Source organism: Vulpes lagopus, chromosome 21, assembly GCF_018345385.1.
Source record: "Vulpes lagopus strain Blue_001 chromosome 21, ASM1834538v1, whole genome shotgun sequence".
Lineage (NCBI taxonomy): Eukaryota > Metazoa > Chordata > Mammalia > Carnivora > Canidae > Vulpes > Vulpes lagopus.
Window position 1 is genome coordinate 43,831,086 of NC_054844.1, and position 126,990 is coordinate 43,958,075.

Genomic DNA, 126,990 nt, shown 5'->3' on the forward strand with positions numbered 1-126,990 from the left:
GTAAGTACCAACCACTTGATTGGGCACAACTCTGCCGTGAACCTGGTGACCTGCTGTGAACCTGGTGCGCTGGGTGGTCGCCTGGCTGCACCTCCCCGGGCACGGTTGGGGTTCACCGGGGTTCACAGGTCCTCGGGGGCCGACCCCACCATGACCCCAGGAGAGAGAGTCACCTTGGGCTTTGGTTTGTTCATTTACTTATTATTATTTATTTATTTATTCATGAGAGACACACAGACAGAGGCAGAGACACAGGCAGAGGGAGAAGCAGGCCCGATGCAGGGAGCCTGACACTGGACACAATCCCGGACCTCCAGGATCAGGCCCTGGGCTGAAGGCAGGCCCTAAACCGCTGAGCCACCTGGGCTGCCCTGGTTTGTTCATTTAAACAAGGGTAAATGAGCAATTCCAAGGACCATGCTCTGGGGACACAGAAATGTATAAGGCATAGTCCCCACTCCCAAGAGTTGCCAGTCTAGTTGGAGAACCTAGGGTGCATCCTGAGTTTAGCATTCTTGGGCTGGGTGTGCTCCTCCTTCGTGCATGAAAAGTTGCTCCCTGGAGAATTATTCCGGGGTCAGAAAACAAGAAAGCTCCGGAAAGCTTCTCTGAAAATGCCCTTAACAGGGAGCAAGCCACGGGCTCCTGCAGTCTGGTACTTCCCAAATGTCCCTGAACACAGGCCCACCGGAGGATCTTGCTAAAGTGCGGGTTCTGGGGTGGAGCTCTTCAGCTGTGTTTCCACGAGCCCCCCCCCCTACAGGATAACTGCACGGACCAAATTTCGAGGAGCCCCGGTTTAATTTTCTAGGTTAGTTCACTGTCCCCTGGAAAGTCACAGAAAGCTTAAGGAGCATCGAGTATAAACAGGGTAGTTGGGAGTAACTTGCTGAGAAGTTGGGGGGAAGGGGGAGCGCTAATGCGGGCTTTGGAGGAAGGGAGGGAGTCCCCGACTCCGACAGGGAGTGGGGGCCCCTGAGAACCCTCCACTCGGTTTGTGCTCAGTGGTGCCACCATCCAACCCCAGATACCTCCCCCCAAAAAATCACTGCGGACAGGGCCGCAGCTTGCACCTCCCTTCGGTGAGGCCTGACTTTTACCGGCAGGTTGTGTGGTGGTTGCCGGGCCCGGCGGGGCGGAGGCCGGGGCCGCGCCTCCAGGGCGCCGTCGGGGGTCGCAGGTCCTGGGGGCGACCCGCGCCTGGCGCCCTGCGCGCGGCCTCCAGGGGGCGCGGCGGCCCCGGACAGCGGCACCCACGCCCGGGACTCGCGGCCGGCGGCGGGGCGGGGCGGGCCGCGGGGGCAGGCGGAGGCGCCGCCGGAGCCCGGGTGCCCGGAGCTCGCCCGGCGCGGAGCGGCCAAGCGGGCGCACGGCCCGGCGGCCCTGTTTGTGCTGGCGGCGCGCCGCCGCTATTTGGGGCGGTTTTTATCTCCCAGAACCCAGCAAACCCCAAGCGGAGTCCGGGGAAGATGAAAGCGGCCGAGGGGAGGGCAGGGAGGGGGGAGGGAGGCAGGGAGGGGGCCGCGGGGCCGCGGCGGGCGGGGGCTGGCACCGGTCAGGCGGGGCCCGGGGTCCCGGGGAGCCGGCCCGGCGGCGGGGGGGGGGGGGGGAGGGGGGCAGCCCGGGACCCCGCCCCCGCCCTCTGCACCTTGGAAGCGGGGCCCGAGGGCAGGGGATCCGCACCCGACGGGGGGGGCAGCCCGGGACCCCGACCCCGACCCCGACCCCGGCCCCGACCCGCCCTCCTGGAAGCGCCTTCGAGGCGGGGCCCGAGCGCAGGGGGTCCGGGGGGGGGGGAGCATCCCGAGACCCCGACCCCGACCCGCCCTCCTGGAAGCGCCTTCGAGGCGGGGCCCGAGGGCAGGGGGTCCGCACCCGGCGGGGGGGGCAGCCCGAGACCCCGACCCCGGCCCCGACCCCGACCCCGGCCCCGGCCCCGACCGGCCCCCCTGGAAGCGCCTTCGAGGCGGGGCCCGAGTGCAGGGGGTCCGGGGGTGGGGGCATCCCGAGCCCGCCCGCAGCGCCCCCGACCGGCCGGGGACGGAGCCCCGCGGGGGAGCCCGGGGCCGGGCCGCACAAAGCCCTATTGTGGCCCGGGGCCGCCGCCACAGAGTGGCTTTTGTTCGCCCTCCGGTCGGCGGCGGGCACGGCTGATTGCAGCCCGGGGCGGGGCGGCTGCGTGCCAGGCGGGGGCCGCCCTGGGGACCCCTGGGGCCGCGCCGCCGTCGACCCGCCCGGGCCTGGCCGGGACGAGCGGGGGGGGGGGGGGGGGGGGAGACCTCGGTCCCCCCGGCTGTCCCCCGGCCCCCCTCCCCCCACCCCGCCCGCCGTGAGCACCGTGGGGTGCCCGTGGGAGTCTCCAGGTGCCGAGGAGGGCTCCCGTGGCTCACTCTTCTTCCCTCCTCCTCCTCCATTCTCACCAGGACAAAATTTAAAATCAAACTTTTTATTAAATAATAATAATAATAATAAAAAAAAAGACTCCATGAGGGCACGATCCTTTCCCTTCCACAATATTACCCTCTCCCCAAGCCCCAGCGGCTTTTACCCTTTAACTTGGGGCCTTGAGGGAGCAGGAGATAGAAAAGGAGGATCCAAAGTCACAGGAAAGGCATTCAAAGGCACGAAGCGGCTTTAAAAGTCACCAGAGGTGGAGTCGGGAGCGTTGGAAATCCCAGGTTGGGGGGGGCCCCTGGATGCAACCCCAAATCAGCTTGGGGACCTCTGTCCTCCTCGCTGTATAAATTCTTCTTTCTCATGGCTTCTAGGCACCAGCCTAGCGGTGCCTCGCACAGAATGGGCACTCAATAAATACTTGATTTATTTGAATCTGATCCCAGAGAAAGCCTTCCCCGCCTATTCTTGAGGAGACGCACCTCCAAACCAGTGTGCTCCTCCTGTGAGGTGGGCTTCCCCGACGAGCGCGTCTAGGATGGCAGCTGCAAGCTCTCCATAACCATGGCAACGGGGGATTAGCCTGATGGGGTCATGGTGTCAGGGGAGGGGCAGTGGAAAGAACCTGCTCTGGGGTCAAGGGAGCTGGGGTACATTCCAGTCCTCCCCTCCATAGGACTCGAGGTTTCACAGCTTCTGGCTGGGGCTGGGAACATTAGGGATCCCTAATTGAGAGACACCCCATCAACTCTTTAACAGAGATCTAGCTAACCAACCCTATTAGCAGAGATTCTATTAAAAGAGAAACCCCATTAACTGAGACCCTGATGATAGGAATTCTATTGACAAGACCTCCACTAACGCTTTTTCTATACAGAGATACACTTAGCTACAGTTTCCATAGCAGAAACGGGACCTCCTTCCCTCCCCAGCTCACTCTACCTGACCTGTCATCATAACTTAGATAAATAGAATTATTATTATTAGTATTCATTTCTCTTGGAACATAGGGGTTAAATATACAGGCCCGGGGGCAGCCTCCCTGACCCTGGGGTCACCCCATCTTTGGGATCAGATCCCCACTGGTCTGCCCCCCTCTTGGCACCCTGCTCCCTGCCAGGTCGCTAACCCCAATCCCCCTAACTCTGGCCCCTAATGAAGAGGCCACCAGGGGGCAATAAATTATCATCATCATCATCATCATTATGTTTGTAAAAACAAAAACAAACAAACAAAACGCTCTGGAGCATGGAAAGCAAGTGGGATAAGAAGCTGGGACGACTGGAAGCTAAGCAATCGCGGTAAACAAGCTTGGGAAGCAGAAAGGGGCTTGCCAGGGAGTTGGTGGGATGGAGAGAGCAAGTGTGGGGAGCCCAGATGGAAGGGAAATGAGGCGGTGCGATAGGAGCAGAGGGAGTGTTGGGGGGGGGGGGGCTGGGAAGCCGGAGGACAGAAGTCGGCACAAGGTGAGGGCCTGGGAGCAGGGTCTGCAGCACGGGCTCTGGCGCGCTGGGGGTCACCAGGCCGGCGGGCGGGGGCAGCTGGCAAGAGCCCCAAGGGCGGCGTGCTGGGGCCCAGGGGGTGAGGGCAAGCGGCGTCCACGGAGCCGGCGGGGGCGGGAGGCCGGGAGGGGCCGCTCAGATCTCCAGCAGGCTGCTCTGCTCGGGGCTGCCTTCGGGGGCTTTCTCTGGGGGCGCCGGGGAGGCGGGGGGCCGGGGCGTCTGACTGGCCTCCTCCTCCGCGGCGCCGCGCGCCTCCCCCAGGTCCTTGGGGCCGCCGGCCGGGGGCCCGGGGCCCGGCTCGCCGTGGGTGCGCTGGTGCTTGCTCAGGTGGTCGCTGCGGGTGAAGCGCTTGGAGCACAGCAGGCAGGTGAACTTCTTCTCCCGCGTGTGCGTGCGCACGTGGCGCTCCAGCTCGTCCGAGCGCGTGAAGCGCTTGCCGCAGAAGAGCCAGTTGCACACGAAGGGCCGCTCGCCCGTGTGCCAGCGCAGGTGCGCCTTCAGGTGCGAGGCCTTGCCGTACACCTTGCCGCAGCCCGGGATGTGGCAGCTGTGGATGGGCTTCTTGCGCAGCCCCGCCGCCGCCGCGCCCAGGCGCTCGAGCTCCTGGCAGTTGGGGCAGTCGCAGGAGGAGCGGCCCGCCCCGCCGCCGCCGAAGCCGCCGCCCCCCGCGCCGGCCCCCCGGGGGGCTTTGGCCGCACCGCCCCCCTCCAGCGGCCCGCTATTGCTCACCGCCTTGGGCTTATAGACGTCTTGGGGCAAGACGTGCTGGGGCCCCGGCTGCAGGAGGTGGGGAGCTGGGTAGGGGGCCGGGTTAAGGGGGGCAAAGTCGGACGGGTAGGTGGGCAGCTGGGGGTTCAGCGGAGGCTGAGCGGGGCCCGCGGGCAGTGTCCCTTGCAGCCCATCACCCTGGCCCTGCCCACCACCTAGCCAGTTGCCCCCGGGGTGCATGTCCCACCAGGGAGCAGGAGCGTTGCCAGGGCCCGGCGAGATGCCGGCGTGGATGCCTGCCTTGTACCAGGAGCCGTAGGGATGTGCCATGTCCAGGGAGGTGTAGACACTGGGCAGGCAGTCAGGAGAGCTGTGGCCCTTGGGCACTAGTAGCCCGGGGTCCTGGGTGCCCGTGGGTCCAGGGAATGAGTGAGAAAAAGGAGGGTACTCATTGGCATAGCCCGAGGTGGGGGCAGGAGGACTGCCTGCAGGTGAGAGGAGCCCATTGGTGCTTGAAAAGGGGGCTGGGTAGGCGTCCCCCATGGTTTTGGGGGCTGAAAGGTCACTGCCCACGGAGTATGGCTTCTTTGCGCCTGCTTTGCCCAGTGTCGTTGAGTCCCGCAGGGGGCTGGTGCCGCCAAATTTGCTGCACGCTGCCGTCAGCATGGCCAGGGGGCTGGAGCCATAGTGAGCTTCCTCCTGTGGGCAGAGGGAAGCGCTGCTTAGGGGGGGGCGGAGAGGCGGGAAGGGAGGCAGACTCTGCAGAGGGAGAGCAGAGCCAAGGGCCCAAGAAGAGTGGAAGAGGATGGGAGGGAGGGGTGGAGGGGCCGGTGAGCAGTGGGCCCCAGGGCAGAGCTCCAAAGAGTCATGGGAGGGGAGCAAGGTCTGGAGGCAGCCTAGCAACTGGAGGAAGAGGCAGGAGGCTGGAGGCTGGAGGGTGGAGGCGGAGGCAAGGAGGCTGGAGGTAGAGGCTGGAAGCAGAGGCAGAGGCTGGAGGCAGGAAGCAGAGGCAGGAGGCCACTGTGGAGTTGCTGGGAGGTGCTGGGCCTCAGAGGAACAGGAGCCGCTTCTTGGCTATTCAGCCGCAGGGACGGACACAGCACCGAGGTGAGGTGAGAATTAGGGGTCCTACCCCTGGAACTGGGTTCAGAGCCGGGGCTGTGGTCAGAGACTTGGGGAGAAAAGCTGAGACTCAAAGAGGAACATGGGAAGAAAGCGAAGTGTTAGGGGGCAGCTGCCCCCCCAGAGTTTCTCAGCTTTACCCCCGAGCCCACTTCCTGTCCGGCTCCAGCTCCTGACCGAGGCAGCGAGTGGCCGGGTCTCCCTGAGGCCGCAGCCTATGTCCCTGGTAAGGAATCTCTTGGCAGGGACTGGAGGGCTGGGGAGCAAGAGGAAGCGACGCGGAGACACTGGGACATTGAGAGGGAACAGGGCCGCGGCCAAACCAGGACTGTGGCTGAGGCAAGAATGTCTTTCAAGCGGGCAGTGGGCACCTCCTGCTCTGTGGAGCCGACTGGTCCCCCTTTGGGAAGGCTGGAGGGGCCCGACGTCCTCACAGCCCCTGGGCCGGGAACTGGGGTGGCCCAGATCCTGGCTCAGGGCCGCCCACAGCCCCCCAGGTCCAGCGGCCCCTAACGCGCGGCCCGTGTGGCTGGTCCCTCTCCAGGCGCGTAGATGTGGGGCGCGGGGCTCTTTCAGAAACACGAAATGCCCCTCCTGCCCATCATGCTGCTCCTGCCAGACCAGGCCACCCTGAGATTCCCCTCCCCCAGGAGCTCAGGGCACCCCCGCCGTCAGCCCCAGGACAGGCCAGAGGAGGTACCCTCCGGAGTCCCGGGTACAGGCAGCCATTATCGAGGATCCCACCCAAAAGGATGCCCCCCCCCAGCAGCTGAGCCCGCACAGTTCCCTGACGGGATCCTCAAAAGCTGATGTACCTGGTGCCTTCCCGGCAAAGCTGGGACAGAACCCGAGCACCAGGCCTACAGGTCAGTCTGGGGCTTCTGGGCCAGGCCGTGGCGAGGGCGTGTGCGCTCAGCACTCCCGCACTGCTCCCCAGGGCAAACCTGCCGCTGCCCTGTGCAACCACGTCTTTCTGCAGTCCTGTCCCCTCGACCCACGGACCCCCAAATTCGAGCCTCCAAAGCCTTCCTGAAATCTGGCTATGGGAAAAGCCCTGTGTCCTCCCCAGTTTCCCAGGAGCCTCTGATCTCACAAGCAGAGGGTAAGCTGAGGCAGGGTAGCTGATGGGGCAGGAGTCAAACTCTAGCAGAAAAGTAAAAACAGGGGCGCCTGGGGGGCTCAGCGGTTGAGCATCTGCCTTTGGCTCAGGTTGTGACCCCGGGGTCCCGGGATCGAGTCCCACGTCAGGCTCCCCACCTGGAGCCTGCTTCTCCCTCCGCCTGTGTCTCTGCCTCTCTCTGTGTCTGTCATGAATAAATAAATAAAATCTTTAAAAGAAAAGAAAAGAAAGGTTAGAAACAGAGTGCAAAGGGGAGAGGCAGAGACCCAGAGCCCGGAGGAGCAAAGGACCCTGCAAAGGCACAGACGGAAAAAAGCCACGGGGGGTGGGAAGTGGGGGGGGACGGGACAGAGAGGAAAACTGGCATGAGGGGCAGACATGGGCAGGGGCCCAAAAGAGCAGAAAGGTGAAAAGACAAAGGGCAGAGAGAGAGAGGAGAGCAGACAAAGAGGTGATGGAGAGAGCCTGGGCCAGGAAGGCGGAGGAAAACAGAGGGAAAGAGGAGGAAGAAAACAGAAAGGGGGGGGAGGAGGAGGAGGACGGCTCTCCTACCTAAGAGAAAACCACCATGATGCTGGGCCCCAGAAAACCCCCAGACCAGGCCACTCCTCCCTCCCTCTCCCCCTGACCGCTTCTCCCCCCGGCCCAGCCCGGCTCCGTTGGTTTCCCTGCGGTCGGTTTATTTTTAAAAACGCCGACGCCGTCCCCCCCGCCCGGCCCTCACACTGTGGCCACAGGGGCCTCAGCCAAGCCCAGGGACCCCACCCAGCTGGGAGAGGGAAGGAGGGTGAAAGAAGGCAAGCGGCCCCAGGCCGACAGGAGACCCCAGCCCTGGAGCCGAGGCCCCGGGGCCCCTGAGGGCAGGGAAGCGGGGCAAGGCGCCAGGCCCGCTCAGACGGTTCTGGAGGCCAAGAACCGGGCACCTGGCTAGGTCCACCACAGCCTCAGGTCCCTTCTCGGCTGCTCGGGCGACCCGCGAGCGACCCACATCTGCGCCCCCAGGCCTGGCCACATGCTCTGGAGCTGACTGCCCAGGAGCCCAGGAGCCCAGGAGGCCGCCTTCCAGCTGTTTCCCTCCTACCTCCACCCCACCTTCTGCTAACACAATAAAAGGGCTTAAGGCACTGACAAGGACTCTCCAGAGAAAGAGCAAGGGGCCGTCCCAGCTCTCCCCACACGTGCCGGGAAGGGGGCCCCTCTTCCCAGGGCCTCGGGGTGCCCAGCGGACCTCCTGCTGAGCTCACAGCCACCTGAGGGCCCGCTGGCCTTCCCCGTGGGCACCTGAGTTCCAGGGTCCAGCGCCAGCTCTCAGCGGCCAGCCTCCGCCCGCGGCCCGTCCTCCCACCTCCAGCTGCCATCCCCACCCGGCCCTCACCACTGCTCCCTCCTGCCTCCCGCCCTGCAGCTCAGGCGCCCAGGTGAGCCTCGCCCAGGTGAGCCTCTCGTCAGGCAGCAGCTGCGTCCCTCTTGGGACGCCAGAGGGCCCTCCCCCCCGTTCGGGCAGAGGGCTCCCTGGGTGGGCAAGGGGGACGGATGAGGGCCCAAGTGCCCCCACAGCAGGAGCACCAGGCGGAGGGGCTGGATGCCCTCGTGCGGGGGCATCTCCAGCTCCCGGGCAGTGAGGGACACCAACACCCAGACTCCAGGGCGCGCTCCCCTTGCCAAGTGCCACCCCAGTCCTGCGCCCCTCCTGCAGGCCCCTGGGCCGGCCCCTCCCCCGGGCCCCAGTGCCACGCTGGCAGCCCTGGCCCGGCGCCCACGCCCACTGACACTGCCCCTGTCCCGGAGGCCCCAGGACGTCCAGGCACCTCGTCCCGAGGCTTCCTCCAGACCAACCGCAGCGTGTCAGTGCGAGCTCGGCGTGGGGCCTGGCGAGGGGACGAGGGGATGTCAGGCGAGCAGCCCGCCCTCGGTGCGCAGGTACAGCACACCTGGGGGCCCGACTGACGGAGCCGTGACCAGGGCCGCCGCGTCCATGCCCCCGGCTTGCCTGCCTCTCCCTGACGCTCCACGCAGCCTGACCCGCTGCCGCTCGCCGCTGGACCACTGATGCTCAGGGGCCGCTGCACATACGCACCTGCGCTCCCACAAAGGCTGCCCCACGTGCAGGCCGTGTGTTCCTGCTAATGCTTGGGCCCAGGCCAGTGAACGCGGGGTCAGCGGTCCCGCGCCACCTCGCACCCCCCCCCACAGGCCCAAGGAGTGGGCTTCCCGTCTGGCCCATCACCCCTGGGGCTGAGCTCGGGCACCGGGAGCAGAGATGGGGGCTTCGGAGGGGCCAGGGAATCTGGAACGTTCAAGGCTACTGAAGGTGCTTGACCTGAAGGGAGGGCTTTCTGTCTCCAAATTCCTGTGGAAGGACCCAGACGGGGCAGGACAGAGATGACAGAGAAACAGAGTCAGCGACCCAGAAGCAGGGAGAGAGAACTCAGGCCGTGCTGAGTGGCCGCGAGGGCCTGCGAGTCCTTCCTTTCCAACTGTGCACCTGGAGTCCCCCGGAACCCCTGACCCCGAACCTGACCTCCGTGGCACCCTGGTTCCCTCCAACCCCAGTGCCAAAGGCTGGGGTCCCAGCCTGTAGGGGAAGTGGCCCAGTCCGCCCTGGAGCCTCCCACTCCCAAAATAGAGCTGAGTTTGTCTTTGGCTGAAAGCTAAATATTTGTGAGCCGGGCAGGCGGCCTCAGACCCTGGCCCTCCTCCTGGGTTCCCCGTCAGGCCCGGGCCGGTTCCTCTGGCCAGCCCCCCCACATGCACAGCACTGCCCGCTCCCTTCTCTCGGGGCTCACCTGATCCCTCACACGCTGGGCCAGAGGCCCAGCCCCTGACCACCTACAGGGTAGACCGGCTGCCGCTCACTCAGGCTTGGCCAGGAGCTCCCCAGAGACAGACCCGGGGCCCCCAAGGCACTGTCCCCATTTGCTGCCTGGTGCCCGCCCCCCAGCCTCTCCTTCGCTGTCCCCACTCTTGGCTGAGCTGCCCCCACCCCTCCTCTTCCTCCTTTCTCCATCCCCGTCCACTCCTCAGGGTTGGCCTGCAGGCGGGGACCTCGGAGGTGGAGGTGCGTGCCTTCTCCTGACCTGACCCCTCTCATCTTCCTCTGACTGCTCTCTGACCCCGGCCCCCTCTGTCCCGCCCTCCCTCCTGCCCCCTGCTCCCTGCAGAGCCCTGTCCTCTCCTCATCAGAGGGACCCTGGAAGTGACAGGCACCACAGCCACTGTCTGTGTGAGTTGGGAGGTGGGGGCGGGCAGGGGTTAGGGCCAGTAGGACTGTCGCTGGTGTCCTGGGGGGAGGAGGGGACAGTTACCTCAAGCAGGGAGGACGCCATCCTGAGGCTGGGGACCGGGTCCCAAGGAGCCAGGCAGATGGAGAGAGCCAGCCGAGCCGGGGAGAGGGAGAGGGAGAGGGAGGGAGAATGGGAGAATGGGAGAGAAGAGATCTAAAGTTAGAAGGGACTGGGGGGTGGGGGTGGGGGGGCTGTGCTCTGTCTGTAGGGATCCACCCTCTAATTACAGCTTTCCCAGCGGAGAAGGCTCCGGATCCAATGAGCAGGGCGAGAGAGGGAGGCAGAGGGTCCAAATTTCCTGCTCCATTTGCTGAGCTCCCCAAAGAAGGGATCTGGGCGGGAGAGGAGAAGCCGGGCTGGGGAAGGGGTGGAAGCAGGAGGAGGTAGGGCGGGGGGCACGTTGTCAGGGGTCCCGGCGGGCTGCTGGCGGGGAGGGCCGGCGGCCCAGGTGTCCCACACCCCGCCCCCAGCGGCCCCGGCTCCCGGGTCAGGTACCTGGGGGCGCCGGGGCCGGGCGTCCTGGGGCTGTCCTCCCCGCAGCTCTGGCGGGGGGCGTGCGGGCGAGGGGTGGCCTGCGGGCCCGCGCCGGGGGGCCGGGCTCCCCTCCCGGGCCAGCCCCGCTCCGGTGCCACTCGGGCCGCGATCCGGGGTCCTCCTCTGCTCCAGAGTCCCCGCTGCCGCTGCTGCTGCCTCTGCTGCCGCGCGCCTACTGCTGCTGAGGCCGCGCCGCCCAGGGAAGGAGCAGGAGGGAAAAGGAACAAACCCCAAACCACTAATTAGACATCCAGGGGGGGGATGGGGGATCGGGGACGACACTCGCACAGAGAGCCTGGAACACACTGACACACACACTCACGGACAGCCCCGGGATGATCCGTGCACACGTCCGCGCACACAGTGCTGCCCACACGGCCACGGCTGCGGTCCTGACCGAGCACAGCCACACTCGCACACAAGTGAGCACAGTGACACGCCAGAGTTGGACACACCACACACACACACACACACACACACACACACACACACACACCCGGGCTGACCACAGAGATGCTTGCGTCCCCAGTCACCCTAGATCGGGAGGACGGGGCGTGTGTGTGTGTGTGTGTGTGTGTGTGTGTGTGTGTACATGTGAGGCCGGAGGGAGGCCTTGCTCTGGGTGGAGGCTTCAGTTCCCTAAACTTTTAGGGTCACTGAGGTAGGTTAGTTAGTGAGCCAGGCCTGGAGGAGGGGTGCAGAGTGGAAGAGGCCTTGGCCTTGGCACAGGCTCAAGGGTTCCTCAATCTTCCCCCTGCCTCAGTTTCACTCCTAGAAAGGAGCACCCAGGCCTCCCTCACTCTATGGGGCAGACACTGGATCTTCAGATTCTGAGAAAATTGGAGGTGGGCAGGAGTGAGGGTGGAGGTGGAAGGTCACCGGGTCAACTCATCCATGCCCGTGCCAACCGCCTAGCCCCTTTGGATTAACTCCCAAGAAGATAAGCCCTGGTCTCCATTATTCCTCGCCAGTTACCATCCCCAGGCTCCCCTTGGCCACACGTCAAATCTCCATCCTTTGCTGGATGGTTCTTCCTCTGAGTGGTCATGCTTTCCTGGGAGGGAGCTCCCGGTTCCTTCTCTCACCGCCACGCAGCAGTGCTCTCTTGCAGCAGGCAGAATTGAAGCTAGAGCTGCAGCAGGACTTCCCAACGGTGACTTCTCATCAAAGTGGGGAAGATAAGAAGGAAGGTGGCATCTCTCCCACAGAGGGGCCCTGCCAGCTGCTGTTGCTTTGCGGCTTATTCCCCAGCATAGCCCTCAACCCCTCGGAGACCTGTCCTCCACTCGCCTCACTTCCCAGCACAGTTCCCTTACTTTCTCTCCTCGAGTGCCCACTTCCCTGCCTCTCTTGCTCTCCCTGATGAAGACCTGGAGGTCCAGGGAGTGCTAAGCACAGTTTAACCAGCAGGCAGGATCAAAGTTCAGGACTAGGCATTTGGATTCCAGCCCCATGATGTGAATCCCCCCAAGGAACCATGTGGGCCCAGTATTTGGGGAAAGGCTTAGAGAACCAGGGTAAATGACAAATGGAAAGGAAAGGAAAGACGGACAGAAGGAAGGAAGGAAGGAAGGGAAAAGAAAGAAAGAAAAAAAAAACAGAAAGACCCAGAGACACAGAGAACAAATAGAACAACCCCAGAGAATCAGAAGAGACGCTGTGGGACATAAAAGAGAAAGAGACAAGAGGGCGACACTAGACCAGGTGCTTGGCTTTAAAAAAAAAAAAAAAAAAAACCACGGGGGTGGGGTGGGGAGGAAAAGGAAAAGAAACAGGCCGGGAGGAGCAAAGATAGAGACAATGGCTTGGAAGGCCGAGGAAGTAGCCGGAGGCCTGGCCAGGTCTGGAGGAGGCAGAGGGTGAAGCGGCGGCGCAGGTGGGGGGCGGGGATGGAGTATAAATAGCGCATAATTGTGTCCGATGATTACACGGGCCACCCCACCCGTCTGCCCAAGAGGAAGTGCCCGTGGTGGGGTGTCCCCGTGACCTCCCAGTCTCCCCCTGGTGGGGGCATCTGAGGCTGAGGTGCCAAATGGATTTCCGGAGGGCCCCCCACTTGGAAGCTAGGAAGAAGGGGAAGCTTTGGGGAAATTACTGCCCAGCCAGCGGAAGAGCCTGAGACCCCTTAGACCGGGCAGGCAACTGAGGCAGAGAAAAGTCTAGACTCCAGCATCCGGAAGAGGTGGCAGGTGAGAGAGAAGGGGTTGGAGCTCAGCCTAGAATGGGGGAGAAAGGAAGAGACCGAATGGAAAACAAGGCAGGATGAATGGAGGTGCAGGGCTGGGGAGAGGAGGTGGGCGGCAGAGAAGGTCAACCTTGGGGGCCCATCCCCGACCTGGGAAGGGGCAGGGTGCTGGGAAGGGAAAGGAAGGAGCAGGGTTCCCGAAATATGCCAGCCAGGGCCCCTGGTGTGTTACGCGGCCGGTGCTGCACACAGCCCTCCCCGCCGCAAAGGTGGGTGCCACAGCCAGGCAGGGGGGTGCCTGAAGCCCCCAGCTGCCTCCCTGGGGACCCTGGGACCTGACTGCTTCCACACCCCTGTTAAAGACAGTCCTGCTGCCCAGCTGAAGCCCTGGCATTCCTGGGTCCAGACCCCCACGCCCGCTCCCAGCGCCTCCAGGGGCTAGGGGCAGCAACTGGGAGCCCTGACCAGGGACCTGCCTCCACCCTTGCAGGCCTCCCTCAGCCCAGCCTCCCAGGGGGTGGGGCAGCCCAGACCCAGGCGCCATGTGGCAGGGGCGGGTAGAGGCTGCGGCTCTGGTCCTTCCAGTATAAACCCCCTAGGCATCTGGTTTCTATCCACCACCCCCCACCACCCTGGGGGCCCCTCAGCCTCCGCCCATGGCCACCCAGATGCTGAGCTCCGAGATGGACGCCCCTGAAGGAAGGGGTGGGATGGTGCCTTTCTGATCTCTCAACCCCAGGACTGGGCTGAACCACAGGGACCTCTCCCTTCCCTCCCTCCCCTAGAAGTATCAGGGTGGGATTTCTAGGTTAGAGGGGTTGAGTCTGGAACCTGCCTCAGTTCTCTCTAATGCTTAGGGGTCTTTGGGAAAGATTGGGGGGTGGGATGGGGTGAGGGGGAGAGACAGTGAAAACTGGCCAGAGTGGAAGACGTCTATCCCCCTACTCCTCAGGAAGCTGCCTCCCTTCCACACCGCTGCCCTCTGCCCACCCTCCTGGGCCGGGCTCCTGCTGACAGCCCTACACCGAAGGGACTCCTAACCCTTTCCTGTTGTCGTTATAGCAGGTTTGGCTACCCTAGAATCACCAGGGAACAGCCAGTAGAAGCCCCAAAATAGAGTTGGACGCAGACTCTAACACACACCTAAATGAGTGACACCCTTTTAGACACATGCTTGCACACATGCTGAATTATGAATACATGTTATGAATGCAAGGGTTGGGGGCACCAACCCCCTCACAAAGATCAGTATATAACTTTTGATTCCCCCAACACTTAACTACTAATAGCCTACTACTGACCGGCCTTACCAATAACATAAATTGTTAACACATATTTTGTATGTCCTATTATATGCTGTATTTTTACAGTAAAGTGAGCTAGAGGGACACCTGGGTGGCTCAGTAGTTGGGCGCCTGCCTTCAGCCCAGGGCGTGACTCCAGGGTCCCAGGATTGAGTCCCACATCGGGCTCCCTCCGGGGAGCCTGCTTCTCCCTCTGCCTGTGTCTCTGCCTCTCTGTATCTCTCATGAATAAATAAATAAAATATTAAAAAAAATAAAGTGAGCTACAGAAATTAAAAATGTTATTAAGAAAATCATAAGGATAGGGCACCCGGGTGGCTCAGGGGTTGAGCATCTGCCTTCCACTCATGTCGTGATCCCAGGGTCCCAGGATTGACGCCCTGCATCATGCTCCCCGCAGGGAGCCTGCTTCTCCCTCTGCCTGTGTCTCTGCCTCTCTCTGTGTGGCCTCGTGAATAAAATAAAATCTTAAAAAAAATCATATCATAAGGAAGAGAAAATATATTTTTGTACTGTAAAAAAAAAATGAGTGTGTAAGTGGGCCCATGCAGTTCAAACCCACGTGGCTCAAGGGTCAACTGCATACTCTGCAGGCATCCACACTGATACACGCTGATTATATCCATATATCTCCTATATAAATGATGTTTATACCAAGATACTTAGCCTAACCCCCAATCACAAAAACGCACACAGCAGCGTACGTACACGAAGATAGCCTCCCAGTCGCCTGCGACACCCTACCAACCAGGGACTCAGACTCCCATAGTACACACATTTACATATATGGACATCGCACACGTACACATGGGCCTATCATCACAGCTGCACAGCTCTAACGGTCCCCTAGGGAGGATTTAGGACCCCCTTTTCCCGCAGGAATCTGGGGAGAAGGGTAACGTGGAGGGCACTGCCAGCCTGCAAACTGCCTTCTGCAACTCCTGCTACTGTAGCAGCCTCTAGTGTACCTTTGTGGGACTCAAAGATCTTTTACCCCCCACCCCCATGCCCTTCCAGAGTGGAGAGACCCAGGTGCCCCAGCGAACTCCCTGGCCCTGGGGAACCCTGGCATCCCCACCCCCACCCAGACCCCCCCTGCTCTGCGGCCCGCTGACTCATCCCTCCCTCTGTGGAGCTCCCCAACCACAGGGGCCTGGAAGAGAAGCTTGGAAAGTTGCGCTCATGTCCCGGGCCCCTGGTCTGGCCACTGCCCGCCCCGCCCCCCCATGCACCCAGGCCCAGCCCTTGTCTCCAGGAGAGACACCAGTGACAGAGAACACAGAGGGGACAGGAAAGAAGAAGGCACTCAGAGACAGGGAAGCAGGAAAACGAAAGGACTAACACAGGGAGAAAACAGAGATAGATGGTGGGGAGAGAGATAAGAGGCCATGGGGGGTAGCTGCTGACCCTGTGGGGCGTGGGGCCCTCCCTCCAAAAGCAATGGAGCTGGTGACCGGGGAGACCTGCTCCTTGGGTTGGGGCAAGAGCCACTCAGATGTTTCGGGGTGCAGGTACTGCCCCATCCTTTGATGGAGCATTCGGAGCCTAGGCTCAGGGCGCCTGGGGAAAGGGATCCAATTCTGGAAGACAAAGCTGAGAACACAGGGCAAAGGGGGAGCGTTCAAGAGCAAGAGGCCAGCAAGGTCTGTATAGGACAGGTTGGAAAAGGGAGTCCCCTCCCCAACACACACACATACACATCAACGTGTCACACGCGTACCCCAATTCCCTCACTCTCTGCTGGGGCTCCCCGTCCCTTCTCCCAGCACCAGGGCTGCCAGTCCTGGCTCCTTCCTCTCTGCTCTGAGCCCTGGCTTCCTTAGTTGACATTTGAGTCCTGAGGTAATACAGCAATTCCAGGAGAGGCCCGATCGATCAGAATCAGAAAAGAGAATGCTGGGGCGCCCGGATGGCTCAGTCAGAAGAGCATGTGACTCTTGATGTCAGGGGTCATGAGTACGAGGCCTATGTTGGGTGTAGAGATTACCTGAATACATAATTTTTTTTTTAATTGAGAGAGAAAAAAAAATTGAGAGAGAGAGAGAGAGAGAAGTGCTATGAGAAGGGAAGGAGAAAGGATGGCAGGGGGTGTCACCTAGCCGTTTTCTCAGTCCCAGGGGCCGGTGGCTGGTTTTGAACTTGTGTTGACTATTGATACTTATTTACTGTACAAATATAATTTATCATTTGTATCAATGACAAAAGATGACAGGACAAGGAAAATGCCTGGAAGGGGAACACTTGAGGCCTGATCCCTGAACAAGGAAGCTGCCCTGGGTTGGGTGTCTCACATGGGTCAGCACTGAATTAAGACTCTGGTCGTCTCGAGGAAGTGCCCCTTTGTAAAAATATATACCTGGAGTAACAAAGAGAACTTGGGGGATCCCTGGGTGGTGCAGCGGTTTGGCGCCTGCCTTTGGCCCAGGGTGCGATCCTGGAGACCCGGGATCAAATCCCACGTTGGGCTCCCGGTGCATGGAGCCTGCTTCTCCCTCTGCCTATGTCTCTGCCTCTCTCTCTCTCTCTCTCTCTCTCTCTCTCTCTGTGTGACTATCATAAATAAATAAAAATTTTTTAAAAATGAAAAAACAAAACAAAACAAAAAACAAAGAGAACTTGGGCTAATAAAGCCCTGATCATATCTCCCATCCTTGGGAGTGAACAACCCAAGGGAATGGTTCTTCAAGACTCTGGACACACATTTCCCTCATTTTCTCTGACCTGCTTCTATTCTTGGAAGCACAGTTTTCTGAGATGTCCCCTGGACCTGGGGAACATTCCTTCATTCAACAAATGCTCAGCAAACACCCAGCACAGGGAGGTAGGCTCAGGCACGCAACCATGAGCAACAGACCTAGCCCTTTGCCTCACAAACCCGCGACTAAGATAAAGAACGTGAAGTATCTGGAGAGAGTAATTTCTAGATGTTATTGGAGACCGAAGAGTAAATCTAATCCAGTATTTGGGGAAATCAAGGAAGGCTTCCTGGAAGAAGCAGTGACTAAAGAAACTAAAGGATAAACAGGAGCCAGCCAGGTGAAGAGAGGCAGAGTGTTCATAGGCAGGGAGAAGAGTGTTTGCAGAGGCCCAGAGGTAACAGAGATTAAGGACACTTTTGAAAGGCTCAAAATTGAGTGAGATTGAGCACAAGGTAGAGACTGTCCTGCAAAGACTCTGAACCTGATCCTAAGGGCCACATATGGGAATATGCGCCTATATTAGAAAGAGAGCCCCCGGCAGGGCCCAGAGAGCAGCCGGCAGTAGGGGCGTAGGGCCAGACGGTTCTGGGTAAATCAGTCGTTTACTAGGGTGTAAGCTTGGCCAGGCCATATAACCTTTGATGCCTTAGACTCTTCTTCAGAACAGGGAAACATAATACGGCGGCCTCCCGGGGTTGTTGCAAGGATTAGGAATAATGCGTGTGGAAGCCTCACCGCAGCGCCTGGCGCTTCGTAGCTGTTGCACACGTGGGCCCGAGCCCTGTGAGCGGGGAGAGGGCGAGGTTAGAGCGCGGGGAGCCGTGCGCGGCGGGGCCAGGGGAGATGTGGCCGTAGTGGAGGGGACGCCTGGAAGCCTGGAAGGGTGATGTTGCCGGGGGTGGAGGCTACTGCATGAGAGAAGTTGGGGGGGGGGGGTTCCCGGGACAAGTGGGTTTGCGTGTGCATCCGTCCTGGGGCGCGCGGGCACTTTGGAGGTGCCTGTTCGGCCCCCGACGGCCGCTGGACAGGGTCCAGAGCGGAGGCCCCAGCCTGGGTCCGAGGACGCCCGGGCTAACCCCTCCTGAACTATTTCCTTCCCCTCCCCTACGAAGGAGCCTGTAAATGTAGGGTCTGCTTAGGCCACCCTCCCCTTCCCCATCCCTCCTTTCCACTGTCCGGGTTAATGAGGGTCCCTGGGACTCCGCCACCACCACGACCGCCTCCCCCGCACCCTCGGTCGGGCGCCCCCGGGGACCTCAGGCCCTGCTCGACCGTCCCGGCGCGGAGGTGGGAGGCCAGGTGAGCGGCCAAGCGAAGGCGGGACTGGGGGGGGTCCCCGCCCCGGCTCCAGCTGCGGCGGGGATGGGGACCCCCGACGGGCGGACCGGGAGGTCTGGGGACGCGGGGCCCGGGCGCTCGGGCCTGCGCCGGGCTCGGGGCCGCCCCCGCGTGCCTCAGTGTCCCCGCGCGGCCGGGAGGCGGAGGGGCGGGCCGGCGGGGGAGGCGGGGCGCGGGCGGGGTCGGCCGGGCCGGGCGCCCGGGCGGGAGGCAGCTGCATATCTGCGGTCCCGACCACAATTGCTGGGAGTCGCGTCCCGGAGACTGGCGGCGCTGACTCTGCCCGCTGCGGCCGCCGCGCCGATTAGAGCCCGAGAGGGAGCGCCAGCCCGGGGGAGGGGGCAGGCGGCGGCGGCGCCCCGTGCGCCCCTGGACGCCCCAGCCCCCCCAGCCCGGTGCGCCCCCGGCCCCCCAGCGCCCCCAGCCCGGTGCGCCCCGCCCCCCACCGCCCCGTGCGCCCCTGGCCACCCCCCCCCGCCCGGTGCGCCCCTGGCCCCCCAGCGCCCCCAGCCCGGTGCGTCCCTGGCCTCCCAGCCCCCCCAGCCCGGTGCGCCCGTGCCCCCCCACCCCCCGCCCCGTGCGCCCCTGGCCAGCCCCCCCCGCCCGGTGCGCCCCTGGCCCCCCAGCCCCCCGCCCGGTGCGCCCCTGGCCGCCAAGCCCCCCCAGCCCGGTGCGCCCCTGCCCCCCCACCCCCCGCCCCGTGCGCCCCTGCCCTCCCGACCCCCAGCGCCCCGTGCACACCTGACCACCCCCCCACCCCCAGCCCCGTGCGCCCCTGGCGCCCCTGCCCCTCCCCGACCCCCCCCTCCCCGTGCGCCCCTGGCCCCCACCCCCGGCCCCCGCCCCTGCCCCCTCCCTCCCCGTGCGCCCCTACCACCCCCCGCCCGTTTCGTGCGTCCCTGCTCCCCCGCGCCCCGCGCGCCCCTGGCCCCTGCCCCCGCGCGCCCCGGTCGCCCCCGTTAGGTGCGCCCCTGCCCCGCCCCGTGCGCCCCACCTTCCTCCGCCGCCCGACCCCGATGGGGGTCCTGCCTCCCTGCACCGGCTTTGCCGCGGCCCGGACCCCGGGCGTCCCCCACTGCACCCCGAAGGGCCCGCCCGCCCGGGGTCGCGACGGCCCCTACGTGCGGTCGGCCCTAGGCGGCCAGCCTCTTCCTCACCCCCACGTCCACGCAGGAGGAGCCGGAATCCCGGGGCCCTCCGTCCCCTTATCCCCCGCTCCCCGTGAGCACTCCAGGCAAAAGGTGCTCCCCTCGAAGAGGGGGTCAGACTCGAGGGGACGGGCATCCAGGGGCCAGAGCACCCCCTGCCGGCTGGCCCGGAGCCCCCGCCCCTCCCCCTCCAGCTGTGACCTCCAGCTGTGGTGGCTGGGAAGAGCTGGCCTCTTTGATCTGGGAGCGTGGCCACCCCCTCCAGGCGCCCCATTAACCTCCATTATCCCAATTAGGCAGCCCTCCCAGTCCTGGATCCAAGCTTCAAAGCCCCCTCACAGGGGAGAAGAGGGGCTGAGTCCTAGGCCTCCCCTCCCTGCCGCCCCCAGCCACAGCGCTCTCAGACGAGACCCAGGTGTCCTGGTCCCCAGCTTGCTTACATGCTAGCCGGCCAGAAAAGGAACCCAAGGGCCACCCAGATCCCAATCCTTAAACTTCACCAGAAAGAGAACCAGATAGAAAAGGAACCTTCTTTGCAGGCTCCCAATTTTCCCGCATTAAATGATTTAGGTAGCAATATCCAGGTTCCGGCTGACCTGAGCTTCCCATCAGCTTATCCTACTTTATCCTATGGAGAGGGGAGCCAAGAGCCACCCCCCTTAATCCTATCTCGACACTCCCTTCCCCCCCTCCTGGAACAATTTCCGCTGGGGGAGCCGGAGCAGGGCCCGCACAGTGGCCGCTTCCTGGAACATTTTCCTGCATCCGAAACCGCGAGTCTCTCCCCAGGGACCGGCTGATCAAGGCCAGATGGGAGCAGGGATGGGGGAGGAGGAGAGGGAGCCAGGCTCTCACCATCACCCCCTCCCAACCCATGCACACCACAGGGAGCCCCTGCCCTGACACACAAAGGCGCACACCACATGCCACAGTAACACACCCAATGGATATTCATGGCGGCACTTCATGAACCACAGGGGCCGGGTCGTGGAGGGAGACATGCAAAGTCACATAAATACATTCAACAAACACCTAGGTGATCCCTCTCGCTCTACATGGTCCCTTACCCTTGGGCACTGGGTTTTCCCTGCCAGCTAAGGAGACCATAGGGATCCAAGAACATGGGGATAGGACAGCAGGGAGACTATTAGCTCCCAGGGTAAGGGGACAGACAGACACAGCTAAGGCTGCCTGTGCCCTGCCGGACAACACTTACCACTCTGCTCCACTTCTGGATGATTCTCAAGCCTGACCTCTTTTTCCTGGAACCTGGGGACCAGGGTAGAGGAAATCTGGGATGCTTCCCTTGGTGCTGACCTCAGGGCATTTTCTAGTTGTTTCCAAATTATTCCTAGAGAAAAAGCATATGGTGTCCAGTGCATTCATTCATGGCAGCCCAAGGACAAAGGGCAAGAATATGCAGCTCCAGGGAGCTCTGGGGACCTGGGGACCTGTGGTCTCGCTGGTGACAGCCCACCATCCACTGCTCCCCCAGACCCCTCCTTAGAAGGGTGGTTGAAAAGAAGAGTGTGGGTATTGTGTCTCCTGGTCAGCCCTGTCTTTGGCCTTATCCTCTTCTGCCCTCTGCTTTTCCAGTACAGGGGCCTAATTCTTTTCTTCTTCTTTTTCTTTTTCTTTTTTCTTTTTTCAGAGATCTATTCTTACATCTGGAATGTTTGTCTTTTGGTGAGAAGGGTGCAGATTTGGGGCATGGATACAATATGGGACAGAGCATTGGAAAAGCTGAAGGTGGAGTAGTCTGCTCTTTTCTGGAACATCTCACTAGTTTAGGAGAAATATTTGGTTATTTTAATTTTATTATTTATTTATGTATATACTTATGTATTTATTTATTTTTAAGTAGGCTCCATATGCAACATGGGGGTCAAATTCATGACCCTGAGATTAAGCGTCTCATACTCTAGTGACTGAGCCAGATGCCCTGAGAAGAAATATTTGAAATTGTAAAGTTCTGGAGAATCTAGGATACAAGGTCACCATAGGGTGATAAGGAAATATGATAATAATCATAAGAAGACCAAAGCTAATCAGCCTGAGGAAAAGTCACTGTGTTCTTTCCTTGGTCTCGTGGCCTAATCAGAGGCATAGCCTCCTCTTTCTCAAGCTCACCTGGTAAGGGGATGACTCACTTGCTTGATGATTTCCTTCTCTAACTACCTGAAAGTCCTTTATTCAGTGTAACCATCATCTCCCATCTTTCTATTTAGTCTGCGACTTCTTGCTGTAGTTCCAGTAGAAAAACCTGTTTTTTTCTAAGATTTTATTTTATTTTTATTTTTTTAAGATTTTACTTATTAGAGAGAGAGAGCACAAGCAAGGGGAAGGACAGTGAGAGATGGGGAGAGAGAGAGAGAGAGAAAGAGAGGCAGACTCCCCGCTGAGCAAGGAGCCCGATGCGGGCCTTGATTCCAGGACGCCCGGATCATGACCTGAGCAGAAGGCAGACGCCCAGCCAACTGAACCACCCAGGTGCCCCCAAGATTATATTGTATTTTTAAAAAATATTTTGTATTTATTCATTTGAGAGAGAGAGAGAGCATAAGCAGGGGGGTACAGGCAGAGGGAGAAGGAGAAGCAGGCTCCCTGCTGAGCTGGGAGCCAGCTGTGGGGCTCAATCCCAGGACCCTGGGATCATGACCTGAGCTGAAGGCAGATGCTCAACTGACTGGGTCACCCAGGTGCCCCTAAAGATTTTATTTTTAAGTAATCTTTACTCCCAACGTGGAGTTCGAAGTCATAGCCCCTAAGATCAAGAGTCACCCGCTCCACCTACTGAGCCAGCCAGGTGCCCTGAAAGGCTAAATTTAATAAAATAAAACAGCTCTTGCCCTCAACGAGGAGCTCTTGGGCTTAAGTTAGGAAGATTCTCTCTTCCAAAATAGGGTGCATGGTGCTGCCCAACAGTACCTTAGTGCTTAGTGCAGGGGGCAGCAAAGCAGGGGTGCTAAAACCAACACATTTTGAGACAAATAATTTGTATTTCCTGTTTCAAAAAATACAAGCACTAAAGTAGTCATTGTAAGAGAAATCAGAATTTTGTGGTTCACCTTTGCTTGTAGTTACTTTTAGTATTGCTTCTGTCTTGAAGCCCTTATGGTAGAAGCATCTTAGAGGGTTTTAACTTCATTCAGCTCCGTTCCGTGTGTAGGGACAGCAGGAATGCTGATGTGTGCCGCGATGGGAAGGGTTTCCAGAGAAGGCAAAACCCCCGGAGGGAAGGGCAGTGTGCAAAAGCTTCTCGGCTTTCAGGCAAGGCCTTTCTCAGGCTCCTTGGCACCGCCAGGTGGCAGGAGTGAGCTGCTCAGCGGCCCCCTGCCCCTTCCTGGGCGGGTTGGAGGCAGAGGGTGGCACATTGTAGCTGGGGCCAGGGCAGCAAGGGCAGCGCTGGGGGGAGGGGGGGGTCAGAGGCTTATGGCACTGAGTCTGCCCCTTCCTGGGTCTTGGCTCAGAGGGGATGAGGTGCTTGGCAAATTGGCAAAGGTCCCCGTTGTCCTGGCTCCTAGGCCAGAGTTGAGCAAGGTCTAGTTCCTGCCCCCCTGCCTGCCCGCCTTCCTTTCACAGATATTTCCTGAAGGCCTGTTGCGCACCAGGTGTGTGCTAGAAGCGTCCCATGCAGCACTGAACAAGTGCGCGATCTTCTGGAAGAGAACCAGGGAAACAGCTCCTGTGACCCTGGGAGGCAGTTTGAGCAGTGCCTTAAGCCCGTTCTCTTGAAAGTCAGAGGGACGAGGGTGTGAAGCCAAGCTCCTCCGTTTGCTAGTTGTGCAAAGCCGGGTGAGCCTCGGTCTCCTTGTCTCTAAAATGGGAGTAAGCGGTCCTCTCGGAAGACCAGCAAGATAGTATATAAAATTCATGCTTAAAAATGTGTTTTTAGGGATCCCTGGGTGGCGCAGTGGTTTAGCGCCTGCCTTCGGCCCAGGGCTCGATCCTGGAGACCCGGGATTGAATCCCACGTCGGGCTCCCAGTGCATGGAGCCTGCTTCTCCCTCTGCCTCTCTCTCTTTCTCTGTGTGACTATCATAAATAAATAAAAATTTAAAAAAAGATAATCTATTAATAAAACCAACTTTTCTGGGGATCCATGGGTGGCTCAGCAGTTTAGCACCTGCCTTTGGCCCAGGTTGTGATCCTAGAGTCCCGGAGTCAAGTCCCACATTGGTCTCCCTGCAGGGAGCCTGCTTCTCCCTCTGCCTGTGTCTCTGCCTCTCTTTCTCTCTCTCTCTCTGTGTGTGTGACTATCATAAAAAAAAACATGTGTTTTTAGGGGCGCCTGGGTGGCTCAGCTGGTTAAGCGACTGCCTTCTGCTCGGGTCATGATCCCAGGGTCCCGGGATGGAGCCTATTCCACGGGGTGTTTGTTTGTCCCTCTCCCTCTGCCTCTTCCTGCCCTTCCCCTGCTCGTGCTGTCACTTGCGTGTGTGTGCATGCTCTCTCTCAAATAAATATTAAACAAATTTTTTTTTAAGATTTTATTTTTTAATGAGAGACACGGAGAGAGAGAGGGGCAAAGACGCAGGCAGAGGGAGAAGCAGGCCCCATGCAGGGAGCCCAAAGTGGGTCTCCAGGATCACGCCCCGAGCTGAAGGCAGGGCTAAACCGCTGAGCCACCCAGGCTACCCCCCAAAAAAATTTTTAAGTAAAATAAATAATATTCATTGCCTGTTGTGTAGGTGGTGTAAATGCCGAATGCTAGGGGAGCAGCACCCAGTTCATAATTGAGGAGACTTCCCAGAGAAAGTGAACCACTGTTGTAGAAATTTGAAGGATGAGTAGAAGGTACTTAGGAGAGAGAGCTGGTGGTGGGGGTGGAGGGAGGTGGATGGGGAAGGTTAGACGACTCCAGGGAGCATGGATTCATACCCCCGGTTCAGGAGCAGCAAGGACAAGGACAAGGCTAGCTTCCCACATTTGAATCTAGCATAGTCCAGATTCTCCTCCAATCAACATTCGCTTAGTGAACACCTACTATGAGCCTCTTTCAAAAGTTGTAACGAAAAATTAGAAGCCCGATTTTTGGGACACCTGGCTCAGTTGGTAAAGCATGTGACTTTTGATCTCAGTGTTGTGAGTTCAAGCCCTACAGTCGGTATAGAGATTACTTAAAAATAAAACCTTAAAAAAAAAAAAAAAAAGCCTGATCTTTATTCTCAGATGCCTACAGAAATTGGGGAGAAGAAAGAACAAGGGCCCAAATCTCCTCCTCGCAGCCTTGCTGGCCTGATCCTCTTGCCTCTGTCTTCTCACTATTCCTCTTCCCTCACTGTGCTGACACCAGTCTGGGTGCTGCCAGAAAAGTCCAGTGAGTGGGCTGTGCATTCCCTACCATTCACATTTTTACCACTCAAGAATGGCTAAAATAAACATGAAGCCTACCTCTGAGGGGAAGAAACATATTAAGAGATAATCTATTGGGATCCCTGGGTGGTGCAGCGGTTTAGCGCCTGCCTTTGGCCCAGGGCACGATCCTGGAGACCCGGGATCGAATCCCAGGTCGGGCTCCCGGTGCATGGTGCCTGCTTCTCCCTCTGCCTGTGTCTCTGCCTCTCTCTCTTTCTCTGTGTGACTATCATAAATAAATAAAAATTTAAAAAAAGATAATCTATTAATAAAACCAACTTTTCTGGGGATCCATGGGTGGCTCAGCAGTTTAGCACCTGCCTTTGGCCCAGGTTGTGATCCTAGAGTCCCAGAGTTGGTCTCCCTGCAGGGAGCCTGCTTTGCCCTCTGCCTGTGTCTCTGCCTCTCTCTCTCTATGTCTCTCATGAAAAATAAATAAATAAACATTTAAAAAAAAGAATCATGATTTTCTACTAGTTTGAGGAGTTCACAGGCTGGACTGGGGTCCCCTTGTATGTTCACTCTATCACTGTGCAACTTCTACTTTCAAATGATCTAAACAGTAGCCCCATAGTCAGTGGGATTGAGAGTTTTGTATCTCACTTTTCTGCTTCCAGTCTTTTAGCGGCTCCTCTTACCCCAAAATAAAGTCCAGAGTTGTGTGTGTGTGTGTGTGTGTGTGTGTGTGTGTGTTTTAAGATTTATTTATTTCTTTGAGAGAGAGACTGGGGAGGAGCAGGGGGAGAGAATCTTCAAGCCGACTCCCTGCCCGGCTCCATCCCACAGCGACCCTGAGATCAGGACCCTGAGATCACCACCTGAGCCGAACCCAAGTTGAATGCTTAACTGACGACGGGGCCACGCAGTCGCCACGCAGGCGCCCCTGAAGTCCAGAGTCCTTAATGAACCCTACAGTTCCTCCTGGTCCTGGCTAACCTTTAATTCATTCATCCACTCAACCTTTATCAAGTGTCTATCATGAGCCAGGCACGCTGCAGTCGGTGCAAACAGGCAAACAGGGGCAGCAGTTTTCCCCCCTGAGGAACTTCCAATCTCTTGGGGAAACAAAAGTTGAAGGAGTAGTTACAGGGTGATACGGGACCTGGGGCTCTTTCAGAAATTGGGAAGGAAGGAGTCTCTGAAGAGATGAGAGCTAAACTGAGTCCAGAAAGATGAGTGGAAGTTAGCTGGGGGTGGAGGGAGACAGGAGGGTCCCAGGCAGGGGGACCCTGGCCTGAGGAAGATAGAGGCCGTTGGAAGAACATGAATAGACAGGGGGGAGGAGACTGTGGCCAAACTTGAAGAGTAGATGACTCAGAGCCTTGCAGGCCAAGTTAAGGTTGGAGCACTTTATCCCCAGGGTTCTGGAAAGCCTTGGAAAGATTTAAGCAGGGCAGTGTAATACAAACAGGGAAGATTTTTTTTTTAAGATTTTATTTATTTATTTGACAGAAGGAGAGACCACAAGCGGGGGGAGGAGCAGAGAGAGAGGGAGACTCAGACTCCCTGCTGAGCCCAGGACCCTGGATCATGTCCTGAGCCAAAGCAGACACTTAACCAACTGAGCCACCCAGGTGCCCAGGGATCCAGAGATGAGAGTTTTTTTATTTTATTTTATTTATTTTAATTTTTTTAAAATTTATTTATTTATGATAGTTACAGAGAGAGAGAGAGAGAGAGAGAGGCAGAGACACATGCAGAGGGAGAAGCAGGCTCCATGCACCGGGCGCCCGATGTGGGATTCGATCCTAGGTCTCCAGGATTGCGCCCTGGGCCGAAGGCAGGCGCCAAACCGCTGCGCCACCCAGGGATCCCGAGAGTTTTTTAATACTCTTTTTTTTTTTTTAAGTGATCTCTACACCAAAGATGGGGCTCAAACTCATGACCCCAATATCAAGAGTTGCATGCTCTTCCAACTAAGTAAGCCAGGTGCCCCAAACAGATGAGTTTTTTTTTAAAACAATTTATTTATTTATTTTTTAAAAGATTATTTATTTATTTATTCATAGAGACACAGAGAGAGAATGAGAGTCAGAGACACAGGCAGAGGTAGAAGCAGGCTCCATGCAGAGAGCCTGACGTGGGACTCGATCCAGGGTCTCCAGGATCATGCCCTGGGCTGCAGGCAGCACTAAACCGCTGTGCCACCAGGGCTGCCCCACAGATGAGTTTTTAAGAGGGATATACTGTGGAGCATAGATTGGATCTGGGTGTTTTCAAACCTCATCAGCCTCTCGTTTGCAGATAATACTTTGGGGTCTTTTCCTGATGGTACAATTTATCACCTGTGACGTGTTTGTGTTAGTTAAATGGTCTGAATGTGACCTTATTTACAAATTTCTAGGGAAAGCAGAACCCTCACTGGTGTTGGGTCATTCCATAAGCACTTATTGGGGGGCTGTTTTGTGCCCAGTACAGGTCCACGTGCTGGGGATATGAAGATAAATCAGACCTAACTCAATGTACAAAAAAGAGAAACAGCTTTGATCCATAAAAAAAGTTTTCTTGCATAGATCAACAACAATAAAGTCAAAAGGCGACTGACAAGGGAGAAAGTATTTCCAATTTTTTTTTTAAAGGACGAGTATAGGGACGCCTGGGTGGCTCAGCCGTTGAGCATCTGCCTTGCACTCAGGGCATGACCCCTGGAGTGTGGGGATCCAGTCCCACATCGGGCTCCCTGCATGCATGGGGCCTGCTTCTCCCTCTGTCTGTGTCTCTGCCAATCTCTCTGTGTCTCTCATGAATAAATAAATAAAACCTTAAAAAAATAAATAATGAATATATTGTATTTATGTATATTTAAAAGTGTAAAATAGTACAGCAGCTGTGGAAAACAGTTTGGCAGTTTCCCATAAAGTTAAACATACATTTACCATGAGACCCAGCCACTCCAATCCTAGGTATTTACCCATGAGAGTTAAAAACATGTCTACAGAGATACATGGGATTCATAGCAGATTTATTTATTCATAAAATCAAAATATTGGAAATATCCCAAACATTCATCAAAAGGTAGACAGATGAGGGGCCTGCCTGGCTCAGGCCCTGGAGCCTATGATTCTTGATGTCCAGGGTTGTAAGTTCAAGCTTTGCATTGGATATAGAGATTATTTTATTTTATTATTATTTTTTAAGATCTCAGGACTCCAGGATCATGCCCTGGGCTGAAGGCAGCGCTAAACCACTGAGCCACCCTGGGCTGCCCAAGAGATTATTTTAAAATAAAATCTTAAAAAAAGAGGCCCCTCCTGGGTGGCTCATTCGGTTGAGTGTCCAACTCTTGATTTTGGCTCACAATCTCAGTTCCTGTGACCAAATCAGTAGGGAGAGATGCCTGGGTGGCTCAGGGGTTAAGCATCTGCCTTTGGTTTGGGGCATGGACCCGGGGTCCCGGAATCGAGTCCCACATCGGGCTCCCTGCATGGAGCCTGCTTCTTCCTCTGCCTGTATCTCTGCCTCTATGTGTCTCTCATGAGTAAAACAATAAAATCGTAAAATAAAAAAAAAAGAAAAAGATTTTATTTATTTGAGAGAAAGAGAGTGCATGCATGCACACAAGCTGGAGGAGGAGTAGAGGGAGAGGGAGAAGCAGACTCCCCACTGAGCAGGGAGCCTGGGATTGAGACATGAGCCAAAGGAAGATGTTTAATAGACTAAGCCACACATGCACCCCTAAATAAAATCTTTAAAAATAATAATAAAAAAATTTTAAAAGGTTAATGGATGACAAACAGTGATATATTCATATAATGCAATACTATGAAGTGATACTGGGGAATAAGCCATTCATATACACAACAGTATGTAAGAATCTCAAAACCATTAGGTTGAGAGAAAGAAGCCAGAGCAAAAAAAAATAAGGTACATATTGTACAATTCTGTTTCCGTGAAACTCTAGAAGAGATAAAAGACAAATCTAATTCTTATTTATTTAAAGATTTTATTTATTTATTCATGAGAGACACAGAGAGAGGCAGAGACACAGGCAGAGGGAGAAGCAGGCTCCATGCAGGGAGCCCGACATGGGACTCGATCCCGGGACTCCAGAATCACACCCTGGGCTGAAGGAGGCGCTAAACCGTTAGGCCAGCAGGGCTGCCCCAATCCTTTTTTAGAATCAAACCTAGAATGACATCTAATCAGAAGGCACATTACTGGCTGTGTGTGGATTGAGGTGGGGGAGGGTTAGCAGGGATTGGGACAATGGGGCAGAGGGAACATTTTAGTGCAATGTTCTATATCCTGATTATTGTGATGATTACATGGGTATTATCATTTGTCTAAATTCATCAAAATATACATTTTAAATGGGTGCATTTTATTGTGTAAAAATTATACCTCACTGAGGTTGATTTTTATCTCAAAACCCAAACGGGGCGCCTGGGTGGCTCAGGCAGTTAAGTGTGTGACTTCGGCTCAGGTCATGATCTCAGGGTCCTGGGATGGAGTCCCACATTCAGGCTCCCTGCTCAGTGGGGAGTCTGTTTCTCTCTCTCCCTCTGCCTCCCCCACAATACGCTCTTTCTCTCTCAAATAAATAAATAAAATCTTTAAAAACAAACCAAGCAGAACAAAAGACAATTGACAGGGAAAATATATTTGACATATTTTAACAAAGAATATTTTTTGTCTTTTTAAGTTTTAATTCCAGTTAGTTAACACACAGTGTTATATTAGTTTCAGGTGTACAATACAGTGATCCACTGATTCCACACATCACCCGGTGCTCATCACTGGCAAGTGCCCCCCTTCATCCCCAGCCCCTATTTCACCCATCCCCCACCCACCTCCCCTCTGGTAACCAGCAGTGTGTTCTCTATAATTAAGATTCTGTTTCTTGATTTCTCTCTCTCTCTTTTTTTCTCCCTTTTGCTCCTTTGTTTTGCTTCTTAAATTCCACATATGAATGAAATCTTGGCATTTGTCTCTTTCTGACTGACTCATTCCACTTAGCATTATACTCTCTAGCTCCAGTCACGTCCTTGCAAATGGACTTTTTTCTATTTTTGTAAATGGATTTTTTAATGTTTATTTTTATTTAAGATTTTATTTATTTATTTGAGAGAGTGCAGAATGAGAGAGAAAGAGAGAGAGAGACAGACAGACAGCCCGAGCCGAGAGGGGCAAAGGGAGAGGGAGAAGCAGGCTCCCTCCTGAGCAGGAAGCCCAACATGGGGGCTTGATTCTGGGTCCCTGGGATCATGACCTGAGCAGAAGGCAGATGCCTAACCAACTGAGCCACCTAAGCGTCTCGGACTTTATTTTAAAGATTTTATTTTGGGGGGCACCAGTGTGGCTCGGTCAGTTGGGCATCTGCTTTGGCTCGGGTCATGATCCCAGGGTCCTGGGATCCAGACCTGCATCGGGCTCCCTGCTCAGTGGGGAGTCTGCCTCTCCCTCTCCCTCTGCTGCTCCCCGCCCCCCTTGTTCTTTCTCTCTCCCTGTCAAATAAGCAAATAAAATTAAAAAAAAAAAATTTAGGGCAGCCTAGGTGGCTCAGTGGTTTAGCACTGCCTTCAGCCCAGGGCATGATCGTGGGGTCCTGGGATCGAGTCCCACATCGGGCTCCCTGCAGGGAGCCTGCTTCTCCCTCTGCCTGTGTCTCTGCCTCTCTCATGAATAAATAAATAAAATATTTAGAAAAAAAGAAAAAGTTATATAAAAATAAAAAAATGTTTTATTTTTTTCAATAAACTCTACACCCAGTGTGGGACTTGAGCTAACAACCCAAGACCAAGAGTCACATGCTCTATTGATTGAGCCAAACAGTCATCCCTTATTGCAAATGGATTTTAACAAAGAATTAATATCTAATATACATAAACAGCTTCCTAAAGTCAAACATTTCAGTAAGAAAAATAGAGGAAATGAAAGGAGAGAACAAAATACAAATGGACAATAACAGAAAAGACATTTGTCCTTATAAATTTTGGTAAATCAGGGGATCCCTGGGTGGCGCAGCGGTTTAGCGCCTGCCTTTGGCCCAGGGCGCGATCCTGGAGACCTGGGATCAAATCCCACGTCGGGCTCCCGGTGCATGGAGCCTGCTTCTCCCTCTGCCTATGTCTCTGCCTCTCTCTCTCTCACTGTGTGCCTACCATAAATAAATAAAAAAAAAAAATTAAAAAGTAAATTTTGGTAAATCAGGAAAAAATAAATCTTTTTTTTGGAAAAAATAAATCTTAATTATGGAATTATCAGGTTGACAAATTTTTAAATTGGTGAGAATTTGGATAACAATCTTTCACAGAGCCACTATGAGTGTAACTGGGAATATTTTGGTGTATCAAAATTTTCAATTTACTGATAATATGTATCAAGTGCTTATTGTGTGCTGGGATTCTGACTGCACTTCAACTATTCTATGAAGTGAAAACTCTTTTTAAAAAAAGATTTATTTATTTGAGAGAGTAAGAGCACATGCACATGAGCTGGGTAGAGGAAGAGGGAGAGAAGCATACTCCGCACTGAGCATGGAGCCCACCTGGGGTCTATCTCACAAGATCACAACCTGAGCCCAAATTAAGAGTATGACACCCAACCACCCGAGCCACCCAGAGCACCTGGAGTAAATACTCTTATTTCTGCATTTTATGTATTTATGTATTTATGTATGTATGTATTTATAGATTTTATTTATTTATTCATGAGAGACACAGAGAGAGAGGCAGAGGGAGAAGCAGGCTCCATGCAGGGAGCCTGAAGTAGATCTGGGTCGCGATCTGGGTCTCCAGGGTCACGCCCTGGGCAGAAAGCGGCACTAAACCCCTGAGCCACCTGGGCTGCCCTATTTCTGCATTTTATAAATGAAAGTTCAGTGACTTGCCCAAGGGTCATACAGCTAGTAAGTGACAGAGTGAGGATTCACAGGTATGGTCTGTCTCCAGAATCTGTGCTCTTAACCACTGTGCTGTGCATTTCCCCACTCTCTCCTAAATGCTATATGTAGGCACAAATACATACATATGAAGATATTTGCTGTGGGAGAGTTTGAAATATTAAGAAAGAATGAAATAAAGTAACGTGAAAAGATCTTTAACAGATTTTGTTAAGTAAAAAAAAAAGCAAGCTATAGAATAATACTTACACTATATATTTACATAAAAAATACCAACAATGAAGACATAAGTGTGAACATAGCAAGTATGCTCAAAAGAGAGCACAGGACTTTTTCTATTTTGTTCACCGTCATGTCTTCATTGTTATACCATAATGGTGCCAGTACAGAGTAGGCATTGAGTAAATATCTGTTGGATGTATATAAATATGTGTAAATCATAGAATAGAGATTGAAAAGCTACAAACCAAGCTATGACCTGGTGCAAGTGTTTCCCTACTTTGGGAAAAAAGAGAAAGGTACAGGATGGGTTAGTGAAGAGAGGTGTGCACGTACTCCCCTAAACTTCTGGCTGTTTGAATCCTTTTTTTTTTTTTTTAAGATTTATTTATTTATTAAAGACAGAGAGAGAAAAAATAAATAAATAAAGACAGAGAGAGACAGAGAGGCAGAGACAGAAGCAGGCTCCTTACAGGGAGCCCAACGTGGGACTTGATCCCGGACCTTGAGATCATGCCCTGAGCTGAAGGTAGCCGCTTAATCGCTGAGCCACCCAGGTGTCCCTGGCTGCTTGAATCTTATACAAAGAGATGACGTTCATGTGTTACTCAAGTAAAGTAAAAACAAAAACCAAACCGGTTAAGGTGGGTGGACGGATGGGTTAAGTAGGTGATGGGGGGGCATATGGCTGGCTCAGTTGGATGGAGCCTGTGACTCTTGATCTCATGGTCATGAGTTCAAGCCCTACATTGGGCATACAGCCTACTTGTTTTTTTTTGGGGGGGGCATACAACCTACTTAAAAAAAATTATATAGGTGATGGTGAGTAAGGAATACACTTGTGATGAGCACCAGGTGTTAAATTGCTATCTTGTACAACAGAAGCTAATATTACACTGTATGTTAACTATTTATTTTTATTTTTTTAAGACTTTTTAAGGGGATCCCTGGGTGGTGCAGTGGTTTGGCACTTGCCTTTGGCCCAGGGCGCGATCCTGGAGACCCGGGATCGAATCCCGCATCAGGCTCCCGCTGCATGGAGCCTGTTTCTCCCTCTGCCTGTGTCTCTGCCTCTCTCTCTGTCTCTCTGTGACTATCATAAATAAATAAAAATTAAAAAAAAATTAAAAAAAAAAGACTTTTTAAAAAGAGGGTAGCCTGGGTGGCTCAGAGGTTTGGCGCCTGCCTTCAGCCCAGGGCCTGATCCTGGAGACCCAGGATTGAGTCCCACATCAGGCTCCCTGCATGGAGCCTGCTTCTCCCTCTGCCTGTGTCTCTGCCTCTCTCTGTGTCTCTCGTGAATAAATAAATAAAATCTCAGACACAGACAGAATGAATGGATTTGTGCCCCTCCTTCTTAGGAACCTGTGGTGGCCCCACCTTCTCTATCTCTTGTTTAGATCATTAATGAGCAAAATATAAATAGTTTTTTTCTCTATTATAATTTGGTTTAAAAAAATAATAATAATTTGGTTTGGGACAGGAAGTCCTGGAAGCAGAAATGAGATCGCAACCTTCAACCCCAGTTTACCAACTACCTATCTTCTTCTTCTTCTACTTATTTAAAACTTTCAAGATGTAATTTCAGGAAAAAGTTTATTCCTCAGCCCAAACTTCTGTTTTCCCTCAACCCTAACCACCCCCAAAAATAAAATTGCGGATGTAAAAAAAAAATTATTTATTTATTCACGAGAGACACACAGAGATGTAGAGACACAGGCAGAGAGAGAAGCAGGCTCCATGCAGGGAGCCCGATGCAGGAGGGACTCCTTCCTAGGATGGGGATCCCACCCTGAGCCAAAGGCAGATGCTCAACTGCTGAGCCACCCAAGCATCCCATTTAAGACTTTTTTTAAAGTAATCTCTGTACCCAATGTGGTGCTTAAACTTACAACCCCAAGGTCAAGAATTACATATTCAAAAAAAAAAAAAAAAAAGAATTACATATTCTACCAACTGAGCCAGCCAAGTGGCCCAACTAAGTGGAATTTAAGTAAAAAAAAAGAAAGAAAAGAAAAAAAAAGATTTTTCTCACACACAAATCCAAACAGATTAAAACAACAATAACAACAACTTACAATGAAAGCAAAAATGACTTGCCACATTTTCATTTCTCTTCCACCCTTCCAGCTAAGTAATAATATCCTCACTTTATAGATGAAGCAGCTAAGACTCAGACAGGTTAAGTAACTTGCCTCATGTTGCACAGCTATTAAGCCTGGATGAGAACTCTGACCTATAGCTCCAGGACCCAGGCTCACTTTACTCCACTATGTTTATAAATGTACAACCGTGTAAGCGCAATAAGACGTGGAAGGCTGCCAGGGGGAAGACAGCAGAGGTTGCAATGGGGGCACATTGGAGAAGCATGCCCAATTCTAGGGAGAGAAAGGATATTTCTGGAAAGAGTTCCAGAGATGAAGCTTGAACTCAGACTTGAAAAATGAGGTTTTTTGTTTTTCAAGATTTTATTTATTTATTTGAGAGAATGAGAGCGAAAGTGAGAGCATGTGCGCGCATGCAACAGAGCACTGAGGGAAAGGGAGAAGCAGTCTCCCCGCTGAGTAGGGAGGCCACAGTGGGGCTCGATCCCAGGACCCCGAGATCATAACCTGACCCCAAGGCAGATGCTCAGTCAGCTGAGTCACCCAGGTGGCCCGAAAGGTGAGTTCTTGAACTACTATGGGGGAAGGGCACTCTAGGCACATACCTGTGTGTGCATCAGCAGGATGTGACAGGAGAAACCACTTGGCCCATTTTATGAAGGGTAAATAGTTGAGTGTACCTGCTGGAGCTTTACTTACATCTTCAGATGAGAGGTCGGGCCTAGAGGGGCACCTGTGTGGCTCAGTTGGTTAAACGTCTGCCTTTGGCCCGGGTCATGATCCTAAGGTCCCTGGATGGAGCCCTAGAGTCTAGGGCTCTGTGTTCAGCAGGGATTCTGCTTCCCCTTCTACCCCTCCTCCCAGCTCGTTCTCTTTCTCTGTCTCTCAAATGAATTAATAATAATAATAATAATAATAATAATAATAATAATAATAGAAAGAAAGTTAGGGCCTGGAAAGATTTGATTCCACTTGGACTAGATGATGAGATCTCTCTTGGATAAGACAAGACTCCCTGGGGCCCATGGAGCCTATTTTGAAGAGTAAAGGAACCCATTCTCTATAGTAACCACACCAAGCAGGCAGTGGAGAGGACGCGTAACAAGGCGGTGATAATAAGGCAGTGACTAGGGATGTGGAGAGGGGAGGGGATGAATCTGACAGGCATCTGTGCAATAGGACTGGCGTGGTTGATGGCGGATCACTGCTGTGAGGGGGATGGGCAGGAGTCTGAAGACAGAGGCGTGTTGGGGAGAGAACTGGGCACCCGGCCCCCTAAAAAAGGGGCTGGCTTGTGTATGTATCTCCTTCGTTGCACTAACACAGGATATTGTAATTAGCTGTGTATGAGTCAGCCTTCTCATAAGCCACAAGTTCCTTGAGGGAGGACCAGGTCTTGTTCCTCTGTCTCCCACAGAGTCTAGCCCCATTTCTTGCATGGAGACTGTTCCGATTCTGAATGAAGGAGCACAGGGGAGAGATTGCCTTTAGTCTGGGGTGGGTCGGAGGAGATGGGAATGGTGGGAGATTAAAAAAAAAAAATCACACAGGTTGGGAGGCAGGAAGTTCCCCAGCCTACTGTCTCCCTTCTCAGAAGCCTGTCTCCTTGGTCAGAAGCCTGCCCCAGGGGAGATTGCCCAATTTTCCCCAAGTCCTTTCCTGGCTGGCTGAGAAATGGGTGGCTTCAGTGGTGGGGGAGAGTGTCTCCCCCCCAAGTCGGCTACCACTACCCAGAAACTGATTCTAAAAAGGCAGCATAAAAGAAGCCTCAGACTTCTACTTCTGTCCTCTAAACCACCAAATCTTGAGCTGTGTGGCAAGAGGTGGCATGTCTTTGGCACTGTGCCATCAGCTGATGTGGCAAGGGGAGAAGAGGAGAGAATAGGCGAGACGTGAACTCCAGCAGAAAGAAAAGGAGGCCATGGGCCTGATACTGGGGAGGTAAAAGGAGAAGAACTCAGTGGGTATTTTATTTTATTTTTATCATTTTTTTAAATTTATGATAGTCACAGAGAGAGAGAGAGGCAGAGACATAGGCAGAGGGAGAAGCAGGCTTCATGCAGGGAGACCGATGTGGGACTCGATCTCGGGTCTCCAGGATCGCACCCTGGGCCAAAGGCAGGCGCCAAACCGCTGCGCCACTCAGGGACCCACTAAAATACCCTCAGTGGGTATTTTAACTAGCATGACTATTTAATAAAAAATGTTAACCATTTTTGTTATAAAAAAAAATGATTTAGGGACGCCTGGGGGGCTCAGCAGTTGAGCATCTGCCTTCAGCTCAGGGCATGACCCCAGGGTCCTGGGATCAAGTCCCACATTGGGCTCCCCGCAGGCAGGGAGCCTGGTTCTCCCTTTGTCTGGGTCTCTGCCTCTCTCTTTGGGTCTCTCGTGAATAAATAAATAAGATCTTAAAAAAAGAAAAAAGTGACTTCAATCAGAATAGAGGAGGAAATGGATCTGAGACAACGATCTTCTGGACTTAACAAGCATCAATATTTGCCATATTTCAGTTATTCCTTTCTTCTTATTATTTGCTTCCCTACCCTGAAGCTGCTTCCTGCCCCTCCCCAACCAGTTATTCCTTTTTAAAAGTATTCTAAAATAATTTATAGACATGAGGGTCATTGAGTTTGAGCCCTACATTGGGAGTAGAGTTTACTTAAACAAAAATAATAATAATTTACAGACAAGGCATTAAACCCTTAAATATTTCTTTATAATTTTGTTTAAACCCTGTAATGAAATATTAGGCATTGTTACTAAAAATAGGTCCTTATATAATCCCAATACTATTATCATGCCCCGTAAATTAACAATCATTCCTTAATATTGTGTAATATCCAGTCCTTATTCAAATTTCCCCCATGTCCCCAGAGTGTCTTTTACAAGTGATTTGTTCAAAATAGGATCATATTGCATGTGACTGTTTTGCCTCCTACATCTCTTTTAAGCAAGAACGGCCCTTCCTCCTCTTTTTCCATGCCATTGACTTGTTGAATAAACAGTCAATTGCCCTGTAGAATGTCCTACATTTGGGATTTTTCTTTTTTGTTTCTTTGTGTTTCTACTTACCTTGTTCCACCAGGCCCCATATTCTCTGAAAACCAGCAATTAGGTCTGAAGACTCCTTTAGATTCAGGCTCAATATTTTTGGGAAGAATACTTGTTGGGTGATGCAGTGTTCTTCCTATGACATTACATCAGGGATGCATAACGCACATGTCTGGTGGTCTGACTCATAGTTTTGAAGCTGGGAGGAGGTTAAGCCTGAGGGGACCTAGGCCGTCAACCCCCTATAGACGCGGAAAATGAGGTCTGGCTGAGCCCCAACTTCCATGGTTGCTGGAGTGCAAGGCAGAGTGGGGTGAGCTCTTGGGGGAGGCACTGAGGGAAGCATAAGCTTGAGGTTGGCAGCGTGGACAGGCTCAGTCCTTGAGCAGGATGGAGCAGAGTTCTGTGACAGGTAAGACACAGGCAGCAGTGTCTCCCTTTAGTCCTGAGTGCACCTTACAGGAGTGGAGAGACTAGCCAGGCAAAATTCCCCAGGATTGGGAGTGGAACCTTTCTAGTGCCTATTCACTGTCCTGTAGTAGAAACCTTCCTCTTCAACTCTGGGCCCTTCGGTGGTGGGCCTGGTGAAGCCGCGGCTTAAGAAAGTTCCTGACTCTACTAGCTCAGTTTTTCTTGTTCTCTGGTTTCCGGTTCCTGCCTTATAATACTCTTTAATTGCTTTTATCTTAAGAAAGATTTTATTTTTTGAGAGAGAATGAGTTGGCAAAGGGGGTAAGCAGATTCCCCACTGAGCAGGGAGCCTGATGTAGGGAGGCTTGATTTAGGGACTCTTGATTAGGGACTCTTTAGGGTCAGCTAGGGATCATGACCCAAGCTGAAGGCAGATGCTTAACCAACTGAGCCACCCAGGTGCCTCTTTTTAACTGCTTTTCAACTTTAGAATGTGGTGTTGGAAGGAAGCTCCTGTACCACCTAACCTAGCCCCTCACCGAAGAATTTCTTCTTCCTCAGGAATAGCTGCATGTTAAAAAACAAAAACAAAAACAAAACAAAACAAAACAAAACAAAAAGAAAAAAAGAAATAGCTGCATGTTGTATGGGGAAACCAGGATGTACAGTGTGTATTTCCCCAGCCTTCAATCATTCACACTCCACTTGCATAATTTTTAACATTACCAGGTTCCCCTGGTTCCATAGTATACCATTAATTTTTTTTTTTAATGTTTTATTTATTCATGAGAGACAGAGAGAGAGAGAGGCAGAGACCCAGGCAGAGGGAGCAGCAGGCTCCATGCAGGGAGCCCGACGTGGGACTCGATCCGACGTGGGACTCGATCCGGGTCTCCAGGATCAGGCCCTGGGCCTCCCAGGCTGCCCCTATTAAGTTTTTCTTTACCATAACAACACTTCTGAGAACGGTGGGGTTGGTATGCAGTTCAGTTTCTTTCCACAGTTCACCCTCCACCTAGGAAGTGAGTGCATCACACTTGGGGAGATGCGGGGGCAGGGGGACCCCGCTGGGCAACGGCTGGAGCGCCGACCGGTTTCCCGACCTACAGGAAGGCCCGCGGCTGCCCAGGAGCCAGGCCCAGCCCCGCTGCGCACCCCGGCGGCCAGCTCTTCCCGGGAGCCTCGGCGCCCTGGGCCCCGCACCCGAGCAGGCCCTAGCCTCCAGGAGGGTCCCCGGCCCCGTCCCACGGCCCGTCCCACGGCCCGTCCCACGCCCCGTCCCACGCCCCGTCCCACGCCCCGTCTCCACCCCCGGGAACCGGCGCAGGCTCCCGGGAGAAGCGACGAGAAGTCAGGAGCCCCGCCCCATGGGCTTCTCGGGGAGGGAGGGCAGAGCGGGAAGGAGGGGCTGGCGGGGCGGGGAGCCCGAGGGCCCGGCCCCCCCGACCCCGGGGGTGGGGAGCCGCGGGCCGGGCCCCAAGGCCGGCCGGCCCCACCCCATTCCTCCGGGCACCTCGTGGCCCGGGCGGGTTTGTTTATGCAGCCGGCTCCCTCCTCCCCCAGCCCGGCCCTGCGCCCGCCCCCGGGGTGGCCCCGGCTCCGTGGGAGGGGGAACCGGGCCGGCCCCCTCCCCCCTTCCTCCCTCCCGCTCCGCCGAGGAGGCCCGGGGAGCCCGGCTGCCCTTTGCAGCCCTGCTGCGTCCGTCTGTCTGTCGGGGCCGTGCCCGTTCGGGGGCGGGGGTCTGGGGGCGGCGTAGGGCTCTCACCCCGGGACTCGGGAGGACGCTCGGGGCTGTTTGTCTGTCCCCGGGGAGGAAACCGTCTCATTTTTGGTTAAAAGAGGAACTTTCCTCTTCTTATAATGCTGCACTGCCGGGCAGGACTGCAGTCACCCGTGGGGGCAGACGTCCGGGTGGGGGTGACTGGTGCGGAAGTTGGCATTAAGCACTGGCCTCCCTCTCGCTCTGGTGAACGGAGGCTCCCAGAGGAGTCAGAGGGTTTGGATATTTTGGGAAGGCAAATGTTTTGATTGTTTCAAGACGAGTCTTTGGGGGCAGATTTAAATATTCAGAAAAGCTCTCTGCTCGCTGGGTTTGGGGTCTAGGCTCCTCTCTGAGCCTTCATGGAGCCGGGCCTGCCTTCTAGCTCTCTAGACTGCCGATGGGTTGTGGAATTTAGTCTCAGACCTTCCTCTTCCTCTTCGCCACCAACCCTGCTTTTATTTATTTGCCAAAGTGTCTTGGAGCTCCAGAGACCGTCAGCTGGGTGTAAAGTCAGGCCTGTCATCTTGCAGCCTTCCTCAGAAAAGAGAATACTCCAGAAGTTTGGGCCAGAATTCAGCTCCAACAATAATCAAGTTGTGTGGTTGACCATGCCTCCCAACTCTCCAACAAAGACTCTCATTTTAACCCCCAAGCCCTTCTTCCCCCTCCAGAGCCTTCAAGACCGCCAGAGCCACGGACAGGTTGCCAGACTGAAGAGGCCTTCCTAGAACAAAGTACAGAATAGGCTGGGGTGAACCACAATGCTTCGCAGATAAGGAAATAAAGACGTAGCAAAGGTACAGAATGAATCCTTTTAAATAGTGATAATAGTAGAGAATATCTGTAGTCAGTCCTGGATTTCTCATCAACAGGTTGGGCTTCCCAAAGAAACCAGACTTGTTATAATTCTGTTCTTAGTTTTTTGCCTTTCTAGGGCCCAGAAAAGACTGAGGAATGTGCACGATGATCCATCCAGCTTCTCCAGTCACCATTTCACTTCAGATGACTTTAGATAGCATGATGCGAAAACTCTAGGCTTGTTTTCTTGTTCAGAGAGAAGGTTTCTTGCTTAGAAGACTGTTGATACTTTATCATCTTATCAGGGATTCTGTCTTACTTTTTCTTTCCTGAGCTCCTTTATCCTAGAGTAAGCAGAACAGGTTTAAAAAAAAAAAAAAAGGGCAGCCCGGGTGGCTCAGTGGTTTAGCGCCTTCAGTCCAGGACGTGATCCTGGGGTCCTGGGATCAAGTCCCACATCGGGCTCCCTGCGCAGAGCCTGCTTCTCCCTCTGCCTGTGTCTCTGCCTCTCTGTGTCTCTCATGAGTAAATAAAATGTTAAAAAAAAAAATTAGGAGCACCTGGGTAGCTCAATTGGTTAATCATCCAACTCTTGGTTTTGGCTTAGGTCAGTATCTCAGAATTGTGGGATGGAGAAGCTATGTGGAGCTCTGTGCTGGGTGTGAAGCCTGCTTGAGATCCCCCCCCTTCATGCATGTATGCACACGCTCTCTCAAGAAAAAAAAAAGTCTGTTTTGTATTTAACAGCAGTAGTTGAAAGCTAACTGGGAAGGAAACTTACAATGGTGGTCTAAAAGGAAGGTTTTAAAATACCTGCATATTTTATTTTGTAAAATCTTCCCGGTTAAGTGATCAATTTTTTTTCAAGTTTATTTTTTTTTAATAATTTCTACACCCAACATGGGGCTCAAACTCACTACACCAAGATTAGGAGTCGCATGCCTTTCCAACTGAGCCAGCCAAGTATCACAAGTGGGAAATTGAAAACAAGAATGGCTTCAAAATCAAGAAGAATGATTTAATTTGTAAAAGGCAAACAACTGAAGGCTGAGAATCAATCCTTGGCATTTTATCATCTGGAGACGTATTCAGGATTTTGAGAACTAGGTTTCTTTCACTTCAGTGTTTGTTTACTGGGTGTTGATTATATCCTAGGCCCTGAGGATAAGAAGTGAACCGCTAGCTAGCATCCAGGCCCTCAGAATGCTTTATCCGGTTGGAAGAGATTGGATATTCAGAGATCTCTGATAGAAGTATGTAAAAAGAGTATAGTGGACAGAATATTCAACGTGGGGGATGTAGGAAAGACATCATAGAAGTCATTCCAATCAAAGTTAGGAGGAAGAGTCGGGTAGGCCAGAAGAGGGTAAGCTGAGTAGACTGTGGTTCTGGACTATGGAGCCCCAAGAAAGAATGCTTTGGGGGAAGAGTCCAGCAGAGAACAAAATGAAAGGTAAGATTGCAATGGACAGTTATGGAAGATGAGCCTGAATCAGTGCCGGGTGGACCACTCTGGAATGATACCACTTTGTGCATGGACCATTAGGACTGATTTTGAAGTAAAACATCTTTCAAATGACCCACGTTGCCTTTTAAACACGTCATTAGGAGTTAAATGATTTCATAAATGGTTATATAGACAGACACTGGCATGTGTGGGATTTGAGAAACCCTGAAATAAGTTATTCATTTTTAAAACTTCATTTTAGCTTTGTTTAAAGGAATTTTGTTCAGGTTTTCACAGATGAATTGGACAAGATGGGTCATGCCCGTTTGTTCTGAGTAAATAAGCGTATGTTGAGGATATCCCTCACGACCCTGGGGAAGCAACAAGAAAAGGAAGATGGTTCTTGAATTTCAGAGGCTAAATCTAGACCTTTTGGGGCACCTGGGTGGCTCAGTCAGTTAAGCATCTGCCTTCAGCTCAGGTCATGATCCCAGGGTCATGGGATCCAGTCTCACATCCGGCTTCCTGCTCAGGGAGGAGTCTGCTCCTCCCTCCCGCATTGCCCCTCCCTTGGCTTGTGCTCTCTGTCACTCGAACTCTCAGAAATCTTAAAAAACAACAACAACAACAACAAAAAACTAGGCCTTTTTCTCAGTACCTAGGATAAAATCAAACTCTAGTTCTCATTTCACTGATGGACTCGCTTAGAACAATGGGAATAAAACCCAAGCTTTGGAACTAAACAGAACCATCATGAATGATCTAACTTACATATTTGAGCCTCAGTTTTCTCATCTGTAAAAGCGGATGGCAACTTAAATTAATTGAAGGAATTAAGTTACACAATATATGTATGTTCAGAGGCTAACTATGTTAGTTCCTCCCCCACCCCCCAGCAAGTTTAGGTGTGGTCTTTTACTGACTAAACAGCTGTTAGAATCTCCAGAGCTTGGTTTACAAAGATGACTAATGCAGTTTCTAACATCCAGGAAGTTTCTTCTCTTCTGGAAGTTTCTTCTCTCCAGTTTCATCCCTTACTGTTTCTTACACTCTTGGTTTAGGGGCTAGTCAACTTGAAAGAACTAGTTAAAAATGCGTATTCTGAAGCCCCACTCCAGAGATCTGATTTACTAGGTTTGAGATGGGAGATTACGAATCTGCTTTTTTAAACGAGGATCCCCAGAGGATTTGGATGGAGACTGTCTGACATAGTATTTTGAGAAGCTTTGATCTAGGGAGGGATGCTATTAATTGTAATGTGAAGTTTTACATAAAGGCATACAGACGATGGTGCCTTTTGAACTGTCGTAGAAGTTAGATTTTTTTTCCCCAGTAGCTAGAATACAAAAGCATTAAAAATGTGTATATATACACGTTAAAAAAAAAAATCAAGCCTATTTTTATACATGGTTATACCAGGCTTGCTTTATTTGTTGAAAAATATATGGACTTTGAGTGGGCCTGTTCTGGGTTGGAATCTGGCACCACAGCTCACTAGATTCGTGACTTTGGGCCAGTTATTTCCCGGCCCAAGTTTCTTATAAAATAGGTAACATCCCTGGTAGCAGTATCTTCCTCAGGAGGAGGACACAGGAACGCAGAAGGCTTAACTGACCGAGGCACCTCGCACCCAACAATCCCTTCACCTCCCCTCAGGGCCTGCACGAGGCGGCAGAGGCCTGCTTTAGGGGGATCCGGACTTTATTTATATTTTATTTATTTTAAAAAGTATTTTATTTATTTATCCATGAGAGACACGGAGCGAGGCAGAGACCCAGGCAGAGGGAGAAGCGGGCTCCCTGAGGGGAGACCAAGGCGGGGACTCGACCCCGGGACCTCGGGGTCACGCCCTGAGCGGAAGGCGGACGCCAAACCGCTGAGCCCCCCGGGGATCCCCGGGATCCGGACTTTAAAGCGTGACCCCATGTCACCAAGTGCCGCCCTGTAAATAATTTAGCGACAACACGAAGACACCGGGAGGGGCCGCAGGGAATGACCTCCGTGTCATTGACGACTCACCCAGGCCGCCTCCACCAACACCGGGGGAGGGGGGGGAAGCGAGGTAGAACGGGAGGTGCCAGAAACGCAGGTGTCTGAGGGGAAAGTGTCCTGTGACTTTGGTTACAAAGGCCCGCGCTCTCCTCCTGCCGTCCTGCTTCACGCCGGACGGGGCGTGTGGGGAAGGAGAGGCAGGAAGTGGCTGACAGGACGCGGACTCTGGGAGGTCCTCCAGGCCCAGCTCTCGAGAAAGTCAGCGCCGCGGAAGGCCGCCGCCGGCCCCCGTCTGCGGGACGAGTCGGGAAGATGGCGTCCGCCGGAGTCGCACAAAAGCCCGTGCGAACGGCCGGCGCGGGGTTGGCCGGGCGCGCGCGCACCCACAGGGCCGACACCCACACTCCGAGGCGCCCGCCCGCCCGTCCGCCCACCGCGGGGAGGGGGACCCTGGGGGGGCCCCCGAGAGAGCGGCCGCGGGAGGCAGAGCCGCGCTCCGCCCGTCTCGACCCTGACACTTGTTGCGCAGCACGGCCCCACCGCAGCGCGCCACCTAACCACTGCAAAGACGTCCCCTGAGGAGGGCCAAGATGGCGGCGGCCTCCTCTTGGCACAGCCCTGCTCCCTCCCCCGCGACGGGCGGCTCTGGCGGCGCCCATTGGCCCCCCTGGGGGCGGGGCCTGGCCCCCTTCGCCGCCTCATTGGGCGGACCGACTGAGGGAGACGCCGCTTCTCCTCGGCCCACCCCAAAGTCCCGCCCCCGGAGTGCATTCGGCGTTCAATTGGCTTCTCGTTCACGTCAATTTGCGTCCCAGCTTGTCTTGTCTCAGCGTTGGCCCAATCCTGACTTTCCTGGCTGCCCGCCTGATTTCTGATTGGCTTTGATCGGCTTCATCCTATCCCATTTCGGCCTGCTTCTTACCCCCTCCCACCGGGGACTGTGCCCAGGCATGTCCGGGCTTCTGGTTGGCCGATGTTCTGTCATTCCAACCTAAGCTCTCCCTATCCCCACCGTTCAGGGAGCCCGCCTGGCGGTTGACTGGCTCCCTCCCAAGCCTGTCATCACTAGCTCCCGCCCACCCCCACTTCCTGCGCCTTTCATTGGGCCTTAAAACTGAGAGGGCGGCCTCCTTGGGCGGACACCAGGCACGCAACTTTGTCCTACACGCCTTAGAGAGCCAGTGAGCCCTGCCATTGGATAACCCACGCGTCTTTCTTCCGCAAGTCCCTCCTTTCTCCCTCCCTCATTGGGCGGGGCAGCAGCGAAGGGGCGGGGCCTAGGCCGGGCTTGTGGCGCGCTGCTCCCTCCTCCTTACCCCCCCCCTCCCTGTCCGGTCCGGGTTCGCTTGCCTCGTCAGCGTCCGCGTTTTTCCCGGCCCCCCCCAACCCCCCCGGACAGGACCCCCTTGAGCTCGTCCCTCAGCTGCCACCATGAGCGGTAAGGATGAGTCCACTCCACGCTTAGGGGTGGGAGGGGAATGAGGGGGCGCGCGCGAGGGCCGACCGGGCGGTCCCCGCCGTGAGGGGGGGCGGGCGGGAGGCGGCGGCGGCGGCCTTGGTCCCGCCCGGGGCGGAGGGAAGGGAGGGAGAAGGGGCAGTGGCGGGGCCTGCGAGAAAGCGGGGGATGGGCCGCCCGCCCCGGGGGAGGGGGCAGCGTGGCCTCGCCCGCCCCCTGCCCGCCCCGGCCACGGGGGACGGGCCTTACCCCCCACTATTCGGCCGCCCGCCTGAGGCTCCTCCCGCCGGGGGCTGGAGCCGCGGGGGCGGCCCGAGCAGTGCAGGCCCCGCCCGGGCCAACCGCCTCCCCGGTCCGCCCTCTGGTCGCCGCCTGCCCCAAGGCCCTCCCCTCCCCCCGTAGGTTTCCCCTCCCCCCCACCGTCCCGCCCTTTCCACGCCCCTCACCCCGAAACCGCCCTTTCCTTCCAGGGCCCGCCCTCTGTCCGCCCCGAAACCTCCAGATTCGTAACCCCTGGACCCCGTAGCCCCTTAGCCGTGCTCACAAATGTTTCCCCACTCACACTTTTTTGTTTTTTCTTTCCCCTTTGCCCCTCTTCTCCTCTTGCTGCTTTTTACCCTTGAATTTTTCTCTTTCTCTATATTTTTTGCCCCTAATTTTAGCAAGCTTTCCATCCACCCACATGTTGTTCTTTGCCTTACCTATTCCTCTCCTTTTTATCCCCAGGATACTTTTTTTTATTTTGAAACTCTTTGAACATGTCCATCGCCCCTCACATTTCCTATACGAAAAGTACATTTTTAATGTTTCCTGGGTGTAGTTTTGTGCCAGGGAAGAATTGAGGCCCAGTTTCAGCACTGCTAAGCCAAGTCTGTGTTCTATGTGTCCTACAATTGCCCTTTCCTCAATCCACTTTTTTTTTTTTTTTTTTTTTTTACGCTGCTGCCTTTCACCTTACTGTTAATTATTTGTTTCATCATAGCGTCCTTTATCCTTCCTAACCTTACCCTTTTCCTTCCTCCAACTCTAAGTTGTTTATCTTTTAATTCTTTTTAGACCAAGATCACTCCATGGATGAAATGACAGCCGTGGTGAAGATTGAAAAAGGAGTTGGTGGCAATAATGGGGGCAACGGTAATGGTGGTGGTGCCTTTTCTCAGGCTCGAAGCAGCAGCACAGGCAGTAGCAGCAGTGGAGGAGGAGGAGGGCAGGTAAGTGATAACCAGGGCAGAGTAGGGGAGATGTCTAGAGAATGTAAATATTCTTAGATTATTGCCTTTTCACAGAAACGTTTTTTAGGAAGGCGCTAAACCATTTTGTAGCTAGGGAAGTTAGCACAGAGAGACAAATGATTGGGAGATCTCCAGAGATGAGGATTTCAGCAGTATAGATAGGTCAGCTTTTTGTTTCAGGGTTTTTTTTTTTTTTTTTTTTTTCCTCTCTTTGGCTGCAGTTTTGCTGTTTATTTGTTTTAAAACTGCCCCCAGGGCTGGCAGCTGGGTGTCTCTGACTCCTATCCTCTCCCTTATTTTCCGGCCAGGAATCCCAGCCATCCCCTCTGGCTCTGCTGGCAGCAACTTGCAGCAGAATTGAGTCACCCAATGAAAACAGCAACAACTCCCAAGGCCCAAGCCAGTCAGGGGGTACAGGTGAGCTTGACCTCACAGCCACACAGCTCTCACAGGGTGCCAATGGCTGGCAGATCATCTCTTCCTCCTCTGGGGCTACCCCTACCTCAAAGGAACAGAGTGGCAGCAGTACCAATGGCAGCAATGGCAGTGAGTCTTCCAAGAATCGTGCGGTCTCTGGTGGGCAGTATGTTGTGGCCGCCACCTCCAATTTACAGAACCAGCAAGTCCTGACAGGATTACCTGGAGTGATGCCTAATATTCAGTATCAAGTAATCCCACAGTTCCAGACCGTTGATGGGCAACAGCTGCAGTTTGCTGCCACTGGGGCCCAAGTGCAGCAGGATGGTTCTGGTCAAATACAGATCATACCAGGTGCAAACCAACAAATCATCACAAATCGAGGAAGTGGAGGCAACATCATTGCTGCTATGCCAAACCTACTCCAGCAGGCTGTCCCCCTCCAAGGCCTGACTAATAACGTACTCTCAGGACAGACTCAGTATGTGACCAATGTACCAGTGGCCCTGAACGGGAATATCACCTTGCTACCTGTCAACAGCGTTTCTGCAGCTACCTTGACTCCTAGTTCTCAGGCAGTCACTATCAGCAGCTCTGGGTCCCAGGAGAGTGGCTCACAGCCCTCCACCTCAGGGACTGCCATCAGTTCTGCCAGTTTGGTATCATCACAAGCCAGTTCCAGCTCCTTTTTCACCAATGCCAATAGCTACTCAACAACTACTACCACCAGCAACATGGGAATTATGAACTTCACCACCAGCGGATCAGCAGGGACCAACTCTCAAGGGCAGACACCCCAGAGGGTCAGTGGGCTACAGGGGTCTGATGCTCTAAACATTCAGCAGAACCAGACATCTGGAGGCTCTCTGCAAGCAAGTCAGCAAAAAGAGGGAGAGCAAAACCAGCAGACACAGCAACAGCAACAAATTCTTATCCAGCCTCAGCTAGTTCAAGGGGGACAGGCTCTCCAGGCCCTCCAAGCAGCACCATTGTCAGGGCAGACCTTTACAACCCAAGCTATCTCCCAGGAAACCCTCCAGAATCTCCAGCTTCAGGCTGTTCCAAACTCCGGCCCCATCATCATCCGGACACCAACAGTGGGGCCCAATGGACAGGTCAGTTGGCAGACTCTTCAGCTGCAGAATCTCCAAGTTCAGAACCCGCAGGCCCAGACAATCACCTTGGCCCCAATGCAGGGTGTCTCCTTGGGGCAGACCAGCAGCAGCAATACCACCCTTACACCCATTGCCTCAGCTGCCTCCATCCCTACCGGCACAGTCACTGTGAATGCTGCTCAGCTCTCCTCCATGCCTGGCCTCCAGACCATTAACCTCAGTGCATTGGGTGCTTCAGGAATCCAGGTGCACCAGCTTCCAAGCCTGCCACTGGCTATAGCAAATGCCCCAGGTAAGGCTTCTAATCTTTTACACTAATTTCCAGAGTTAACTAGTGTCTTAGTTGAGACTGTTGAGTCTAAGGAAGGAAATAGAGATTTTTGTGGGTAACAGTTTCTAGAGGGCAGGTCGATTAGAGAAATAGCAATGATTCTATTTAAGTCATTTGGAACTCACTTAACGGAAACTTTTTTCAGTTACTCTTATGAGAAAGGGGCACTTCTGGGCAATGTCTCTGGGGTCATTGTACTTCAGTGCTTTTGGTGTTACAGAACAAGGGTCACCAAACTTTTTCTGTGAAGGGCCAGATGGGAGATATTATGGGCTAGTGGGCTAGTATCACATGATCTTCTTTGTTTTTATGCAACCCTTTAAAAATGTAAAACCATTCTTACCTCAAGGGCTTTATTTTTATTTGGCCTGTGGGCCCACTTCTTTGGTAGGATGAGGATTGATTATAAACTTGACCTGTTTGTGGGAAAGTTATTAAATAATCAGGTAATTTTTACAAACTGTAATTCTTAAGTGAGGAAAAAGTGATATAGTGGGTTCCAGAAGTATTTAAAAAAAAATCCATAATCTTTAGTTAACTAGAATATCTTACTCTCTGAACAAGCTTGTTAATTAAGGGTTTAATTTTTTTCAACTTCTAGTTGCTTTAAAAGCATCTTTCTGGTCTCACCTTACATTTTCAAAGAGCTTCCTAGGTAATTCTGGTACTTCCTAGCTAGGAGAGCCACTTCCTAGATGCTTTGAAAGTAGCTTATGGTTGAGTAGGGGGGTGGGGAGAGAATGGGAGTAAAGCCTGAAATGGAGTGGGGAGGTGTGAGAGGAGTTAGGAATAAGGAGAGCATTGAAGGGAGAGAGTCCTCAGGGAAGAGGTATGTATTGGAATGTATGTTGAATCATTTGACCACAATATTCAATTGTTAATTTTAAACAGTGTTTCACTGTTGGTTAATTTGAAATTGGAAATATGTCCACTTAAAAAATTGAAAATCTATTTAGAATTTATTTTAAATTCTGTGGTGATGGAGCTAATCTTTAATAAAGCACAAGCAGAGGAAGGATACTATTTTTTTTTTTGTTTTTTTTTAAGATTTATTTCTTTTGAGGGGGGAGGAGCAGAGGGAGATGGGAAAGAGAGACCCAAGCAGACTCCTCGCTGAGCGTGGACTTGGACACTGGGTCAGTCTCATGACCCTGAGATCAGACCTGAGCCGAAATCAAGAATCGGACGCTTTAACCGACCACCACCCAGTGGGATACTATAGATTTTTATATTCTGACATGATACATAAAAATTATGATGGGAAATGGTTTAATATCACTGAGCTTAGCTTTATCGAAATATATGTGGGTTTATTAATTGTATACTTTCATTGTAGAGTTCTCATTTCACTTAAACTGGTTGTTCTATAAAAGAGGTTAACAAATAGCCGTATTTCCTGCCGCCTGCAGTTTTGGAAAATGGTGGGGGGAGGTCGGCTGAAGTTCCCTAATTTTCTTACGTACTTGGAGGTGTGTTTAAAATGACTACATTTTGTGCCTTAACAATTTTCTTAATGAATCAGATCTTGGAATAAAAGTCAGAGCTGAAAGGGACCCAAGAAGTCATGTAGTACAGCTGCCTTCTTCTCAAAGGGCACGGAGTTACAGAGAAACAGTTAAGTGGTGAGATGACATATAGCTAGAGCTAGGGCTTGTGGTTAACTCTAGTGTAGGGCATTTCTTATTAGTTTTAATTTAGGATATAAGAAATCCTTTAGATTGTTAATGTTTTAGAAAAGATATCTTTGCTTATTTGATAATTAATGCTCTAGAGCTGGCAAGTGTTTCACAGGCTAAAAATTATGGCAATAGAAGTGGGAAAAGTTAATGAAAGCAACAGCCTGGAAAATTAGACACTTGCTACACTAGTATGTTTTCTCTTTGCTCTTGGGTTGTTGTATCCAGCAGTTTTGCTCTTCCTCAAAGGAAAGCAAAGCTGTGGGATTGTTCCTTGGTAATAATTTGGATCCTTGCAGTTTCTAATAAGGTTTAGAACTTAGGCTCTAGAGAACAGTTATGAGGCACTCTCATTGCTAAATCATGCTCTGGGGAAGTCTGCCATTTAATATGTCATAGGATAGGGCTACCTAGCTATTATTGATGGTCTCAGAGCTTAAGAAAATGCATGCCTTTTTGTGAAGTAGCAGCAGCTTGACATTCACTAATGAGAGAATGAGTCTCTGAAAGGCCATTTTGTGAGAGTTAAGATTGGTTGCCTCATTACTAGTGGTTTCTGAAGATAAAAAGTTTCCTCCTTTCTGATTAGTTGTGCTTGTGCAACATTTTTTTCTTCTTCAATTGGTCAGTCGACTTTGTCCTTAATGAAAGATAATAAAATCATTTCCTAGAAGTTTTAGTGCTGTTCAGCTGTTGCCTGGCTGCTAAAAAATATCTCCTTTTACCCCCTTTTCTGGTATATAGTAATTTTACTGGAAAAACTCAATCTCTTGGCAGTATAACGTTGTAGAAAGAGTCTTGGATATGAAGTCATCTATAGATAAGTGGATAGATACGTAGCACTCTACGAAGTGAGACATTATTATGTGGCTGTGGAAGACTGCAACTTCCAGAGCATTCACTTAGGCTGTTTAGATTTATTGTTTTAAAAAATCATGTTTTAGAAATTGTTTAAGCTTTTCTGTTGACTTTCAGTGTTTATTTGTTTGCTGAATACACAGGCAAAGGAGCAGACTTAGAACCAAAGTAAGCCAGGCATCTCAGTATCCTGTGTTTTTTATGGCTCAGCCCCTGGTGGGTGGTAGTGAGGAGGGGACCACCCAGTAAATGGAGTATAGTTTCCAGACAGTGAAATGATCTATGGGCTCTGAGGTTGCTTTTATTTATTTATTTTTTAAGTTAGCAGCTTTTTTTGTTTTTAAATCAACACTCTTTCCCAGTTATCAGCACCCTTTCCTCTCATTTTGTAGTTACACTCTCACAGATCTTGTTTTTTTCCAGTTTAAAACTTCAGGTTTTTTCTCAGACACTGTTATGTCCTGAAAACTCTTCCACCAGGTTGAGGGGGGGCCAGCTTTGAAAGACAGTATGTATGACTTCGTGGGAGTTCTGCCTAATAAAGAGTTCAGGGCTAGTCTTTGGCAGGAGAATAGAACATATTTCCTTGATGGCTATAATTCACTCAAGGAACAAATTTCAGGCACTAAAAATAAAAATTTCACATCTGCTTGGTTTTATCGGGGTCAGGAAAATGTCTTCTCTTAGAAGTTAAGTTGAACGTGATACCAGAGTTACTTTGCCAACGGTGTCGCTAAACTTGGGGTCAGATTGCTGAGACCTAATTTCTTAAAAAGTTGTATTTTAGACTAGTGTATATGAACATTAGTGACTAGTAGGTTTAGTTGGTTTAAATGTGTTTAGAGTTACTCTTTTGCAAAACATCATGCCAGATAATTTATTAAAATAATATACTTTATCAAATACAATGTCAAATGTTTCTGCATCATTTGCCTTTTTAATCTAATATTATATTTGTTTCTGAAGATAACGTTAGTGCTTTTAACTGATTTCAATTTAGAAGGTCCCCTTTAAAACCAAAGTGCCTTCATTGAGAAGACAGTCCTCAGACCTTTTCAGTTGCTCCTATTTATTCATTCCAGTGGCTTTCTGTAAATGACGTCATTGTTAAATCACGTCTCATTGTGTAATGTGGCCATTTTAGTTCTGAATTAAATAACAAGAGCACAAGGGTACCTAGTGTTTCAGGAAAGTTTAGTATCTGTTTTATTCTTATATCTTCCTTTTAACTGTTCTACTTTGTAAAGTAGCATATAAATGTTACCACTAATAACCTAGTTCTGCTCATTTCCTTCTAATTGTTTTGTTTTCCCTCCTTGAACATGTTTTGAGATGTAAGATGAACATCTGTAGAAAAGCTTTATTACATAAAGCTTTGTAAGTTACTTGATGTCTGTAAATGTTAATAGATAGTATTAATTGAAATTTTCTACTTTGCTATGTATTTTTCATATTTCTTACAGGTGTGTCAACAATAGAGCTCTCCCTTTCTTTGCATTATTATTCAGGCTCTGGAGTGCTGAAGTGTTATTTTAAATGTAAATGCCCAGATTGTGACTATATTGTTAATACTATGCTAAATTTTAAGAATTGTTTCTCTTGGAAAATCCTGAAAAAGTTTCTGTAGAAAGATTTTTTTTCAGAGTTGGTTGCAAATCTGGGCTATAATTTGAATTTGCACTTTTGCTCCAACATTTTTTAAACTTTGAATGTCTTATGGAAACTGGGCAGTATTACTTGTTTGACAAGTTTGGATGTGCCTATCTAATTTACTATGACTCTTTCTAACTCTGTATCTGAGTACAAAATAAATAATAATTTTGAAGGAGTTAAAATATATTTGCATCAAGACAAAGACTTTACTGTTAAGAGATGAGAAAACTAAGTTTAAAAAAATCTATACATCTCTGGAAACTTGTAAAATATTATTTTTATTTATTTTTATTTTTTATTTTTTTATTTTTTTAAATTTTTATTTATTTATGATAGTCACAGAGAGAGAGAGAGAGGCAGAGACATAGGCAGAGGGAGAAGCAGGCTCCATGCACCCGGAGCCCAACGTGGGATTTGATCCTGGGTCTCCAGGATCGCGCCCTGGGCCAAAGGCAGGCGCTAAACCGCTGTGCCACCCAGGGTTCCCTATTTATTTATTTTTAAAAGAGTTTATGTATTTATTCCTGAGAGACACAGAGAGAGGCAGAGACACAGGAAGAGGGAGAAGCAGGCTCCATGCAAGGAGCCTGATGCGGGACTCGATCCCGGGATTCCAGGATCATGACCTGAGCCAAGGGCAGCGCTCAACTGCTGAGCCACCCAGGTGTCCCTTAAAAAATTATTTTTCTAGGAAGGGAAATTTTTTTGCTGCAAATAATCTAAAAAAGGTTAAATGCTATCGAGATGGATCTTTTCAAATTATTCAATATGTTCTTCATTGAATTGACCCTTTTTGATGACTTTTTTTTTTTTAAGATTTTATTTATTTATGAGAGACACAGAGAGAGAGAAGCAGAGACACAGGCAGAGAGAGAAGCAGGCTCCATGCACGGAGCCTGATGTGGGACTCTGATCCCGGGACTCCAGGATCACGCCCTGAGCTGAAGGCAGAGGCTCAACCATTGAGCCACCCAGGTGTCCCACTTTTTTTTTTTTTTTTTTTTCTTTTACAGGACTTCTCTCAAATAGAAAAATGGATTTGTTTTTCTGAAGTGTTACTAACATTGGTAGTCTAAGATAACAGGAAAAAAATAGCATGGTTAATGAACAACTTCTTTGTAAACTTTTTATGAATCATAATTCGTTGTGATCAGATTAATTTGAATTTATTTAATCTGTAATTTAATGAAATATAATTAGTGATGTGATCAAAACATTAAGAAGAGAGGAACAAGATGGCAAAAGAGAAATCAAAGACCTATAGTCAGTTTGAAAACCTGAAGGTCAGCTGTGTCATTGAGGTGTGTGTGTAGAAGAATTTTTACAATTAAGATGTGATGTGTTTTCCCTTACTGTACCTTTCTTATTTTTTTCCTGATATGCTTGAGACATTTTCATAGCAAACTTTTATTCTTCCTCATCTGTTGTTTTCCGTGTTACCAGGAAATTCCCTTTCAGTGCCTGCCTTCTCTACCCACCACATTTCTGATTTGAAAAAAATATATTATCCTGACATACTTGTGGGGCATACAGTTTGAGAGACTATATAGGGTCCAATTTTGTCCAGGCCGACATAGACAATGTATAATATTTTTCTCTCTTTTTTTTTTTTTGAGTTTTAAGAATTTTTTTTTTTAACATACTATTAGTTACGGTCACTGGTGGTATGTGAAAATACTAAGCATAGAATTCTTTGGCAGTTTTTTGCACTTGTGAAAAACTATATTTTAATTTTATACAGGCTATTTGTCTTAAGGTAAAAAGCTTTTAATTCTGAAAACTGCATTTGGAAATTTTCCATATTATCAAGAACTTCTTTGTTTGGTTTGGTGTTCTCTTAACAGAATATCTTGTTGGCATTATCATGTTTTGAATAGCCTCCTTGTTTAGCCTTAATGCTATTAAGAAATTCAATAATATTCATGGTTCAGTTAACTTACCAAGGCATTTACTGAACACCAGTATACTTAGTAATCTAATTGCTCCCAGCAGGCTTCAGAGTTAGAGACAAAAGTGTAATGGGGGAAAAGTGTGATAGTGAAAATGGGTACCATTTTTTGATGCTTTAGCAAAATTTATTGAGCATTTATTATGTGTCAAATGTGCTAGGCTCTCAGAATTCACTGAAACGGATAATGGTTCTTGCCTTCGTGGAGCTCCAGTTGCTGTTGTGCTGTAGTTATTTACACTTAGGGCACTTCAGAGGGGACAAATTTTCACATGGCTAATATTGAGAGTTGCAGAAAATATAAGGAATAAAAGGGCCACACTATTTTGGATTTTAGTTTTCTCTATGTTATATATTATCAGCACTGAGCCACCCAGATGCCCCTAAGTCTTAAAAATTTTATTTCAATAACTGAAGTGGCAGTATTACAAAATACTATTATATTATCTAGATGTGCCTTATAAAAATTTAAGAAAGAAGCATTTCATTTTAAATAGATACATGTTATGGGGCTTGCATGAAATAGGCATCTTCATTTCCTACACTTCTTTCTTGGTATTGAATACTCCATGGACTATTTGATTTTTAATCATCGCTTTGCTTGCAGAGGAATTTGATGCTGTTTAAAAGTGGTACCAGCCTGGAGTGTCTGGATGGCTCAGCCAAATGGTGCATTCGGGTCAGGTCGTGGTCCTGGGATCGACCCCACATTAGGCTCCCTGCTCAGCGGGGAATCTGCTTCTTCTCCCTCTGATCTTCCCCGCTGCTTGTGCACGGGTGCTTGCTCTCTCTCTCTCTCTCTCTTTCTCTCAAATGAATAAATAAAAAATGTTAAAAAAAAAAAAAGTAGTACCAACCAAGAAATTTGTTCCATTCCAAAAAGCTGAGCATCAGACTTAACAGTGAAGTTTTCATTTAGTTGCCTTAAAGCCTCACTGCCATATGTACATTGTTCAGAGTGATTCTCTTAGTGAGAATGTTACTAAAGGACTAGTGTTGCATCTTCTGAAGACCCCTGATAAAAGTAAGATACCCAGGGACGCCTGTGTGCCTCAGTGATTGAGCGTCTGCCTTCTGCTCAGGGGGTGATCCCGGAGTTCAGGGATCAGGTCCCACATTGGGCTCCCCGTGGGGAGCCTGCTTCTCCCTCTGCCTGTGTCTCTGCCTCTCTGTGTGTCTCTCATGAATGAATAAATAAAATATTTAAAAAAAAAATTCAGATCCCCAGTGGAGACTTGTTTGGAGATGCCACAGGCTGGCATTATGCTCAACATGCCCTACAAGATTGTATCTAGAGGAAACAAAAACATAAAGATTATGTGGGAAAATATAAGCTTTCTGTTTGGTTAGGAAGTTGGGTTTAGAAACTTTTCTAGGGATCCCTGGGTGGCTCAGTGGTTTAGCACCTGCCTTCTGCCTGGGACGTGATCCTGGAGGCCCCGGGATTGAGTCCCACAAGAGGCCCCTGCATGGAGCCTGCTTCTCCCTCTGCCTGTGTCTCTGCGCCTCTCTCTCTCTCTCTCTCTCTCTCTCTCTCTCTGTGTTTCTCATGAATAAATAAATAAAATCTTTAAAAAATAAAAATTAAATAAAAAAACAATAGAAGCTTTTCTAGTTCTGGTTCAAAACTGCCATCAGGTCCATGCAGCTGCCTTCTGAAAGCTGAAATGGAAGTTGATAATGAATTGTATACTGCTCAGGAATGATTGTATTTATAAATGAATTATATTGTGTTATGTCTTCTGTTTTCCTGTACTCCCTCTACCCTACCCTTTTTTTCTATCCCCAGCCTCCCATGAGACATTGGTACTATGAACAAATTCAGGAGCTTAATAAAGAGAACTGTCCCCCCTGCACCCCCATTTGTTATACGCTGTTATAAAGGAGAATGAAATGGCTCTTTGGGAAGTGTAATATAAAAATCTACAAAATTGTTGGGAAATAATTTAGGATGAGTTTTCCCACTTAATACTTTTTTGGATGGGAAGTGATATGGATGACTGACTGTAAATGGGATCTTAAACTTAGCATACTGTTTTTGTTTTATGTCCCCCCCCCTTTTTTTTTTTTTTTGACAAATGAACCTCTCACATCCTGTGTAACATAGGTTGAATGGTTTAGCTATGGATATAATCTTTAATCTGACGTATGAAATAACTCCAGCTTTAAAACTAGCAGTAATTGATTGAATATCCTTTGTGAAAGAGAAAGAAAGCTTGTTCTGAGGTGAGATATTTAGCATGGACAAGAAAGTGACATATGGTATTTGTAGGCAGACCCGACCCACAAGGGTCCAAGTCATAACTTTGCTTCTTACTGGCTTTGTGACTCAGGGGAAGTTCTTCATCTTCTCTGAGCTGAGGTTTCTTTATTTGTAAAAGAGGGTTAAGAGATTATTAGGATTAAATGAGTTAGATAACCTGTAGGAGCACATAATGGGTACTTAACACATTAGTGCCCATATCTCAGTAAAAGTTCCATTTTATGTAGTCCTCCCATTCAATTAAAAGTAGGGTATTAATCACTTAATTCAGGGCTGTTCTTCCAGGTTGTTGAAGTGTCCAGGTCTTTAAGTTTTTTTCTTTATTTTCTTCATTGGTGCAGTCATTAAACTATCACAACTACCAAAGGAAGTAAATTCCAGTTAGTATGCTTTGTTCTGTCATAAACCATTCTAGTAAAAAAGATAGTTGACAGTAGAGAAAGTTTCTAGAATTATCCATGGATTTTCTTTTTCTTTATTTCTCATTGACCTGGCTATGAACTTGTGCAGTGTATGTTTTCTCTACAGACTGCTGCTAGATTGACATTCTTGATGAACACTTTGCTAACACCCCATCTAATGATGATAATTGGGTTTCTTTTTATTTCAGTGAATTATTTTTCTGTCCTCATTTCTTTTAAAGAGTTGTTTGATTCTCTGTAAATTAACAGAACTTCATTTATTTCTTTTACCTTTCTGGAATTCATTGTTACTAAAGCATTATTTTACTTCATTTTCCACTCTCAGCTGATTCCTGTCTCACCTGTTACATTCTTCCCATTCCCAAGTAACCCCCAACACATCAGAAGTGATGTGAAGGGGCAGCCCAGGTGGCTTAGCGGTTTAGCGCTGCCTTCAGCCCAGGACGTGATCCTGGAGACCCCGGATTGAGTCCCATGTTCGGGCTCCCTGCATGGAGCCTGCTTCTCCCTCTGCCTGTGTCTCTGCCTCTCTCTCTCTCTCTCTCATGAATAAACAAATATTCTTTAAAAAAAAAAGTGATGTGAAGTGATTTAAGACTTCTAGGCAGATAGAAAGAATAATACAATGGATATTTTTTTACCTATATCCCAGTTCATAAAACAGTAGATTATAAATATTACTAAGGCTCATAAAATAGGGCAGCCCCAGTGGCGCAGCGGTTTAGCGCTGCCTGCAGCCCAGGGCTGATTCTGGATACCCTGGATCGAGTCCCACGTCAGGCTCTCTGTATGATGCCTGCTTCTCCCTCTGCCTGTGTCTCTGCCTCTCTCTCTCTGTGTGTGTGTGTGTGTGTGTGTATATATATATATATATATATATATATATATATATAAATAAAATCTTTAAGAAAAAAATAAAGCTCATAAAATAAATCTGCCTTAACAGTTTTTAACATTGCTACTGAACTATATGATTTTATTAAGTAATGGTTGTTTTAATTGTGCTTATGTACACACTTTTTTCTATTGTACGATGAAAGAAACTGGTTAAGTCTGAACTATTAATTTGTGGTTTTGGAATTTCTTGACTTCCATTCATCTATGGAACAAGAATGATTATGCTTGCTTAGTTCTTTGTGGTGATGTAGATTCATAGATGTACAAACACATAAAAACAAATATCTAAGACTGATTATTCTTTGTACAAGTTTAGGTATCTCTGTTTTAGTTCTTAAATGTCTGTAGGGAAGGGACTATCTCTATTTCCTTTTTTTTTTTTTTTAGATTGAGAGTGTGAACATGTACAAGTGGGGGGAGGGGCAGACTCCCAGCTGAGCAGGGAGCCAGATACAGCTGAGTCCAGGGCCCCAGGATCATGACCTAAGCTGAAGGTAGAGGCTTAACCCACTGAGCCACCCAGGAGCCTCTCTTTTCTTTATACAGGGTAGATTTGATACCATAAACATATGGGTGCAGAATAAATGATCTGAAGAGAGAGCACTGGTTGCCCACAAAGGACTGCTGATGTTAATTACAGTTTCCTTGTGGGAAATGGCAAAATTCAAAGGATTCGCTTTATAAAGATCTATAGAGCTGGGCCACTTAGGTGACTCTGGTCAGGTGTCTGCCTGTGGCTCAGATCATGATTCCAGGATCCTGGAATCAAGCCTCATATGAGGCTTCCTGCTCAGCAGGGAGCCTGCTTCTTCCTCTGCCCCCTACTTGTGCTTGCTCTGTCTCTCTAGTGCTCTCTCTCTCAAATAAATGAGTAAATCTTTAAAAAATCTCTAGAGCTGAAATTAGAAACCTTTGAGGATAGGAAAAAAAAACACTTTTGTTTAAATGATACTGGTAAAAACATTAAACAACACAAATGTAGAAAAAAAGTAAAAATTAATTGAAGTTTAGCTATCCGAAGATATCCACTGTTGAAATTCTGATGAACATCCAGCCAGCTTTTTGTACCTTTGTGTACAATTTACAAAGAAGTCTATATACAATCTTAATTAATATTTTAAAGAATTATACTATCAGTATTTATTTTTACCAAACAATACAGTATGAACATTTTTCCTATAAATACTAATAAATGTACCTTTGCATCATTTTAAATCATCATAAGGTAATTTCATAGTATGTACTAGGATTTACTTAACCCTGTTGTTTCCACAGTTTCACTGTTATAAGCAGTGCTGTGGTGAACATTTAAGTTCACACTTTTTATTTTTTAACTTTTAAAATAATTTTATTGTTTTTGAAGATTTTATTTATTCATGAGAAAGAGAGAGGCAGAGACATAGGCAGAGAGAGAAGCAGGCTCCCCTCAAGAAGCCCTATGTGGCACTCGATCCCAGGACCCCTGGATCATGCCCCAAGCCAAAGGCAGATGCTCAACCACTGAGCCACCCAGGCGTCCCAAGTTCATATTTTTTAGATTAATATTCTATAAGTGAGCAATTCTAGTATGTTTCTTTCTTTCTTTTTTTTAAATTTGTTTATTTGAGAGAGGGAGAGCATGCACAAGCAGGGCAAGGGGCAGAAGGAGAGAATCTCAAGCAGACCCACTGAGTACTGCCGAGGCATGCCCATACACTGAGGTATATTTCTTTTTCTTCTTTTTTTTTTTTAATATTTATTTATTTATTTATTTATTTATTTTTTAAATTTTAATTTATTTATGATAGTCACACAGAGAGAGAGAGAGAGAGATGCAGAGACATAGGCAGAGGGAGAAGCAGGCTCCATGCACCGGGAGCCCGACGTGGGATTCGATCCCGGGTCTCCAGGATCGCGCCCTGGGCCAAAGGCAGGCGCCAAACCGCTGCGCCACCCAGGGATCCCTATTTATTTTTTTATGATAGTCACAGAGAGAGAGAGAGAGAGGCAGAGACACAGGCGGAGGGAGAAGCAGGCTCCATGCACCGGGAACCTGATATGGGATTCGATCCCGGGTCTCCAGGATCGCGCCCTGGGCCAAAGGCAGGCGCCAAACCGCTGCGCCACCCAGGGATCCCACTGAGGTATATTTCTAAGAGAAAAGGGAACTTAGGTCCACATGGAATCTTGCACAAAAATGTTTATAGCAGCATTATTCATAACTGCCAAAAGATAGATACAACCTAAATATTCATTGACTAAACAAAGTATGTATTCATATGAGGGAGTATTATTCAGCCATAAAAAGAAACGAAGTATTGATACATGCTACAATGTGGGTGAGCAAGGAAAACATTATGTTAAGTGAAAGAAATAAGCTGGAGAAAAAAAGGTCATATATTTTATGGTTTTATTTATATGACTTATCTAGATCAGGAAAATCCATAGAGAGAGTGTTTGCCAGGGTATGGGGTGAAGAAAAAATGGGGAATGATTGGATATGGGTGTTTTTCTGAGGTGATGAAAGTTTTGAAAGTAGAGAGGTGGTTGACAAAGCATGGTGAGTACACTGAATGCCACTGAATTGTACACTTTAAAATAGTTAATTGAATGTTATGTGAATTTCATGTTAATTTTTTAAAAAACTCCAAAAGAGGCTCCTGGTTGGCTCAGTTGGTGGAGCATATGACTCTTGATCTCAGTGTTGTGAGTGCAAGCCTCATGTTGGCCATAGAACATACTTTTAAAAATTCTGTGGGTGCCTGGGGTGGCTCAGTCCTCTAAGCATCTGACTCTTGATTTCTGCTCAGGTCATGATCTCAGGGTTGTGGGATTGAGCCCCAAGTCAGGCAGGCTCTGTGCTCAGCTGGGAGTTAGCTTGAGATTCTCTCCCTCTCCCCTCTTTCCCACATGTACTTTCTCTGTCTCTCGGTCTCTGTCTCTCTAAAATAAATCTTTGAAAAAAAAAAAATCTAAGTGTTGGTAGGTCAAAGGTTTTATACATTTAAAGTTTTGATATTGGGCAGCCCTGGTGGCTCAGAGGTTTAGCGCCACCTTTACCCCAGGGTGTGATCCTGGAGTCCCGGGACCAAGTCCCGCATCGGGCTCCCTGCATGGGGCCTGCCTCTCTCTCTGCCTGTGTCTCTGCCTCTCTCTCTCTGTGTCTCTCATGAATAAATAAATAAAATTTTTTAAAAAAAAATAAAGTTTCGATATTTAAAGTGAATTTCAGAAAGCTAGCAGTTTATAGCTAGCATTAGTATTAATCTTTGCAAAAAAAATATATTAATCTTTGCCAGGGACGCCTGGGTGGCTCAGTTGGTTAAGTGTCTGCCTTTGGCTCAGGTCGTTATCCTGGAGTGCTGGGATGGAGCCCCTCATAGGGCTCTCTGCTCAGTAGAATCTGCTTCTCCCTCTCTCTCTGCCCCTCCCCCTACACCTTCTCTCTCTCTCTCTTTTCTCACTCATTCTTTCAAATAAATAATATAGTTAAAAATATACTAGCCTTTAACTATATTATAGCCTTCCCCCCCCCCAATATGAGGGGGGAAAGATTCTTGCTTTATTTTATTTTAATTTTTATTTTTTAAAAGGTTTTATTTATTTATTCATGAGAGAGAGAGAGGCAGAGACACAGGCAGAAGGAAAAGCAGGCTCCCTCTGGGGAGCTTGATGTGGGACTCGATCCCGGGACCCTGGGGTCATGCCTTGAGCCCAAGACAAATGCTCAACCACTGAGCTACCCAGGTGCCCCTCATTATTTTCTTATTGGTCTTACACATTTCTTGCTGCTTTAAGCTTAGTATTTTGGGTTTTGTTGCCATCGTGGATAGGACCTTTTCTTCCATTTTATTTATTATTATTTTCAGATGTTACTTTTTTCTTTTTTTATTTTAGAGAAAGTGTATGCTCGTGGGCAGGGGTTGGAGGGAGGTGAGGGGCAGGAGGAGAGGGAGAGAAAGAATCGCAAGCAGGCTCCATGCCCATTGTGGAGCCAGATGTACAGCTCCAGCTCAGGACCCTGAGATCATGACCTGAGCCAAAATCAGGAGTCGGATGCTCAACCAGCTGTGCCATCCCCGCCACCCCCATTTTATTTTTAACTGATTCTTTTGTGTATATGTGAAAGCTATTGACTTACGGACATTGATTTTATAATGGCTATCTTACTGTAATCTTATTGTTTTCAATATTTTTAGTGATTTTCTTTAGGTTTCCAGGTATACAGTCTTATCTGCAAATAATTTTACCTACTACTTTCTAATGTTTATACCTCATTTCATTCTTGTCTTGCTAATAAGATTACCACTATTACTGTCCCAAGAACAGAGAACTTAAAATACAAAATATATTAGGTAAAATATGTCTGAATTATCCATTGCCATATTAAGCAGTAGTGAAGGAAACCAGTATAAGAAAAAGGGTACACAGGGGCATTCAAATCTAAGTTTGTAAAAAAAAAAAACATCTAAGTTTGTTCAACTGTACCATTATAGTGCATTAAGTGTATTTAATGGTCCTTATTAATTTTAATCATCAGAAGCTTCTAGTAATTTAAAAACATCTGTTAATGGATACAAACAGTCAAAAAAATCTGTCAAAGGACCTGATTTAAAAACCAACAAGATAAAAAAAAAAAAAAAAAAAGAAAGAAAAAAGAGAAGAAAACCAACAAGATAGGGGGCGCCTGCGTGGCTCAGTTAAGTGTCTGACTCTTGATCTTAGCTCAGGTCTTGACCTCTTGTTGGGCTCCATGCTGGGTGTGGAGTCTACTCAAAAAAAAAAACAAAAAAGAGGGACGCCTGTGTGGCTCAGTGGTTAAGTGCCTGCCTTGGGCTCAGGGCCTGATACTAGGGTCTCTGGATCAAGTCCCACATCGGGCTCCTTGTGTGGAGCCTGTTTCTCTCTCTCTCTCTCTCTCTCTCCTGAGTAAATAAATAAAATCTTAAAAAAAAAAAAATCAGGAAAATGGTGGAGGCATGAATTAAGTACAAAATTAATTTTAGGGATCCCTGGGTGGCGCAGCGGTTTGGCGCCTGCCTTTGGCCCAGGGCGCGATCCTGGAGACCCGGGATCATGGAGCCTGCTTCTCCCTCTGCCTGTGTCTCTCTGCCTCTCTCTCTCTCTCTCTGTGACTATCATAAATAAAAAAAAAAATTAAAAAAAAAACAAAAAAGAACAAAATTAATTTTAATTTCATCATTTCCTACTTATTTTATCACTGTCTTGCTCTTAACCAAATGACTATATTCACTTAATCTTTATATACCTCTCCCACAGCTTTCCTTTGGAATGTATATATTTAAGTAAATGAATTTTAAATCATTCCAGTCTGAATAATAAGTAATTATAGCTAGTTTGAGAGGAATATTAAAGTGAGAGCCTTCCCCTAGAAAATTATCACTGTAGTGAGAGTTGGGGGAAAAAGATAATTCTAATTCATTTCTTGGTCTTAAAAAACAGTTTTCACTATGGAATGATGTTGACAGAGGTGGGAAGTAGGTGAAAGCCTTGGAATTTAGAAGAATTTTAGTATGCTAATAATTATTAATTTTTGAGATCTTAGTGTTTTTGGACATGATAAATAGGGATATCTATATGTTTGGATTCAACGATACATAATATAAGACAGAGTGTTTAGTAAAGAAACATTACCAAAGCTGAAAAAAAATTGGTTTTAATACACATCCAAATTAAACTTCCTCAAATGTTCCCATTTGAAATTTGTGGATTGCCTTTTCCTTTTTTTCTTCTAAACTCCTTTGCTGGGACGGTGGACTTTAAAAACTCCTATCTATCACTTAGTTACAGTGACCCCTACTGGTAAGAATCTTTGACATCATTGTGCAAATTGTCCCATATTTGAAAACTACCCATTTACTGAGGTATGAAACATCAGTTGTTAAATCTATAAAATATTGTTAATAATAAAAGGGTGAGATGCACAGGCTGATTTTTTTTTTCTGTATGTGGGTTTTTTTTTTTTTAAGATTTTATTTATTCATGATAGAAAGAGAGGGGGTGGTGCAGAAGCAGAGGGAGAAGCAGGTTCCTGATGCTGGACTCATTCCTGGGACCTTGGGATCATGACCTGAGCCAAAGGCAGAGGCTTCCCTGTCTAAGCAACTCAGGTGCCCAGTGTATATGTTTTTAATGATACAAGTTAAGTAATCATATTACAGAAAATAATGAGAAACAGAAAGGAGAAAAGCAAAACTAATAACTACTTCCCCATTACAATTCACCAAATTCGGTGTGTTTTCTTCTACTTTATTTAAATTTTAATGTTATTTTTAAACATAACTTTATTCTTGGCATGCATGTAATTGTTCCTTGGTTCACTAATATGGTATAAGCATTTTTTCCAAGTTATTATGCTTCAGTTAATCATAATTTTTACTGACGGCTTGGTATTCCATCAGATTACTTAGCAGTTTTCTCATTGTTCACATTTTAATCCATTTCTTATATTGCTTTTGTAAGTAATTTGTTGGATATCTGTTCAAATGACTTTTTACATATTTGGATAAACTTTTATCTGCCTAGAATTATTTTTGAACAGTCAGGGCAGAGGTATCTATCTTTTTTTTAAGGTTTTATTTATTTGTTCATGAGAGACACTGAGGGGCAGAGACACAGGCAGAGGGAGAAGCAGGCTCCATGCAGGGAGCCTGATGTGGGACTTGATCCTGGGACCCTGGGGTCATGCCCTGAGCCGAAGGCAGAGGCTCAACTGCTGAGCCACTCAGATGTCCCAGGGCAGAGGTATCTAAAGTTATTTTGAACGTAAGAGCTATCTCTGTGTCTCCTGACATGTAGAGCAGGAAAGGCAACTTGAGATACTACTTGCTATCTTGTGTGATCTCACTAGAGTATGGCTCAATACATTTTAGCATATAACATTAATATGTGGAACATAGCCTATGTGCAATAAAGATTTATTGAATTAAAATTAATAAAATAAATATTTTTCTTCTCCCTCCTGTGGTGCCCCCCCTCCATCCCTTGTGGAGTATAGGTGTTTTTTTCTTTTTTTTCAATTTTCCCCTCTGAACATTTTTTCTTCTTTTTTTCCTTCTTCCTTTATTTTTTAATTTTTTTCTTCTCTTCCTTTTTTTTTTTTTTTTAATTTTATTTATTTATTCATGAGACAGAGAGAGAGGGAGAGAATGAGGCAGAGACACAAGCAGACTCCACGCAGGGAGCCTGACGTGGGACTCGATTCTGGGTCTCCACAATCAGGCCCTGGGCTAAAGGCGGCACTAAACCGCTGAGCCACCAGGGCTGCCCTCTTCTCTTCCTTTTTAAAAAAGGAATGTTTTGAACTATAGTTTGCTTTTTAAAACATCCTAATTGAAGGCAGCTGCCGCCTTCAGCCCAGAGCCTGATCCTGGAGACCCGGGATCTAGTCCCACATCGGGCTCCCCGCATGGAGCCTGCTTCTCACTCTGCCTGTGTGTGTCTCTGCCTTTCTCTCTCTCTCTCTCTCTCTCTCTCTCTCTCTCTCTTTCATATGAATAAATGAATAAAATCTTTAAGGAAAAAAAACATCCTAATTGAGCTGTAACTCATATACCATACAATTCACCCATTTAAAATATACAGTTTTGGGATCCCTGGGTGGCGCAGCGGTTTGGCGCCTGCCTTTGGCCCGGGGCGCGATCCTGGAGACCCGGGATCGAATCCCACGTCGGGCTCCCGGTGCATGGAGCCTGCTTCTCCCTCTGCCTGTGTCTCTGCCTCTCTCTCTCTCTCTGTGACTATCATAAATAAATAAAAATTTAAAAAAAAATAAAATAAAATAAAAAAAATAAAATATACAGTTTTGTAGATTTTAGTATATTTATACTATTGTGCAACTACCACCACAATCTAAGTTGAGAACATTTTCATTACCCTCAAAAGAAACACTGTGTGGCCCAATAGCTGTCCTTCCCTATCCTCACTTCTCATTCCCAGCCCTAGACAACCACTACTTGCAGTCTCTATAGATTTGCCACTTCTGGACATTTCATATAAATGGAATCATACAGTATGTGGTCTTTTGTGACTGGCTTCTGTTAGTATAATGTTTGCCAGGTTCACGTATGTTGTAGCATGTATCAGTACTTCATTCCTTTTTGTTGCCAAATAGTACTTCATTATGGGGATATACCACATTTTGTTTATCCATTCATCAAACTGACACTCACTTGGCTTGTTTTACTTTTTTTGCATTATGAATAATGCTGTTATGAACATTTGAGTATAAGTTCTTATATGGACATAAGTTTTTATTTCTTTTTGTTATATACCAGGGAGTGGAACTACTGGGTTAGATTCAATTTTAATGAATTCCTTTGTATCTTTGAAATCTTAAAAATACAGTAGTCTGACCTTATCTGCTGAGGGTACGTTCAGCCTCCAATGGATGTCTGAACCTGAGGATAGTACTGAACCTTATATATACTGTTGTTTTTTTCTGTACATATAATTCTGTGATAAAGTTTATTTTATAAATTAGGCACTATAAGAGCTTAGCAACAATAATAAAACAGCAGTTATAATAAAATATAAAGTTATGTGAATGGGGGGCTCTGTCACAGTATCTTATTGTAAATTTTTTTTTTAAGATTTTATTTATTTATGAGAGAGAGAGAGAGAGAGAGAGAGAGGTAGAGACACAGGCAGAGAGAGAAGCAGGCTCCATGCAGGGAGCCTGATGTGGGACTTGATCCCGGAACTCCAGGATCCCACCCTGGGCTGAAGGCAGACGCTCAACCGCTAAGCCACCCAGGCATCCCTCAATATCTTATTGTAAAAAATATATATCTTATTGTACTGTACTCACCCTTTCTGTGATGATACAAGATGACAAAATGTCTATATGATAATATGAAGTAAAGTGAATGATGTAGGCATTGTGACATAGTGTTAGGCTATAGTTGACCTTCTCACGATAATGTCAGAAAGAGGATTATCTGCCTCCGACTGTGATTGACCATCGGTAACTGAAACCACAGAAAGAGAATCTGCAGATAAGGAGAGATGACTATTTTTATTTATTGCCTCTCTTTTGTTCATATTTCTGGCCGTCTTGCTGTTTCAGTTATGTCCCAGAAACTTTGAAGTTCCCTTATTCAGCCATTAAATTCTGACTGTTTGGGGCCCCTGGGTGGCTCAGTGGTTGAACATCTGCCTTTGGCTCAGGTCGCAATCCAGGACCCTGGGATTGAGTTGTGCTTTGGAGTTCCCAGAGGGAGCCTGCTTCTCCCTCTGCCTCTCTCATGAATAAATAAATAAAAATCTTAAAAAAAGAAAAGAAATTCTGATTTTACTCCCTAAATATTTCTTTTTTTTTTTTTTTTTAAGATTTTATTTATTTATTAGAGAGAGAGCAAGAAAGAGCATCAGCAGGGAGGAGATGGAGAAGCAGGCTCCCCACTGAGCCGGGAACCCAATGCAGGTCTCCATCCCGGGACCCCGGGATCATGACTGGAGTCGTAGGCAGTCGCTTAATAGAGCCACCCAGGTGTCCCTACTCCTAAATATTTCTTATTCATGCATTGCTCTTCGTTAGAGCCATAGTCCTACTTAATTTTATTTTATTTTATTTTATTTATTTTATTTTATTTTGTTTTGTTTTTTGTTTTTTGTTTTTTGTTTTTTGTTAAGTAGGCTCCACACCCACTGTGGGGCTTGACCTCGTGACCCCGCGATCAAGAGTCACATGCTCTACTAACCGAGCCAGCCAGGCATCTCTCATAACCCTGTTTTAGGCCTTCATTATCTTTCACCATTATTGAGTGGAGTAGCTAGCCCAGAATATTCTACTTTTTTCTAATACTTCTGCTTCCAACTCTTATACTCCTTTTTAAAATTTTTAATTTAATTTATTTTTTAAAAGATTTTATTTATTTATTCATGAAAGAGGCAGAGACATAGGCAGAGGGAGAAGCAGACTCCATGCAGGGAGCCAGATGTGGGATTCGATCCTGGAACTCTGGGATCACGCCCTGGCCTGAAGGCAGGTGCTCAACTGCTGAGCCACCCAGGCATCCCTCTTATACTCCTTTTATCAGAGCATGTTATTAATACTTTATTTTGTAAATTGTAGGGCAGTTATTATAGTTTCATTTTATAACTTCCCAGTAAGATAGAGCCTTTGTGTTTTTTTTTTTTTTAATTTTTTTAAAATTTTATTTATTTATGATAGGCACACAGTGAGAGAGAGAGAAGCAGAGACACAGGCAGAGGGAGAAGCAGGCTCCATGCACCGGGAGCCCGACGTGGGATTCGATCCCGGGTCTCCAGGATCGCGCCCCGGGCCAAAGGCAGGCGCCAAACCGCTGCGCCACCCAGGGATCCCAGATAGAGCCTTTGTAATAGCCAGGATTCTAACTATCACCGCAGCTTAATACCGTATCTGGCACTTGTCCTTATTCCTGGACGTTTACTTACTGGGTTAAAAGAGTAGTCACTTTTTTTTTTTAAAGATTTCTTTATTTGGGCAGCCCTGGTGGCCTAGTGGTTTAGCACTGCCTTCAGCCTAGGGCATGATCCTGGAGACCCAGGATTGAGTCCCATATCAGGCTCTCTGCATGGAGCCTGCTTCTCCCTCTGCCTGTGTCTCTGCCTCTGTGTGTGTGTGTCTGTCATGAATAAATAAATAAAATCTTTAAAAAAAAATTTCTTTATTTTAGGAGAGAGCACGGATGGGAGGGGCAGGGGGGAGAGGGAGAGAGATTCTTAAGCTGACTCTGGGCTGAGCATGGAGCCCGATCTCACAACCCTGATATCACAACCTAGGCTGAAACCCAGAGTCATATGCTTAACCAACTGTGCCACCCAGGTCCCCATCTTTGTTTTGTTTTTGTTTTAAGTAGGCTCCACACCCACTGTGGGGCTTGACCTCGTGACCCCGCGATCAAGAGTCACATGCTCTACTAACCGAGCCAGCCAGGCATCTCTCATAACCCTGTTTTAGGCCTTCATTATCTTTCACCATTATTGAGTGGAGTAGCTAGCCCAGAATATTCTACTTTTTTCTAATACTTCTGCTTCCAACTCTTATACTCCTTTTTAAAAATTTTTAATTTAATTTATTTTTTAAAAGATTTTATTTATTTATTCATGAAAGAGGCAGAGACATAGGCAGAGGGAGAAGCAGGCTCCATGCAGGGAGCCAGATGTGGGATTCGATCCTGGAACTCTGGGATCACGCCCTGGCCTGAAGGCAGGTGCTCAACTGCTGAGCCACCCAGGCATCCCTCTTATACTCCTTTTATCAGAGCATGTTATTAATACTTTATTTTGTAAATTGTAGGGCAGTTATTATAGTTTCATTTTATAAAACTTCCCAGTAAGATAGAGCCTTTGTGTTTTTTTTTTTTAATTTTTTAAAATTTTATTTTATTTATGATAGGCACACAGTGAGAGAGAGAGAAGCAGAGACACAGGCAGAGGGAGAAGCAGGCTCCATGCACCGGGAGCCCGACGTGGGATTCGATCCCGGGTCTCCAGGATCGCGCCCCGGGCCAAAGGCAGGCGCCAAACCGCTGCGCCACCCAGGGATCCCAGATAGAGCCTTTGTAATAGCCAGGATTCTAACTATCACCGCAGCTTAATACCGTATCTGGCACTTGTCCTTATTCCTGGACGTTTACTTACTGGGTTAAAAGAGTAGTCACTTTTTTTTTTTTTTAAAGATTTCTTTATTTGGGCAGCCCTGGTGGCCTAGTGGTTTAGCACTGCCTTCAGCCTAGGGCATGATCCTGGAGACCCAGGATTGAGTCCCATATCAGGCTCTCTGCATGGAGCCTGCTTCTCCCTCTGCCTGTGTCTCTGCCTCTGTGTGTGTGTGTGTCTGTCATGAATAAATAAATAAAATCTTTAAAAAAAAAATTTCTTTATTTTAGGAGAGAGCACGGATGGGAGGGGCAGGGGAGAGGGAGAGAGATTCTTAAGCTGACTCTGGGCTGAGCATGGAGCCCGATCTCACAACCCTGATATCACAACCTAGGCTGAAACCCAGAGTCATATGCTTAACCAACTGTGCCACCCAGGTCCCCATCTTTGTTTTGTTTTTGTTTTAAGTAGGCTCCACACCCATTGTGGGGCTTGAACTCATGACCCTGAAATCAAGAGTTGGATGCTTTACTGACTGAGCCAGCCAGGCGCCCCAAGATTAGTCACATTTTAAAGATTTGATCTGCATTGTGCCACCATTTGCTATATATACAAACAATGCTGATTCCCTGCCCTACACTTTTGTGCACTTATGCTACTGGGGGGGGGGGCTGGGAGTTGTATGAAAGTGCCTATCTCAGGGCACTTGGGTGCCTCAGTTGGTTAAGTGTCTGACTTTGGTCAAGCTCCTGCTCAGTGGGGAGTCTGCTTTTTCCTCTCCATCTGTGCTTGCTCACTCTCCTTCTCTCTAATAAAATATATTTTTTTAATAAAATATTTTTTAAAGTGTTTATTTCTTCATGCTCTCTGCCATTTACTTCAGAAAATCAGTCTCATTTGAATATCTGTTTTGGATCTGATGATAACATGTTTTGAAGTTCATCTCTCCACGTCCATCTTCTCCCTTTACTCCACAGTCATGCTACACACCATGTTCTACTCCTTTACATTCCTTCACTTTGTTCCTAGTGTTCCCTCTGCTTGGTTCTCTTGCTAATGTTTTTCGTCTCGCTAATTCCTACTCATTCTTTAAAGTTTGGTCAAAATGTCAGAGAAAGTAAATGTCTCTAGAAAGTAAACCTCTGAAATTCCAGGCTGGGGAATTTACCTTTTTCAATACCAGAACATCATTGGAATGACTTTTTTTAAATTTTATTTATTTATGATAGGCACACAGTGAGAGAGAGAGAAGCAGAGACACAGGCAGAGGGAGAAGCAGGCTCCATGCACCGGGAGCCCGACGTGGGATTCGATCCCGGGTCTCCAGGATCGCGCCCCGGGCCAAAGGCAGGCGCCAAACCGCTGCGCCACCCAGGGATCCCAGATAGAGCCTTTGTAATAGCCAGGATTCTAACTATCACCGCAGCTTAATACCGTATCTGGCACTTGTCCTTATTCCTGGACGTTTACTTACTGGGTTAAAAGAGTAGTCACTTTTTTTTTTTTAAAGATTTCTTTATTTGGGCAGCCCTGGTGGCCTAGTGGTTTAGCACTGCCTTCAGCCTAGGGCATGATCCTGGAGACCCAGGATTGAGTCCCATATCAGGCTCTCTGCATGGAGCCTGCTTCTCCCTCTGCCTGTGTCTCTGCCTCTGTGTGTGTGTGTGTCTGTCATGAATAAATAAATAAAATCTTTAAAAAAAAATTTCTTTATTTTAGGAGAGAGCACGGATGGGAGGGGCAGGGGGAGAGGGAGAGAGATTCTTAAGCTGACTCTGGGCTGAGCATGGAGCCCGATCTCACAACCCTGATATCACAACCTAGGCTGAAACCCAGAGTCATATGCTTAACCAACTGTGCCACCCAGGTCCCCATCTTTGTTTTGTTTTGTTTTAAGTAGGCTCCACACCCATTGTGGGGCTTGAACTCATGACCCTGAAATCAAGAGTTGGATGCTTTACTGACTGAGCCAGCCAGGCGCCCCAAGATTAGTCACATTTTAAAGATTTGATCTGCATTGTGCCACCATTTGCTATATATACAAACAATGCTGATTCCCTGCCCTACACTTTTGTGCACTTATGCTACTGGGAGTTGTATGAAAGTGCCTATCTCAGGGCACTTGGGTGCCTCAGTTGGTTAAGTGTCTGACTTTGGTCAAGCTCCTGCTCAGTGGGGAGTCTGCTTTTTCCTCTCCATCTGTGCTTGCTCACTCTCCTTCTCTCTAATAAAATATATTTTTTTAATAAAATATTTTTTAAAGTGTTTATTTCTTCATGCTCTCTGCCATTTACTTCAGAAAATCAGTCTCATTTGAATATCTGTTTTGGATCTGATGATAACATGTTTTGAAGTTCATCTCTCCACGTCCATCTTCTCCCTTTACTCCACAGTCATGCTACACACCATGTTCTACTCCTTTACATTCCTTCACTTTGTTCCTAGTGTTCCCTCTGCTTGGTTCTCTTGCTAATGTTTTTCGTCTCGCTAATTCCTACTCATTCTTTAAAGTTTGGTCAAAATGTCAGAGAAAGTAAATGTCTCTAGAAAGTAAACCTCTGAAATTCCAGGCTGGGGAATTTACCTTTTTCAATACCAGAACATCATTGGAATGACTTTTTTTAAATTTTATTTTATTTATTTATTCATGAGAGACAGAGAGAGAGGCAGAGACATAGGCAGAGGGAGAAGCAGGCTCCATACGGGGAGCCTAATGTGGGACTCGATCCTGGGACTCCAGGTTTTTCTTTTTTCTAGTGAACTACAAGCTCTTCAAGAGCAGGAACTATTTCTTTGACTCCTCAGAGCTTAGTATAGTACCTGGAACAACAGAAAGTAAATAATTGATAAACATTTCTACAGCCTACTTTTAGGGAGTCCACATAGTATGGGACACTATAGGGATAAGCCTAAAGGAAGTTTATTTATAGTAAAGCCTGTAAATTGTGTGCATATGTGTATAATATGCTATAATAATTCTATAATCAGGAAAGATTTAATGTGGAAAAAGTAGGTTTAGAACAAAGTTATTTATTTTTAAAGATTTTATTTATTCATGAGAAACACAGACAGACAGAGAGGTAGAGACACAGGTGGAGGGAGAAGCAGGCTCCACGCAGGGAGCCTGATGTGGGACTCGATCCTGTGACTACAGGATGACGCCCTGGGCCGAAGGCCGACTCTCAACCGCTGAGCCACCCAGGGATCCCTAGAACAAAGTTATATGGATTTGTGTCAAGCACAAATTACTAATGAATTAGCAAAGACTTATGTTCTGGAGCAGGAAGAAATAAGTTTCTGGTATCTGTTCTCTATTCTTATGTCATCTAATTTAATATAAAAGTATCAGCAATTCTTTGTTAGATGCTTACCCACTTAGAGTTCTGGGAGCTGGACAGAAAAAATTAAAGGCTCTTACCAATTTGACACACAAAAAATAGTGACACAAAATACTTGTAGGATATACTGAGGTATAGACTACATAGTTAAGAAAAACTGAGGGCCCAGCATAATCATGATTTACTTAAAAAATATTTTGGGGTGCCTGGGTGCCTTAGTTGTTTGAGCATCCAACTCTTGATTTCAGCTCCGGTCATGATTTCAAGGTCACGTAAGGCTTTGCTCTGGGTGTAGAGCCTGCCTAAAATCCCCCCTAGCCCCCCTCCCCCCATACATGTGCTCTTTTTCTCAAATAAATAAATCAATCTTTAAAAAAATAATTTATTTTTTTTATAGTTAGGGGATGCATATTACACTGTATATACCAAAAAACCTATTACAGTAACTTAACCAGGTGTGTGGGTACTTACTGTTTTTATGTAGCATGAAGTCTGAAGGTAGTGAGTCCAAAGTTCATGTGGCAGCTCAAGGTAACAGTAGAAACCCTGGCCATGTTTACTTTTGCCTTAGTGTGGGACAGCTGCCATGCTTGCAAGGCAGGTGCACCACCTTTGGGCATTGTGACTTCTTTCCAGACAGGATAAAGGAAGGAAAGGTAAAGCTTGATAAAGGAGGCAGCAAGCTTTTAATTGTTCTCATTTACTTATTTATTGAAGATTTTATTTATTTATTAGTGAGAGACAGAGAGAGAAGGGCAGAGACACAGGCAGAGGGAGAAGCAAGTTCCATGTAAGGAGCCCAACATGGGACTCGATACTGGGTCTCCAGGATCATGCCCTGGGCTGAAGGCAGCGCTAAACCGCTGAGCCACCCAGGCTGCCCTAATTGTTCCCATTTAAAGAGCTTTCCTGAAAGTCTTACCCAGCAATTTTTACAGCTGATTGGCTAATACCTTGTCACTTGGCTACTTCTTACCTGCAAGGGTACTTGGGAAGGGGAATATTTGTAACCTGACACTATGTTAACCTGAAAAAAAACAGGTGGTTTTTAGGCAGAAAGAGGAAGAGAATGAAAACTCGGAACGAATAATAGTATCTACTATTGAGCACCATAGCCTAATGCATGCACATGCATACATATACCACAGAAACAACCACAAATAGAGAATGAAGACTCCACCTAAATAATTATTTATTTAATTTTTAATTAAATATTTAATTATGCCCATTGTGGGGCTTAAACTCACTCATGACCCTGAAATCAAGAGTTGCATGGTCTTGGAACACCTGGGTGGGTCAGCAGTTGAGTATCTGCCTTTGGCCCACGGCATGATCCTGGTGTTCTGAAATTGAGTCCCACATTGGGCTCCCTGTATGGAGCCTGCTTCTCCCTCTGCCTGTGTCTCTGCCTCTCTCTGTGTCTCTGATGAATGAATGAATAAAATCTTAAAAAAAAAAAAAGTTGCATGGTCTTCCAAATGAGCCAGCTAGGTGTTCCAAAATAAAACACTTTAAATTCAAATTAGATTATCGTCTGGGTGGCTCAGTTGGTTGGGCATCTGATTCTTGAATTGGGTTCCAGTCATGATCTCAGGTTTGTGGGATTGAGCCCTGTATAGGGCTCCTTGCTGCTTAGGGTGTCTGTTGGAGATATTTTCTTTCCCTCATCCCCCCCTTACCACATACTTGCTCTCTTTTTCTCTCTCGAATAAATATTTAAAAAATTAAATTCAAATTAGAAGATCAGGGCACCTGGCTGGCTCAGTTGGTAGGGCATATGACCTTTGCTCTTGGGGTCATGATTTCAAACATTGGGCTTGGAGCTTATTTACTTAATTATTTAATTAATTAATTCAAATTAGAAGAATCTCAGAAATGAGGTGATTGCAGAAAAGGAGAATTTGAAGAGAGAAGTGACAGACCTCAGGAAAAAATTAGAATTAAGGGAAAAAATTATTTCAGAAATAAAGGTGAAACTAAAAGGAACACATAAGTGAAGAAGCCTAACAGGTAATAACTCAGTAAAATAGAAAGTAAAACAATTTTTTAAATGAGGTAGAGTAGCTTTTAAAAATCAAAAAAAGAGGTAAAAGGGATTGAGAAAAAACTACTATAATAGAAGGCAAAGAGGGGCACCTGGGTGGCTCAGCCAGTTAAGGATCTGCCTTTGGCTCGGGTCATGATCCCAGGGTTCTGGGATGGAGCCCCTCAACTTGTGCTATCGCTCTCAAATACATAAATAAGATCTTAAAAATAATAATAGTAGGCAAAGAAAAACTGACATTCATATGAACAAAGTCTCCAAGGAAGAAAACAATCAAAGCCATGGGATAGAAAGAAAACTTTGTGAAAGTGTGTCTGGGGAAATTGACCCAGAATGGCCAACATGGAGACATAGTTTAGTAAAACTGATAGACTTTTAAGGGCAAAACAAACCATTTGTGTATCCTAGTTTAAAAAAAAAAAAAAAGGATCCCTGGGTGGCGCAGCGGTTTGGCGCCTGCCTTTGGCCCAGGGCGCGATCCTGGAGACCCGGGATCGAATCCCACGTGGGGCTCCCGGTGCATGGAGCCTGCTTCTCCCTCTGCCTGTGTCTCTGCCTCTCTCTCTCTCTCTCTCTCTCTCTCTGTGACTATCATAAATAAATTAAAAAATAATAATAATAAAAACATAAAAAAATCTAATCACTTAAAAAAGAAAGAAAATGGATTGCCACTAGACCTTTTTTTTTTTTTTAAGATTTATTTTATTAGGGATCCCTCGGTGGCTCAGCAGTTTAGCGCCTGCCTTCGACCCAGGATGTGATCCTGGAGACCTGGGATCGAGTCCCATGTCAGGCTCCCTGCATGGAGCCTGCTTCTCCCTCTGCCTGTGTCTCTGCCTCTCTCTCTCTCTCTCTCTGTCTCTCATGAATAAATAAATAAAATCTTAAAAAAAAAAGATTTATTTTATTGGGGAGTAGGGGGAGAGGGGCATAGGCAGAGAGAGAAGCAAGCAGACTCCCTGCTGAGCATGGAGCCCGAGGATGAGGGAGAATGTGGGGCTTGATCCCAGGACCCTGAGATCATGACCTGAACTGAAATCAAAAGTGAGCTGCTTAACTGACTAAGCCACTCAGGTGCCCCCTGTCAGGTGCCCCCTGTCATTTTTTGACAGCATGTGTAGTGTCAGAATGCAATTGATGAACATTTAGGAAAATCAGGGAAATAAAACGTGAACCAAGAATTTTATATCCAGACAAGTAGACCCCTAAGTATAAGAACCACAGACCGTTTATTAAAGACTTACTTATTTGTGGGAGAGACAGCACACAAAAGTAGGAGGAAGGACAGAGGGAGAGAGAAAATCTTGAGCAGTCTTACAACCCCAAGATCATGACCTGAGCTGAAACTAAGAGTTGACACTTAAGCGACTGGGCCACTCAGGCGCCCTATATCAGTAAACATGTAAGAATTCAAGAAGTAGTGTTCATATGATCTCTTTTGTATGGAATCTACTAGAGCTTCAAATAACCAAAATAACTAGAGAACCAGACTATGGTTTCTGAATACTAATTTCTGTTAAAAGAAACTAGGGCTATTAGGAATACTTGAAGAAATAGCTGATTTTAGATCTAGAATAAGAAATTAATATTAAATGTGGGATATTTTGTCAAAGGACACAGGAGACAACTTGATAAATTTCTGTGACCAAGTGTAGGATAGTTTAAACATCAGAAGAACAATAATTACAATGGATTGAAATATCAAATAAGTTTAAATCCTGAGATCATATTGATACAAAAAGGAATGACTGCAGGACACCTGGGTGGCTCAGGGGTTGAGCATTTGCCTTGGGCTCAGGGTGTGATCCTGGAGTCCCAGGATTGAGTCCCACATCGGGCTCCCTTCATGGAGCCTGCTTCTCTCTCTGCTTGTGTCTCTGCCTGTCTCTCTCTCTCTCTCTCTCTCTCTCTCTCTCTGTCTCTAATGAATAAATAAAATCTTAAAATAAAATAAAGAACGAACGAACATGGTGTTCTCAAAATCATTCCAGAGACCAGATGAATAGAGGAGTGTATGAGAACTACCCTTTTGAAAATTCTTGAAGAAAAAAAAAAAGAAAATTCTTGAAGAGTTTCTCATTTCGTCTTATTTTAGTATTCCCCATGTTTTTTCTCAGAGAATAGTATATTTGATTTATCATGGTGGTCTTAAAAGTTCATGACTTCAGCACACGTCTTCCCTTTGAAGAAACTGAAAAAGTGTGTTAACTACCATAGCTATTTCTATAACTGATGGCTAGAGGCAACCACTGGGCTGGGCGAGACTGTCATTAAAGTGTGCCTTTGGTTTACTTGTTATTTTCATCATGGAAAGGAAAATCTTTAATTTATTTCATTGCTTAACCAATGCCACATTTTAAGATAAAACTGTTCTTTTTCTAAAACTGTTATTAAAAGAGGCTGGAAACAGATTCTGGTCTGATGTTGATGCTTTGTTGGCAATTCATCCCTCATTTTATTAAATGAAACTCCTTTTATTTAATTAACCCCATTTCCAGTTTTCGTATTTAAAAAAAATCCTTTGAAAGCATATTAGGGGTTGAGGAAGATACTAGTTTTAACTGTCCATTTTGTAAGAATTTGAAAGAGGCTTAGAGATAAGGTTTTACAGTGTCCTAATATCTAAGTATTTCTTTGTTTCACTTTTTACTGACTCATGCCATATCCTGAATATTACACTTATGTTTCTCTTCCTTTTTTTAAGATTTTATTTATTAAAAAAAAAAGATTTTATGTATTCATTCATGAGAGACAGAGAGAGAGGCAGAGACACCGGCAGAGGGAGAAGCAGGCTCCCTGTGGGGAGCCCAATGCAGGACTTGGTCCCAGAACTCTGGGATCAGCCCTGAGCCAAAGGCAGACGCTCAACCCCGCTGAGCCACCCAGGTGTCCCTACACTTATGTTTCAATAAAATGGAGAAAAAATTGCTTCTTTCCAATTGATTGGGACGGGGGAACTTTGGGGTTCAATAAATTGCTTCTTTGATTTTAATGGAGCAAGGGTAGTTTGTAAAGTACATCAAAGATAATTTGATTGTATGGACCATGGTTTTACTTTGTTTCTGAAACCTATTGTAGATAGCTGGATCTACAGTTTCATAAATTTCCCTTCTGAAGTTAATTTTTGATAGGTAACCACTGGTGATATTAATAGCATTCTGCTTACCTGTTGAGCTTTTTTGGGCTTATTTCAATTTCAAGAGGAGAAATTATCCATCCCCATTATGGGGAGCTTCCACTCAGTTTCACATATGGTTTTTAAGGCATTGATTAAATAGCAGTGTATATCTTATTCCATGATTTCTCATTATGGTTTGCCCACAAGATAATTTCCTAATAATATTGGCTGTAGTGTGTTAAATGTTATGACAGATACTATGCTAAGCACCTTATGTATTACTTCATTTGTTTTTCACAGTAATTTTATGAGATGAGTAAAATTTCATCCTGGTTTTTACTAAGGGAGAAACTGATAACTAGAGAAGTTTCAACTGGCTCCCTGTCAGAAAGCTAATCAAATGACTGTTGCAGGGACTCCTATCTACATCTGTCCTACTCCAAAACCTGTTCTTAACCCTGTACTCCCATCCTTCTAGTTTAGCTCTGCCAATATCATGAAAATCTTGAAACATTCCTATTTATTTATTTATTTATTTATTTATTTATTTATTTATTTATTTTCCAATATATTTTAATGCCATTGGCTGGTGCTTGGAAGTGGTAGAGTGAGGGGCACCTGGGTGGTGCAGTTGATTAAGCATTGGAATCTTGGTTTCCACTTGGGTCATGATCTCAGGGTCCTGAGATTGAGCCCCATGTAGGGCTCCACACTCAGCAGGGAGTCTGCTTAAGACTCTCCCTCTGGGGCACCAGGGTGGCTTAATCTGTTAAATGCCTGCCTTCGGCTCAGGTCATGATCCTAGGGTCCTGGGATTCAGCTTCACAGTGTCTGGCTCCTTGCTCAGCTGGGATTCTGCTGCTTTCTCTCCCTGTGCTTCTCCTTCAGCTTGTGCATGCGCTCTCTCTCTCTCTCTCTCTCTCTCTCTCTGTCAAACAAATAAAAAAACAAAAAGCTTTTAAAAAACAAAAAGCTGTCCCTCTGCCCCTCTGCCCCTCCCACTCTCTTTCCTTCTCTCAAGTAAATCTTTTTTAAAAGTGGCAGAGTGAGGGCAGCCCTGGTGGCCCAGCAGTTTAGTGCCGCCTGCAGGCCGGGGTGTGATCCTGGAGACCTGGGATGAGTCCCACATCGGGCTCCCTGCATGGGGCCTGCTTCTCCCTCTGCCTGTGTCTCTGCCTCTCTCTCTCTCTCTCTCTCTCTCTCTCTCTCGCTCTGTGTCTCTCATGAATAAATAAAAAATCTTAAAAAAAAGTGGTAGAATGAGAAGGAAATCATGAAGAGAGCTTATTATTAGGTATAGTAACTCAGAATTATGTTGATGCACTGAGTAGAGTGGAGATTAGGTACAGAAGTAAAACCAAGAGCTGAGATTTGTAGATACTGTTTGTTCCTTTATACAACAGATAAAAACAAAGCAGACCAATTTAGGATCTCCACTTACAGAAATCTTAAGTATGGATAGAGTCATTGACTTTTTTACAAGATACTTTCATAGGTGAATACTTATTGTTTAGTAGATGCTTTGAAAACTTGAGGATATGTTATCTATTCCTTTAAAACATTACTTCTGGGGCACTTGAGTGGCTCAGCAGTTGAGCGTCTGCCTTCGGCTCAGGTCGTGATCCCAGGCTCCCAGGATCGAGTCCTGCATCAGGCTACCTGCATGGAGCCTGCTTCTCCCTTTGCCTGTGTCTCTGCCTCTCTCTTTGTGTCTCATGATAAATCTTAATCAATAAAATCTTTAAAAAGTCTGTTCACCGACCTAGAGAAGTGTTTGAAAATGTTAAGTGTGACCTATTAGTACTTCATAAGATCAGTATACTGGGTCATGACCAGATTTAAGGAAAAAAAATTAAATAGAGCCCAGCAAATTTCAGAATACCCTTATTTATAAAGGGTAAGCATTCTTTGTGAAACTTTTGTTTCAATTATGTATCCATGTACTAGGTCACAGGGCAAATATATATTTTACTGAGCGTTACAAGTTTAGAAAGTTTGAAGAACACTGACCTAGAGCTTTGTAGCATTTATCTATTTTAACCAGAACAGAAATTATAGTGATTTTTTTTAAAGGTTTTATTTATTTATTCATGAGAGACACAGAGAGAGAGCACAAGGCAGAGATATAGGCAGAGGAAGAAGCAGGCTCCATGCAGGGAGCCCGATGTGGGACTCGATCCCAGGACTCCAGGATCACACCCTGAGCCAAAGGCAGATGCTCAACCGCTGAGCCACCCAGGCGTCCCAATTATAGTGATTTTATACAGATTTTATCTTTAAAAGTAAATGACATCAAGTGACAGAATGTATGCTTGATATTTTCTTTGTTTTTCTAGCATTGTGAAAATCATCTAGTCTGAAATCAAAACCTCCCTGGGATATATAGCTGGCTGTACGGAATTAACTTTGACCTCAGTTCCTTCCTCTGTTCATTGTGTCAAAATTGATAATATAAATGTACTATCCTCTGCTGAATGTTTGGTACAATTTTTTGCTCATTTCTGGAAGTTTTACCTCTGAAGTTTCAATTGTTTCTAGTTTGGAATTAGTGTTATTTTTAGTCCTTTCTATTTGGTTGGCTCTATAGTATTTTGGCACTGGGAATAAAGAATAGATTTGTTGGCCACTCCGTAACAGTATGTAACTTTATCTCATTCTTTTTTTGTGGGTGTATAGTATTCTGTTGCATAAGTTCATCATAATTTACTTAACTACTCTGATGTGTACCATTTGTTGCTAGTTTTTTGTTATAAAGCAATAGAAAATATTATTGTCACTTAATTTTGTATATTCATGAGTATATCCATAGGATATTGTTGATTCACAGTGGAATTACTTTGAAGATATATGTTTAAATTTTAATGTAATTTTATTTTTTTAAGTAAGCTCTGTGCCCAGCATGGGGCTTGAACTCACGACCTTGAGATCAAGAGTCATGTGCTCCACCAACTGAGCTGGCTGCCCCTAAATTGCCATGGGCAGCCTGCGTGGCTCAACAGTTTAGCGCCACCTTCAGCCCGGAGCCTGATCCTGGAGACCCAGGATCCAGTCCCACGTCAGGTTCCCTGCATGGAGCTTGCTTCTCCTTCTGCCTGTGTCTCTGCCTCTCTCTCTCTGTGTGTGTCTCTCATGAATAATTGGATGAAATCTTTGAAAAAAATAAAATACTGCCAAATTGGACTTCAAAATGTTGTGCTGATTTATCACCACCTATATATAAAAATGCCTATTTCTCCATGCCCTTGCTAATGCTATGTACTATTAGAGTTTTGGCTTTTCTTTTCCTTTTTTTTTAAATTTTTTTTTTTGTTTTGACTTTTCGTGGGGTTTTTTATTTAACTTTTTGTGATCTGATAGGTGAAAAATTACAAAAGTTCCCTATAAAGAGTTGCATTTTAAAAATTAAATGAGGGATCCCTGGGTGGCTCAGCGGTTTGGCGCCTGTCTTTGGCCCAGGGCACGATCCAGGAGTTCCAGGATCGAGTCCCACGTCGGGCTCCCGGCATGGAGCCTGCTTCTCCCTCCTCCTGTGTCTCTGCACCTCTCTGTCTCTCTCTATGTCAATCATAAATAAATAAGTAAATCTTTTAAAAAAATAAAAATTAAATGAGAATGGGGTACCTGGCTGGCTCAATTGGAAGAGCATATGACTCTTGATCTCAGGGTTATAAGTTTGAGGCCCACGCTGGGTATAGAGATTACTTAAAGAGAAAATCTTTAAAAAAAAAAAAAAAAAAGAAAAGAAAAAAATTAGAGGCGCCCGGGTTGCTTAGTTGGTTAAGTGTTTGACTCTTGATTTTAGCTCAGGTCATGATCCCAGGGGTGTGAGATTGAGCATAGCATTGGGCTCTGTGCTGGGCTTGGAGCCTGCTTAAGAATCTCTCTCACTCTGCCCCCCTTCAAAAAAATAAAATTTATTTTTTTAAAATAAAATTTAAATGAGATTGACCATATTTTTACATATTTATTAACTCTTTGTATTTTCAGTGATGGTTCCTGAGATTTTTAAGAATGGATAGCAGTATCAGTAAATATGGCTTCAAAGCTATGAAGAAATGGTGCTGTAAATGTAAAGTATCACCGAAGTGACCACAGCTTGATGACCTCCTCTACTTCCCACCTTGACTCTTTCTTTTACTCTCTTAATTTAAGGTGATCATGGAGCTCAGCTTGGCCTTCATGGAGCTGGTGGTGATGGAATACATGATGACACAGCAGGTGGAGAAGAAGGGGAAAACAGCCCAGATCCCCAGCCCCAAGCTGGTCGGAGGACCAGGCGGGAAGCATGCACCTGCCCCTACTGTAAAGACAGTGAAGGAAGGTAAGTTGTTTCTTACCAAGCCAGTTTTAAGAGTACAAAGGAGAAAAATTAGTGGATTTGGAGGTAAGCAGAAGAGGGTTGATTTTTTTTTTTTTTTTTAAACATTTAAGACTTGGCAGTGTTGCAAAGGGACCAGAGATAGTACAGTACACTTGATTGGGTTATATTAGGATTTTGTTTCCAGCTCTGATCCTTTCATCTACTCTAAATCCTTGGGCCTTAATAGGTGCCTGCCTTCTCCAGAGATAAGGTAATCAGATGGAGCCAGTGGTCAAATGATTATTACCATATGTCTGTTTTGAGATGGTTTTAACAACATTGCTTGTAAAATAGTCTTGCAAAGAAAAAGAAACATACCTACTGTAATTATTATTTTTTTTTACAGTGGCTGTTTGAGAATTATAAGGGTTTTCAGAGTTTATGTTCCCTCAAAATAGACATACTTACTCCAGATAGAAAATTCTTCCATCATGGAATCTAATGTGTCATGTAGAACAAAGTTCTGACAAATATTTCTCATTAGTAGAATATTTGGTTTTATTTAGTATTATCTCTGAAGAGTTCCAAGTTTGTTTTTCTTCAACTCACTGCTTTTGAAAGAGAATATAGAAAGTCATACAGATTTTTTAATGCCTTTGGAAAAAAAATCTAAGTTTTGTCTCAACAGAAATAAGTACAAAAAGAAAAGCACCAAAACCAAATATAATTTAAGTTCCTTATAGGTTAACCCTACATTACAGAAAAAAATCTGAATCAGAAACACTGAGGGGTACCTGACTCAGTGGAGCATGTGACTCCCAATCTTGGGGTTGTAAGTTTAAGCCCCATGTTGGGTGTAGAGATTACTTAAAAATAATAAAATCTTTTAAAAAAAAAATTTAAAGTGGATTTAAATTTTCAAAGGAAACTTTGATTTCCCCCTAAATGTGATTTCATTTCCGTTATGGTTTTTTTTCTTTGCTGTTAAAACTCAAGAAAAGTCCCTCTTGGAAATCTCCCCAATACCCACTAATGGATCACACATGGAACAAATTGGTTTGGCAAAAACATTTCAGAACTGATTTCTGAGAGGAGCTTAGGGATTACTTTATATAGGGGGGAACTATATATATTGTTTTATATATATATATATATATTTTTTTTTTTTTTTTCTCCCCTACCTTAAATTAGTTAGGGTTTTTATTCTCCTCTTTTAACTTTTATCTAGCCCATCTTTCTCTTCCACTGAAGTCCCTGATAGTGCTCTGGCTTTTCAGCTTTTAATATTTACCATTTGGCTCTTGACCTTTATTTTAGAAAATAAGTTCATAGTTGTAAACCATTATATTTTATTTATTTATTTATTTATTTATTTATTTATTTATTTATTTATTTATTTATTTTAAACCATTATATTTTCTTTAAAGTTCTCCATGAGGTGTTCAGGTGGCAAGATCTTTTGTTCCTTAAATAAGCTCTCAGCCAAAAATAGCACCATATTCACAGTTCTCATAGAAAATGCTTCTTTTGGGGCACCTGGGTGGGTCACTGGTTGAAGCATCCGCCTTTGGCTCAGGTCATGATTCTGGGGTCTTGGGATCGAGTCCCACATCATCAGGCTCCCTGCAGGGAGTCTGCTTCTCCCTTTGCCTGTGTCTCTGACTCACTCTCTGTGTCTCTCATGAATAGATAAATAAAATCTTGAAGAAAAAAAAGAAAAAGAACATGCTTGGGGGCACCTGGGTGGCTCATTAGTTGAGCGTCTGCCTTTGGCTCAGGTCATGATCCTAGGGTCCTGGGATCAAGTCCTACATCTGGCTCCCTGCTTTTCCCTCTGCCTGAGTCTCTGCCCCTCTTTGTGTCTCTCATGAATGAATAAATATAATCTTAAGAGAAAAAAGAAAGGAAGAAAGAAGAAAAGGAAAAGAAGGGAGGGAGGGAGGAAGGAAATGCTTGTATTAAGACAAACTTTGTGAAAAATACAAGAAGCCTCACAGACTTCACAAGTCATCCGGAGAGCAATTATCTCTTCACACATCAAACATCAGAATTGATTAAGGAATAGAAAAACAGGAAATAGTAAATATCCAGTAGAGAACAAATTTAAAACTTGAATTTGGGGTATTAAGAATCAGAATCAACTAAAGATTTATCTGTTTTATTTATTTATTTAGAGGGTACGAGCAGGGGTAGGGGAAAGGTTGAGGGAGAGAGAGAATTTCAAGCATATTCCATGCTGAGCGCAGAGCCCAGCATGGGACTCAGTCACATGACCCCAAGATCATGACCTGAGCCTAAATCAAGAATCAGATGCTTAACTGACTGAGCCACCCAGGCACCCCTAAAGATTGATATTTTGGTACTAAAGAGAAGCCTGCCCTCCCTCCTTCCCTCTGTCCCTCCACCCCCAACATGGGGCTTGAACTCATGACAACAGGATTAAGAGTTGCATGCTCTATTGACTGAGCCCACCAGGTGCCCCAAGAGAAGTGTTTGTTTTTAAATAGAAATTTGGGTTGGTTTTGAGTGGGTCAGGAAATAAATGTTAACACTTTGGGGTTCTTTAATTCTTGTCTCTAGAATGCATTATGAATAGTTGTGCTCTTATTTTCAGAGGCTCTGGGGATCCCGGCAAAAAGAAACAGCACATTTGCCACATCCAAGGGTGTGGCAAAGTGTATGGCAAGACCTCACACCTACGGGCACACTTGCGTTGGCATACAGGCGAGAGGCCATTCATGTGTACCTGGTCATACTGTGGGAAACGCTTTACACGTTCGGATGAACTACAAAGACACAAACGCACACATACAGGTGAGAAGGAGCCCTGGGAGGAAAGAAATAGCATAAAAAGACACAAAATATATCTATGAAATAATTAAATTTCTGAGCAAATTAAGTTTGAAAGTGAATATATGGAACATAAATGATTCGAATTGGAGTTTATCTGGAAAACCTTTCAGAAGGAAGGAGCTAGGTGTTCAGTGGGATTTTAAAGGAGGACCATGGCCCCATTATTCTTCTCGGTCCTACCTTACTTTTCTACTGTAGTCCTTCCTTTCTAGTACTCTTTGACCTTTACCTATTTTTCTGCCCCCACTCTCTCAAAAAGAAAAAGATACCAGATTTTTCTTGTTTTTATTACCTTCTAAGACTAATATTCTGTCCCATATAGTTTGAAAGCAGTAAATTGGACAAGGTAACCCTACTTCCTAAGATGTTCATTTCTTGTCTTCTTTCTCTTCTTTTACCAAGGTGAGAAGAAATTTGCCTGCCCTGAGTGTCCCAAGCGCTTCATGAGGAGTGACCACCTGTCAAAGCATATCAAGACCCACCAGAATAAGAAGGGAGGCCCAGGTGTATCCCTGAGTGTGGGCACTTTGCCCCTGGACAGTGGGGCAGGTTCAGAAGGCAGCGGCACTGCTACCCCTTCAGCCCTTATTACCACCAATATGGTAGCCATGGAGGCCATCTGTCCAGAGGGTATTGCCCGTCTTGCCAACAGTGGCATCAACGTCATGCAGGTGGCAGATCTGCAGTCCATTAATATCAGTGGCAATGGCTTCTGAGATCAGGCACCCGGGGCCAGAGACATATGGGCCATACCCATCAACCCTGGGATACAAGGTAGCATGGGTCCAAGAGACATGTGGGAGAGAGAGCCATGAGGCATTAAAATGCATGGTGGTGGGAAGAATTGGGGGAGGGATACAAGAGATGGGGTCCTGGCACCCATCTATTATCATCAGTACCTCCTGAAGTGAGAAACGTTATTGAAAATTCTGTTGGTGCCACCCTTTATGAGCATTTATTTGACCCCACACAGTTTCTTACACTTCTTTCCCCAGCCTTCCCTTCTTGCATTTCCCTTCTCAGCTCCCCCATGATGGATCCCCCCCTTTCCTAAAGCCATCATGCCTTGATAAATATATATGATCATTGAAATACTTTTTAACAAAAAAAAAACAGATTCTATATTATATATATATATATATATATATATAAAAGATATATAGAGATGCATTTGCAGGGGTTGGCTGGGAGGAGGAAGGAGACCATTCTGTGACCAAAAATACCTTGGTCATTTTTTTATATTGCCTTATTTCCCTATGGCTGAGCCTTGTTGTGACACATCAAGCTTTTCTATAGATGTTGTCTTGGCTTCCCACCAGATTAAGCGTTCATATGCTCTGCTTTTAGTTTATATATACATACATAATGTTTTTTCTTAATTTTGTCTTTTTATTTGGGATCAGCTTCTTGTACTCTTTTCTTGACTCAACCTTTCTGTCTCCCTTTCTCTCACCTGATCACTTCATGTTTTGGTTTTGATAATGATCCCTGGATGAGGCACTTCTGTCAATCTTTTAAGGTCCTTGGTCCTAGCAGCAGAGTGGAGAGAGCCTTGAAGCCCAGGCTGATGCTTGAGTTAGCTGTGGAGAGAGTGTTCAAAATACTACTGACGCAGGCACCCTCTTGGCGCTGGAGAGTCCAAGGCACCTCTCCTCATTAGCTGCTCTAAGCATCAAGAGTCAGAAGTCTTTCTATGGAATTGTACAAAAGACCCTTTAAAGGTTATATTATCTGGGATCAGTTTGTATAAATTGTCAAAAATGGTCAAGTAAAAGCTAGGGGCTTTCAATAGGAAAATGATGTGCTCAGAAGTGGAAGTGACTCAGAGTAGTCCAGTTCAGGAGTTAGTAGAGTATTTGGACATTTGGACAGCTGTCTTCCAAAGTAGCTCTGAGCTTTGGTGTATGGGTTTCTGAGGTCACATTCTGAAAGGAAATGCACTTCCTCTTTTGAACATCCCCAGTAGTTTCTTTCTCATGTTATTAAGGAGCATCAGCCAACGAATCTGTTCGGGTTTCCATTCCGCAGAACTCCAGAGCCCATGTACTAGTGGCAAGGCAGAGGTTCTTTGATCTTTTCCCTTAACTCTTCCTTGGGTGGTTCCTGAGGGAAAAGGAAGCACACGATCATGGGAGTGATAGCCCAGAACAAAAAGAAATCTTGTCTTACCACTGTGGTTTATAGGAGAGATCGGGAGACACCATCCTGCTTTCTCCATGGCCTGATTCCTGAAGAGACTGATCCAAAAATTATAGCGGCAGGGAACTCTTAGTGCATTTGGCACTGAGATTTAAATGCAACCAGAGTTGTCCTCAAGGCCCAGCCATTAAAACATTGTCTCTCTTGACCTTCTGGTATCTTGTCAGAGAGCTTTTCACTGTGAGGAAGTGTGGAAATGGCTGTGTGTATGTGTGTAACCTGTTAGGTTGGGGATAGGTTTTCTGTTAGCCTATACTAAAAAGAGACCTGCAATAAAAAATTGCCCTGATCTGATAGAAAATGAAGTGTTTGTGTATGACTGTGTGTGAGTGTGTGTTTGTGCCTGTATATATCTACACACAGATGAGAAATTATATTTGAAATTGTTGGAAAATAAATCAAATTCAGCTCAAAATGCCTTTCAGGCCCATTACCTAGAAATCTGTCTTTAAACCTGGGTATGTTCCTGAGGTCATTTCTTTGCTTATGCTAAATTAGTTACAGTTAATGATGGGGGATATTCTACTGCACTTTTGAAGAAGAAACTATTTTTGTTTGAAAGTGAAACCAACATCCAGAACTATACCAGAGTCCTAGTTTCTTTCATAAGTCTTTTTACCTTGACTACAAATAGATGATGCTATAATTCTACTATATATTTTATATCAAATCTATCCAAATTAGGGTCTGGGTAAGTTTGTGTTGTTGTTTATCCTGAAATACAATAAGTTAATATTCTAAACAGTAGTTCGCTCCATTTGGTCCTTTCTCTGCAGACTTTAACACGCTCAGGAACTATTTTGAGGAACTTTCCCCAGATCAAATTAATATTGAAGTAAAAATCATCCATGCCCAGCCACTTATCACACACCCTTTATTCCCACTGAAAGGCAGAACTCAGAACCTGTTATTTTATGTCTGTAATCATGTACATGTAGGCATCTTTTGGAAGAAAGGGGCAGGATAACTCACCATAGTGTGTAGTATTTTGCTAGAGAATTTCAAGGAATGGAATCTTCCCCAGTATGAAATTATTTGATATAAACCAGCTTAATGATGCTGAGGACTACAGGTGTTTAGAAGGTTATCTCATGATGATTTTGTCTAGGTTGGAATGCTGGTTTACCCTCGACCCTTCATTAACATTGCTATAAGTGAACTCATAATCCGTTCTTTACACTTACCCTCTTTCCTTATCACCAAGGAAGCTCCAGATCCAGTATCTTGTTTGGCCCCCAAACTGAAGCAGCTTCTGCTCTTGTCTCCCAGCAGCAGTGAGCCGCTCAGTCTTTTCCACAGGGAGTTAGGAGCCTACATTCCCTGAGTCATGAGCTTATTGCTGAAAATCCCTTTCCCTGAACATTTTGGCCAGCAGAAATTAATGTAACTGACAGGCATATTGATTCTAACATTTTTTTCATGAGTTGCTTTTTTATTTAAATTTTTTAAATGACCAAACCTGTGGGGCAGGGGATGCCCAGAGGAGTGGTAATATTAAAGCTCTCATTCCCTTGCCCTTTCAGGTTGCCTATTCACATTCATCTGCGTGCCATTTGACTGTCTCACTTTTAACCCAGAGCAGTAACAACCCACACCATCTTCCTTCAGGGACCTCCCAGCTGGCACCCTGTTTGTGGGTGCTATGCAGAATGCAATTTAATGGATATTTCTCAGCCTGATTCAGAATAAATAGAACCCTTGATCCCAGAAAGTATAGACTGAAGTGTGGGGTAAAGATTATGATTGGGGGAGGGTTAGAGACAAAAGCTGTAAATTACTATGGCTGATTGATTTATTTCTACTATATACATATATATATATATTTTTTGCTTTTGTATATCCTATATAGGAAACTAAGCATTGTATTTTTTTAACAAATCTGAGAAAGCACTATGAACTGCAGATGTTTGACTTTCAGAATATATTTTGTATTGTTAATATCTTCACAATGTGTGAATACTGGAAGCTGCAGATCTTTGCTAGGACGCAATAAATTTATATACTTTGTGAGGGGTTCTTCTGGGGGTATTAATCAGGCCCCTGTTATGCTTTGGGGGAGCCCTGGTGCTACTCGCTTAGAGTTTTCATTCAATTTTAAGTACCCTGATGCCTTTTGGACCTTGGGATCAAAGCAAACAATTTTTGGAGATCCCGGTACCAAGGAAATGTGGATAGTCTAGCTGCCTCAAGTGAGGGACCCTTAGCATAGCTCTCCTTCCCCCTATTCAAAGCTGGGTAGCCTCTTGGGGTGGGGAAGAGAAATGTGAAATCTCAGAGTTTCATCTCCCTTAGAAGAGAGCCAGTAACTTATATGCAAGGATGAAAGGTGGCAGCAGTAGTTTTGGGGAAAGAGAGGAGGATATGGCACTCCTCCAATCCCGGAAAGCATTGCTTTTGAAACTGCTGATAAAACATGGGCAGGTTATTACTTTTGTTTTGGAGCCTGTGTTCTCTCTGGTGCCTCTCTTGGCTCTCCTCCTGGGGTACAGACCTCTTCTAGGAGGATGAGCAGACCAGCTTTGAGGTTGACCTGTTTCTTTTCTTTGTCTGCCTTCCCTAAACACCAGCCCCCAGGAGGATATTAAGCAGCCTTAAGCTTAAATTCCTACTCCCTCTTCCCAGTTTGGCTCACTTGCCTTAGAGTGAAGGCTAGGAAAGGAAAAAAGGGGGGAGGGGGGATTCCCTAGCTTCATTCCTCCCCTAGATCTTTCCAGTTTGACTTCCCCAAACCCAGAAAGATTTCCTCTACCACATTCATTTGAGAGAAATGAGTACATTGTCCCCTTTTCCTCTTTCCTTGTTGTCAAACAGTCCCAGCCTTCCTTGTCCCTTTTAAGTGAGAAGAGGTGTGGTGATCTGTCCCTCAACTCCTTTCAGTATCAAAAAAAAAAAAAAAAAAAAAAAAGTGTAACAAATGGGGTTAAACTGCAGGTGGTGAGGACTCCATTGATCCCTCTCCTGGGGTGTGTGTTTTCCTCCATCTCACCTTCAGGAATTACACTGTGCCTTCTCCACAGGGGAATGGGCTTTTGTCTACCCAGCCCTCCACTTTCCCAGCAACTGCTCTTGAACAGTGTGGACAAGGGCAGGTCTTCACCTTTTTTCTCCCAGTGGCATCCTATAGCCCTCACCTGGAGTCTAGGCACAAAGACTTTGGGGGAAGATGGGGGAAATATGCTGAGATTGACCTGAGGAGACCCTTTTCACACACACCAATGGCAGCTGCCCCAGGGCCTGCTTCCTCTTACCCAGTCTGTCATCCTCTGGGAGGGAGGGGCAGTGCTCCAGTCTCTGGTGCCTAAAACAAGTTTATTTCTCTTTCTCAACACTGGCGATAACCAGTCTCCATACCACTGTTGCCTTTTTAAACCTCTTAATATTCTCATGCTGTGTTTGTTGTTGATTCCAATCCGATTATCACCAGGGCTGTGTGGGGAAATACTTTTAAATGCTCTCTCATCTTTCTTGCTCTTTCCCCCTCACCTGATCTTGTGTATGTATGATGCTAATCTCTTGTCTTTCGGTTTCTTCCTGCTCTTTTGTATCTTCCTTCTTGTCTCTCCCCCTACCCTTTGTCTCTGGGTGTTTTGGGGCTTTTTTTTTTTTTTTTTTTTTTTTTGGCCTTTTTGTACAAAGATTAGTTTCAATGTAGTCTGTAGCTCCTTTGTAAACCAATTAAAAAAAAGTTTTTTTAATAAAAAAAGCCATGTCTCTGGTGTGTTGACAGGGTGGGAATGGGGAGAATGTGGTTATAACTTCATACACTGTACCCAACAAAGGTTTCCAGGTACACTGTTGTGCTTCCATACACATTAATCAGTGCAGCTACCCCTACACTTAAGTCCCAGGCAAACAATTTCATGACCAGATCAGTGTGCCAAGCCTACGTAGAAATGTGGAGGACCGAGAGGAATGGGGCAGCCCCAACCTTTTTTTTTTTTTTTTTATAAGCTTTTTATTTTGGAATACTTTAAAGGAGAGCTGCAAATACAGTGCAAAGAGGATCCCATAGTCTCCTTACTCAATTTTTTCCATTGTTAATGTACTATTGCGTGTTGTCACATCTCAGAAACTGAAACTGGTACATTGCATCAGCTAAACCCCAGGCTTTATGGATTTCACCAGTTTTCCCATTGATGTCCTCCTTCCATTCCAGGATGCATTCTGGGCTGCTACATTGCATTTCATTGGTGGGTCTCCCCAGACTTTATCTGATCTGTGACAATTTCTTAGTCTTTCCTTAGTTCTTGTGACCTTGACAGTCTGGGAGTCTTGGCCAAGTGTCTTATAGAATATCCCCCAATCTGAATTTGTCTGATGTTTTTCTCATTATTAGACTGAGCTTCCAGGTTTTTGGGAAAAAATACTACACAGGTGAAATGGTGTGAAATGCCTTTCTCATTACATCCTCTCAGGTATATGAAAACCACATGACGTTTCCAGTGCTAATAACCTTCATCACCTGGTTAAGGTAGTGTTTTTCTCCACTGTGTTTCTTTCCCTATTCTTGGGAAACAAGTCAATAAATCTAGCCCACCCCTAATGGAGTTGGTAGGAATCAAGTTTCCCTTTCTAGTGAAAATAGTACCTACAGAGAATATTGGGAATTAAAAAAAACAAAAACAAAAAAGAATATTGGGAATTCTGTGAGGAAACTCTCTTCTCCCTCCTTTAATTTATATTAGTACGTATCTCATGTATATTTATTTTATCCTTAGGTTATAATCTAGTACTACATTATTTTCATCGCTCAGATTGTCTCAGCTCTATTGGGAGCTCTTCAGCTAGACTCCTGTGTCTCTTTGATACATCTACATCCTTTTACTTTTTTGAGCACTTTTTAAAGAACTTTGCGACATACAAGATGCTTCAGGCTTATCTTGTATTTTCCCGGTCCCAGCCCTAGAATCAGCCATTTCTCCAAGGAGCCTTAGTTCTTTTCATTGGAGAATGGTATTTAGAAACTAAGGTCTAGCCCCAACATACTTTGAATTCATTTAATACCAGCCTGTGTCTAACATGATCAAGATTATGGCCCCATCTGAAACTGAAATTGAAATTATTCTGACAGTCTCCAGTTTCCCATCAGCCTATGACTTCGCTTGCCTTCCCACCTATCCAAGAATCTTTAGTCACTTGTTTATACTGTGGCTACCAGCATTCTGTTATTCTGCTAAACATTCAACTCCTTTATCTGCTTTTCAATCACTCAGCCATGGGTAAACTCACCATTGGATTTCCTTATGTAGCCATTACCAACATAACATTTTAACATTTTTTATTGGGGGGGGTATGTTTTGGTTTGGGGGTTGGGTTTTTTGGGGGAATTGTTTTGTTTTCTAGCCTTAAAAGGGCCTTTAATGGTTGTACCACCTGTTCATTCAGTAAACCTCTTTGGGCCGTTATTTCCTGGGTACTGAGCTAGGTTGAGGATAAAAAATAAGACAGGTCCTGCCACCAAGTACTTCATAGTCTGGGGAGTGAGAGAGATACCATTAATTGTAGGTTTCCCAATCCTGACCCCATTTTTTAAGCAGATGCTTTACTTCTTATTTCATGGAGAGAACGTAAGCATGAATTTCTTCAAACTTCCCTCTCCTCCTTACAAATAGCCATATACGGGATCCCTGGGTGGCGCAGCGGGATCTCTGGGTGGCGCAGCGGTTTGGCGCCTGCCTTTGGCCCAGGGCGCGATCCTGGAGACCCGGGATCGAATCCCACATCAGGCTCCCGGTGCATGGAGCCTGCTTCTCCCTCCGCCTGTGTCTCTGCCTCTCTCTCTCTCTCTGTGACTATCATAAATAAATAAAAAATTAAAAAAAAAATCAAATAGCCATATACTCACCGATACTAGTGTAGCTCTTTATCTTTGCTTGGGAGAGAAAGTTTGCCTTTGCGAGGCCAGCCCTACCACCTGTGCTCTTAACCTCATTTATCTTGTTCTGGTGGTGTTTTCCCCCTTTCATCTTCAGTTTCTCTTGGGTTCCCTTCTATCATCCTATAAGCATGTTAAAAATCTCTTTCCCCATCCCTTTGCTTTCACTTCAAGCTTCAGATCTAGTTCTTTTCATTTCCAAAGTTGGTAAAAGTAGTTTACACTTAATTTTTCTCTTCTTTTAGTGAAGAAGAGGCTTTTTAGCCTCAGGCCACTTTGTTCAGCACCTATCATTTATGAAACCGTTTCTCCTGGACATCAGTGGTCTGGTTGCCAGGTCCGATGGTCTTTGAGTCATTTGCCTTTTAGACCTGCAACTGTGTGCATCTTAGAGCTCCGTTCCTGTTCCCGTTCCCAGTTGGTTCAGCGTCTGTTCAACTCACTCAGGTCGTGATCCCAGGTCCTGGGATCAGTCCTGCTCAGCGGGGTGTCTGCCTCTCCTCCCTCTGCCCCTCCCCTTTGTGCTCTTTCTCTCTCTCAAATAAATAAAATCTTCAAACAGTAATAACAACTTTGTTCCCTTGGAGTGTGAGACTGATACTCCTGATTTTTTTTTTTTTTGTCTCCTTCATAGCCACTTTTTCCTTTGTCCCTTAAATGTTGGTGCCCCTGTCTTAAGTCCTTTCCCTTGCTCTACTTTCTACTTCACCCCCCCCTTTTTTTTTCTACTTCACCCCCTTAAGCAAGTTGCATCCATTCTTTAGCTATCCCAAATCTTAAGTCCTACCTTTTCTCTCAACCTGGCAGATTGCTTATGGGACATTTTCATCTGGATGTCCCACAGATAACTCAAAATCAACATGTAAGAAGGGGAAATAATCCTTTGTATTCCCCATCTAACTTGACAGTATCACTACCCCTTGATCATTTATACTCAAAACCTCAATCATCTTTTAATTATCATTTTCAAGTACCAACGTTTACTTGATTACCAATCCTGTCAGTATTACCAATACAACATCACTCAACTTTTTCCCTTTTTATTTCCACTGTCCTGGTACTCACCGTGGCTACTGCTCGGTCTCATAATGGATCTCCTTGCTTCTACTTTCCCCAAGCCTCAGTCATCCATCTTCCAAACTCCTCCCTAAAATCTTTTGCTTTCAGGAAAAGTCTAGTCTTCTTGATACAGACTTGAAAACCTTTCCAGTCTGGTCTAGTCTATCTCTAGGGTGATTTTCTGCTTCATATCTCATACCTCTTTCTCCTGCTCACTCCCCACTTGCCTGCTCCCAACACACACTTTGTGTTCATACTTCTGTGCCTTTATTCTTGATGCTCCCTTTGCCTGTAATCATTACCCTCCTTTTACGTATTTTCAGTGTTTACCTTTGAGACAATTTGTCCTTTTCTCTTTGAAACCCTCTAGGTACTTTTCTATGCCCTGGACAGAATTAACTTATTTGATCTTTCTGCTTATATAGCTCCTTGCTCATACCCCTAGTCTGACCTGTAATTTTCTGGTTGCTTGTTGACATATTTTCCTGCTTTTCTAGACTATGAGATTCTGGAGGGCAGGAAGCACACATCTATTTGTAGGCCCAGCACCTAGTGAAATTCCTTTTTTTTTTTTTTTTTTTTTTTTTTTAGATTTTATTCATGAGAGAGGCAGAAACATAAGCAGAGGGAGAGGCAGGCTCCCCGTGAGTAGCCCGATGAGGGACTCGATCCAGGAACCCCAGAATCAGGACCTGAACCAAAGGTAGACAGTCAACCATTGAGCCACCCACCTACACAGAAATTCCTTTTTTTAAGACAGACCTTAGGGCGCCTGGCTGGTTCAGTCAGAAGAGCATGCGACCCTTGATCTCAGGGTCGTGAGTTCAAGCCCCACGTTGGGTGTGAAGATTACTTCAATAAAAAGAAAGGAAGGGAAAAAAGGTTGAGACTTAATATTTTCTGAGTTGAATAAATAAACAACTCACTTTAGCCCTGTAGACAGGAGGGTCAAAGGTAACTTACTGGGCCACTGCAGACTTGAATCAGGATCCTGGTGAAGAAGGATCTTTGTGTATGTAGAATCAGGGAGACTATTTCTATGCTGGGGTCCTTTCTCAGGACCTTCTTAATCCCCCAACATTCAGGCTATTACCCCTTGTATCACCACCTCACCTCATAAACCTGGCTAGGATGTTTCTGTCTTTGAAAGGAGTGGTCATCCAAGGCTTTGGGTAAGGAGACTGCCTCCCTGCCTCATCTTCACCTCGCTTCCCTCTGGAGGAGGTAGTCTCCTGAGACACTCCAGACAGAAGAAGCTATTTGACCTTCAACTCCCCACCTGCCCTCCAAACCCCCATCCCCACCCCCCACCCTGCCGCCAGACTTATCTGATCTGGAAGCTGGTGAAGGAAAATAGCTGTAACTAAGTGCAACATTCCATCTATCTCATTGGCAGAGGCCTGCAGACTCTCCGAGGGTCCCAGGGAAGGATGGGCAACTGCCCATCTGCCTCTAGCTCTAGTCATTTCTCTGGCTGCTCCTTCACAACACTGGAGCTTTTACTCTCTCTTTCCCTCCTGCAGGCCCCCCAGGAGAAAAGGCTCCAGAATTAGAGAGTTCATACTTACACCCTCAGTCCTGGTCTAAGCCAGACCATTCCCAGGAAAGTTTTCTAGGCAACCATCGGGGGACAGAAGGCTAGGAAAACAGGGAACCAGTCCCCTCTGACTCTGAGTCTCATGGGAGCCAACGGCCCGCAGGTTCGGAAATGATTACCTATTAATGTAATGCCTTACTCTGGGGAAGAGTGTGGTGCAGTTGTACTCCTGTCTCCTGCTGCAGCACAAGCTATAGGCTTCTTCCGTGCAGCACACCCTGGGCTCTTCCTTCACCCTATACGGTCCCTGAAGCTTAATAAATATAGGAGGTGGAGATAGATACTAGTCTTTAGAGGAGGCCCTTTTGCCCCTCCAAGCGCCCTGAGTTTCTCCTATGTCTGCTGACCTCTGGTGGTGGTAGTTTGAACTGTACCCTCCCTTTCCAGTTAGTGGCCTGCTCACAGGTAATGGTGCATATTTTCTCAACAATCTAGATCCAAATATTCAAATATTGTATCAAACGGAAATACTTTTTAATGCTGAATTTTTAAATTTGTTTTCAGGCACCATGGAATAAGATAAAGAACAGAACCTGGGCTTTGGAATCAGACTTAACTAGGTTCAAATCCACTGTTTCCTAGCAGAGTGATCTTGGGCAAGTTACCTAAACTCAGCTTTCTTACCTGTGCAGTGAAAACAATAATAAATACCTCAACGGGAGGGAGCATGAGATGAGACGATTGTAAAATGCATAACCCTAGCTCTGCCCTAGCACATAGGGGCTCAATAAAAGTTTGTTTGTTTGTTTGTTTGTTTTTAACCTTCTCGGTAATAGTGATTTTTTTTTTTTTCCAGTGTATGGCTCAATATGATTTTTTAAATTCTGGTAACATAAAATTTCCCATTAGCCCATTTTCTTTTTTTTTTTTTTTAATTTGTATTTATTTATGATAGTCACAGAGAGAGAGAGAGAGAGAGAGAGAGAGAGAGAGACAGAGGCAGAGACACAGGCAGAGGGAGAAGCAGGCTCCATGCACCGGGAGCCCGATGTGGGATTCGATCCCGGGTCTCCAGGATCCTGCCCTGGGCCAAAGGCAGGCGCCAAACCGCTGCGCCACCCAGGGATCCCATTAGCCCATTTTCAACGTGACTTTTTTATAACTCTTTTCTGATTCTGGAGTTTGGAAACTGAAGTCAACTTTAGTATCGTCTGTGAAGCCTGTCTGCCCAGAGAGCTCCAGATCTGAGCCCTGAAAAGAAGGGATCTTGGGCATAGCTGAATGGCTTAGTTGACCTCATTCTGGTTTCTGGCCTGAGAAGGGCTGACAGTATCCAGCACTTTCCTCCAGGGTCAGCAAAGTGCAGAGGCCTGAGGTTCCATGTCATGGGGTTCTCAGCTGGGCCTCCAAGACCCCTTCCTCCCACTTTGCAGAGAAAAGAGGAGGCAGCTGGCTGCAGAGAAGAGGATATGAGATTGGTTCTCTGCTCCTCCCTCTCCTTGCTTTTCCCCACACCCATCCTCTCCCCCACAGCAGCCGTCTCCCCCACAGAGACTTGGGAAGAGGGAGGGGGGCGGAGTTGGGGACGGAGGGATCAGAAGACCCACAGCGCCCTATATCTGAGGGAAGCTCTGGCCCAGGGCAGCAGTGCTGGTTCATGCTCCCCTCTTCATGCTGCTTGCCTCCTCCAGCATGATGCTGGGGACTCTGGGCCTTTGGGTACTACTTCCCACAGCTGTGCAAGGTAAGTGTCTACAGGGATGGGCAGGACCTTTCCAGCTCACCCACTGAGGGAAAGGGGGACTTGAAGCAGCAGCCACCCCTTTGGAAGAATGAGTGGGGTGGGTGAATGAGGGCAAAAGGTAGAGCATGTGTCCCCAGGGTGAGGTCAGGTTCCACACCTCTGCTGATCCTGTTTGCTCACAGCTTTGCCATGCTGGCCCTGGGATATGAAACCTGTTTTGTCTCTCCCTTGGGCTGCTGCTTTTGCCCCTGCATTCATTCCCATCTTGAACCCTCCCCTCTCCCCACCCTGGGCCACAGCACCCCCAAGCAGGCGGACCTGTGTGTTCTTTGAGGCCCCTGGAGTACGGGGAAGCACAAAGACACTGGGGAAGCTGCTAGATGCAGGACCAGGGCCCCCCAGGGTTATCCGCTGCCTCTACAGCCGCTGCTGTTTTGGGATCTGGAACCTGACCCAAGACCAGGCACAGGTGGAGATGCAAGGTGAATGGCAAAGTATAAAGCAGGTGATAGCTAGGGTGGGAAACAGGTACATCCTGGGGTGGGGGTGACAGCAATGGGAGAGGAGGAGAAATGGAATGTGTGGAGGGAAAGAAAAGCCATGTGAGATGGAGGGGATGCCTGTGATAGAGAAGGGGGTTATCCTCTCTGTTCCTAGACCCAGTTATGCTCGCTCGCCCTTTCTCTCCCTTTCTCTCTTCTAATCCCACCCTATCAGGATGCCGTGACAGTGATGAGCCAGACTGTGAGTCCCCCCACTGTGACCTGAGCCCCCGAGCCCACCCCAGCCCCGGGTCCACTCTCTTCACCTGCTCCTGTGGCACTGACTTCTGCAATGCCAATTACAGCCATCTGCCTCCTCCAGGGAACCCTGGGACCCCTGGCTCCCAGGGTCCCCAAGCTATCCCAGGTAGCCATGCAGGGGGCTGGGTCTGGGGGCTGGGGCCCAGGTTAGGATGAGAGGTAGAACCAAGGCTGGTTCTCACCCTACCCCCATCCCAAGTTTTCCTCCTCCTGGCCTTGAGAAGTTGGTTGCCCTAGTGACTGGGAGATAAGGGGCTTGTGACCAAGGTGGGGGTGGGTCCAGAAGCTAGTTCTCTGAGGAAGGGGAAAGGAACAGAGTGGATTTGGGGCAAGGCTCATCCAAGCTGCATTCTTGGCTTAACGTCCAGGCGAGTCCATCTGGATGGCGCTGGTGCTGCTGGGGCTGCTCGTCCTGCTGCTGCTGCTGCTCGGCAGCATCGTCTTGGGTACTAATCTACTTCATGCCTCCCTCGTGACCCCAAGTCACTGCCCCAAAGCTCTGACTCCTCTCCAGCTTCCCCTGACCCCGTGGTTCTGAGATCTCTACAGCCTGAGCCCATTGCCTCCACAAAGCCCCTTTCCCAGTCTCCTCGCCTGTGCACCCTGACCCAAGAGCTCCCTTCTGCCCCAGCCCTGCGACAGCGGAAGGCCTGCAGCGTTCAAGGTGGGCTGGAGCCAGAGCCAGAGCCGGAGCAGGAGCCGGAGCCAGACTCAGGCAGGGACTGGAGTGCTGAGCTCCCCGAGCTGTCTGAGCTGTGTTTCTCCCAGGTGCCCAGGGAGGGGGCCGGGTCCTCCAATCCCTCCCAGGGTGTCTGGGGTGGAAGCCTGGCCCCGCGACTAGCTGAGGCTGGCACCCAGCACTGTGTTTCCACCAGGTAATCTGGGAAGGAGGCCACACGGCCGTGTGGGCTGGGCAGCTGCGAGGCAGACTGGTGGCCATCAAGGCCTTCTCCCTGAGGGCTGTGGCCCAGTTCCAAGCGGAGAGAGCGGTGTACGAACTGCCAGGCCTGCAGCACGACCACATTGTCCGCTTTATCACCGCCAGCAGAGGGGGCCCTGGCTCCCCGCCCTGTGGGCCCCTGCTGGTACTGGAACTGCACCCGAAGGTGAGGACCAAGGGACGTCTGTATGCATTTGCCTGTGTGTGGATGTGGGTGCTGGATGGCCGCGGGGCCCCGCTCGTGCTTATTCATCCGCTTCAGATTTCCTCTTCTCTAGAACGTTCAAAATGATTTTGTCTTCTTGGTTTATTAGACAAGCAATACTTGCTAATATTTTTAATTTATGAAATAGAGATAGAGAAGGAGAAATCAAAACTACTCATGTTCCCGGGACGTCTTGGGGGCTCAGTGGCTGAGCATCTGGCTCTGGCTCAGAGGCATGATCCCGGGGTCCTGGGATAGAGTCCCACATCAGGCTCCCTGCAGGGAACCTGCTTCTCCCTCTGCCTGTGTCTCCATCTCTCTCTCTTTGTGTTTCTCATGAATAAATAAATAGAATCTTAAAAACAAAAACTACTCATATTCCCAACCTTAAGGAAAATCAATGTTAAAGAAATATGTCCAGGCTTGGCCCTCCAAACTCACTGACACATTCATTCAAGAAGTTTATGAACCACGTACCACACCTCCTGTGCTAAGACAAACAGCCTAGCCCTTGCCTCTGTCGATTGTATAGAGTAGTGCGGGAGACAGAGTGAACCAGGTAAACACAAAAATAAGCATCAGATGTCAAGGGCATAAAGTGCTAAGAGAGGAGGTACTGTGAGATAAGAATAAGATGTGACTCAAGGGGAGGGTCATGAACAGGAAGGATGAAGAGGACAGGTGGGCAGGGACCAGACCACACCTGGCCTTGTGGGCCTGCTAAGGACTTGGGGACTTTGCTAGCCCCTGCCATCCTCTCCCTCTGAAATCTTGAATTCTGAGAAGTCCCCTCGTTGACTATGTGTCTCAATGCCCAGCTCAAAAATCTCTGCTTTCTTGGGTTGGTTTGTTTGTTCAACTTCCCCGGCACACTGAAGGTACCCGGTAATGTTTGTTGAGTGAGAGACACTAATCTAATGCTCCTTCCCCTCCCAATTTCCACTTGCTCCCCATCTTTCACTCTCCTACCTGGTGGCTCTCCCATGGGCCGGCTCTACCCTACAGGCCTGACGCCTCAGGCCAGGTGGCTCACGAGGGGTACCACCACTTTGCTCACTTTGCCTCTCTTGCTTCTGTTATTGCCTCAAGTCCCAAGTCAGGATGAGGTAGTTACTAGTGAGTGATCCTAGAGTCAGACCACTTGGGTTGAAGCTCTACTTGTTTCTCACCAAGTGACTTGCAAGTTTATTTAGCTTTCTTCCAAGCACCTGGTCTATAAATGAGGCGTGACAGGAGTACATTATCTCCTAGGGTTGTTGTGAGGATTACAGGAGGCCTGGCACATAGTAAGCGCTCAGACACTTGAGTTAGGGCTACTGTTTTTCCCATCAGTCTGACAGATGCATGTTCTCACTCCTCCCCTGCCTCTTGTCTCAGCCTGGATGGATCAGTGTGTCGGTCTGTTGGGAGATGCAGGGCGAGGTCTCTAGATTGATCTCTGCACCTTGGGGTGGATCAGCCACCTCCAAGTTATGTGTCTTCTTCTCTCTGCTGCTCCCCAGGGCTCCCTGTGCCAGTACTTGACCCAGCACACCAGTGACTGGGGAAGTTCCATGCGGATGGCACTGTCCCTGGCGCAGGGCCTGGCATTTCTCCATGAGGAGCGCTGGCAGGATGGTGGGTGAGCTGGAAGTAGGAAGCTATGGGCATCAAGAGCTACGCTGCTGTGTCTGGTTCTCCCTTACCTTGAAGGGAAATAATTGGGTCAAAAGAGAAAGGAAGAAGACCCACGCCCCTTCAACCTTGGCTTCTCCCACAGGCCAATACAAACCAGGTATTGCCCACCGCGATCTGAGCAGTCAGAATGTGCTCGTTCGGGAGGATGGGTCGTGTGCCATTGGAGACCTTGGCCTTGCCTTGGTGCTCCCTGGCCTCACCCAGCCTCCCACCTGGGCCCCTACTCAACCCCGAGGCCCAGCTGCCATCATGGAGGTGAGTACCCTGGATGAGGGTGAGGCCCGGGATGATGGCGGTGTTGCTGATGAAGATGTGTCCTTTGCTGTGGCAACAATGCGGCAGTACCTATGGAGTTTGGGACATTGCTGAGTCTAGTTGGGGGGACGTCGCATGGACCAGTGTTGCGGTGAGGCTTGCCAGGAAGGTGATTCTTGGCCTCCACACCTTTCTCTCCAGGCTGGCACCCAGAGGTACATGGCGCCGGAGCTCTTGGACAAGACTCTGGACCTACAGGACTGGGGCACGGCCCTCCGACAAGCCGATGTTTACTCTCTGGCTCTGCTCCTATGGGAGATCCTGAGCCGCTGCCCAGATCTGAGGCCTGGTAAGGATGGGTGCAGCAGCCCCTCTCTCCCCACGCCCCATACCTCACCCACTCCTTCTATGTCCACCTACCTCCTGCTGTGGGAAGCTCTGCCCTTCTCCATCTTGGACTTTTCACAAGGAGGCTCCCCAGGACTAGGTGACCTAGCCCTGTGCACCTTTCCCCAGACAGCAGACCACCACCTTTCCAACTGGCCTATGAGGCAGAACTGGGTAGCACCCCCACCACCTGTGAGCTGTGGACCTTGGCCGTAGAGGAGAGAAGGCGCCCCTGTATCCCATCCACCTGGCACTCCTTCACCACAGTAAGAGGCCACCTGCCAGTGGGCTGGGGGCCTGGAGAGTATGGACATGGGCTTCGAGGACTTGTCTACTGGGACCAGCCCAAATGCTCCTATCTCCTCTCATCTGCCACCACTCCCCGTCTCATGTTCGGCTGGAGCTGGACAAACTTGCTTTGTACCTCAACTCATCCTCTTCCACCATAAGTCCCACACCCCATTCCTGAGACAGAGACAGACACCTTCCTCCTGCTCAGACTTGCCTGGTCTGTCTCTCTTCTCTCCACTGTCGGTTAGCCCTATTTCTCAGTCTCCTCCTCCAGGAAGCCTTCCTTGGCCTTGCTTCTGCCCTGAGCTCTGTTCCCATGATGGTTCCTCTCCTGGCACACTGGAACCCACCATTTAATCCAGTAATTCCTCACCCTGTCTCACACATCTGTGTTTCTGCCATGACCCAATAAAAGCCAGTCCTAGGTTTTAAGGGTTAAAAAAAGTGGCCAAACAGTGAAATTTCAGGATCTGTATAATTAGTTTCCTAACAGGAAGCCCCTTTCCCTGCTACCTGGCCTGAAATTTCCACGGCAACAAGTGTCTATTGGGTTAAGTATTGTTTAGCTAAGACCCTGGTTGCCTGAAAGGAAGGAGAGTAATTTCCCATCAGTGTGTTAAGTCATTAATCTGAATCAGCTCCTCAGAGGAAAAGGTTGACCCTCTGGAAGACACCCAAAGAACCTGTCTCATAGGGAGCGAGATGCAGAGAGCTGGATTTGGGGGAGCGGGAAGGGAGGGGGGCTCCAGAGAGGATCAGAAGAGGAGTGTTGAAAACAAGGTAGTGGTGGACACCTCTCAACTCTGGGGCTACTCAGGGGGCCACTTCCAGGATTAAGCCTGCTTCCCGGTCATTCTTCCCAGGACCCTGGCAGCCTGAGAGAGCTGCTAGAGGACTGTTGGGATGCAGACCCCGAAGCACGGCTGACAGCTGAGTGTGTTCAGCAGCGCCTGGCCGCCCTGGCCCGTCCTCAAGAGGCCCAGCCTTTCCCAGAGAGCTGCGCCCATGGCTGCCCACCCCTCTGCCCAGAAGACTGTCTCTCAGCTCCTCCCCGCTGCCATTCCCCCTTGTAGGCCTCAGCTGGATGTCTGCTACTTCAGCGTTCAGCTAGGCCCTTGTTCCAGGAATCCTCCTGTACCATCTCTCACCTGTAAACGTGCAGTTACGTATAATCTATGTTCGTGCAAACATAAATCTGGTGGTCGGATGCTCGGTGCTCCGCCTCACCACTGCCTGTCCTACCTGCCGAATGCTTGGATCCTTCTGCGCACATCCTGTACACTGCAGTCCTGACCAGGGAGAAGGGGTGGGTGAGAGATAAAGTCAGCTTGATCTTCACGTCCTTGGGCCTTCCCCGCTTCATGTGATCCAGGGCTCCTCCGGTCTCTCTTCTTTTCCTTCTCTAACACAGGCCTTCATTTGGTGGGATCGCATGGCGGGCACTGGGGGAAGATGACATCACTGCTTGGCAGGTGCTCGGAGACTCACAGCTCACCTGATTGGGGGCACTGCCTGGGGTACTGGGGGAGTGTCCTGTCTGAGGCTTGAGTGGGAAGGCCTCACAGAGCACAGGAAGCTTGGGTTTTCAACCAGCAGTTTTCCAGGCATGGTGGGGGCAGGAGGCACAGGGTCTTGAGGTGCAGTACAAAGCAGCAAGGAACCTGGGTAGCAGAAGTGTCAGGTGTGTGAAGGAGAGAGCGGAGACGTTCTGTGGAAAATCGTAGGCAAGGCCTTGTGAACCCTACTGAGAAGTTCTTCCTTCATTTCTTTTTGTGCCTCTACTGGCTTTTCTTTCCCACCCAGGCCCCTTTCATACTGGGTGCCCCTCAGGGACATTTCACACTGGGTCCCTGGTTTATAGCTCTAGTTCAGTTTCTTTTCTTTCTTTCTTTCTTTTTTCTTTTTTAAGTGTTTTTATTTTTTATTTTTACTTTTTTTTAGTAATCGCTATACCCAAAGTGGGGCTTAACCTCCTGACCTCAAGATTGAGGACCCCACCCCACCCACTCTATGCTCCTCCAGTTGAGCTAGCAAGGCACCCCCACCCCACCCCACCCAGTTTAGTTTCTGACTGAGTGGTATTGGGCAAGTTACATTCTCTCTCTGGGCCCTCAGGTTTCTCATTTGCTAAATCAGGGGAATGAGGCCTTCTGGTCTAACTCCAGGAGAACAATGGGAAGGCTTTGACTTCACTACAACAGGATTGATTCCTGGTCAGTGAGCACCGAGCCCTGTGTCTTTGAGCAAGTTACCTAACCCTAGGAATCTGTTTTGTCATGTATAAAGTATGGGTAAGAATATCTACGCTGCTTGCAGAGTTGATTCAGGGTAAACAAGAAGGGGTGACAGGTCTTGTGTAGCACCTGGCCTCAGTAGACACTCTGGACATGGGAACAGTTGTGAATGAACATTGAGATGCTCTCTTGTCCTTTTGTATGTTGGTTGCTCCAGCATTAGCATTAGTAAAGTAGAACCTGTCTACTCTCAAGCCCTAAGACTTCACTTTTCTTCAGAACCCCAATTCTCGGGATCCCTGGGTGGCGCAGTGGTTTGGCGCCTGCCTTTGGCCCGGGGCGCGATCCTGGAGACCCGGGATCGAATCCCATGTCGGGCTCCCTGCATGGAGCCTGCTTCTCCCTCTGCCTGTGTCTCTGCCTCTCTGTCTCTCTCTGTGTGACTATCATGAATAAATAAATAAAATAAAAAAAAATATTTAAAAAAAAAGAACCCCAATTCTCAGGGATCCCTGGGTGGCTCAGCTGTTTTGCGTCTGCCTTTGGCCCAGGGCGTGATCCTGGAGTCCCGGGACTGAGTCCCACGTCGGGTTCGCGACTTGGAGCCTGTTTCTCCCTCCTCCTGTGTCTCTGCCTCTCTCTCTCTCTCTCTCTCTATGTCTATCAGAAATAAATAAATAAATAAATAAATAAATAAATAAATAAATAAATAAATCTTAAAAAAAAAAAAACAAAAAGAACCCTAATTCTCTACAAGACGTTACCACCTGAAATTAAACACATCAATAGCCAAGCTCCGGCATCCCCCTCACCAACAGGGCTGTCTTCCCCTCTTCCCTGGCTCTCAAGAGCACCGTATTTCTCTATCTCTTTTAGTAATCTCTACACCCAACGTGGGGCTCAAATTCATGACCCTGAGATCAAGAGTCACACGCTCTCCGACTGAGCCAACCAGGCCTACTGCACTAAGTTTCTCTTGGTCCTAGAGGATCCCAACAAGGTCTTTTGTCTCTTCTGTGACCCCAACTCATCCCACCCATATCTAGTCAATTCTCAACTGGGGTTGCATGGGTAGGGCCTGCTCTGGGCACCAACTGTCTTTTTCTCCTCCTAAGCTAGCAGGCCCTAACTATTACAATTGCCTCTTGACCACCTATTTTCTTTCCAATCTTGGTTAAAAACTATGCTCTGAATAACCTTTTTTTTTTTTTTTTAATAACCTTTAAACGTAACTTTTATTAGGTGTTGCCTCTGCCCAACAGTCTACTTGCCTTTTTCATGATAATCCTGTGAGCATGAGCACCACTTACAGAGGAGGAAACCAAGGGCTCAGAGAAGTTTAGAAATGTGTGCAAGGCCTCATAGCTTTTAAAAAAAGAGTACGGATTCCAGCCACTAAAAACAATATTTAAAAAACAAAACAAGGACACCTGGGTGGCTCAGTGGTTGAGCATCTGCCTTTGGCTCAGGGCATGATCCCAGGGTCCGGGGATGGAGTCCCACATTGTGCTCCCCACGGGGAGCCTGCTTCTCCCTCTGCCTGTGTCTCTTCCTCTCTCTCATGAATAAATAAATAAAATCTTAAAAAATAAAAAACAAAACAAAATAATGATATTTATGATAACACCATAAATTATTAAAAATGGATAATGTCATGTGAAAAGAATTTACAAATATATGCTGACAAGAGTAGGACTATTAAATCAAAAATAAACCTATGATCAGGGCACCTGATTGGCTCATTCACAAGAGCATGCAACTCTTGATCTTGGGAGTCAGAAGACCATGTCTCTCTCTCTCTCTCTCTTTTTAATTTATTTCTTTATTCATGAGAGACACAGGGAGAGACAAGGGAGGGACAAGCAGGCTCCATGCAGGGAGCTGAATATGGGACTCCATCCCGGGTCTCCAGGATCAGGCCCTGGGCTAAAGGTGGCGCTAAACCTCTGAGCCACCCGGGCTGCCCCCATGTGTCTCTTGATCTCAGGGTTGTGAGTTCAAGTCCCACAGGAGGTGTAGAGATTACTTAAATAAATAAAAAAAACTTAAAAAAAAAAAACAACACAAAACTTAGGAGTGCCTGGGTGGCTCAGTCGGTTAAGCATCTGCCTTTGGCTCAGGTCATGATTCCAGGGTCCTGGGACTGAGCTCAAGGGGCTGGCTCCCTGCTCAGCAGGGAGTGTGCTTCTCCCTACTCTCTGCTCCTCTCCCTCTTGTCCTCCCCTCCCCGTCCAATGAATAAATAATCTTTTTAAAAAATAAATAAAAGGGCAGTCTGGGTGGCTCAGCGGTTTAGCACTGCCTTCAGTCCAGGACGTGATCCTGGAGACCCAGGATGGAGTCCCATGTCAGGCTCCCTGCAGGGAGCCTGCTTGTCCCTCTGCCTGTGTCTCTGCATCTCTCATGAATAAATAAATAAAATATTTTAAAATAATAATTAAATTAAATTAGAAAAAATAAACCTATGGTCACAAGAAAAACAAATACCAATAGAACATTTTACAAAATTCCCAACTAGTACGTCTCAAAACTATCAAGATCATCAAAAACAAAGAAAGTCTAGGGGTGTTGGGCTGGCTTGATCAGTCAATAAAGCATGTGATTTATGATCTTGGGGTTGTGAGTTTGAGCCTTACATTGGGTGTAGAGATTACTTTAAAATAAACTTTTTTTTTTTTTTTTAAGATTTTTATTTGTTTATTTGACAGAGAGCACAAGCAGGGGGAGCGGCAGGCAGAGGCAGAGGGAGAAGCCGACCAAATCCAGTGGTTTGGATCATGACCTGAGCCAAAGGCAGATGCTTAATCTCCTGAGCCACCCAGATACCCATCAAATCTTAAAAAGGAGGGCAGCCCGGCTGGCTCAGCAGTTTAGTGCCACCTTCAGCCCAGGGTGTGATCCTGGAGACCTGAGATCCAGTCCCAAGTCGGGCTCCCTGCATGGGACCTGCTTCTCCCTCTGTCTGTGTCTCGGTCTCTCTCTCTCTCTGTCTCTCATGAATAAATAAATAAAATCTTGAAAAAATAAATAACAAAAACAAAGAAAGTCTAAGAAACTGTCACTAAGAGTAGCCTAAGGAGACATGAAAACTAAATATAATGTGATATCCTGGATAAGATCCCAAAACAGGAAAAGGACAATGGGTGAAAACTAAATAAATCTGAATAAAGTATGGAGTTTAGTTAATAATAATGAAACTGTATTGGATCATTACATTAAGGTAACAAATATACTATACTAATATAAGATGTTAATAATAGAGGAAACTGGGCATGGGGGATATGAAAACTGCATTACCTTCTCAATCTTTCTGTAAATCCAGAACTGCTCCAAAAAAATAAAGCTTATTAAGCAAAACAAAACTATGACCATCTCCAAAACTTCAGAAAGGCTATAAATACAAAGAACAATGGGAGGATTGTGATAAGCATGAAAATGTATACTTATAGTATTTATGTTGTATTGAAGGAATCACTAGCAGAAAAGCTAGAAAACTTAGATTATAATCTTGGTTCTCCTAACCGTGAACTCTTAAAAATGTTTATTTAATTTTCTCAGAATGTTGAATGAATTATTCTCTAAGTCATTTCCAATCCTATGTTTCCACAATTCTGTGATAAAATATTAAAGTCCCCGTTGTGAAGATTACTTTTACCAAATCCAGTGGTTACCTAGTATGATACTGATGATCAGTGATTCCATGCTCATAGAGATACATAGTGAGATGCAATAGGGGGAGATAATTGTATTCCTCACATTCAGTTCCCCCTATTGTTAACATCGTACATTAGTATGGTATGCTTGTTACCTTAATGATCCAATGTCGCTTTGTGAGTAAGTGATTATTAATTAATTTCCATACTTTATAAGCACACTTTTTATTTACTTATTTTTAATTTATTTATTCATGAGAGGCACAGAGAGAGAGAGAGAGAAGCAGAGACACAGGCAGAGGGAGAAGCAGGCTCCACGCAGGGAGCCCGACGTGGGACTCGATCCCAGATCTCCAGGATCACTCCCTGGGCTGAAGCTGGTGCTAAACCGCTGAGCCACCAGAGCTGCCCCACTTTTTAGAAACTCAAAAACATAAGTCTCTGAATAGAGACAGACTCAAGGAAGGGAAACTGTGTGGCTAAAGACAGGGCTGGCTAAAGACAGGGCTGTGGGGGACAGTGGGAAGAAGACTGATTCTTTTTTTTTTCTAAGATTTTTAAATTATTTATTTATTCATGAGAGACATAGAAAGGGACTCAGAGAGAGGCAGAGACATAGGCAAAGGGAGAAGCAGGCTCCCTGCAGGGAGCCCGATGTGGGACTCCATCCCAGGACCCCGGGGTCACACCCTGAGCCAAAGGCAGACACCCAACCACTGAGACACCCAGGCGCCCCAAGAAGACTAAGTCTTGATATACAATTTTTTTTCTTACCTCTTAGATTTTGAACTATTTGCATGTTTTGTCTATTAAAATTTAGTATTTACTTAAAAAGTCTATGCCAGGGGATCCCTGGGTGGCTTAGTGGTTTAGTGCCTGCCTTCGGCTCAGGGTGTGATCCTGGGATCCTGGGATCAAGTCCCATATCGGGGTCCCTGCATGGAACCTGCTTCTCCCTCTGCCTGTATCTCTGCCTCTCTTTGTGTCTCTCATGAATAAATAAATAGAATCTTAAAAAAAAAAAAAAAGTCTATGCCAACAAAAAAAGATGGAAATATACCAAGATATTAACAGTAATGATTCTGTTTGGATAATGGGACTTCAAATACAGTTTGCTTTTTCTTTCTGCTTTTCTATTTTACAACTTTTCTTTAATTCTCACGAATTATGGGACACCCGGGTGGCTCAGTGGTTGGGTATCTGCCTTCAGCTCAGAGTGCTGGGATCGAGTCCCACATTGGGCTTCCTGCAGGGAGCCTGCTTCTCCCTCTGCCTGTGTCTCTGCCTCTCTGTGTCTCTCATGAATAAATAAATAAAATCTTTTTAAAAATTCTCACAGGGATCCCTGGGTGGCTCGGTGGTTTGGCGCCTGCCTTTGGCCCAGGGCACGGTCCTGGAGTCCTGGGATCGAGTCCCGCGTCTGGGTCCCGGCATGGAGCCTGCTTCTCCCTCTGCCTGTGTCTCTGCCTCTCTCTCTATCTCTATGTCTATCGTGAATAAATAAATAAATCTTTAAAAAAAATAAAAAAAATTCTCACAAATTACATAATAGAATTTATTGAAAGCATAACAGTAACAAATTTACTAAGTAAATTTACTCAGTAAACAAATTTACTATCACCAAGAAATATTCCTTGAAAAGCCACATTGGACTGCACATTGTCTCCCTTCGGTACTGAGGAGTACAACTTGTAGCATATTTTGTGCTTACCAATATGTTGTTTGCTGAAGTTTTTTTTTAAAGATTTTATTTATTTATTCATGAGAGACACGGAGAGAGAGGCAGAGACACAGGCAGAGGGAGAAGCAGGCTCCATGCAAAGAGCCCGATGAGGGACTTGAACCTGGGAATCCAGGATCACCCCCTGAACCAAACCAACTGCTAAGCCACTCAGGCATCCCTGAAATTTTTTCCTTTGTGAACATCACATTCTCGTCTGGACTGCAACTAAGAGCATGGAGGGTGAGGAGGAACATAGCTTACATTCCTTCCAGTTCCTTTATAGCACCCAGTTCAGGACTCTGCATACAGCCTGGTGGACTGAATCGACTCCTTAGTTCCTGCCCTGAATCTGCGACTAACTGGGGTGAAACCTGCACAAACCATTCTGCTTTCCGAGCTTCATTTTTCTCGTCTGTTCAAGAAGGCTGAGTTCACTTTTGATGTGCTAAATTTATTTTCAATAAACGTTTTTTGACCAACAGACCTGATTGGAAAAAAAGATAAAGAGCTTGTAGAATGACACATTATTTGGTTCGGTGAGAAAATTTTATGCCTTCCCTTTTGTTTTTTCTTTTATTTATTTAATTTGTTGCCTTCCTGAAGTTATTAGCAAGCAAGTGAAATATGTCTGCATTTCTACAGTGCCTACCTCAGGTCTAGGGAAATATCTACAAAATCTTTTCTATCTTCAGCCTCCTCTCTGAATGTCCTTTTCCTGGAGTGGTAGCTGTTTTTTCTTTCAAATACTCTGGAGGAGAGTAGATATTTTCCTTTCTGTCTGTTGCTACTTCCAAATCATTTCCCTTTCTCCTCCAAAATCCGAGGATCTCTGAAACACACACCGTCAGACCACGCTACTTCCTACTTCACCTTGTTGTGATCATTTATAGATCTCCTGGTCACTCCTCTGTATTTGTTGAACATTTCAGCATCTGGCTCAAAGTCTCTTTTTATCACTACTTTCATCATCATTATGTACATTCTCTATGTCACTCTGTAGATAATCTATTTAATCCTTTCTTTTTTGACCTTTGCACTTCCAACAAGATTTTCCTCCACTACCTCCACCAAGAAGTGTTTCCAGCAGTCCACTCTCTGGATACCACCTTCTACCTCCTTTTCAGCTCACTTACTCTAGAGAACGTCCACTGGGACACCCAAGCCACTGAGCTGCCACTTTGTCACTATCCATCATGCCCTTACGTCATTCCTTATTTACTCAGTTTATTTTCCATAGTCTATCACCGTAATCCCTGCTTGCACACTTAACAGCCTTGCCCTCTTTTCTCTTCTCCTTACTTGTATTTTCCAGGCAAACCATAACTCAAATTAAAGCCAGTTTTTGGGCAGCCTGGGTAGCTCAGTGGTTTAGCATCGCCTTCAGCCCAGAGTGTGATCCTGGAGTCCCAGGATCGAGTCCCACATCAGGCTCCCTGCATGGAGCCTGCTTCTCCCTCTGCCTCTCTCTCTCTCTCTCTCTCTCTATCTCTCACGAATAAATAAATAAAAATCTTTATTTTTTTAATAATAAAAATCTTTAAAACAAAATAAAGCCCGTTCTTCTATACCACAGCTGTACCCAAACATTGGAATTTAACTGGAGGAAACCACCACCTGTGCCAACTGGTCTCACTTTATGCATTTGGCTCACAAACCTCAAGTGGGCCATTCATACTGCCCAGCAACCCTACTCCAATTCCCTAAACAATTCATTTGCCTACTTTTTGTGATGACTATGCCTTTTTATTTTATTTTTTATTTTGATTATGTCTTTTTAAAAATTATTTATTTATTTATTCATCAGAAACACACTGACTGAAGCAGAGACATAGGCAAAGAGAGAAGGCTCCCTGCAGGGAGCTCGATGTGGGACTTGATCCTAGGACCCCGGGGACCATGACCTGAGCCAAAGGTAGATGTTCAATTGCTGAGTCATCCAGGTGTCCCGAGATGACTATTTCTAATCTTCTCCTCCCACCTCCCTATCAACTAATAACCTTGTTTTTTACTTCCCTAAAGAAGAAGAAGAAGAAGAAGAAGAAGAAGAAGAAGAAGAAGAAGGAGGAGGAGGAGGAGGAGGAGGAGGAGGAGGAGGAGGAGGAGGAGAAAGAACAGCCATCAGCAAAGAATGGTTATATCTCCCACCACTCAATCTACCACAATCTACCAATGCATTTGCATCTAGACCTGTAGACTCTGATTTCCTTCCTGTTATAATATAAGAGCTAACACCTATGTGGAGCTTACTATGTGCCCAGAGTTCTTCACATGTATTAAGTCCTTTAAACATCATTATGGGGATCCCTGGGTGGCACAGCGGTTTAGCGCCTGCCTTTGGCTCAGGGCGCGATCCTGGAGTCCCGGGATCGGATCCCACGTCGGGCTCCCAGTGCATGGAGACTGCTTCTCCCTCTGCCTGTCTCTGCCTTTCTCTCTCTTTCTATCTCTCTCTCTCTCTGTGACTATCATAAATAAATAAAAATTTAAAAAAAGTCATTATGAATTAGGTATTACTATTTATTTATTTATTTATTTATTTATTTATTTATTTATTTATTTATGATAGTCACAGAGAGAGAGAGAGAGGCAGAGAGAGAAGCAGGCTCCATGCACCGGGAGCCCGACGTGGGATTCGATCCCTGATCTCCAGGATCGCGCCCTGGGCCAAAGGCAGGCGCCAAACCGCTGCGTTACCCAGGGATCCCAGGTATTACTTTTTAAAAATATTTTATTTATTTATTCATGAGAGACACAGAAAGAGACAGAGACACAGGCAGAGGGAGAAGTGGGCTCCAGAACCCCGGGATCACACCTTGAGTCAAAGGCAGACACTCAACCACTGAGCCACTCAGATGCCCCACATGTGGTTTGGGCTCAGGCCATGACCCCAGAGTCCTGAGGTGGAGGTTGGGCTCTGTGCTCAGTGGGGAGTCTGCTTGAGACCTCTCCCTCTGCCCCTCCCCCACTCTCATGTTCCCTTCCTAGACTGCTGATCTTACTGCTTCACTTCTCTGCTTCCTTATTTACCAATACTCCTTGGAACAATTACTTTTATTTGCTGTCTCCACTTCCTTATTTCTCATTCTTTCCTCTGTTTCAGGCAAAATTTTGTCTCTACCATGTAATTAGAACTGCTCTTAAAATGTACATCATCATCCTTCCAAAACCCAATGGCCAATTCTCAGACTGTACCCTACATTATTTATCAGCAAAATTTGACACATTTGATAGCTTCCTCCTTGAATGACTTCTTCATTCTCTTTTCTGATTTCCCCCTTCCTCACTGGCCACTCATTCTGTATCCTTTTTTTTTTTTATTTTTAAATTAAAAAAATATATTTTTTATATATTTATTCATGAGAGACACACAGAGAGAGGCAGAGACACAGGCAGAGGGAGAAGCCTCTTCTTCCATGCAAGAAGCCTGATGTGGGACTCGATCCCAGGACTCTAGGATCAGGCCCTCGGCCTTAGGCGGATGCCCAACCGCTGAGCCACCTAGGCATCCCTTTTTCCACATTTTTTCTTTCTTTTCATTCACCATTATTTTTCAGTTGCTCACCTATCCCTGGGTTCATCCTTGAGTTTTCTGTTTCTTTCTTTTTTTTTTTTTTTTAGATTTTATTTATTTATTCATGAGAGACACAGAGAGAGGGAGAGGCAGAGAAACTGGCAGAAGGAGAAGCAGGCTCCTTGCAGGGAGCCTGACTTGGGACTAGATCCTAGATCTCCATCCCGGATCTCCAGGATCAGGCTCTGGGCTGAAGGCGGCGCTAAACCGCTGAGCCACCTGGGCGGCCCAAATTTTCTATTTCTTTCACAGGTCACATCCAGTCCAAATCTGCTAAGCGCTATCTAAAAAGATACCCAGAGTCTGAACAACTTCCATCCATGCCACCACCATCCCTCTTCTAGACTACAACAGTAGCCTCCTAACTGGGCTCCCTGCTTCCACTTTATTTTTAATTTTAAAAATTAAAAAGTTTTTTCCTTCCACTTTAACCACCGCTATCTTGTTCTTTCATCACACGGTAGCCAGAATGATTTTTTTTTTAACCCTTTTAACTGTTTTTAAGTGTACAGTGACATTAAGTACATTTACACTGTTGTGCAATGATGACCACCATTCTTCTCTAGCACTTTTTCATCTTTCCAAACTGAAACTCTGAGCCTATTAGACAATAACTTTCCACTCTCCTTTTCCTCCAAGCCCATGTAATTACTTTCTGTCTCTACGAAATTTGATTATCTAGGCACCTCATATAAATGGAATCATACATATTTCTCCTTTTATGCCTGGCTTATTTCACTCAGCATAGTATCGTCAAGGTTTATCAATGTTTTAGCATATATTAGATTTTCCTTCCTTTTAAGGTTGAATGATATGTCATTATACACACATGCCACATTTTGTTTATCCATTTATCTGTTGATGGGCATTGGGTTTGTTTCCATTTGGAGGGTATTATGAATAATACTTCTATGAACATTGGTTTACAGATTTTTTTTATTTTTTTAATTTTTTAAATTTATATATGTATGATAGTCACAGAGAGAGAGAGAGGCAGAGACACAGGCAGAGGGAGAAACAGGCTCCATGCACTGGGAGCCCGACGTGGGATTCGATCCGGGTCTCCAGGATCGCGCCCTGGGCCAAAGGCAGGCGCTAAACAGCTGCGCCACCCAGGGATCCCAGATTTTTTTTTTTAATGAAAATTAGATCATGTCATTCCCATGCTCAACACCCTTCAGAGACTTTCATTTACACTTCGAATAAAATCTGAACTGTTTTTCATGGCCTACAAAGATCTATAAATACTTGTACCACAGCTCCTACGCTTACTTTGATTCTTTTTTCTCCATAAAAATGTGTCACATCGCTATCTGACACTTTACTGAATATTTATTTATATTTTGCCTCTCCCACCACAATATTACCTCAGAAAGGCAAGGATTTTTTTTCTATGGTGTTTTCATTTAATCCCAGTGCTTAGAACACTACCTGGCTAGCTTAAGAAATAATTTGTTGAATAAATGAATGACGGAAGCATGGTAAATATTATTGACTTAATGAATGAGCTGAAATGAGCTTTATTTTTTATTTTTATAAAGATTTTATTTATTTATTCACAAGAGACACACACAGAGGCACAGACACAGGCAGAGGGAGAAGCAGGCTCCCCATGGGGAGCCCGATGTGGGACTTGATCCTGGAACCTGGGGACCATGATCTGAGCTGAAAGCAGACGCTCCACCACTGAGCCACTCAGGTGCTCCTAAAATGACCTTTAAAAGCATCGTTTAATGCTTTAAAAATAATCTGAGTTTAGGGGCACCTGGATGCTCAGTCACTTAAGTGTCTGCCTTCAGCTCAGGTCATGATCTCAGAATTCTGGGAAAAGCCCTACACCAGGCACCCAGCTCTGCGGGAAGTCGCCTTTCCCTCTGCCTCTGCCCCTCCTCTGCTCATCCATGTGTGCGCACGCGCATGCATGCACATTCTCCCTTTCAAATAAATAAATAAAACCTTGAAAAAGATAATTTGAGTTTAAATCTGGGGAAGAATTTCCCAACTCTAGCAAGGAGGTGAAGAGACATATGGAGGACGTTGGTACCCTATGAGGCTCCTGCAGAGAGGTTAAAATCCTGTTACTCTAATGGTAACCACTCATAACATTGAGAATCATGATAGTAATACATACTAGCATATGATATGTGCTTATTATGTGACAGGTACATGCTTATCTCATTCCAACCACCCTGTGAGGTCGGTACTGTTGCCAGTATTTTACAGATGAGAGAACTGATGGTCCAAGGGGTTTATTTAAAATTTTTTTTTCCTTTAAGATTTTATTTATTTATTCATGAGAGACACAGAAAGCAGGCAGAGACACAGGCAGAGGGAGAAGTAGGCTCCCTGCGGGGAGCCAATAAGGGACTTGATCCCAGGACCCTGAGGTCACGCCCTGAGCCAAAGGCAGACACTCAACCACTGAGCCACCCAGGTGCCTGGTCTGACAGGTTTTATTCAGGGTCACACAATAGGCAGCAAAGCCAGAATTTGTTAAAAAAATTTTTTTTAAATTTATGATAGGCACACAGTGAGAGAGAGAGAGGCAGAGACACAGGCAGAGGGAGAAGCAGGCTCCATGCACCCAGAGCCCAATGTGGGACTCCATCCCGGGTCTCCAGGATCACGCCCTGGGCCAAAGGCAGGCACTAAACCGCTGCACCACCCAGGGATCCCGCAAAGTCAGAATTTGAATCCAGAAGCTGTCTGACTGATACTAGAACCACCATGTTCTATGCCTCTTTGTTCATTCATTCATTCATTCATTCATTCATTCATTCATTCATGTAGTTATTCATTTAATAGTTTATTCATAAAAAAATAGTTTATTCATTAATACCCTCCTGTACAGGCACTGTGTGAAGTGTTAAGTGTTAATGAAGAGCACTGTTCTCAAGAAGCTTACAGTCTAATGTAGGAAACTGATGCTAACCAAGTCCTTACCAATTGATTCATAAGATAGGGGTGCTAAAGGAAAGGCAAGATTCTACAGAGGCTACAGCATAGGGATCTCACCTGACTAGGGTATCGAGAGGCTTTCCTGAAGAAGTGCTCCTGGAGAGATCCCTGGGTGGCTCAGTGGTTAAGCGCCTGCCTTCGGCTCACGGCGTGACCCTGGGGTCCCAGGATTAAGTCCCACTTTGGGCTCCCTGCATGGAGCCTGCTTCTCCCTCTGTCTGTGTCTCTGCCTCTCTCTCTCTCTCTGTGTCTATCGTGAATAAATAAATAAAAATTAAAGAAAAAAGAAACTAATTTCAGGGGTTGAGTAGGTTGGGGATGCTGGGTAGATGAAGAACAAGAATGGGGGGGAAACTTTTCACTTTATACTGCTTTATTCTTTTATGTTTTCATATCATGTGAACATATTACCTATTCGACAAAAACTAATATATACAAGTAAAAATAATTTTGATCTTTGTCTTAAAATTAACACAAAGCCACTGTAGACACCATTTCACGCCTACTAGAATGGCTGTACTGATAAAGACGGATAGTAACAAGTGTTGGGCCAGATGTGGGGAAATTGGAACTTTAATGCATTGCTGATGGGAATGTGAAATTATGTGGCTATTTTGGAAAATAGTCTGGCAGTTCCTGAAAAAGTTAAACACAGAGTTATCATATGATCCAGGAATTCTTCTCACAGGTATACACCCAATAGAATTGAAAACATATGCTCACACAAGAGCTTGTACATGAATGTTCATAGCAGCAATATTCTTTTTTTTTTTTTACCCCACTTCCCCATAGCAGCAATATTCTTAACAGGCAAAAAGAAAAAACAATTAAATTGTCCATCATTGGGGCACCTAGGTGGCTCAGGGGTTGAGCGTCTGCCTTTGGCTCAGGTCGCGACCCCCGGGTTCTGGGATCAAGTCCCACATCAGGCTCCCTGCAGGGATCCTGCTTCTCCCTCTGCCTGTGTCTCTGCTTCTCTGTGTCTCTCATGAATAAATCAATAAAATCTTTTAAACATAAGATAAAATAAAATGTCCATTATCCAATGAATGGATACAACAAGATGTGGTATAACCTTTCAGCGGCATGGTTTTTAGTACTTCCCTCATAAAAAGGAATGAAGTACTGATTCATATGACAACATGGATGAACCTTGAAAATATTATGCTAAGTGAAAGAACCCAGTCACAAAACGCCACATATTGTACAATTTTCCATTTATTTTATTTTTTAAAAGATTTTATTTATTCATTCATCAGAGAGAGAGAGAGGGGGAAGGAGGGAGGCAGAGACACAAGCAGAAGGAGAAACAGGCTCCATGCAGGGAGCCCGAAGTGGGACTCGACCCTAGGTCTCCAGGGTCAGGCCTCGCTGAACCACCTGGGCTGCCCCCCAATTTTTAAAATAAGTATCCTAAGTAAGCTTAGGAAGAATGAGTATTTTTAAGTTTGGGGTGCATGGTTTTTCACGTTAATTGTGATTAGAAGAAAAAAAAAGATGAAGCCATTGCAGCAATCCAGGAGAGAGACGATGATAGGCTAGGAGCAGGGAAAGAATTCAGATTTATTTGGGAGACAAAACTAGCTCTTCGCGGCGGCGGGACAAGGGAAAGGCGAAGAGAGAGCCATCAAAGATGACCTCCTTGGCTTCGGCCTTATGCATTTCGACGGATGGTGGAGCTATGCAAGTGAGCTAGGGAATTTTAAGAGGGATTAGGAAATCTCTGTATTTCCCCCAAGAATGTTTCTTTACTTCCCACAGGGGAGAGGAGGAGGTGGCGAAACCGAGGCGTGGGGCTGAGACCCGGCAGCTCCCCGCGTCTCTTAGGCGCTCTGCAAGGACCGCCTTACAGCCTTGGCACCGCCTGGGTCACCTCTCCAGGCGTCGCACCCACCGCCCTAGGAGCTCAAAGGGCCCGGGGGCAGAGTCCTCCGGACCTCCCCGGGACTCCGCCCACAAGCCGGCCCCGCCCCTCCGAGGCCCGCCTTGGCCCCGCCCCCGGCGCTTCCGGCCCGCCCACTCCTCTGCGCCCTCCGGGGCCGCGCTCCGCCCCCGGGGCCCCCGCCCGCCTCCAGCCCCGCCTGCCAGAGTGATTGACGGCTACGTTCTCCAATCAGGACGCGGACGGGCCAAGCGCTCGCCAACCAGGCGGGGGCGGGGGCGGGCGCTGAAGCCCAGGTCGGGGAGCGGGGGGCGGGGGCCAGGAAGTGAGAGCCGAGGATGAGTCCCGCCCGGGAGGTGGTGTAAAGGTGACTGGGCGTCTGGGTTCCCCAGTTTCCTCCTTTCCTCGTCCCCAGGTCAGGGATCCTTGGCAGCCGGGAGCCAGGCTCTCCACTTGCCCTGTGTGCTGTGGAAGGGGGGTGTGTCTCCGTAAGACAGCGGTGGAGGATCTCCCCTGGACGCCTTCTCCGGCTCCTTCCCGTGGCCTGGGGTGAGGGTCCTGCCTCCCTCCGCCTGCCCGGGCTGAGGGCGGTGAAGTTGTTTAAGATCCTTCCGTAGCGGTGGGTGAGGAAAGTCTTCCGGGCTCAGCCCCGGGAGGGGAGGGGGGAAGGAGGGGAGGGGAAGGGGGGAGGAGGGAAGGTGGGAGCAGACCCGGAGGTCGCGGAGGGGGGAGGAGGGGAGGGGAAGGGGGAGGAGGGGAGGGGAAGGGGGGAGGAGGGGAGGGGAAGGGGGAGGAGGAGAGGGGGGAGAGGACCCGGAGGTCGCGGAGGGGGGGGGAGGAGGGGAAGGGGGAGGAGGGGAGGGGAAGGGGGGAGGAGGGGAGGGGAAGGGGGAAGGAGGAGAGGGGAAGGGGGGAGGAGGAGAGGGGAAGGGGGGAGGCGGAGAGGGGGGAGCGGGCCCGGAGGTCGCGGGGGGGGGAGGGAGTGAGGGGGTGAGGGAGGAGCGGACCCCGAGGTCGCGGAGGGGGGAGGGGAAGGGGGAGGGGGTGAGGGAGGAGCGGACCCCGAGGTCTCGGAGGAGGGGAGGGGAGGGGGGGAGCGGGCCCGGAGGTCGCGGACGTGGGCCCTGTCCCGCGGAGCCCGAGGTGGTGGAAGGTGGAGGCGCGGGGAGCGGCGCCCCGGGCCTGGGGGCAGGAGGAAGCAGGTGCTGAGCGCAGGGTCGGTGGGGAAGCCTGCGGAGGTCGAGGCGGTTCCGCGAGTCCGGGAGGCGCTGCTCTGGGCTCGGTCTCTAACCTCCCTCCCCCCCCCCCCCCCCCCCCCCCCCCCCCCCCCCCCCCCCCCCCCCCCCCCCCCCCCCCCCCCCCCCCCCCCCCGCCATCAGCTTTTCGCCTTCGTTTCTTCCTCCTCAGGCTGCAGGGAGGCCCCGAACATGTGGAATCCCAATGCCGGTAGGTGCTCGGGGGCTCGGCCGCAACCGCTTTTCAGAGGAGCCCGCGACGGGGAGTTTCTGTCGCTTTCTCCGCCCCCCTCGCGCCCTGAAGCGGCCCTCGCCCCTCCTCGGCTGACCCTGCGCTCCTCCGTCCCGAGTCACCGTCTCCCTCCCTCCCCACCCCTGCCGCCGCCCTCACCTTCCCTCTGCCCGCAGGCTTTGCCTCCCCGCCGCCCCACCTGCTCCCCGCCTTTGCATTTCCCTGTAAGTAGTGAGTGAGAGACGGAACCCCCTTCTTTTTGCCCCTGTTTGTCGTCAGAGGCTCTGAGCTCTTGGAATCCGTAATTTATTCTTTGCTTCTTCCACCAGGACAGCCAGGGCCGCATCCATATCCCCCTAACGTCGCGTACCCTGGAGGTGCCAATCCTGCCCATCCGCCACCTGTGAATCCCGCCTACCCCCCGGGCCCCTATCCAACTCCCCCAGGGGCTCCCCAGGGGAATCCAGCTTTTCCCCCCGGCGGGCCCCCTTATCCTGCGCCACAACCAGGGTACCCCGGATGCCAACCCACGGGTCCCTACCCACCTCCCTACCCACCACCTGTTCCTGGCACGCCTCTTGTGAATCCCTTGCCACCTGGCATGGGGGGACCGGGAATGGTGATGGACAAGAAGATGCGGAAGAAAATGAAGAAAGCTCATAAAAAGATGCACAAACACCACAAGCATGGCAAGGTTAGTGCCCCCTGGAGCTTGGCTAGGAAGGGGTGCCCACCACAGAGGCATGGGGGGATTTGCAGTCTGAGGACATGAAGCAGCCATTGTGTGGCTCTGGTAGACGGTTCTTCTTTGTAAAGTATTTCCACTGGTAAGAATCTGGTAATCTTGAAATATTAGGCAAATCGGGCCTTCTATCAAGGAGAGGCTAAGCTGAGCCATAGAATACATAACAGAATCCAAAGCCCTTCCTGTCTGTCTGTCTACCAGAACTTTTGCTCCACCCCCATCCCCAGCCACTTGGTTTAGCAAGTCAGACACCCCCATCTTCAGTGTTCTGGAGGTGCTGTGTTAATTATCACAGGGGTTTTTTTTGTCCTACCACCCAGCAGGACTCTCAGTGACTCTGGCCTCAAACAAAACCTAAATTTCATGCTCAGCCCCAGAGATGCTAGCCCTCAGCTAGTATCTTCATTCTAGAAGAGCGTTAACTAACAAGCAGCTCTCAGTACAACCCTGGAAGGACCGAACCCATCTGGATCTTGAGGAGCCTTAATTTACATTTTAGTGCCTAGTGTTTATTTGCCTTAGGGCTTTGGGCACTACCCCTTTCCGGATCCTTGGTAGGAGTTGCAGGAGAAGGAAAGATATGAGGTTGAATGGGGGGAGAAATTGCCCTGCAGAGATGAAAAAATGTGGTGACAGTTGTTGGGGGTGTGCAAGTAAAGAACCTTGACTAGTACTCTCCCCTCCTTCCTCACTTTCTCCCATTTGGGGCTTAGGAAAAAGTAAAGCTAGACAGGCACACAGAGGCTGTTTCTGCTCCCTTGTCTTAGACCCACTGCTACATGAACTTTCCATGCAGCCAATCAGTAAACATTTGCAAGATAGCAGCTGTCTCCTAGCACTATACTACACTAGTTCCTATAATTTATTTCCTTGCCTAGGCACTGGCTTGGGTAAAGAAAGTTGGAAACATGCTCCAAATGCAGTATTAAGTTCTGTGCACTGATTTAGGAAGGTTTAATCCATTCCTGTGTGTCACTGTTGGGCCCACCACATTCTACTGCTTTTTGCTTTTGCTGTTTGAGGGACTGTTTCAAGACTCCCGACCTTAGGAAGCAAAGGGTGCTTGGGTGGAGGGGCGGAGCACCAAAGAATGTCCCATGGAGTGATCAAAGGTCATTGCATCTGATGCTGTCTCCTTTCCCGTTACAGCATTCCTCCTCCTCCTCCTCCTCTTCCAGCAGTGACTCTGACTGAATACAGGGTCTGGACCCTTCCCTCAAGCCTCTCCAGTTCTGCTCTCCCATCAAGCTTCAAATGGCATCTTGTACGGGGGAAAATTAGCCCTTGTGCCCCTTCTCCCTCACCCCCCACTCTGAGCCTTACTCTGCTGTTCAGCCCTAACTGGCTAGGGAAAATGAGCCAAAGAATTGCCATGGGCTAGCAAAGACCATCTTCTAACTACTTGAAAAGACCTTTTAGCTGATGAGCTTAGCAGGAGAACTATGTTTTTGAGGCTGGTGAGACCTTTGAGCTAAATGCTGAAGATGAGTTTCAGATCTGTAAAATGAGATTTTTTTTTTTAACTTTCTTTTTGTAATTCTTGTAGTTGGGAGGGGTTGTGGAAATTTAATTATGGAAGAAAAAAAACTGTGCCGTTTTGTAATGGTGGCTGGCATACTTTGGTGATTTAGTGGCAAATAGATTTCCCACCAGCCTCTATTGATTGTACTAACTGTAAGCCTGCTGGGAGGTGGAGTCCATTTGGTTCATAAGCTCTACCTGCCGGTTTGGAATCTCATCTCACTTCTTAGCTCAGTAGGCTGGCTCAGGGCCTTCTCATTCTCCAGCTCTCAGCTCAAATAAAGCTTTTTTTTTCCCTGGTCTCTGTTCATCTGTGCCATTACCTTGGTTGGGCCCAGCACATTCTACTACTTTTGCTGCCCTTCCATAGACCCTCCAAAGCGTATCAGTTTTATAGAAAGGAACCAGAAAAAAAAAAAAAAAAAAGAAAGGAACCAGAGCATCAGTGAGGAAGATACCCTATGTCCCTTTTTTTTAAAGGATTTTATTTATTTATTCATGAGAAACACAGGGGGAGAGAGAGAGGGGCAGAGACACAGGCAGAGGGAGAAGCAGGCTCCATGCAGGGAGCCCATGTGGGACTGGATCCGGGGACTCCAGGATCACACCCTGGGCTGAAGGTGGCGCTAAACCGCTGAGCCACGGGGGCTACCCTGTCCCTTTGTTTCTTAACTGAGAAGAACCCTTAGAATTGGTTCAGACTACTGGAACGCATTTTTACTGTCTTCCCTTCAATGAATAGATATAGGTCTTTAGCATAAGTTTTCATATCTGCTACAGAGGTTCTTTTTTTTTTTTTTTTTTTTATTTGCTACAGAGGTTCTTAACCCTGGCTTCTCATCAGCTATCAGAGAACAATTCAGTTTTGTGTGTGTGTGTGTGTGTGTGTGTTTAAAGATTTTATTTATTTATTCATGAGAGGCAGAGGGAGAAGCAGGCTCCATGCAGGGAGCCTGATGTGGGACTTGATCCTGGGCCTCCAAGGTCATGCCCTGGGCCAAAGGCTGGCACCAAACCAGCTGAGCTACCCATGTGTCCGATGTTGTTGTTTTTTTTTAATTCAAATTAACATATAGTGTATTATTAGTTTCAGAGTGAGGATAATTTAGGTTTTTTTTTTTAAAGATTTTATTTATTAAAAAAAAAGATTTATTTATTCACGAGAGACACAGAGAGAGGCAGACACAAGCAGAGGGCAAAGCAGGCTTCATGCAGGGAGCCCAATGTGGGACCTGATCCCAGGACTCCAGGATCACACCCTAAGCCAACGGTAGGCTCTCAACTGCTGAGCCACCCAGGCGTCCCTAATTTAGAGTTTTGACTTAAACTTATTGAATGAGGGACGCCTGCGTGGCTTGGTCAGTTAAGCGTCCAGCTCTTGGTTTTGGTTCAAATCCAGATCTCATGGCTTGTGAGGTCGGGCCTGCACGCAGCAGTAGTTTGCTTGGATATTCTCTCCCGCTGCCCCTTCCTCTTCTCTCTCAAACAGGTAAATAAATCTTTTGAAAAAAAAAATCTATTGAATGAGATTCTCAAGGATGGGGCCCTATAAATCAGTCGTTGGATTTGTTTTTGTTTTGTTTAAGTAGGCTCTATGCCTAGTGTGGAGCCCAATGTGGGTATTGGACTTGCAACCCTGAGATCGAGACCTGAGCTGAGATCAAGAGTTGGATGCTTAACTGAGCTACTTCAGGTGCTTCAACAAGTCAGTATTTTTAAGAAAACATGTCAGTGATTACAATACACAGCTGGAATTGATGGCTCCTGATTTACTCTATGCCATGCATGGCACTCACATCTGCTGGGGAAAGGAAAAATATCCAAGAGATAGATACTATAAAATGCTAGGGGAATATAAACCTAGAAATACGTGGGAACGGTAGGAAGAGTCAAAGGTGACTTCACAGGAAAAGAGACATTTCAACTACCTCTTGGGCCTGGAACATGAAAAGTGTGAGTAGAAAAAAATGAAAGAATGGATTTATTAAGTGGAGAGGGGAGAAAAACTGGGAAAAGCATTTGTGCTTAGGTACAGACTCAAAGTTCCATAGCATGTCTGAGAATCACAGGTCTCCCAGTGGGGCTAGATTGGTTTTCTAGAAAATTGTTTATTGAGGAAATGCTGTCTTCTGGGTGCTGAACCTACAAAGACGGTCCCTGCTGCTCAGGATCCACAAGATCTAATGGAGCAGACGGACACGTAAGTAGGTTATTGTAATACTGTTAAAAAGAACCACAATAGAGACATGGATCCAACAGTGGGGTAGCAAAGGAAGGAGTGGCGGTTCCACTGGGAAAATGAGCTAGGTCTGGGCTGGGCCTTGGGGTAAGTGGGGGTTGGCCAGTTGGTAAATAATATCAGCTAACACTGAGCATTTATTGTGTTCCAGTTCTGGGTGCTTTCCACTTATAATTTCTGTAATCTTCCCAGCAACTCGGTGAGGGAGGTACTATTACTCCAATGTTACAGGTAAAGGAAACTGAAGCAGGAAGTAGCTCAGTCAATTCAAACTCAGGCAGTCTGGCTCCTGAACCAATGGATTCCAGGCAGAAACAGCAGTTTTAGGCACAGCTCAGGGGCTCAGTGGTTAAGTGTCTGCCTCAGCTCAGGTCCTGATCCTGGAGTCCCAGGATCGAGTCCTACATCGGGCTCTCTGCAGGGAGCCTGCTTCTCCATCTGCCTGTTCCTCTGCCTCTCTCTCTCTCTCTCTCTCTCTGTGTGTCTCTCATGAATAAATAAATAAAATCTTAAAAAAACAAACAAACAAACAAAAAAAACAGCAGTTTTAGAGGCCCAGAGTTCTGAAAAGAGGTAGGATGAAAGTTCAGGAGTTCTTGAGCCTGAGTTACCATGCGGGAACCTGAAAGCAGAAAATGAGACTGAAGGTGGGGAGATGGCCTAGAGGAAGGAGTAGACTTGAGAGATGTTTCTGAGGTGGAATCCATAGGGCTTGGGGATCGAGCATGGGGTTTGGAGAACAAGGAAGAGCATCTTTATTGGCTGTATGGCGTCTATGACTTGCCCCTGAGGTGAGTTATACCAAATAAATGCTTGAGGTCTTCCTATATTTTAGAGCTAGCTTCTAATTTTATAGGAAATCCAAGACCCAGGCCTGCTTTTCCAGTGTCCTGGGTTTGGGGGTCATTCTAATGTTTCATTCCAGTTATCCTCCATTTTCATTTATTCATCAGTTCCTTATTTTTGAGGAGAAGGGAAGATGTGGGTACAGGGGGATTGTGAGGGGAAGAGAAACAGATTTTGACAAACTAGAAATAAGGAGAGACGGAGAAGTGGTAAAGAGGGAAAACACAAAGAAGCCAAGAAATTAGGGAGAAAATTCACTGACCCCTCTCTCCCCACTCTTAATGACGGAGAGCACATCTCCCTTTTTGGTGTATCTAAGCCATATGCAGAGCACTCTTGCTGTTGTTTTGTTATTTATTATTTCCCCCAAATTTACTAACTTTCTAAAAGCTAAAAGTAGGGATGCCTTGGTGGCTCAGTGGGTGAGCCTCTGCCTTTGGTTCAGGGCACGATCCCCCGGTCCAGGAACTGAGTTCTGCATGAGGCTCCCCACAGGGAGCCTGCATCTCCCTCTACCTGTGTCTCTGCCTCTCTGTGAGTATCTCATGAATAAATAATTTTTTTTAAAGAAAGACTCCCTGCTGAGCTTGGACCCTGAAAGAGAATCTCAAGCAGACTCTGCACTTAGCACGGAGCCTGATGTGGGGGGCTCGATCTCAGGATCTGAGATCATGACTTGAGCTAAAAGCAAGAGTCAGACCCTTAACTGACTGTGCCACCCAGTATGCTCCAGTATCAGACATTTTCAGTGAAGATTTAGATTTTAAGCTGGAAATCCTAGCAACAGTGGGTTCACAATCCTGAGGGCAGAAATTCTGGCCCTGAGTAGTGGTCATTCCTTATAAATGGGTCTTGTACTCACTCTCCAGTCTTTTCATAATATTTTCTACTTCCTGTTGCCTTCTTTCTCCCCATTTACATGACCTGCCTGTCTCCTGAAAGCACTGGGTTTGCATCCCATTTTGTGCAACAATATAAAGGACTAAGGATGGTCATCCTCAAGTATGTTTATCTTACGCCTTCACCACCTTGTGTCCATGAGAGGACTCTGGGAGTCTGCTATTCTCTTCTTACTATAAACGAAGTGTAGCAAGGTTTCCACATAGTTGAGTATGGGAAGGGATAGGAAATCCATGAGATCTAAAATACAAATTGATAGTTTAGCTTTGGGAATTGCCAGTCATGGGATGAGTCTTTAGTTTGCTGCCTTTTTGGAATCATTTCCTTAGGTTGCTTTATAGTTCTAGGCAAACTGACTCTCTTCTTTCCTCTTCGGGAAGGAATTTATTGATTCATGAAATTATCAGGTATTGCTATTAAATGCATCTCCTCTTTCTCTTTCAAAGCTGACTGCAACTGCTGCCCAGCCCTAGGAGAAGCCATGCTATTGTTAGTAAAGGATGAAGTGACTTCTTGAACAGCTACTCACTTTCACTCGTGTTCTCAGGGTCTCTGGAATATAAATGACCCACGTGCAAAAAACTTTTTAAGACTTTTCTGTTTTTCAAGGTTTATTAGATAGAGAGAAAGAGAGAATGAACAGGAGAGGGGAGGGAAGCAGAGGAGGGAGTCAGACCTGGGACGTGATTCCAGGACCCGAGGATCATGACCGAAGCCAAAGGCAGGCACTTAACTGACTGAACCACAGGCGCCCCCCCACTCCCAAGTACAAAATCTCGAGTTTTTTTTTTTTAATATTTGTTTATTTATTCATGAGAGACAGAGAGAAGCAGAAACATAAGCAGAGGAAGAGGCAGGCTCCCTGCAAGGAGCCTGATGTGAGACTTGATCCTGGTTCCCAGGATCACGCCCTGAGCCAAAGTCAGATGCTCAACCACTGAGCCACTCAGGCGTCCCAATCTCGAGGTTAATCTAACCTTCTGTACAGGTCTCACAGTAAGCTTGCTCCTTAGTTTGATTCGAAATATTAATATTCTGGGGCCCCTGGCTGGCTCAAAAGAGCGTGCAACTCTTGATCTTGGAGTTAGAGTTCAAGCCTTATGTTCGGTGTAAAGATTACTTAAATGAATAAAACTTAAAAATTTTTTTTGAAATGTTGGTGTTCCAACATTCTCTTTCTTTTATTTCCCCCTGACATTTTCTTATTTCCTTTCCTCTCTTTTAGTATTTGGTCTGTCCCTTACCTTTGCAAATGACAGACTTTTCATTTCTATCTCATATTGTTTCTAATATGCCACCCCAGGGAACTGGAATCCCCAAGCTTTGGGAAGCTCTTCCTACTGAATTGGGGTTGCCCAATAAAACTTTGTTAACATTAAGGCCAGAACTGACACCTAAAGGACTTGAATGAGGTTCAGTAATAACCATGTATTTGCTCTCTCCTAAT

The 126,990-nt window shown here is 47.3% G+C and overlaps 5 protein-coding genes and 1 long non-coding RNA gene across 17 annotated transcripts; 4 read left to right on the forward strand and 2 right to left on the reverse strand.

The window, feature by feature from the left end:
- Nucleotides 1–3,967: 3,967 nt before the first annotated feature.
- SP7 (Sp7 transcription factor) lies at nt 3,968–10,172 on the reverse strand. Its single transcript, XM_041736724.1, has 2 exons — nt 10,152–10,172; nt 3,968–5,303 (listed from the first exon to the last, which is right to left on the reverse strand). The coding sequence occupies exons 1-2, from the start codon at nt 10,170–10,172 to the stop codon at nt 4,032–4,034; spliced, it is 1,293 nt and encodes a 430-aa protein (XP_041592658.1). The 3' UTR covers nt 3,968–4,031.
- Nucleotides 10,173–38,027: 27,855 nt separating this feature from the next.
- LOC121479726 (basic proline-rich protein-like) lies at nt 38,028–39,886 on the forward strand. The gene is made up of 2 exons (XM_041735507.1): nt 38,028–39,024; nt 39,760–39,886. The coding sequence occupies exons 1-2, from the start codon at nt 38,306–38,308 to the stop codon at nt 39,800–39,802; spliced, it is 762 nt and encodes a 253-aa protein (XP_041591441.1). The 5' UTR covers nt 38,028–38,305; the 3' UTR covers nt 39,803–39,886.
- On the reverse strand, nt 39,887–43,943 carry LOC121479727. Its single transcript, XR_005984811.1, has 2 exons — nt 43,353–43,943; nt 39,887–40,230 (listed from the first exon to the last, which is right to left on the reverse strand). It is a non-coding gene; the product is annotated as an uncharacterized LOC121479727 (long non-coding RNA).
- Nucleotides 43,944–44,649: 706 nt separating this feature from the next.
- On the forward strand, nt 44,650–87,446 carry SP1 (Sp1 transcription factor). Of its 2 annotated transcripts, none has more exons than XM_041735904.1 (6): nt 44,650–44,763; nt 45,838–45,992; nt 46,322–47,837; nt 81,832–82,000; nt 84,594–84,793; nt 85,235–87,446. In XM_041735904.1, the coding sequence occupies exons 1-6, from the start codon at nt 44,757–44,759 to the stop codon at nt 85,546–85,548; spliced, it is 2,361 nt and encodes a 786-aa protein (XP_041591838.1). In that variant the 5' UTR covers nt 44,650–44,756; the 3' UTR covers nt 85,549–87,446. The 2 variants fall into 2 exon arrangements, with proteins under 2 accessions (XP_041591838.1, XP_041591839.1); XM_041735905.1 differs by lacking the exon at nt 44,650–44,763 and adding an exon at nt 45,250–45,650.
- Nucleotides 87,447–97,105: 9,659 nt separating this feature from the next.
- Nucleotides 97,106–111,247, forward strand: AMHR2 (anti-Mullerian hormone receptor type 2). 4 transcript variants are annotated; one of them, XM_041736282.1, is made up of 10 exons: nt 97,106–97,728; nt 97,964–98,155; nt 98,418–98,495; nt 98,681–98,817; nt 98,925–99,155; nt 100,697–100,811; nt 100,954–101,126; nt 101,328–101,475; nt 101,643–101,779; nt 102,668–103,004. In XM_041736282.1, exons 1-10 carry the CDS (start codon nt 97,452–97,454, stop codon nt 102,875–102,877), a joined length of 1,698 nt encoding a protein of 565 aa, XP_041592216.1. In that variant the 5' UTR covers nt 97,106–97,451; the 3' UTR covers nt 102,878–103,004. The 4 variants fall into 4 exon arrangements, with proteins under 4 accessions (XP_041592216.1, XP_041592219.1, XP_041592217.1 ...); XM_041736285.1 differs by lacking the exons at nt 101,643–101,779; nt 102,668–103,004 and adding an exon at nt 111,219–111,247; XM_041736283.1 differs by lacking the exon at nt 101,643–101,779 and having other exon boundaries at nt 102,668–102,866.
- Nucleotides 111,248–118,123: 6,876 nt separating this feature from the next.
- PRR13 (proline rich 13) lies at nt 118,124–121,858 on the forward strand. 8 transcript variants are annotated; one of them, XM_041736894.1, is made up of 4 exons: nt 118,124–118,192; nt 119,233–119,271; nt 119,622–119,986; nt 121,187–121,858. In XM_041736894.1, the coding sequence occupies exons 2-4, from the start codon at nt 119,253–119,255 to the stop codon at nt 121,229–121,231; spliced, it is 429 nt and encodes a 142-aa protein (XP_041592828.1). In that variant the 5' UTR covers nt 118,124–118,192; nt 119,233–119,252; the 3' UTR covers nt 121,232–121,858. The 8 variants fall into 8 exon arrangements, with proteins under 8 accessions (XP_041592828.1, XP_041592826.1, XP_041592822.1 ...); XM_041736892.1 differs by having other exon boundaries at nt 118,155–118,192; nt 119,205–119,271; XM_041736888.1 differs by lacking the exon at nt 118,124–118,192 and adding an exon at nt 118,199–118,448 and having other exon boundaries at nt 119,205–119,271.
- The last annotated feature ends 5,132 nt before the right edge of the window (nt 121,859–126,990 follow it).

What these genes read in the sequence shown, in the direction of transcription:
- LOC121479726 (XM_041735507.1), top strand. Translation starts at nt 38,306, where the DNA reads ATGCAGTTCAGTTTCTTTCCACAGTTCACCCTCCACCTAGGAAGTGAG. An exon ending in GCCCTTTGCAGCCCTGCTGC is followed by an intron (nt 39,025 to 39,759) that starts GTCCGTCTGTCT and finishes TTCCCCCTCCAG; the next exon opens with AGCCTTCAAGACCGCCAGAG.
- AMHR2 (XM_041736282.1), top strand. Translation starts at nt 97,452, where the DNA reads ATGAAACCTGTTTTGTCTCTCCCTTGGGCTGCTGCTTTTGCCCCTGCA. An exon ending in GGGTCCCCAAGCTATCCCAG is followed by an intron (nt 98,156 to 98,417) that starts GTAGCCATGCAG and finishes CTTAACGTCCAG; the next exon opens with GCGAGTCCATCTGGATGGCG. An exon ending in CCTGGCACTCCTTCACCACA is followed by an intron (nt 101,780 to 102,667) that starts GTAAGAGGCCAC and finishes CATTCTTCCCAG; the next exon opens with GACCCTGGCAGCCTGAGAGA.
- PRR13 (XM_041736894.1), top strand. An exon ending in AACACCACAAGCATGGCAAG is followed by an intron (nt 119,987 to 121,186) that starts GTTAGTGCCCCC and finishes TTCCCGTTACAG; the next exon opens with CATTCCTCCTCCTCCTCCTC.
- SP7 (XM_041736724.1), bottom strand. Translation starts at nt 10,172, where the DNA reads ATGGCGTCCTCCCTGCTTGAG. An exon ending in TGGCGTCCTCCCTGCTTGAG is followed by an intron (nt 5,304 to 10,151) that starts GTAACTGTCCCC and finishes CTCTGCCCACAG; the next exon opens with GAGGAAGCTCACTATGGCTC.
- SP1 (XM_041735904.1), top strand. An exon ending in TGTAAAGACAGTGAAGGAAG is followed by an intron (nt 82,001 to 84,593) that starts GTAAGTTGTTTC and finishes TCTTATTTTCAG; the next exon opens with AGGCTCTGGGGATCCCGGCA. An exon ending in ACACAAACGCACACATACAG is followed by an intron (nt 84,794 to 85,234) that starts GTGAGAAGGAGC and finishes TCTTTTACCAAG; the next exon opens with GTGAGAAGAAATTTGCCTGC.